Source organism: Arachis ipaensis, chromosome B8 (assembly GCF_059453495.1).
Source record: "Arachis ipaensis isolate K30076 ecotype BB chromosome B8, ASM5945349v1, whole genome shotgun sequence".
Classification (NCBI taxonomy): domain Eukaryota; kingdom Viridiplantae; phylum Streptophyta; class Magnoliopsida; order Fabales; family Fabaceae; genus Arachis; species Arachis ipaensis.
In genome coordinates this window covers 12937515-13081693 of record NC_142443.1, presented here as the reverse complement: position 1 = coordinate 13081693, position 144179 = coordinate 12937515, and the positions used below count along the sequence as shown (strand labels likewise).

General features: G+C 33.2%; 12 protein-coding genes, 2 non-coding genes and 2 pseudogenes across 21 annotated transcripts; 9 read left to right on the top strand and 7 right to left on the bottom strand.

Moving 5' to 3' along the window:
* Positions 1-21126: 21126 nt before the first annotated feature.
* Positions 21127-23988, top strand: LOC107613723 (transcription factor TCP4). 2 transcript variants are annotated; one of them, XM_016315845.3, is made up of 4 exons: positions 21127-21480; positions 21902-22597; positions 22722-23444; positions 23706-23988. In XM_016315845.3, exons 2-3 carry the CDS (start codon positions 22207-22209, stop codon positions 23387-23389), a joined length of 1059 nt encoding a protein of 352 aa, XP_016171331.2. In that variant the 5' UTR covers positions 21127-21480; positions 21902-22206; the 3' UTR covers positions 23390-23444; positions 23706-23988. The 2 variants fall into 2 exon arrangements, with proteins under 2 accessions (XP_016171331.2, XP_016171332.2); XM_016315846.3 differs by having other exon boundaries at positions 21136-21480; positions 21855-22597.
* A 38075-nt stretch (positions 23989-62063) lies between these two features.
* LOC107611997 (RING-H2 finger protein ATL40-like) lies at positions 62064-63713 on the top strand. Its single transcript, XM_016313847.3, has one exon. It carries the CDS (start codon positions 62198-62200, stop codon positions 62927-62929), a length of 732 nt encoding a protein of 243 aa, XP_016169333.1. The 5' UTR covers positions 62064-62197; the 3' UTR covers positions 62930-63713.
* Positions 63714-63824: 111 nt separating this feature from the next.
* LOC107610510 (sodium/calcium exchanger NCL-like) lies at positions 63825-66580 on the bottom strand. Its single transcript, XM_021108874.2, has 7 exons — positions 66118-66580; positions 65637-65822; positions 65335-65516; positions 65097-65242; positions 64725-64998; positions 64322-64621; positions 63825-64231 (listed from the first exon to the last, which is right to left on the bottom strand). Exons 1-7 carry the CDS (start codon positions 66563-66565, stop codon positions 63983-63985), a joined length of 1785 nt encoding a protein of 594 aa, XP_020964533.1. The 5' UTR covers positions 66566-66580; the 3' UTR covers positions 63825-63982.
* A 3462-nt stretch (positions 66581-70042) lies between these two features.
* LOC110265232 (uncharacterized) lies at positions 70043-71524 on the top strand. Its single transcript, XM_021108116.1, has one exon. The coding sequence runs from the start codon at positions 70043-70045 to the stop codon at positions 71522-71524; it is 1482 nt and encodes a 493-aa protein (XP_020963775.1).
* Positions 71525-74530: 3006 nt separating this feature from the next.
* LOC107614190 (basic leucine zipper 34) lies at positions 74531-78472 on the bottom strand. Its single transcript, XM_016316423.3, has 4 exons — positions 77557-78472; positions 77135-77225; positions 76901-77027; positions 74531-75266 (listed from the first exon to the last, which is right to left on the bottom strand). The coding sequence occupies exons 1-4, from the start codon at positions 78159-78161 to the stop codon at positions 75094-75096; spliced, it is 996 nt and encodes a 331-aa protein (XP_016171909.1). The 5' UTR covers positions 78162-78472; the 3' UTR covers positions 74531-75093.
* A 4974-nt stretch (positions 78473-83446) lies between these two features.
* Positions 83447-86201, bottom strand: LOC107613983 (Pentatricopeptide repeat (PPR) superfamily protein). 5 transcript variants are annotated; one of them, XM_016316193.3, is made up of 4 exons: positions 86085-86201; positions 85811-85885; positions 84687-84781; positions 83447-84619 (listed from the first exon to the last, which is right to left on the bottom strand). In XM_016316193.3, exon 4 carries the CDS (start codon positions 84563-84565, stop codon positions 83534-83536), a length of 1032 nt encoding a protein of 343 aa, XP_016171679.1. In that variant the 5' UTR covers positions 84566-84619; positions 84687-84781; positions 85811-85885; positions 86085-86201; the 3' UTR covers positions 83447-83533. The 5 variants fall into 5 exon arrangements, with proteins under 5 accessions (XP_016171679.1, XP_020964531.1, XP_016171680.1 ...); XM_021108872.2 differs by having other exon boundaries at positions 83447-84595; XM_016316194.3 differs by having other exon boundaries at positions 83447-84552.
* Positions 86202-86269: 68 nt separating this feature from the next.
* On the top strand, positions 86270-86342 carry TRNAA-UGC (transfer RNA alanine (anticodon UGC)). Its single transcript has one exon. It is a non-coding gene; the product is annotated as a tRNA-Ala (tRNA).
* Positions 86343-87012: 670 nt separating this feature from the next.
* Positions 87013-109533, top strand: LOC107610509 (rac-like GTP-binding protein RAC2; annotated as a pseudogene).
* Positions 109534-113964: 4431 nt separating this feature from the next.
* On the top strand, positions 113965-114037 carry TRNAR-CCU (transfer RNA arginine (anticodon CCU)). The gene has a single exon. It is a non-coding gene; the product is annotated as a tRNA-Arg (tRNA).
* Positions 114038-115620: 1583 nt separating this feature from the next.
* LOC107613038 (ras-related protein RABA1f) lies at positions 115621-117674 on the top strand. The gene is made up of 2 exons (XM_016314870.3): positions 115621-116106; positions 117043-117674. Exons 1-2 carry the CDS (start codon positions 115883-115885, stop codon positions 117473-117475), a joined length of 657 nt encoding a protein of 218 aa, XP_016170356.1. The 5' UTR covers positions 115621-115882; the 3' UTR covers positions 117476-117674.
* A 787-nt stretch (positions 117675-118461) lies between these two features.
* On the bottom strand, positions 118462-121948 carry LOC107613037 (transcription factor VOZ1). 2 transcript variants are annotated; one of them, XM_016314869.3, is made up of 5 exons: positions 121814-121948; positions 121286-121532; positions 120915-121073; positions 119604-120105; positions 118462-119478 (listed from the first exon to the last, which is right to left on the bottom strand). In XM_016314869.3, exons 2-5 carry the CDS (start codon positions 121505-121507, stop codon positions 119006-119008), a joined length of 1356 nt encoding a protein of 451 aa, XP_016170355.1. In that variant the 5' UTR covers positions 121508-121532; positions 121814-121948; the 3' UTR covers positions 118462-119005. The 2 variants fall into 2 exon arrangements, with proteins under 2 accessions (XP_016170355.1, XP_088352513.1); XM_088496387.1 differs by having other exon boundaries at positions 119604-120102.
* A 1114-nt stretch (positions 121949-123062) lies between these two features.
* On the top strand, positions 123063-125323 carry LOC148547245 (uncharacterized). The gene is made up of 6 exons (XM_088495356.1): positions 123063-123651; positions 123754-123781; positions 123898-123953; positions 124074-124546; positions 124805-125147; positions 125247-125323. Exons 1-6 carry the CDS (start codon positions 123063-123065, stop codon positions 125321-125323), a joined length of 1566 nt encoding a protein of 521 aa, XP_088351482.1.
* A 63-nt stretch (positions 125324-125386) lies between these two features.
* LOC148547244 (uncharacterized) lies at positions 125387-125737 on the top strand. Its single transcript, XM_088495355.1, has one exon. It carries the CDS (start codon positions 125387-125389, stop codon positions 125735-125737), a length of 351 nt encoding a protein of 116 aa, XP_088351481.1.
* A 107-nt stretch (positions 125738-125844) lies between these two features.
* LOC110265203 (serine/threonine-protein phosphatase 7 long form homolog) lies at positions 125845-128131 on the bottom strand. The gene is made up of 6 exons (XM_088495354.1): positions 128054-128131; positions 127153-127209; positions 126788-127107; positions 126315-126608; positions 126150-126204; positions 125845-126030 (listed from the first exon to the last, which is right to left on the bottom strand). The coding sequence occupies exons 1-6, from the start codon at positions 128129-128131 to the stop codon at positions 125845-125847; spliced, it is 990 nt and encodes a 329-aa protein (XP_088351480.1).
* Positions 128132-139589: 11458 nt separating this feature from the next.
* LOC107614054 (proteophosphoglycan-like protein) lies at positions 139590-141926 on the bottom strand. Of its 2 annotated transcripts, none has more exons than XM_088496108.1 (2): positions 141096-141926; positions 139590-140190 (listed from the first exon to the last, which is right to left on the bottom strand). In XM_088496108.1, exons 1-2 carry the CDS (start codon positions 141755-141757, stop codon positions 140166-140168), a joined length of 687 nt encoding a protein of 228 aa, XP_088352234.1. In that variant the 5' UTR covers positions 141758-141926; the 3' UTR covers positions 139590-140165. The 2 variants fall into 2 exon arrangements, with proteins under 2 accessions (XP_088352234.1, XP_088352235.1); XM_088496109.1 differs by having other exon boundaries at positions 139590-140194; positions 141096-141919.
* A 1175-nt stretch (positions 141927-143101) lies between these two features.
* Positions 143102-143498, bottom strand: LOC107612392 (large ribosomal subunit protein eL27-like; annotated as a pseudogene).
* Between the last annotated feature and the right edge of the window lie 681 nt (positions 143499-144179).

Here is a 144179-nt window from a genome sequence, read left to right as displayed (position 1 = left end):
GTAGGTTTTAAATTGCCGCGAGATGTGAAACTTGTAATGAAACACTCCTTGTAGTGAGAAATGTCTTATATTTATAAACTCTTTAAAAATTTTATTCTTGAGAGATGTTATAAACTGTAATTATAATTTAAAATATATATGGACCATGTAAAAGAAGGGAAAATAATCTTTTTATATTTTTAATTTTGTTGGGGCCAGTATGTGACATTTGCAAGTGGGAAAGTGTATAGGGGGCACTTTGTGATTGGGGTCTGAACCATGCGCAATGAATTGATAATCCCTTTAGGGTACACCACATTGGTGTGTTGTGTTGGAAGGTTATAACTTATAAGATTGTTAGTGATACATTGGCACAGGCACATGTGCATGCTGTCTGTAATTTCGATCATCATCATCATCTATTACTATTAGTAGTACAATTATATGTCTTAGGGAACAAGGCTTCTTTCATCCAATCACTTGGATTTTCATGTGTCCTCATTCCTTTCATTTTCCAGTGGCGGTGATAAAAAGTGCCAATTCTGCCAGAAATCAAGTTTCAGCCATGCAATTCCTACCAGAAAGTTTCTAACTTTTGAAATGGGGATGCCTCAAAACCCCTGCTTTTAGTGGGGAAAAAAAAAAGAGATTCTTCTCATCTCACTTTTAATATCTTGCTATTGTTTTTGTTCATAATGATATTATGAAAATATAAATCTTATGAAATTATTATGTCAATTTTGTCATATCATTATAGATTATGATAGAAAAAATTTATACAATTAAATTATTTTTATAAAAAAAAACGTAAGAGGTAAAAGTCTTTATTAACTAAAAAAATCATAATTTTTATAAATAAAAAATTAAATAATAATTTTTTTAATTATTATTTTTATGCAAAAAGTTTAAGTTTTACTAATAATTATTTTTAACATTCATTATGTAAAACTGAAAAGAATTTAATGAGTATATTTTTATATTTGATTAGATGTTAACTTTGTTACACAAATAAAAATAATTAATTTTTATATTTGTTATTTAAAAATATTATTTTTTCTCTATATATATATAAAAATATAATTAGATATTAGTATAAAAAATTATATTGATAATTATAAAATTAATTTAAAATTTATTTTTTTAAATAATTGAATCTTGATTAGAATTATTAATTATATCATTGCTATTCTCACTAAATTATATGTAATAAATATTTGAAAAAAGATAAATAAAAATATAGAATAGAAAGTTAAGTGATAAAAATTTAAAATTAAATAAAAAATAAAAAATATATATAATAATAATATAATATTTTTTATGTGAATAATATTATGAGATTATTTTTTAATTATATTTAATTATAAATTTAATATATTTTTATAATCTTATGAATTTAATTATTTAAATTATATTATTTAATTAATTTTTTTTTTGTAGAAAAAAATATAGAGAGATAGAGAATGAGCGAGGAAGATAAAGAAGGAGAGAGAGAGGGAGTATTTGTTAATTTTAAAAAAATATTTTATTTTGGTTGTAATGAAAGAATATTTTATGAGATATTTTGATTTCTAAAATTAGTAATATAAAATATAAATTATAAGTTATATATAGAGTAAAGTCCAGAGAGGATAGAGAAATGCTAATAACAGGTTATAACTTGAATAATATAATCTTTTTATATTCATTTAGAGGTCCTGGATTTGAGTTTCACTCTTAATTTTAAGAAAAAGAAGTAGAAAAATAAAGAAAGACAAAGAGACAGATAAGAAGACGAAAAAAATTATTAATTTTAACAAAAATATTTTATTTTAATTTAAATAAAAAAATATTATGTGATATATTTTGATTGTTAAATTAATAATATAATTATAATTTTAATTTAATTTTAACTAAAAAATATTATATTATATTTTTTTAATTATTAAATTTATAATTAGTTATTAATAATTACGTATAAAAAGAATGAAATCCATAAATAAAATTAATAATATATATCAGAGAAGTACATTAACCACTTAATTAAGAAGACTTCACCATAAATATCTAAGTACTGAAAATTGCACCTGAATTTATCACGTGTTAAGTTTTATTTTATTGATAAAAAGAATAAAATTGCTATGGTACAAAATCTGAAAATGAGCAGGTTTGACGAAAATGTACTTATCTTTTCATTATTTTTATTTATTTCTTTTGAAAAGAGAGATAATCATATGGTATCAATATATAAAAGTCGACGTACGATTAAATTTTTAGTTGAGATTCCTTTCATATATATAATTGAAATACTTTATTAATGTGAGTTTTTTTTATTGGGATATTTGAGATTTGTTAAAATTTTTGGAGACGAAAAAGGTAAAATAAAATTTATAGCAAGAAATATTAGAATAATAATATAATTCTTTAAGGTGTGTATTATACATATTTTTTTAGGTTTAATTTGTTTCTACTAATCTACTATAATATACAAAATAGGTTAAATAGCAAATTTTTTATCGGATACAATAAAAAATATTTGACTAATTTTTGTATTTACAGAATTAAATCTTATATCAGTGATATTTTATAAAATGATGTTTTCTATTTTTTTTTTTTTTTTGCGCACAAAAAAATTATTGAGTTGGAGAAGATAAAGAGAAAAGATTATTATATACGTTGATTATTTGTTAGGTTTTGCCATTCTGACATCTTATTTATAGGTATTGAATTTATGCATCAACATACTCATTAAGAAAACATCTCTTGAGAAGATATAACTCTTTAATGAATTATAATCAATTCAATAAATCACAACCTTTTAATAAGTTATAATTTTTAAATAAATCACAATTTTATTAAAAAAAATATAATTCTTTAAACATGACTTTCATATATTTTAAAAATATATCAACATGACTTTCATATATTTTAAAAATATATCTTACAATTAAGAATTATAATTTTTTTTTGTTTTAATACCTAAAACAAATATATGAGAACGAACACTACAAAAAAAATACAGAGTACTATCGGATTCGTTAAATAAATTCGACGGTAATTAATTTACCATCGAATTTTTCGTAAAAAATAATTGGATGGTATAACTCTCGCCAGTAAATATTTATCGTCGGATATTTTATGTCTGATGGTAATTACTGTCAGATTTTGCGATGGATAACTAGCTCAAAAAACTAATTGGTTACCACCAATAGATTTTTCCAATGGTAAGCCAGAAAATATTGTTCCGCGCCATATTATCGTCCGATGATTCCTACGGTAATTCTGACGGTGATGTCAATTTTTTATTTTAATTTAAAATTAATGGTCAACTCATAAATAATACAATGATAAAATAAATTAAAAGTCAAGTACATCAAATAAATACAATGAAATAATAAATAAAAAAACTAATATCTATAGATCCAGGTAGTCGTCGTTGTCGTCAGTCCCATGGCCCTGAATCGGCGAAGCAGAAGGTGGAGATGTTCGTGGGCCACCAGTAGGGTCGATGCTAGCGGCGCGCATCTGTGCCTGGTACAGCTCCATGTGAGCCTATATACACTACATTCGCTCTAGCGACTCCCTAAACTCCAGCTTGCCTGAGCTCATCGATAGACGTCATGCAGATGAGAATCTCCCGATACCTCTCTTGATAATCGTTAAGCTCCTGAGCCTGCTAGTGAAGGCTGCGCTAGAGCTCCTGCACCTGCAGCCTCAAATCCACACTTCGTTGGGTTGGACGGTTTGACTGGTGGCGGAGCTTGACGACAGCCTCAACGTCGAGGTGTGGAGACTGCTAGCGAAGAACTACCCCATCTCATCTACGAGGCTGAGGCGGTCTCGCGCCAAACTGCGTCGGGATCGACGACTGAGGTCGTAGAGCCATTGGTGGCGTCTTCCCCACTTTGCTGAGACTACTGAGTCATAGTCTCTAGTCTCTGTGTGTAGGACTCCTGTGCAATTAACATAAGTTATTATGATTAGTAAGACAGATATACAGTTAATTTCTAATATTTTTATAGTAGAAGATAATCAAATGTATGTTTACTCACATAATGGTCCTGAAACCGCTGATCAGTAGATGTCGCTTTGTTCTCCTTCAGTGTGTGGGTGTACTTGATAATGTCTCCGCCAATGTGGCCTCATGGTCCAACGACTTCGACTTTACAAGTTGTATGGAAATACAAAATTATTAAAATGCCTAGTAATGATATGCAAAAAAAATAACGAAGTTATTAACAAAATTAAAGGAACTACATACCAGCCTGGATTTAGTATTCATGAAGGTTGCCGAGCCACTAGTATACTTGGATGACTTGACCAATGCCCTGTTAGCTCTGTTGGTGAGATGTCGATGCCTGAACCCTGCATCGGTCTCCCAATGAACTAACAGGGCCTTCTTTACCTTTGGTCAGAGCCAGCCCGTCCGCTGATCCAACCCATGACGAACATCATCCAACATCTACTGGAGCCGTCGATCCATTCGATGGTCGAATATCTTCTGGATGGCCAGGTCGTGCTCAGCATCCCAAATGAAGTGTAGCTGCAACAAAGAAACGTTAAAATTAGTTAAGCAAGATAGAGGATATAAAATAGCTAAAAAAGTTTGAAAGAGAAATAATAAAATTATTTACTACTCATTTCTCAAACCAACGTTGCCTAGTCTCAGTGGGGATCTTCGCATAGCTGGGCTAAGTCTAGTCATACATCAACTTGATGATATTGGTCATCTCCTGAGTACACGTGTTGGGGTTGCAAAAATCTAACAACAACCCTCAAACAAGATTCAACCTGAATCCACCCAAATCAACCTAAATCCACTAAACAGGAATCATTTTTCATGAAGTTTTAGCAATAACAGGAATTATAATCAGTAAAACTAGAAATCATTAACCAGCATTCCAAATCAACCTAAATCCACTAAATAGGAATCAATTTCAGGAACTTTCAGCAATAACAAGAACTATAATTATTAAAACTAGAAAATAATAACCAGCATTCTAACCTAAATCAACTAAATTAGAAACAATTCAAGCATTTTCAGGGATAACCATAAACAAAAAAATACGTGAGCATTGAATGTCGGAGGTGGTGGAGGGGCATCAGCTACTGCCTCACTTCCGTGGATGGACTCTAGGGCCGCCACGGCATCCATTGCTGGAGGCTGAGTCGTCGTGGATGCAGGCTGCTAAGCAGTAGGAGGTGGCGTCCTCGCCATGAACGGAGACACGTAGTTGGGGTTAGGGACAATGATGAATGGCTGGTCTGTTAAACCCACAATCTATGGCGTGATCAGGGTGGTCGGAATAGAGGGAAAAGATCTAGAAGCCCCGGGGGTACTGGACGAAACCCTCCCTCTAACCCCGACCACAGCTACGACCATGACCAGCAGCGTGATCCGCAACACCTCTTCCTGTTGTCATTTTTGCATATATTAAATTATCACAAAATCTCAACAACAATTTCTCAGCAAAACAGTCATCAATGCTACAATTAACACAATTAGATAATTCTAAACACTTCAAGCATTCAAAATCTAATGTGGCAAGTCAAACATAACTTAATCAACCTAAATACACTAAGATTAGAAAACTAAACTGAACTAACTTTGCCTGATTCAAAAGTAAAATTCTAATCCTGCTCAAACCTAAACTAAATTAAATTAAAATTAAAAAAAATATCTAACAATCTCAGCAATAATTTCTCAGTAAAACAATCATCAACGCAGCAATTAATAAAATTAGACAATTCCAAATACTTCAAGCATTCAAAATCTAATGTATTTAATCAAACATTATTTAATCAACCTAAATACACTAATATTAGAAAACTAAATAAACTAACTTTGAAACTAATTTAAAATTAAAATTATAATTCTACTCAAACCTAAACTAAATTAAACTAAAATTAAAAAATTATCTAACAATCTCAGTAACAATTTCTCAACAAAACAGTAATCAAAGCAGCAATTAACACAATTAGACAATTCTAAAGACTTCAACTATTCCAAACCTAATGAATTTGACGGTAACTCCGACTGTAATAATACCCTAAATGAAAGCACAAATATCGTCTCCCTCATTTTGAATTTCACATACTCTCTCTCTTCATCCCCACCCTCTCTTTCTCATCACCATCACCACCTCAGTTCTCTGGCTCCTCCCATCATTGACGAGAGCACTGTCGTCGCCACCCCCTCTCCGTCGTCGTCATCCCTTTACAAATCCCCCTCTTTCTTCTCATTCTTTCCTTGTCTCTCTCTCTCTCTCTCTCTCTCTCTCTCTCTCCTCTCTCTCTCTCTCTCCTTCGTCGTCACCACCATTCACCGCCACAGCTACTTCGTTGACTACCACTGTAACATGCACGTGTTCCCATATTTCTTGTCCTGTTTTTCATTACAGGTTCTTGAACAAATATTTTTCAATTCCTTTAATTGTAGTTTAGGTTTGAGTAAAATTTTAATATTAATTATGAATCAGTTTCGAAGTCTGTTTAGTTTAGTTTTCTACTTTTAGTAGATTTAGGTTGATTAAGTTAGGTTAGATTCAATACATTAGGTTTGGAATAGTTAAAGTGTTTGAAATTATCTAATTATGTTAATTATTATGTGGATGACTATTTTGCTGAGAAATTGTTGCTGAGGTTGTGCCTTGTGAATTTGGGTTGGAGAAATTTTGGTTGAATCTGTGGTAGCATTCCCATACTGTGTGACTGAGTCTTTCGCATAATTGACACTGGATGTGAGCTCCATAGAAATTAGATATGTCTCTATAGAAGTTAGATCTACCACCTCTGAAGCCTCTTCCTCTAAATCTGCCTCTGAAATTCTAACCTCTTGCTTGATAGTCTTATTGTTCCTGATAGCTTTGTTGTTATTCTTGACAAACCATTGCTAGATCTGTCTTAGACTCAGACTTTGTGACAAATTCACCTGGATAGCTCTTAGTTCCACTTTCAGTGATAGTTTTGGCTCTTGATGAGATCATGGTGATGAATGCACTATATTCCTCGGTGAGGTCTTGTGTTACTACATTTACGAATTCTTCGTTGGAGAGTGGCACTCCTAACACTAGCGTTTGATATATTCTTTATTTTTGTCAAGTATTCAAAAATTGAGCTTTATAATTTTACGGTTTTCACCTGCATCTTCAATTACTTGACCTTTGACTTTATTCTTTTAGCAAAATAATCATCTAATTTGTACCAGATCTGACATACAAATTCACAATCCACTATTAAACTAGTAAAACCTGGATCTATTGAAGTAAAAAACTACGACACGAGGAATTGATCATCCTGCTCCCATTGTAAAAACTCTTTCATTTTAATTTCAGCAAGTCTGTGTTCATCAGATTTATATCGCACTGGAATTTTTTTCACATTGAGGTGATCTTTGAGACTGTTTGACTTTACAAATGTTAGAGTTTGGCATTTTCATGGTACAAAGTTGTTCTCATCTAATTTGAACGAAATGGTGTTAATCTCTACTCTAAAATTTATAGACACAATTGAAGAATTTGAGTTTACAGCGGTTGAATTTAGATTTATAGCATCCATGGATCAGAACCATAATTCTGATACCATGAAAGGTACCATAGACTTAGTGAATTGTGGTTAAGAGAGAGAAAAAAGAGAAGGAAAAAATCAGAGAAAAGAGAGTTGAGTTATAGAAGATTAGAAAATTGAAATATGTTTCCCTTATTACACGGAGATAAATTATATTTATACACATGTGAATGAGGTTCATAATTAGTATATGACTCTAACGAGTATAACAGCTCAGGTAACAGATTAACCAACTCACTTGTACTAACTCAGTAATTACTATCTTTATCTAACTGCTTTGTGTCCGTTACTATATTATACCAAATAATTTGTATAGAAATATATAGTAGTTGATTTTAGTAGTTAATTTTAGTGTATAAATAATATTTATATATTATTATAAGATATATAACTACTCATATTATTTTTTTTATCAATTTAAATTAAAAAAAAGTGATATTATAAAAATTATAACATTAAGAAGATTTTCAACAAACCTAACTATTGTATACTATATCTATAAGAAAAACTGAATAAGAAATGACTCTTCATTATTTCTATGTGGATACTTATCCCTAACTCTACCAAAAATTTTCCCTAGCTTGCATAATCCAATAGTCATCATATTTAGATGAAAATGAAATGAAATTTCGCTATTGATTTTTATTATTTATATTTATTTAAAATATTTTAGATTTATTACTACTATATTATGAGCACTTATGCTATTTTTTGACAATTAAAAAATATATCATTTTACTAACAACTAAAAAATATTAAGGTTATTGAAGGTGTAATTAGGGGTGGCAATGGGTAGGATAGGGTAGGGTTTGGATCTAACCCTAATCCTACCCGTGGATTGAGATTTTTATATAAACTCAACCCTATCTTATCCGCGGGTTGAGAATATCCCAACCCTAACTCTACCCGCTCTTAATCCGCGAGTACCCAATCCTACTTGCGGGTTACAAAAAATATACAATATTATTATATAACTTGATGATAATTTAAAATAGAATTGATTTTTATGTAAAAAAAAAATATTAAATTATCAATTAATGATTTTTTTTAGTAGTTAAGGATCTTTTGCATTTAGTGAGAGGTCTTTAATTTAACATCCACTTAAAACATATTTTTATATAAATATATAATATATATAAACATATATATAGAGTGCGGGTTGGTCGGGTAGGGTTGAAGCTCAACCCGCACCCTACCCAACCCGCACGAAAATCCTACCCGCACCCTACCCTACTCGTTGCGGATCGGGTTGGCAGCCCTATCCGAGCGGGTGGGATCGGGTTGGATACCCGCGGGTAGGGTATATATTGCCACCCGTAGGTGTAATCGAGTTCGAAATACATAATTAAAAATAAAAATAAAATAATTAATTTTTAATTAATTAATATTAATATTTTTATTATAAAATTATTTTTTATTTTTTTTGAAAGATTTAATATTTAAAATTAGAAATTAAAATTTAAAATATAATATAAAAATTAACAAATATTGAAAAAAAAAGTAATTAACTCTAATATGATATACATATATACATGTCAAATTGTACAATAAAATTACCTGGATGTGTGATTGAAAGTGAATACAAATTAAAGAAATTTTGGGGTCTCTTTGTGAAGAATGGCCATATCCCATTCGATCATAAATTGCATTGAAACAATGTTTCTTTCTCACTCTATTTGTCTCTATCTCTGTGTGTGTGAGGCACACACGTTCTTTTGCAGAGTAGAATATCAGCTGCAGCAGCACCTCACCATTAAATCTTATCTTGCATTGGATCACGCGCTTCTTCAATTAATAATTTCCTCACTTTCCTTGTTTTTCACACAACCACATTACTGTATTAATTGTTTCTGACAACAAATTCATTTTTGTTTAAACATCATGAAATAAATCATTTTTCCTTTGGACTTGGTTTAATTTTTGTATTAGCACAATAGTCTTACTAAGTACCATATTTTTTCTTTTTTTGTTTTATAATAAAATATTATTTTTCTAGCACCCTTGCCGTTTCTAGTACCAACATTAAACAAAATATATAGTCACCAAAAAAAAAAATAAACAAAATATATTATTTTCCTACCTCCTCTTAAATCAATACAGTAGTATTTCCGGTCCACATTATTAAAGTTAGAGCAATAATATATTACTACCAAAATCCATTCCAACACTTGACTAATTTCACATAGTAAGAATTAAATTTTAAATTTTAAATTCTAATAATATAAAAATAAGAGATTTATTAAAAATATTAACTAATATCAATTAAAAATATTAGTCCTAACATTTTTCTAAAGTTAATATAAATGTTCACCTTTAATAAACACAATAAAATTAAGAAAAAATTTCACTCTCCTCTTTTACGAGATGTTAAAATAATACTTTCTTCTCCTCTATTTTATAAATATACATTTCTCTCCCTTCTAACTTTTAAAAAATCTCCTCTTTAATCCATTTTAAATTTTTGTGTTAACTAATGTTAACTTTATCTATTTTTTAAGAAAAAATAAATTATTTTTTAAAAAAATACCCATTAACAGATATCATTAAATTTTGCTTACTAAAATACCTTTTAATAAATTATTCTTTTATTGATTAAATTATATTTTTTTTAAAAAGTAATTATTATATTTTTTTCCTCTAAAATAATTTTCCATAATTTTTTAATTATTAAATTATAATTTTACCAAAATTTTTGTTAATAATTTTTTTATATTTTACTATTCATTTTTTGGTATCTATATATGTTATTTTAACATTAAATAAAAAGTTTTAGTAAGATTATTTTTCAATATCAATATATTAATTATTATACATATTAACAGTGGTAAGATTTTTTTATTTAATGTTAAAATAATATATATTGATATCAAAAAATTAATAGTAAAATATAAAAATAATTATTAACAAAAATTTTGGTAAAATCACAATTTAATAATTTAAAAATTATTGAAAGGTAGGTATCTTAGAAAAAAATAATTTAATTATTAATTTTTTAAAAGGTATTTTGATAAAAATACAATTTATACAATAAGAAAATAATTTATTAAAGGATATTTTGGTAAGCAAAATTTAATGATAAAAAATAAAATTTTTGCTAATGGGTATTTTTTTCAAAAAATAATTTATTTTTTCTTAAAAAATGGATAAAGTTAATATTAGTTAACACAAAAAATTTAAAATGGATTAAAGAAGAGATTTTTTAAAAGTTAGAAAGAAGGATAATATACATTTATAAAATAGAAGAGAGGAGAGTGTTATTTTAGCATTTCGCATGAGAGGGAAGTGGAAGTTTCTCTAAAATTAAAAGTGCGCTACATGATTTTTGTTGTTAAGTATTTTTTTTTTAGCAGTTTTAAACTCTCAGAAAAATATCGCAGTATATAAACATAAATATAAATGAATATATAATTATTTTACTACACCGTACATATATATAGCAATTATGTTACTTTGCTTTGTTGTTAAGAATAATGCTATATTAATAACCATAAGAGTTGATTATACAAGACAAATTTTATGAAGAAAGAAAGTAGAGAAAAATAATGAAGAAAATATATAGAGTATTATTCTTTTTTATTTCATTTTGTTGGAGTTATCTTATACATACTAAAACAAGTCTAGTGATAAGTGATAATTTGATTATTAGAGAAATAGTAGTAAGATTATATGGTAAGATGAGAGAGATGAAGTTGAGAGTGAGGCTAATATCTATAACTGCCGTTGTCCTTTTCTAGGACTGCACCATAGTTCTGTACTTTTTGTCTCAAACAGTCTAACAGCATGCATGCAGTGTGCCCCTTCAATTCTCACACCCCAACCCAGCTCCTATCCCTATCTCATCTCATCTTCCCTCAAATACCTTTCTCACAACCCTATGAACAAAATAAATAATGCCTCTTATATACCAAACTAATCATATCCCACTGTATTTTAAGTATAAGTCCAGCCCACATTTTTTTTAATGGATAAACTGCATTCAAATTGGACCACACAAAGTAAGCTCAATAGCAACAGGAACCAACCTTTATAGCCTCGTTCACACGGATCTATCTGACTTGGCTTCGGGTCTCTAAAATTTATTTTCGACTCCATTTAGAGAACAAATTAGATGTTCTCCTACTTCAGATGATAACCAACTTAAACATGAGAATAATTTCTTACTATATAAGAAAATAACCATCTATAACTTTTAGGAGTCATAAAAAAAAATTAAAATCTATATTATTACTTTACAAATATCTCAACATTCACGTATTTTTTTAATTTAATTTTTACAAAAACTTGCTTAAATTTTCACTGATTTACACATCACAATTCCTTGTAGATATCGTTATTACCGTCCAGATGCAGACGTCAAAACGTTCCACCGTCTGAGCAGGGGCGAAGCTATATACATAAAAAGAGGGGCAATGGCCCCCTTAATTTTAATTTTTTACATGTAAATTATATGTAAATTTCAGTTTAGTTCTTCCTTAAAATTTTATTTTAATCTTATTTTGTTGTGTAAATATTTTTTGCCCCTCTAATATTTCATCTAGCTCCACCCCTGCGTCTCAGCAAACAAGTCGATACCAAATCCAATCCGATTTTAGATAATACCTCGTAACATAATCTAACCCATATATATATACCCCTAAAGTCATTATTCATTATTTGGTGCTTAATTTCATCAGTAAAATTAGGGTGTCTAATGTAGAATCATAACATTTAATTAAACCATAATTGAAGATAATAATTTTGAAAAGCTAATAAATAGTAGTTTACTCTTTTCTAAAAAAGAAAAATAGAGGAACTATAACTTGTTGAATGTTAGCTACCTCCGTTAAGGGTAAACAATGGTTATCCTAGCTACTATATCACATATAGTAGTAACTAGCTAGGAATAATTAATTAGTTTAGCTAGGTGCATTGTGCATATATATATAGTACGATAATAAAATTCATATGTATCTAGCTAGTCATCGATACAATCAATAATGCTTAGTTGCTAACTATTATCTATTTTATTATGGCTAAAACAACAGTTCTTTGTATGATGAAATTTCTCTCATCATGACAAATAGTAATACTGCGTATCATTATTAGTCTCATCTGCAGCCTGTTGATCGATAATATTAAAGAAAGGGAATAAAATTTGAAATAAATTAGGAGGTTAGAGATCATTTGTTCAAACCCTAACTATATGGAGGGAAAAAATTACCATCCAAGTAATTTCATTCAAGTTCAGTTGCTTCAGTAAGATGACATATGCCAAAGATATTATTATCGATAAAAAAAAATTGAATAAACCAAATTAAATAACTAGGAATTATTTAACACATCAAGAGTTCCGTAACCGGCATGGCAAGTTGCCAGTTAATTTTAGGGTTGCGTGTTGCATGCGTGAATGTGACTTGGTGGTAGAAAGGGATAGATAGATGTATATATAGAGAAGAAGATAATAAGAAAAATTTGAATGTAGGAGATAGATATAATTTATATAAATAGTGGTGAAGGACTTAACTAGGTACCCGGTGCTACCAAGCAAGCAAATTAAAGAAGGGCATTAATTAATCATTTAATTTAATTATATTGCAGCTTTTTAATTAAAATTATCTTCACCTATAGCCGTGCTATTGTCCATATGTTAAAACGTCCTTCTGCCAATATTAATGAGCATTCAAAAGTATGAGCTAGCAGGATTAGATTCAGAATCAAAGGTAAATAAAATGATAAAGACAGATGATAATTTTTGGTAAAATGAAAAAGTTATTACATAAAAGAGGAATGATTATGTTAAGTTTGAGAGTAACAAAATTATTCTCATCTTTTACAAAAGAAAATTATTCTTATTATTTTATGGTATGTCTGGTTAGGAATAAAAATATGATAAAAAAATTTTCGTAAATAAAATTTATGTATGTTTGTATACATAATATTATACATTAATAGAAATTTATTTTTCCATTTAATTTCATCCCTATTCAATACCCCTAGAGTAATCTATACATCGTGTGTATGAAGCTTTAATTTGAAAGGTCAAGTAACTATTATGACGACGGCTAATGTAGTTAAAATTAATGGTATTAATTCTTTAAGAGTAAATTCTTGAATTTGTTCCTAATTAGCAATTACTAAAAATATGTAAAGACAAAAAAAAAAAAATCTGCTTCTTTTAAATTAAGAAAATAATAAATTTGTCGCTCACAACTTTTTGTAAATCCTTGTGGTTAGATTAAATGTTAGGGTTTAAGGGTAGTACATTTGGTTTATGTTTTTATTTTTTATTATTATTTTTATTATTTTTTGTTTTTAGAATTTAAAAAAAATATTAAAAAAAATAAAACTTTGTTTACAATTTTTATTTTTTATTTTTTATTTTCTCTTTTTTAATAAAATTTAAAAAAATTATTTAAAATAAAAATACAAATTAATTAAAGACATCTTAAATAATCAACTAATTTTTTTTACATATTTTTGTCATACATTTAAACCAATATTAACTAACGACCTTTTTACACTAAAATTATTAGTCTTTAGCTTTCTCTTTGTGTCTGTATAATCAAAATTATTTTGTTTGAAGAATATTGAATTTTTGGTTAGGCAAACTAATTATTATAATAATATAATGTTAGCTAGGTGAATGAAGAGTGGTGATGTGGGTGTTATAGAGTTTGTACAAACCCTAGTGCTTGATTTTCCACTTGCCTTACGTTACCGACAAAATTAGCTAGGGCTCTACCAAATATACTGTATAAGTTAAAGTATGAAATCAAGATATTTTTCCGTAACTAGGGTAGTACTCTTAAATTTTGGTTAACATATTTGAGTAACGTGCAAGTGATGCTAGCTACATAGACCTTTGTATTTCACATGACTTGCTTTGTCACCATGAATTTCTTTTGAACTCCATTATTATTTCACTTGGTTCTAAATGTGTAACTGCCAAGTTTAATTATGAGTTAGAAGTTCACATTCATCAAGTAGGAAATAATAAAGAGGAGGAAAGAATAATTAAAGCAAAAAAGAAAAGAAACACATCGTGTGTTGCTTTCATGTTCTGTAGCAAGATGCCCTCTTCATAACCCTTTTGTCTCATTTTTATGATGCTTAGCTTGGTTCACTTTCGGTACAACTTACATACAAGATTCTACTCATATATGTCCTTCATATATATGTACACCATCTGATGATTAATTATTAAGGACTTGTTCTAGTTAGTTGGAATATTATTTTGATACCAACAATTAGCATATTCAAAAGTTAATATTTTAGTATGTAAGTAAAATTGAATTAATTACTATAATTTAAAGTTTGGTACACGAATAAAAATGAAAAGATAAAATATTTTACAAAAATTTTAGTTATATTTTTTTAATATAAAAAAATACGAAGATATAACTTAATTATCAAGGTCTTGGTTCTAATTAATGATAAACAAGTATTTATTTTTTTTCTCATATTTTTGTGAGATATATATATATATATATATTTTTTTTTTAAGAATGGATATTCAAATTGATTCTTAAAATTAAAGTTTAGACTTTAATTTTTGATTAACTTTATTTCTTAGAATTTTTTGAAAATCACATTCTCGTAGAATAGATTAGTCTCTCTCTTTTTTCTTTTTTTTTTTTCTCATTTTCAATCAAATTTTTATATGCGTGTTGAGCAAATAAATTTTTATCAAATTTTATTATAAAATAATTAAATTCTGAAAAATATACTTTAAGATATATTAGTCTTCATTCAAAATAATATAACGAAGAGATCAATCTCTTTGATAAAAATATAATGTTAGAACTTATAAAAAATAAAAATTTATCAAAGACCAAAATTTTCAATTTAAACTTTTTAAGAATCAATTTAAATATTTATTCTTTCCGTTAATGTTGATTCTATAGCAGGGTGGATAATTAAATTGCATAAATAATATATAATAGAAAAATTTCGGCATATCATAATTAAGCCCTGCATGAAAAATTGAAAATCATACATTTGTTCTTGGCATATATATATATATATATATATTGAGAGCTAACCCTATTATACATGAATAAATTATATTTGTTTCTACACTTAAAAAGATCAAATATTGATTAAATTCATTACGATAGAATTTTTATTTAATGTTTGAATTTGCCATAATAAAATTATTTATTCTAAAATTTAAATTGATATCATGTAGGGAACTAGAGGCACTTGCATAATATATATGTAATACACCCGCTCATAATTTTTTTTTTTGGAACTTGTGAGAGTGTATAGATGTTAGTTACATGGAATAGAGTTAGTTATAACAGATAACTAACATTCACTATAAATAGAGACACTCTATTGTACTGCAATATTTAATCAATCATCAACTAATTCAGTTTTTCAGTTTTTCCTCAAACTCATCTCTTTCTTTCTCTATTCTCTCTCTTTTTCTTTGTCTTTGCTTGTACTGTAAGCTTTTTTTCTTTCTTGCTTGAATGTTCATAGAATTTAAAGTTTTTATTTTTTTATTTTTTTTGCATATAACTTTTTTAATATTAAAATGATCAAATTTCAGTTTTTTTTTTATTATACAAAATATGATATCATATTAGAAAATCATTTATTTCAAAAACTTAAATTGTATTAGGTAGAGACACTTACTTAGTATATATACATATATATCAAACAACATCGATAAAATATATATTCTATATATAAGAAATCATAATAAGCAGTGTGTAAGTGCCACTAATTGATTTTAAGTATATGACTTTGTATTTTATCCTCATTTTTATATTTGCTTTTAATTTTACAACTAGCAGTTAATTGTAATCATTTAATTTTTAAATTTTTAAATATATCCGATTATGCACTTGCTTGGATATTGACGTTATGTGACGTGATAAAAATTTTAAAACATATCTGGATAAATGTTGAAGAAAAACACAATTAAAACAACTCAAACATTAAAAATAATTTTAATTTTTTTAATAAATATTTAAGAGAACAAATATACTTTATCGTAATCATCATTATCATCATACCTAATAAGTTGGTCAAAACAAATGTAGATGATGAAGAAGGAAATTATTGGCAAATCCAATTCGTGCACTTTAAAGCGCATGCATGATGCATGAGTGTTAATGTGTATGCTTTCAACGAATATGATCCCATTTCAATTTTCAACTCATACAATCTTATAATTAAATGTGTGGTTATATAGGATTGGAATTTGGATGATAATATACGAAATCACAAATAAGAACAAATACTAGACCCACATCATTTTCAAAGAGTGCGAGTCACTTGCCACACCATTTTATGATTTATATGACCAAAAATTTATGTCATTCTAGAAGATATGAATCTTGAGAGAACGTTTAATCAAAGCAACATTTATTTAAAAATGGAGAGAGCCTTTCAGTGTTAATAAATAGGCTACCTAGTTATAGGTTTGCCAAATCATGAGAAAAATGTTACTAAAAATAATCAACTGGAAAACTTTAAGATAGATAAGAGAAAGAATGACAAAATTATATTAATTGAATATTAGTTGGAAAAAAAATAATTTCCAAATTGTTTTCATTTACTAATGTGTATCTATTATAATATAAATATCAATTTTGCAACCGTTACTATTATTTTTAAGGTAAATTATATTCCACGCTTTCTCAAATAAAGGATTAGTTATCCTATTAACTATTAGATGAAATGAATGTGCCATTATGATTAACTCTACTCTTAATGCACATAACCTTAGTTTTGATAACTTAGCTAATTAAGCATAGTAAAACTTTTTTTGCAAACTACAAGAGTTATTAAAGAAATTTTATTTTATAATTTTTTATTTTTTCTAAACCATCCATTTATTAATTAGTTAAAAAAAAAACTAAAAAAGAATAAATAAAAGAGAAACCAAATTGTGGTTCTTCCATTGAAGCCAAACTATACTTTTTCTTTCCTTTGAAGAAATTCAGTGAATCTATGCTCAAATTTTTAAAACTGGCTATATTGGATTGGCTCATATCCTATCTTTAACTACATCATTGTTCAATGAAAAATATAAGTTTTCTTCAATTAGAGAAAACTCTGCTGTTTAGTTTTGGAATAACTACTTTTTTTTTTATTTGTTCTTTTAGTTTTTGAGTTTTTCTTTTTTTTTTTTGGCACTAATTAATAAATAATTTAATTATTCTATTAATTTTTATAATTTTATCAAATTTTTAATTAGGTCTTTATATATTTTCTAATTGAATTTCTGTACTACTTTTAATTTTGTAATTAGATACTTCTCACTGTAAAAAATATTAGAGCTAATTGAATATTTTTCTGCAAATTGAAAATATCTACAATTAAGAATCTAATTAGATCTTTCATCACTTATTTTTTGGAAAAAAATATTCTATTAATTTTAATATTTTTAACATGAAACGGACTTAATTACAAAATTAAAAATAATGTAGGAATCTAATTATAAATTTAGTGAAACTATAAGGACCAATAGAATAATTAAAATTTAATAAATAGATGATTTGAAAAAACAGAAAATTATAAAAGGGGACTTTTCTAGTAATTTTTGTAATTAGTAAAGAAAAGTTTTACCATAATTAATTAGTTAAGTTATCAAAATTCATATTAAATTAAGAGTTAGAGTAAATAATAATAAAATAATTTATTTCATTCAATAGTTATTAAACATATGTCATAGAAAATAACTAACTCTTTATTCAAGAGAAAGTTAGATAGAATTATCTATTTTTAATATTGTACAAGCTAAAATTTTAGAAAATTCTAAAATAACTAAATAAAAAATCGAACTCAGTATTTTTAACTATGAAAGTTATTTATATACAATCTTTAATTAATATATTATGGTTAAGTTTATACTTTTGCATCATATAAAATATATATACATTTATCTTGTTGGTAGAATATGATGATCAAGTGATTGAGCCCATAATCTAACTAACAATGACTAATAAGTTATAACTCAAATCACATAATCTCTTCAATTCATATTCATCTAAAAAGTTGTGGGTTCGAATTTTCTTATCTTTAATAAAAAAAATATCTAAATTTTTTTATTAGTCAACTACCATATTCTTCGATCCTCCTTCAATATTATCTTTGGTGAAAAAAAAAAAGAATAAGATATTTCTCTTCCACACAAAACGAATGTTCTATTAAGATCTCTCTATAAAAGTATAAATAATTATAATTTTTCATAGACGAGGGAATTTTTAAACCATGATAAATTGTTAAATAAAATCTATTTAATGAAGGGTGGCATAGAATTGAATTCACCTTCTAAAGAATGTTTGCATAGCACATGCTGATTCCCTTGGACCCTTTAAATGTACCTTCCCCACCAAAAATTTATTTCTAATGAATGTTCACCTCCACACCCCCACACCCCCCACCATGATCTAAACAATTTTTTTCTTCTTAACAAAACGGCTTTTCATGTTTATCATAATTCTAACTTATGGATTCCGTATTGGTTTTTGGGATTCACACCTTAATCACTACCTAGAATAGTACTAATTAGTAAAGTTTAAGAAAATCACATGTATACTTTAGCAAATATAATGGTTATTATTAAAATTAAAATGTTAGTTTAATAATGTAAGCACATTGATGATAATCTAAATTATGCTCAAAGTTCTCGTTTACCCCATACACACCACACAAGGTAAAAAAGAAAAATCAAAATTGCTTGATTCATAATTTCATACTATATCATCTCTCACATTTTCCCACAAATGCTACATTGAGATAAACTACTAGTAACTAGGAAGTACTAGCTAGTTTTCATTTCTTAAGACAACGTAACGCAAGTACCTTCTCCCAAAAGAATATATAAGTATAAGAAAATAATTTTAAATTAATTAATATTAATTAATTTTTTACTGTAGAATTATTATTTTAATCTTTATTTTTGAAATATTTTGAATTTAAGATTAAGGTTTAAGGTTAAAAAATTAGAATTTAACATTTAAAATAAATATAAATTAAAAAAAATTAACTAACATTAACTAAAAAAAAAAAAGTAATTTTTTTAGTTGAACCCACCTCAAAATTATATAAAGCTTTGGTTAATGTAAAGATAATCTCCTAGCATGTACTTGGAAAACTTATGTTAAGAATGTTTAGAATGGTGTGCAAACAAAAAATACTATTACTTAAATGAATAATGATCAAGGTGTAATGATATCTCAATGGTATTAAAAAAGAGGTTTAGCAAATTATTCAAATACATACTTTTTAATAAGAATACTACAACTCTACAAGAATGTTTGTTACTAAAAGTGTAAAACTCTTAAAAACTTGCCTTATCCAATTTTAGAAACTTTAATTGAAAATAAGCAATATCACTTACAACTTGATAACAAATATTTAAGAGAGGAGGAAATATTCGGATAATTAATTTAGCCTGCGGGACACAGTCTCAAAGCTTATTGTGATTTGGCATTAAATTTGCATTTGGTGGATTAAATTCATGGAACAATTAATAAGTATCCACACAAGTTGCTAAAAATCACAGAATCAACAGGCCTCTGGTAAATGCATGCTGCACCTTTTTCTAGTTAAGCTTTCTCTTTTCACCAGTGTTTACAGTAAAAATTAAAGCCCATGACTTCAAAAGCTATAATATATATAGAACATGGCAACATAACGACGAGTGTGCAATCTTTATGAGAAGTATGTTATCTTCACACACACATCACATTTTTTTTAATTTTATATTCGTTAAAAGTTCAAAAAGTAAAAATTTTTTTATGACAAATACTAATACACTTAAAAAAAATTATTTTAAATATTAAATTTTAAATCTTAAATTCTGAATATAAATTATTGATATAAAATATAATAAATAAAAATTAATATTTACTTAATTAACAAAGAATATAATACTCTTTACTAACAATTCAAATTTTATATATTAAAAAAATCATTTTTTTTAATTTTGACAATAAATACACAAATCGATCATATTTCACAAAAAAAAATTTACAAGCTTATATCAAAACAATTTCCTTCTTATTGAACAAAAAAAAGGAGTATTTATGGATACGGATAATCTGATTATTCAACTAAAATTGATTTGATTTGATTATATTAATTATATATTCAATGGGTAAAAATACACTCTGATCATATCCAATTAAACCCGTCTTTAATTGGTTTGAATATTGATTCTAAAGTTGCAAAATCTAAACCAATTTGATTTTCAATTAGATTAATTTAATTTTAAAAAGTAAAAAATAATATAATATTAAAGTATACTAAATTATAATATTCATTTAAATACAAATTAATGATGGATTGCTATTTATTTATTTAATATTAAATATTATTAAAAAAATTTCTATTTTTTAAAATTTTATTTTCAGTCAGATATTAGATTATCCGAACTAATCCAACCCAAGTTTTATCGATTCAAATTGGTTTGAGTCTATCTATAAATTAAATACAATCCAATTCGAATCAATTAAATTAGGATTATTAATTTTTCTTAATTCCAAACCAAATCGGCTCGTGAACAGCCTTACAAGAGAAGCACAAAAAAGAAAATTAGAAATAGGAAGGAAATAAATGAAAGAAAAGCTGTTAGATGTCATTATCAAAGGGTTCAAAAAGGTGTGGGTACAATACAAGTAGAAGACATGGTGATTGAGAGTTACCTCTCCATCATACACCATCCCCCTTAATCATACTTCATCACTACCAACAACTATACACTACTCTCACTAAAACTCTTTCTCAAAATAATATATTAGAGTGGACAAAATCCCTTATATACTTTTCAGAACATGGCTCAAAAAAGAGCTTGGGGTTTGTGACAACAAACTAACCTCTTTTCTTTCTTTCACTTGCAACAACATTTGCGTTTGTGGGGCTAAAAATAAAACGACCAAAACATCTTTAATCTCTTCACTCATCACACTCTCCCACGCTTTGCAGAACCATCAACCAGCTCTCTCTTACTCTCAACCAAAGGTACCACAAATTATCTTCTTTTCTTTTTTTTTCTACTTTGAATCTCTTGCAAGCCTTCTGAACCCATGTGTTTTTTAACACCCACTTCCCAGTTAGTACAATTCAGTTTCAAGGCTTGGAATTTGGATAAATTAAGAAAAGAAAAGAAAACAAAAAACTGCATATTCTTCTGAAGTCTATCATAAAGTTCAAATTTTATTTTTACTATGTCCTTTTTACTCTATGTTGTTGTAGTTGCAGTTGTAGAAATGATGTATGCATATGAGTCATTTGATGAAATACGTAAGAGAAAGCAAATGAGTTAAATTGGATTTTGTTTTGTTGTGTGTATTTTTATTCACATGCTATGGTTTTTTGGATTTGGAATTTGGTAGTGGTATTGCTCTAGTGGACAGGGAATCTTGAGAGATTGAAATTGCAGGTTTGTTTCTTTCTGGGATCAGCAGCAAGTGGCAGAGCTATCAGAAAATTCAGATGAAGCTCAACAAGAAGAAACACCAATTTAGAGTTAGAAAGGAACCAAATCCAAAGAGTACTATCCACAACAAAAACCTATAACAAACCCAAACCCCAATTTCAAGAAGGGAAAAATAATCTGAATTCCCATCACCAAAATTTTGAGCACAAAACACCCCATATATGATATATGAAATAGGCTCAGAGACAGAACAGAAGAAGAACCTTGTTTGAATCAAACCACAGAGCATATAAAAGTGGTGTGTTATTATGGGAATGAAGAGCACTGGGGGAGAGATTGTTCAAGTCCAAGGTGGTCACATTGTTCGATCCACCGGCCGGAAAGATCGACACAGCAAGGTTTACACGGCGAAAGGGCCGCGTGACCGTCGAGTTAGGCTCTCGGCACACACTGCAATCCAATTCTATGATGTCCAAGACAGGCTTGGTTATGACAGGCCAAGCAAGGCAGTGGACTGGCTTATCAAGAAGGCCAAAGCAGCCATCGACAAACTCGCCGAGCTCCCTCCTTGGGAGCCTACACCTCCTCCTCCCACTACCAATGAGGTGGAGGAGGATCAGAATGGAGGATCAACTGACATGGCAATTGCAGAACAATCAGAGTCTTCTGGTTACAATTTTCAGCTTCAAAGGCAACTTGGTAAGAACCTAACATCATGCTTATTTTGTGCATACATGCATCAAATAAAAACTGCTACCTTATAATTTTGTAGTTTTTTAATTTCAAGCTAATTTACTTGTATTCATATTTGTGTGACATATAGGTGAAGACCCTGAAAACCAACACCACCACTCAGCATTCATTCCTTCACCTATTGACACTGATGGTGGCATAGCATTTTTCCCAACAACGTCTGCTGCTTCCTCCATCAATTTCCAGAGCTACCCTCCTGAGATAATCTCAAGGACCAACAACTCCTCAGAGGATCTTGGACTTTCCCTTCATTCTTTCCAAGATTCTGGCCTAATTCATCATCATGGACAGTCACAACAAGGAGGTGGTGCAGATCATCAAAACCCTTCTTCAAATGACCAAACTCTCTTTGCTAACTACCAGAGAATGGTGGCCTGGAACAGTGATGCCGGAGGCACGCAAGCCGACATGAACCGTTCCGGTTTCATGGTGAATTCACCTGGTTTTTCTTCTGCTTTTTCTCATCATCAACAAAGGGGTACCCTTCAGTCCAGTTTCTCACCATCACTTCGCCCTTGGAGTGAGATTCCTCAAATGGCTTCTTCTAACGAGCATCACCACAACCACAAGTCTCAGCCAATCCAGCAGCAACACCAAGCTTCAATCTTTGGAAGCAGGTTCCTCTCTGATGCATTGCCAGGGTTCTGCATTCCTGCTAGGATTCAAGGTGAAGATGAGAGCCATGGTGTTGGCTCTGACAGGCCTTCATCTTCTGCTTCTCCTAATTCACATCACTGACACCAAAAGCATTGAACTTCACAATGGTGCAGTGTTCCCTATCTATCGGTATCAGGTAATAATACTTCACTGAATCCCCATTATTTTTTTCCTCTCTTGGACCATGATGTTAAACAATTCCATCCAAGGGAAAATGGAAAAGGGAAAGGGACCACTTCAATAGATTTGCACAAAGATGTCATCTTTTTGAGCTTTTCTTTATTTAATAGAACAAATAATGAAAACTCGTCAAAATCAATTGTTTCCTTTTATGCAATACTGAAAATTAAGTACTTTTTCTGAATTCCTCTTATGTCTTATGAATCTTGTCATGCAGGAGCAATGTCTAACTAGATTTGCAATCTTGGGGGAAGATTAAGATGATGGGCACATTTTGATCATCTACAAGACTTTCAAATTTGTCTGGTTGGATTCAACTTCCTTTTTTTTTATGGCTTTCTTTTCTTTCCCTTATTGCAGGCCAATTACACTGGTGTTTTCCCCCCTTCTATATAATTAATAGGGGGTTCCTTCAAAAGTTGTTTGATAAATTTGTGTAATTAAATCTTTATGAAACTTTGCTCAATTAATATAGGGCTTTGAGGTGGATTCCTTGGTCATTTATAGCTCTCATTGCTTGTTAGTGTTGAGAATAGAGTAGTTCAAGAGGAAAAGATTCTGGTTTGGTTTTGATTTATTATTAATTTATTCTCTTCCTCTAGTAGAAAAAGATTTTGGTTTCTTTTATCCTTGCCCCACCCAAGTACAATATTTAAAGGATCACTTTAGAAATCACACTTTCTTGAACAATTTTGCAATGTGTTCTTCTGTCATTCTGTGTCTCCTTCAACTTCAAGTAGCTCTATCAATGAAACTGTCCATTGCATTTTGCATGTAACTTAGTTTCATTGATTTTATTCAAATCATTAGTTATCTGTTGTTTTATTTATATTAGTAAAGTGAGAAAAAAAAAGTATATATCTGTTTTAGATTAATAATTTGTCACATGTAAAATCTGCAAAATAATTTAATAGTAGTTAATCCTTCGTTATCTTCAAGAGCATCATAGTCCAACTGCGTAAATATATTACCAGGAAAAAAAGTGAAAATTATTGAAAAAGTTGAAATAAATTAGAATTTGATTAGGCGTATTTTCAATAGTAACGTGTGGCCCCTCTTCAGTCTTCACACACGAAAGTATCATCAATTGAGTCATAAAACCGTACAAATTAATTTAATGCCGATCCTATTCCTACCTTGCTATAGCTTTGATTATGTTGACTTGAACCATATATCACAAAATTCACAAACTTTAATTAAGAAACTAGCACCTTCTATTCTATGTCAATAATCAAGCTATGGATGCTTATAATTTATACTTATACAGTGACACTTCTTGGTTTATGCAAGAATAGGACTCTAGTTTGGATTACAATTGGAAAATATAAGTGAAGGGTGTGATAGGTTGAATTTATAGTTGTATACTCAAAAAAAAAAAATTATGCTATTTAGTAGAGATATATATATGAAATGGATTTAATCAAGTAAGGAAAGTAAGACTTGTTTCATTTTTTAATATAGGGTGTTAGGGTATCTGGGGCAAAGTTGGGCAAAATAACACTTATCTATTTTTGTAAAAATAAATGATAATGCATCTTTTGCTACTTAAATTATTTGGCATTCAATAATATTGTATTTTATGAAGGATTGAAGTTTATTTTTTTCAACGTACACTAAGGTAGCGTTTGGTGGAGAGACATAGACGGAAAGACTGAGACTGAGAGATAGAGACTAAGAGATAGAAATTGAAATAAATCTCAGTATTCTGTTTGGTGCAAAATGGGAGACAAGAATTGAAATAAGAATGAAACTCTAATTTAATTTGCACAAAGAGTAAAATTAGAATTAATTAATTGAAATGAAAGTATTTTAGGTATAAAATATTATTAAAGTTTCAGTCTTTATCTCTAAAAATTTCAGTTCTTGTGTTCCTATTTTTTGGAGGTACTGAAATACTGCAATTTTAGAGACAGAGACAGAAATTTTAGTACCAGTCTCTAAACTAACAAACACAATACTGAGTCTCAATCTTTCAGTCTCTATCTCAATATCTCAAAACAAATACTACCTAAGGAATTTTCATCTACCATCGGTCTCAGCCAAGTTTCGAATTCGAGCGTACTTGTTGCAAGATAAAGATCATTTATCACTAACTGAATTATTGAAGTATTTAACTAAAGATGTCTTAAAGAAGGTTTGGGTCAGTTTGAGTTTTCTTTTTTGTCCATATTTTATGAGTTCGGGTCTTTCTTTTTGCATGGAAGTTCGGTTCGGTTAGACAGGATGAGAATTCATCGTCAAAAGTATATTTGGGCCTGAGTACTGTTGTCTTCTTTGGGTTTTACACTTTTAGCTTATATATAAACGTAATAATTTGTTAACCAAATAAAAAAAAAGGTAATAATTTGAAAGTTTAGAATAGAGGAAAAACAGGCAAGGTTTTGGTCTAGTGATTATCGTGTATTATAGAGACTTGACCAGGTTAAGTAATAGATAAAACTCTTAAGTATTGTGTGTGTGAATTTGGTATGAGCGAGTCTGTAATGCTTAGAATTAGAAGCTGTACAATTTATTTGACAAAAAATAAAGAAGAACCATAATGTTCAATCTATATAATTATTAAATCAACTATGCTAAGTGTACTTAAAATCAGTAGCTAACGTAAAATATATATTAAAATATATAATACATATTATTATATATATATATATATATATATATATATATATATAATGATTAATTTTAATAATTAAATTTTAATATATAACTAGCATTTTTGTTATTAAATAAATTGAAAATTTTGTATCATATTACATCTATATTTCAAGTCATACGCACACAAAACAAACACAGTTATCAGCTACACGATACGTCACTTAGACTATGTATTCGTGCTCCAAAGGATATTAGAAGTGTTTATGTAAGATGAATAGTTTAAATATTACTGTAATGTCAAAATTTTGAGCCCAAAACATTGTTTTAAAATATGATTTTATTTGCTAGTTTAACATAGCATATTTTGTTCAATAGGTGTACAAAGAATATCTTTAATTATGTCTAGATTGTACCTGAAATATTTCAATAGCACGCAACACTTTTATTTAGTATTTACCCAACCAAACACCGACTTATTGTAGTGTATAGTTATAGTTATATCGTCGTTAGTTGTTTTGAAGCGTCAGCATTTGCAACTACATTGCCGAAATGGGAATGATGATGCTTAGCACATGATCGATGTTAATTTCAACAGAAAAGTCCAAATAACTTTGATCCACCTAAAAAGGAATGCATATATATATTATATAATTTTTTCATGTTTATAAAATCTTTGGGCTCAAAATGATTTATTATATAAAATGTTGAACTTGTGAATGTATTTCTACTAATAAGTAACAATAACACATTAATCTCTTCTCATAAAACAACTGATTTAACTTGATCCATATTTTCAACGAGTAAAAATGTGCTAGAATTACATTATTTCACAATAGAATCTTGCTATATATAAGCCGTTGTGTCATTTCTTTGGTTTGGGGTGGACTAACTAACTTAAGAATTTTGCTACAATTATAACAACAAGTCAATTCTACCTCCTAAACAAAAGTCATTATATAAATAAATTAATCAACTAGTAGTAACGTGGAGATTCATCCTGTGACATTTATTTCAAGTTTGGAAGTCAAGGAATATAATGACGTGTTTCCACTGAATTTCCTGCCATGCATAATGTTATTGATTGCAAAATACTTTTTATTATGAGATTATTTATTAGGTTGTTTGAATAATAAATATCAAATAAAAGAAAATTTTAACCAAGATATATAGCACCCTAAAATCCAAATTTCCAACATCATTTTCAAAGACTTTATCGTGTGACTCAGGTGGGAAACTGGGAATTTGGTATGGTATGGTATCCTGAATTTCTAAGGCCCTTATTATTTATTTGACTTTCAAGAATCAACTTATATTAAGAGTAATATCTCAAATTTGATTTCTTCAACAAATTATTTTTTCATATAAAAATTAATAATTTAGTTCCTAATCTATTAAAATTTTAAACAAATTTTCCTATAATAATTAAAATAAAATAAAAATATCTCTTATTTTTTAAAATATCAGCCAATTTATAATTAATTCTATTTTTTTAAAATCATCTTTTTAAATATTAGAAATTAATTTTTCTAAAATTTTTAGAGATAAGAGACTAATTTATTACTTTTTTAGAAATTACTATGTGAAAAACAAAAATCATTATTGACCAATTTAAAAGATCACATTTAATTTAATTTTTTAAATAAGCTTGATAAGTTGTTGTTGTTGTTGTTTGTGTGAACTTGACGTTGATGTTTGTTAGTGTGAACAGTGTTAGTTGGCGTAGAGAGATGTACTTGGAAGCTATGTTGTGTTCTTTGTTTGTCTGCTTCATTAATAGGAAGTAGGTTGAAATTAACATCTGAATATATATTCTTTGTTACTTCTTATGATGTGCGTTTCTTTTTTCTTCTAAATTTGTGGCAGCATCAGATTGCACATTGCAGTAATGAGAGACCGACGTTCTAACTTCTCATTCACGTTAGAAATAAAACAATATTTTCTATCGTTATTTGTTTGACGTTATTTTTTTCCCTTCTTCCACTTAGAATTAGTAAACAATTAATCTAAACTAGGCATAAATAAATCATGATGTACTTATAATTTTATATACCTGTTCACTATTATTTACTATTTATTTGATCAATTTTGGGGTCCAAGCCTGAGAAAGTAAACTGATGACTTCACGTTTAAATATATACTTTAGCAACTAAAAATCTGAAAAGAAAATAGAAGTGCTGCAAGGAAACTAGCACTACAGTCTACATATTTGCAGCAAGGAATGATTATATGGCTTATTTTATTTTATTTTTTAAAAAATATTATAATAATAAAATTAGGTATTGTATACATGAGTATAAATATATCTGTTGTTTAACTTATTTTTAAGATATATATTTTGTATTCAGATAATATTAGATAATCAAATTTTTAAAAATTATTTTATTTAAAATAAATTCTAAATTAAATACTTAATTCTAAATTTTAAATTTTAAAATTGATTAACTGAAAATTAATTTTTTTTATTATTTTTAATATTTTAATATATATTTTATACTAATATTAATTTTAGAAACAAATTTTAATATACAGTTAATATGATTGGTTATTTTTAAAATAAAATTGAGGATAGAGAGCAGCGGTGACATACAAGCACTAAATAAAAATATAAGAGTATTTACCTATTTTGGTCTCCAAAGAATTTTGGACCAGATACTTTAATCTTTAACTAAAATTAATTATTTGATTGGTCCCTAATAATTAATTTTATCAGTCACTTAGGTCCTTTGTTCCGTCAACTCTAATGGAGGATAAAATAGTCACTGGCAACTCTAACCGGAGACAAAATGGTCCCTGACCACTCTGTTCAGAAACGACACTGTTTTCTCCTCTAACTTAATCATCCGCCAATTCTTTGGTCACTTAATTCTTTGGTCACGTTAAGTCCAGGTAATTAGAGAATTATAAGGAATTACTTTCAAGCTGTTATTCAAGTGAGTTAACTTTTTCAAGATTCAACAAGAATTCATGTAGAAAGAGAGTTATCTTCCAATATACTCTAATTCCTAAGATAAAGAACAAAAGCAATCATTGAATTTAAATCAGTGCATTAATCAAAAGTAGAATGACAATAGAATTAATCCATCAAAATAAATAGAGCTCCTAACATTAACAGAAAAGGTTTTGTTATTCATGACTTAGAGAAAAACTAGGGTTCTCAAATTATGTAAATGTAGAATGAGAAAGAAGGAGATAAGAGAGCTCGAAGGGCTAAATCTTTTTCCCTTTTATATCTAATCTAAATGATTTAAAAATAAAATAAAATAATAAATTCTAAAACCTAAAAGATTGTGTTTTGTTTTAAATAATAAAAAATAAATAAATAAAAAAACGAAAAACTAAAGTACGAAGCTTTCCTTGGAGCTCCAAAACGCTCTAAACGCTAGGCTCGACATTTAGTTATGCTGAGGCAGAAAGCTTTGTTGAAGTTACTGGTTTCCTAGCGCTAAACGTTAGGATTGGTGTTTAGCGCCACTAGCGTGTGGTTTTGGGCACGCTTTACGAGGTACCTGGCGCTAAACTCCGAGTCGTGGCATTTAGCGCCAGCTTAACAGAAAGTTTGCACGAAATACGAGGTGCTTGGTGCCAAACGCCAAGCATGACAGCATTCAATTTCTTCCTTTTTCTTCAGCACGAACTTTGTCAAACTCGTCAAATCTTTTTTGAAATTAATAAAATCACAATGCATCTCAAAGTAACATCCAAACATGCCTAAAACACCAAAACCTAATAAAAACTCAATAAATCTATATCTAAATCATTAAGAAAATATAGAAAAGATACTCACGCATCAACAGACAGTTTCGACCTCGTATCTAAGCTATCAGTGCAATGAGCAATGTCACCGTCCCCGCTCATATGAAAACTAAAGCGATTACTGAACATTGGTTTGGAGAAGAAGATGAAGGAAGCAATCGACGACGACGAGTCTTAACAATCGGATTTGCTGTCTAGATTCATGGAATTATGGGATCCATCAAAGATGATAAGCACTTGAGAGACATAGTCATTGATTTTTAGAGTATGAATTGGTTGAGAACAAGTTGAGGATTTTTTTTCTTGTGAACATTGAAGTTGCAGAGTGTGCACATGCAACTTGAAGTTGTAGTGTTAGACTGTTAGGATTCTGTGAGAGATGATGGAAATTGAAGGAGAACAATGTCGTTTCTGAACAGAAGGAGTCAGTGACCATTTTATCTTATGTTAGAGTTACCAGAGACTATTTTGTCTCCATTAGAATTGATGGATCAAAGGATCAAAGTGACTCACGGAATTAATTGTTAGGGACCAATTGAATAATTAATTTTAGTTGGGAACTAAAATGTCTAATCCAAAATTCTTTGAGGACCAAAATTGGTGAATACTCTAAATAATTTAATGTTTATCTAGGTCAAACCAAATAATAAATATAATTGATTAGTTATAATTAAATTTGTTCGCCCTAATGGTATAATAAAAACATATTAAAACATCAAGGATAAATTATAACTAAATATTAAGGATAAAATTAAAACAAAATAGCATTTGTTATCTTGCAACATTTTTTTAATAAAAATCACATTTATACACCTTTAAAATGCATCACTTTAATACAATGATATATTTTTATTAAAAATAAAATTTATGGTAAATATCATATAAATTTTTTGAAACATATCATCACTTTTATTATATAAAAATAACTTAAATACCTTTAAATTAAATTATGAGAATTAACTAAATATTATATATTTTTTTAATAATTTACCTCTATAATAAATTAATAATACATTTATTAATGTAACAATTAGTTTGTTGTATCCGTAAAATTTTAAATTATAGTAAAAATATAAGATATGATGCAGAAAAAATACTGAAGTACAATGACATAATTTTTTTTATTAAAAAAGTATTTTTTTAAAATTTTTTAAATATGTGTCTATTTTTCAAGTCATAAATTTTAATTGATATAAGCTAATGACACTTAAATATGCCAAAAAAACAATAATAACAATCAATAAAAAAATAAAATTTAAGTAAGACAAATATATTCTGAAAAATTTAAAAATAAAATAAAGGCCTCATGATTATTAATCATAATCATATATATTTACCACAAAATTGATATTTCGAAAGCTCAGAGTATTAATATTTTGTATTTTTTATTTTTTCAATTTTAGACTATCACGAATATTAGTGGTTCTCCAATAATGACAATAATTTTTAAAAATAAACATAATTAAATAATTTTTAAAAATATAATAATTTTTAAAATAACAAAAAAAGTACAATGACAAAAAATATAGTATTTGTGTAGCAATTAAAATTTAATTGCTAATATATAAGTCATATATAATATCATATCACAATCAAATAAGTGTTTAATCAAAGAATTTAATATTTATATAATATGATAAAATAAATTGAAATTTGATTTTAACTATAATAAGTGTTTAAGTTTAAATTTTTATAAATTAAATTTTATTTTTGTATCGAAGTAAATTATGTAATAAAAAAAATTCATAAGGGCATTATTGGCTCAAATAATAGAAATAAGATCATATTAGTTATATTTATACAATAATCCAAGTTATAAAGTTAAATATTCATCTATTCATAAAGTAAAAAAAAAAAAATCTATCACACACACATTAAAGTAAAAAAAAATAATCTATTCATAAATATAAAAATCTTATTAAAAGTTGAATATGCAGATAAAAAAGTAAATTACAACTTACAAAAACTATCTCAAGAATTTGTTATATAAATAGTAAAAGTCATGTATTTATATAAATTAAATTATATTAAATTATAAGATATTTAGATATCTAATTAAATTAATTAATTAAATATAATTGATTTTATTTAATAATTTAAAAAATTAAATTCACATTTAGAAGTATATCAATCTAAATAATCTAGATTGATGATAAAAAAATATAACCAAATTATATAATACAACATAATATTCTTATAAGTTTTTTTAATAGTAGATCTAATGCGAAGATATTTATCATCATTTGCAGGATAATCTAATCTCACAATTATTTAAACTTAAAACTTTGTTTTTATAGAAAAAATTGTATTATTTATTTTAAAAAAATAAAAAATATTTACTCGCTATTATAATTTAAATAGAATATAAATTAGATATTGAATTAATTTTTTAATAATTATTCAGTCACAAATATCCATTAAAGACATGAAATTTAAGAGCGTACAAAATAAATATAACACCCACACTTTTTACACTAACACGATAAAATCATCATCATAAGTCTCTTTAATACAAATTAAACAGAACAACATATAATAATAAAAAATAATTAAATCCAAAAAAGTTATTGAACATCTATTAAGCATTGCGGTTGTTAGCATTGAGAAAGTTTTAACCATTCATTCTTTTATTAGCCATCTTTTAATTCACTCTACACTTCATCTATATGAATATGCCAAGTGTCAAACTCATGCTTAAACCTTTTAAAATCTCATATATTCTTGTAAAATACAATATTATTATGCTTCCTTTCTATACACACCACACCAAAAAATTGAAAAGAATAAAACCATCCATCTTTTTTTTATAGGAACTACTGAATGAAAGAACAGTTGGTAAAAAGATGAGATTATCTTATAGTATATATGACCTTGATGGCTATCAGTGGCTAAGAGAAGAGAGGTTGAATCTTAGCCTCCTTTTTCTTTAGCTTTCAACCTTGAGTTCAGTAGAGATACTTTGAGTAGAAAACATGATGCATTAAGATTTTGTCTCTTAATGCAGTAGTAGATACTTCTGTTTTGTCTCCTATAGTGCAGAACCAGAAACAGAGAAGAAAATAGAGAATGACACATAGAGGTATCCTGGTTCGACTACTTAGTACAATGTAGCCTACATCCAGTCTCCATCACAACAGGACGAAATTTCACTATCTTTCAACAGAATTACATTCATCAATTCTCCCTAGGATCTACCTAATCCTATCTAGGACAAGTCTAAATTCTAACCCAATCTGAACTTGACTAGGATTCAACCTAGCTTTTAAATGCAAAGTGTTAACTCAACTTGCAAGGGAACAAGTTCAGATTCTAACCCACCTGAACTTGACTAGGACTCATCCTAGCTTTCAAATGCAAAGTGCTAACCCAACCCGCAAGAGAACAAGTCCAGATTCTAACCCAACCTAAACTTGACTAGGACTCACCCTAACTTTCAAATGCAAAGTGTTAACCCAACTTGCAAGGAAATCCCCTCAAGATCATGACACAAAATAAAAATACTAACAAAGAATTTCTGAAATAATTTAGACTTTTTCTCCAAGTCTAGCTCACTACCTTTTTCCACTCATTGGCTTTTTTCTTACAAACCTTACTATATTTGTCTTTTTTCAATGAAACTCAGACAGACTAAACTGAGAAAAAAGAATTACAAAATAAAAACCATAAAGGAGAAGAATAAATAACTCAAAGAGCTATGGGAACCTAAACGTGTGCTCTCGCTCCTTATTCCAATCCTTGGCCGTTCACCCCTATTATAAAGGAGTGAAACTTCTAGGACTTGAAACCTTCTTCAGCACATGTTGGTTCTCTTCTCTCAATACACAAATGCAGCAGCGACGTTCACAGAGGAGAGAGAGAGGGAGGGTAGAAGCAGTGACATGCAACCATAGCTTCAATCTTCTCTTAATATTTTTCTTCAAGAATCTTGAATCTGAGCTTTGCATTCTTGCTTTGGCCCTAAGTTTGTTTTTTGACCGTAGATTTCAAGTAGAGCACCATTGACTTCACCTTCTTCATTTTTTCCAGAATGGTGCTTGTGGTCCAGTTGATTTCTTAACATTTATGTGATTTTCTTCCTGATGAGATCTTTCCTTTTGCTATAGCTCCTTTGACCTTCTCTTCTTACTTGAAATTGGAAGCTTGCTTTTTGTTCTTTACTTTGCCCTAACTCTAGAACTTTTTTTTTCTTCTTCTTGCTTCAGAGTGATGTGACGTTAAAGAAAAAGAAGAAAAAAGAATTTTGGTTTGGTGGGTGAAGTAAATAGTTCAAAATGGAATTTGAATCACTTAGTTACCATCTAAGTGAATGAATTGATTTGAATATTAACCACCGTTGGACTTTGGTTTGATTATGGGCTTGCTTTCTATCTTTCATTATTTGGCTAGAGGCTTGTTTGTTTCAGCCAAAAATTATTTGTGATGGTAGTAATTATATATCCTTGGACCATTGTGTGTGCATTTGGACTTGAGCATTTGCTTTTTGGGCCAATTGCTTTCTTTCTTTTTTTTTTTATTTTTGCTTTTGTTTCTGATGGAAAATATTTATGATGGAACAAATAACCCTTGGGTCATGATTGTGTGTAGGTGGGCCATATGTCATTTGTGCTTGTTTTATTTCTTCTTGGGCCAATGTGATTAATTGATTTTCTACACACTTAACAAAATAAATTACACAACTAATTGGATAATAGCCCAATAATATTTAGTCATCATCTTAATCATAATTTAGTTCTCTAAATTCAACAATCTTTTCCTTGATGACAAATATTATTAAATAAATTGAAATGAAATGAGAGGAGTTTTTAAAAACTTTTCTTTAATGTTTCCTTTGGTTTGAAGCTCTCCTTTTCTTTTGATCTCTAAACTTTTTCCGAATGTTTAATTTTCATAACTTGATACCAACAAGCTTTTCACAGAAATAATGCCAAACATCCAATAATTTTCAAACAGTTTTGTATCTTATAGAACCTGTTTGATCATATGTCAAAGTTTGCAAGGCTATTATCAGTTCACAAATATCATCAGCCAACCTTAAAACAAGCATGAATCAGAACTAATCCAAATATTAATTAAAAGTTATTTATTCAAAAGCTCATATGCTAAGCTATAAACAATATTCACAACCAGATCAAGCTGCGAATTTTAAAACACAAATTCAAATCATAAACAGCAACTTCAAACATCATCATCATAAATCAAGATAAAAACAGATAGCAGCCTTTCAATTCTTTTTTCTTTCTCCCTTTTTTTTACTAAGGAGGGACACCTGCATAGAAAAATAGTTCAACACATACACAAAAAGTGTAAAGCAAGTAAAATTGTAAAAGTTAAATTAAAGTCATCCAATAGAGTTCAACAACTAAAATTTATAAATAAAATTCAACAAAAATAAATGATAAACTAATGTTTTAGAAACAATTTTTCAGTAGCAATATCGTGGAGCAGCCTTAATTAAAATATCAGAAACCAAAACAAAAGCTATAATAAGTATAAGCAATATTCACAATCAGAGTAATATGCATAATTAGAGCTACGTGAAATAATGGTTTAAAACAAAAAAAATTTGCAGCCAGTTTCAAGCATCATAAGTTTAATAGTTTCAATATAGCTATTTTAATTTATTTTCACACAACACTTACTCCCCCTTTTGTTATCAAGGAGGGTAAACCTACAAAAATCAATTCAATATGCAAACCACAAGTACAAAACAGGTAATAGTGTTAGTGTCATCAGAAATTGTAAGAAATTGTATCATCAAAAAACAGATTGTAAAAAAACAGCAGCATCAAATAGGGCTAGACCTCAGATCCCTAATCCTCAGTTGCAAGAGGATCTTCTTTTTCTTCCAAAATTGTATCTTTGGCTACATTTGTGTCATTTTTCTTAGATTACTTCACAGCACCACTACTCTTAAGATATAAAATTCTGTCTTGAGTTTCATTGCTCAAATCAATATCAAAATACTCAATGATGTAAGTTAAAAAAATATTCTATATGTAAGAAAAAATGGGAGCAGTGAAGAAGATGAGAAGTTATCATACTAACTATTTTAAATGCTAAAAAATCCTTTGAAAACACAAACTAATTAAATAAAATGAGACTTAAAGAATTTTAAATTTTAAAAATAATGCAGGCAGTTTTGAAATGATAAGTCAAATAAAAAATTAAAAAGAATTTGAAACTGATTTGACTTAAAAAAGGATGAATGCAAATACTCCTTTTTTGGTGTAAGAGATTAAAACAAGCAATGAGACTCACTTCATAGACACAAACAACCAGAAAACTCTTTAAGCATATTCAGTTTAAAAAATCAGCATTAACAATCCTTAGAGCAGTTCTCAATTTGCAAAATCTATCTTCACATAGAGATTTTGTAAAAATATCAGCTAATAGATCCTCAAATTTCACAAATTGTATGTCAATTATTTTCTTTTGCACATGTTGTCTCATGAAATGAAACCTTACTTCAATGTGCTTAGTTCTTGAGTGTAAAACAAGCCTTTTTTTAGAAATATTTATTACATTCAAGTTGTCACAGAACAAAGGGATACTATTGAATTGCAATTTGTAATCTACAAGTTGTGTTTTAAGTCAAATCAATCAACAAGAGGAAGCTGCGATATATTCGGCCTCAGCCGTTGACAGAGCAACAGTAGCTTACTTCTTGCTTGACCACACATTCAAGGATTATCCAAGAAAGCAACAAATCCCTGAAGTGCTTATTCTATTCACAAGATTTTCAGCAAAATCTGCATCATAATACCCAACTACACAGAATACATCAGTTTTAGGATACCAAGGACCATAATCAATAGTGTCATTAATATATCTAATGATCTTTTTCACAGTAGAAAGATGTGATTCTTTGGGTTGTGATTGAAATCTAGAACACACACCCACATTATAAACAATATTTGGTCTAGAGAAAGATAAATACATGAGAGATCCTATCATTCATCTATACCTTATTTCATCAACATCTTTTCATTTTTTATCCTTTTCAAGTTTGGAATTTGGATGCATAGGTGTACTCATTGGTTTAGAATTTTCTAAATCAAATTTTTTTACTAACTCCTTGACATATTTCCCTTGGTGTACAAAAATTTCACTAGGAGTTTGTTTGATTTGGAGTCCTAGAAAGAATATAAGTTCTCTCATCATACTCATATCAAACTCACTAGTAATTAATTTTTCAAATTCATCACACAAGACTTCATGTGCCAATCCAAACACAATGTCATCCACTTAAACTTGAACAAGTATGAAATGATCATTAAATTCTTTAAAGAAAAGAGTAGTATCTGTCGTACCCCTTAAAAAGCCATTTTTCAACAAGAAAGAGCTAGGTCTTTCATGCCAAGCTCTTGGAGCTTGTCTCAAACCATAAAGAGTTTTAAAAAAAGTTTAAAAACATGGTTTAGGAAATCTTTATTTTCAAAATCGGGGGGTTGAGCTACGTATACTTCTCTATCAATAAAGCCATTCAAAAAAGGCACACATAACATCCATTTGGAAGCTTTTAAATTCTTTATTGGCAACATAGGCAAGCAATAATATTATTGCTTCCATTCTAGCCACCGGAGCAAATGACTCATCAAAGTCAATTTTTTCCTCTTGATCAAACCCTTGAGCTACTAATTTAGATTTATTTCTAACAATACTACCATCCTCATCCAATTTATTTTTAAAGATTCATTTGGTACTTGTTACCTTCTTACCATTCGGATAAGGCACTAGAGTCCAAAGCTCATTTTTTTCTCAAATTGGACCAGCTCTTCCTCTATTGTCTTTATCCAAGAGGGATCTTTTCAAGTATTTTCTTCACATTTTTGGGGTTCCACTTGTGATATAAGAGCAAGTTATTGAGTTCGTCTCTCTTTCTACTTGAGAATCTTGTAGTAATTCCATGAGAGGGATCTCCAATGATGAATTCATGTGGATAGTTCTTCAAGAACTTCCATTCTCTTGGCTTTGGCGAGGTGATCTCAGGTTGAGTATGAACAGGATCAGTTCCATTGAGATTTTTAAAAGTTTATGTATCAGGAGGAGACAAAACAGAATTGTCTCCTAGATTCAAGTCTGCAGAATCTTGAACAACATCTTCCATTATAGGTTCAGGTTTGTCTTTTTCTTGAATTCTATTTGAATTTTGTGCAATCTTAGTTCCTGCATCAATTGTCTCAACAACACTTGAAATGGAGTTAGAATCACAAAAAGTGACATATATGGACTCCTCATTTATTCTATGTTCCTTGATATGAACTCTATAAGCTTTATTAGTGGTTGAATATTCAACAAAGACACTTTTATAAGATTTTGGATCAAATTTTTCATTATCTTTAGTGTTTAACACAAAATATTTGCATCCAAAAATATAAAAGTACTTAAGATTGGGTGGTACTCCTTTCCAAAGCTCATATGGTGTTTTCTTTAAAAAAAAATTAATGATAGTTTGATTCAAAATATAGCTTCAACCCAAAAGAATTTTGGAATTTTATTTTTACAAAGTATAGCCCTAGTTATTTCTTGAAGGCTTCTATTTCTCCTTTCAACAATCCCATTTTGTTGAGGTATTCTAGGATATAAAAAATGATGTGAAATACAAAATTCATCACAAAATGCTTCAAAATCTTGGTTTTTAAATTCCTTTCTATGATCACTTCTAATGGAGACAATTTTTAAATCCTTTTCATTTTGAATTTTTTTACATAAAATTGAAAAAGCAAGAAAGGCATCATTCTTATGAGCTAAGAAAAGAATCTATCCAGACTTAGTATAGTCATCAAACACCACCAATCCATAATGCTTACCACCTAGACTTTGAGTCCTTGTAGGATCAAAAAGATCAATATGTAGCATTTTCAATGTTCTTTTGGTTGAGATGTCATCATTGAGTTTGAAAGAATTTTTAGTTTGTTTACCCAATTGACATGCATCACAAGTGATGTCTTTATCAAATTTTATTTTAATAAGACCTCTAACTAAATTCTTTTTCACAAGCTTAAAAATTTGAAACATGCTTGCATGTCTCAATTTCTTGTGCTATAACCATTTTTCAAATTTCATGGAAGTAAAACAAGCTATATTTTGTTCTTTTAGTTTCTCTAAGGTTAGTCCATACACATTATTGCATCTTTTAGTTTCAAACAATATTTCACCAATTTTTTTTCACATACCACCAAGCATTCCAATTTCCAACCTTATCTAAGGCCACAATTTTTTCTTTACCATTGTCTCCGAAAGTCACAAAGCCTCCATCGTATTTATCAAGCTTGATGAAAAAAGTAGACTTTTAGGTCAAGTGCCTAGATCATCCACTATTCAAGTATCACATGTCTTTTTTCTTTTTGGATGCTAGGCAAAACTGTACAAAGCTTTTAAGTGATCTTAGGTATCCAAATTAATTTGGATCCTTTGAAGTTAATCCTTATTGGTAGTCTAAGTGTATTAAAATCACAAACAACCTTGTATGTTTTGTTTCCTAGCTACTCTTCTTTTGTCAATAGAGCATTGGGAAGAAGAGTGACCAGGTTTATTGCAATTAAAATGGTGATTCGTGTGAGCATGTCGCTGAAAATACTTGAAGTTATGATGCTGATGGTGATTAAAAGGTTTGAATTTTATGTTATTTGAAAATGGTGTATTTTTTTTTGAAAGATCCATTTCTAACATTAGTACCTCCTCTTGCAAAAAAAAAAACCTTAAACCAAATTTTTTTGACACATATGATTTTTTAGAATGTGAGGTTCTTTTGTGAAAAAAGAGTTTTCTAAAAATGGCCTCATTGACTCATTGTTAGAGATATAACCCAGATCAGAGTTATTTGAAGTAAGTTCAGATTTTGAATAAGATATATTTTTATAAAAAAATATGGCTTTTCAAAGTCAGCATCAATGTTAGATGAATATCCAAGACCAAATTTATCAAAAGATAATTTTATCTTTGAAGATGATGCTGTGAATTTTACAAGTAGTTTTTTTTTTAAAAAAATTACATCATTTCTTGTTACATACTCTAAACCTAATTTTTCAAACAAAAGTCTTTGATTGGCAAGTAATTTGTCCAAGTTGTTTGAATTATGTGCAAATTTTGCAAAAACATTGTTCAAATTTTTTATCATTTCATTTAAACTTTTATTTTCAGCATCAAGTTATTGAGAGTGATCAATAATGTGCTTTCCTTTGAACTTTTCAATTTCAGATGTTAAAAAATCTATTTGCTTCAACGAGATCAAAAGCACATTCGATCTCCTTCACCTTTTCTTTCAAAAACTCATTTTCAACTTTTAGAACTTCATTTTTAGATTTGAATTTGTTGTATTTATTCAGCAATTTTTCAGAATAGTGAGTGAGATCATCAATAGTAACATACAAATCATCAAGAGATAAGTCATAGTAATTTATCTCTTCTTATTGATTTTCACCAGCCATGAAATAGATTTGTGTTTTATCTTTGAAGTCTTCTTCCTCATCTGAGTCAATCTTGAGATCCTCCCAAGAAGTCATAAGTCCCTTCTTCTTGTCCTTTTGAGACTTGTCTTCTTTTTTCAGTTTTAGACAGTCGTATTTGTAGTGTCCAGCTTCTCTGCAGTTGTGACAAATGACCTTGCTTGAGTCCTTTTTTGTAAACCCCGTTAAATTAAGAAATAATTAGTCAATAAATTAATTTGTAATAAAAAAACTTAGAAATGTGAATATTATATTAAATTAGGATAGAGCTCATCAAAACGAAAATTTTGACACTAATTTCAAAGAATTCAGCCCAAGATTGGACCGAACAGGCCGAACCGGTTGAACTGGGCCCAAACCAGGCCCGTGGGCCTAATCGGCCCAACATTTAAATGATTCAAAGCTCATTTTCTTCTCCAAATGCAATAGAAGCAGTGACGATGAGCATTTGTCGTATGGTTCGGAATTAATCAAAACAAGAATCAATTCGTTAGTAGCATAGTCCAAACCAACAATAAATTCTCTCAATCAAATGTTTTAGATTCAAATTATAATAACCGAGATCAAGAGTACTTCAACCTCGGGTCATTCTCCTTAGGATGCAATTGGAAGTGTTGTTCTTTCGGTTGTTAAGGCAAAATGGGGTTTTCAAGTAAGAAATGAAAGATTAAAAGAGCTTAAAAAATAAAAGAACAAAGAGATGATCAAAATTGGAATTAGTGCAAGCAACAAGGAATAAAATCAAAACTAGTGAAAATGCTATAAATGCAATAAAGATGGCCTTGACTTGGGAATGAGAGTCTAAGGAATCCTATCATTGCCATAACCACAACTATGGTAATTATCATGAGTCAATCTTGCCTAGTCAACCCCAACCATCGAGGAGTAAGTCAAGCAAGCATAATTGACCTTAATCCATAAGTCCTAGCTAACTTACCAAACTAGTTGATAAAAAGCTAGCGTCAATGGAAACAAGAGTCAACTAACTATTCAAGAATTACTACTAAATGTCAGACATTATGACTCTAGTATCCTAGGAACTCAAACCAAAAGCCAAGGTGGAAAAATCTACTCAAAATCTAAAGTTAGCATTTTCACAAACACCTTGTGTGCATAAAAGTAAAACATGAAAAATTACAAGGAAAATTAACAAACTATAACCAACTATCAACAATACCAACAATAAACATCCAAACAAACACAAAGAAAGCATGAAACATTAAATTCATCAATCAAAACTTCAAGAACTCAAAATTGCAATTATAAACAAAGTGCTTGAACCAAAGGAAATGAAAATAAAGCCAATATAATTAAAGAGGAATTAAGGAGTACTTACAATTGAAGATGATTCAAATCCAAGATTAAGCTTGCTATAAAATGCTACATAGAAACTACATAAACCCTAGGAGAGCTCTCTACTCTACACTACTCATACTCCTAATTACTATGCAAAAAAATGTAAAAAGTGGCCTTCTACTCTCATGCCTTCATATGGCTTCAATCCCCCAAAATCGCGCAATACACTTTTGTTTAATGAAATCACGTGCAGGAACCTGTGCGGACGCACGGGTGTGTGCGTCTGCACACTCGGCTGAAAATTGACCTGTGCGTACGCACAGGTGCTTGTGCGCACGCACACATGGAAATTCTCGCTTGTGCGCACGCACACTTCGCTGTGTGTGCTTTTCCTTGTTTTCTTCATGTTTTCTCCCTTGTACATGCTTTCTTTCACTTTTAGCCATCTATTCTTGCCTCTAATGCCTGAAAACACTCAGCAAATATATCACGGCATCGAATGGCATGAAAGTGGAATTAAATTACTCAATTCAAGCACAAAATTGCATGTTTTTACATTTAAGTTCAAATTAGGGATCAAACACAAAAATATGCTATTTTGGTGATTAAGTGTGAGTTCATGTGCTAGATTCTATCTAAATTGAGTTAAAATGTACCGTCAAATATGGAGTCATCAAGCAGCGCTGAACGCAGCAAGGAGAAGAGAAGGGTACAAAACCCTTATTCCATTTTCCAAACGCCGTATCTCCTCCGTCCGAGCTCCGATTGCCACACCGTTTGCGGTCACGCGACCACCGCATCGAGCTCTACGATTTTACCAGAACAATTTTATAGGTAAGCCATTTAATTACTCTTAGCCACTCCTTCTCTCAATTTTTGAAAATTATGTAGAGGTATTGAATTTCTTTGCTTTTGATGTATTATGATCCAATTAGCTTGAAGAAAATGTTCACTTTTGCTTATACGAAGCTTGGGTAAGGTGAGAATACCATAAATTATATTTAATTTTCTGAATTTGTGCTTTGGGTATTAAATTGGGTGTATATGTGTTATGAATGTGTATTAGGTTGTGAATAAATAATTGGAGCTTGAAATTGTGGATATTGGAACTTGGAGGAAGCTGAACACTAGTGTTTATTGAACTTTTGGGGGCTGTGTTTGTTTTAGTAAGTTTCCTTGGACAATACGCGGAAAATCGGCCAAGGTATGGTTTAGGTTTCTTGCATTTAATATATAATGTTCTGTGAAAACTTAGGTTAGATGACCATAGGATAGACTGGAATGTATGTGTATATTATTGTTTAGTATCTTGTTGATAAGTATGTTTTGGTTGGTGTTGTTGGTTAGTTGATGGTTTGGTGAATTGTTGATTAATCATTTGAGGACATAAGCATATAAGTTTAGGATTTGTACGCTATGGTTTTGGTTGTTGGATTTGAGAAGTGTATATGTAATTATTGTTGGTATGAGGTATGATTTTTATGGTGGTTGTTGTGTTGATGAAGAGGGACATATTATGTTAGCAAGTGCATGTTTGGTGATCAATGGCATGGGATTTGTTTTGAATGAGAATGAGGTTTTGAAAGTTTGCAAAATTTTGATTGTGGGCCAAACTTCGGCGAGCTATAACTTGGCCTCCGGACCCCCAAATGGTTTCAAACTTATTTTGATAAAAAATTAGGTTCGTAAAGTTTATGCCGTATGAAAAACGGATGAAAAACGATTTAAAATGATTAAGTTATGTATGTCGAAAGTTTGGGTTTGGAATTATGTAAATTTTGCAGCTTTTTACTTAATCAGATTTTTGGAAAAACGTACGTCCACGCGTACGCGTAGCATGGAATTTTTTGCTGACCTCCTTGTATGCGTACGTGTAATGAGCCAGCATGCATGTCCATGCGTACGCATGATAAGAGGATGCGCGCACGAGCTGCCTTTTTACACTCCCACGTTTTAAACCCTATTTCAAACTTCTAAACCTCTATCTTCATTCCTTTAGTCATAAATAATAGTATTAAACTTGATAATCAGATGAAGTTAGGAAATAGGGATAACTTGGAGGTGAAATAAAGCTGAAAAAGTGATGAATTGAATGTGAAATGCTATGAATGATTATGTGTGATATTTGGCTTAAATAATCAAATGATCTGAGATACGAGATTCCCTGGGTAAAGTACCATGGCTTGCCACCACGTGTACCAGATCGAAACTCGATACTCTGTTGACCCTACGTCATAAGGGTGACCGGGCATGTATAAATTCCTGGGAATGGTACCCCCATTGAGCAATTGATATTTATATAAAAGAAAAAACTATGTATAGACTCTTGGGGATGCACGACGAGGGACAGTCCAAGCGTTTAGCAAACCAGACTTGTCAGGTTAGCTTGATAACCCACAAATGAGACTCATCATCAGCCATAGGACAGGCATGCATCATGTGCATATTACTTGAAGTATTTGTTTGTGCATTAACTGGGTGTGCCTAAGTGTACTTGCTATGTTAAATGTATATTTGTTACCTGCAGTACTTGTAACCTTCTTGTACTTGCCTTTATCTGCTTATTTGTCTGTGATATGTTGTCGGAGATGGAGGTATGGAGGAAAGGCGGTAAGACTGAGATTCAAGGTTAAGTTAAGTTAGGTTTAGATACTCTTAGAAAACCACCTTTTATGGTTTCTATTGAACACTTTAAGCTTTATAATCTGAGTATTCGGCGTTCTAGGATTGCCTCTGGTATTTCCACGACCTTATATCTTATATGTGTGGCACCTTTACCATGCTGAGAATCTGGTTCTCACCCCATACTGTGTTGTTGTTTTTTAGATGCAGGTCGAGAGGCACCTCGTTAGGCGTCTGGACTTCTGAAGCGAAGTGGTTATCGGGTTACTTTTTGATTGTATAGTCTTGTATATATATGTACTTAGTTTTCTCTCTGCATGACTTGTTCCTTTTGGTCCTCTTAGAGGCTTATGGAGAGATAGAATTTTGTTTATATAAATTTGGATTTTGGATATGTATATTGATGAGCGGATATTTTATACGCTTTTTGGGGTTAATTTCATATAGTTTTTAGTATATTTTAGTTAGTTTTTAGGAAAAATTCATATTTCTGGACTTTACTATGAGTTGTGTGTTTTTCTGTAATTTCAGATATTTTTCTAGCTGAAATTGAGGGAGCTGAGCAAAAATCTGATTCAGGCTGAAAAAGAACTGCTGATGCTGTTGGATTCTGACCTCCCTGCACTCAAAGTGGATTTTCTGGAGCTACAGAACTCGAAATAGCGTGCTTCTAATTGCGTTGGAAAGTAGACATCCAGAGCTTTCCAGCAATATATAATAGTCCATACTTTGCTCAAGGATAGACGACGTAAACTGGCGTTCAACGCCAGTTCTCTGCCAAATTCTGGCGTCCAGCGCCAGAAAAGGATTAAAAGTTGGAGTTCAACGCCAGAAATGGATCCAAACCTGGTGTTGAACACCCAAAACAGCCTTATGCACGTGAATTGTTTAAGTCTTAGCCCCAGCACACACCAAGTGGGCCCCATAAGTGGATCTCTGCACCATCTGTCATGGTCTACTCACTTTTTGTAAACCTAGGTTACTAGTTTAGTATTTAAACAACTTTTAGAAACTTATTTTGCATCTCATGACATTTTAGATCTGAACTTTGTACTCTTTGACGGCATGAGTCTCTAAACTCCATTGTTGGGGGTGAGGAGCTCTGCTGTGTCTCGATGAATTAATGCAAGTATCTCTGTTTTCCATTCAAACACGCTTGTCCTATCTAGGATATCCATTCGCGCTTAACTATGGAGAAGGTGATGATCAGTGACACTCATCACCTTCCTCAATCCATGAACGTGTGTCTGACAATCGCCTCCGTTCTACATCAGATTGAATGAATATCTCTTAGATTCCTTAATGAGAATCTCCGTGGTATAAGCTAGATTGATGGCGGCATTCATGAGAATCCGGAAAGTCTAAACCTTGTCTGTGGTATTCCGAGTAGGATTCTAGGATTGGATGACTGTGACGAACTTCAAACTCGTGAGTGCTGGGCGTAGTGACAGACGCAAAAGGATAGTAAATCCTATTCCGGTACGACTGAGAACCTGCAGATGATTAGCCGTGTGACAGCGCACTTGGACCCTTTTCACTGGAAGGATGGATGGTAGCCATTGACAACGGTGATCCACCAACACACAGCTTGCCATAGGAGGACGTGCGTGCGTGAATCAGAGGACAGAGGAAAGCAGAGATTCAGAAGATAAAGCATCTCCAAAACTCCAACATATTCTCCATTACTGCATAACAAGTAACATTTAACCCATGCTCTCTTATTCATTTGCAATTCAACTGATAAATATAATTGACCTCCTGACTAAGAATTGCAAGATAACCATAGATTGCTTCAAACCAACAATCTCCGTGGGATTCGACCCTTACTCACGTAAGGTATTACTTGAACGACCCTTACTCTATTTTACATCATCTCCCTTTCTCCATCATGGACCTAAGCGGAAATGAACAGTCCAGGAGGACTCTGGGGTCATATTCTAACCCCTCTACTGCTTTATATGGGAGTAGCATCTGCATACCCTCCATTGGAGTCAGTAGCTTTGAGTTGAATCCTCAGCTCATAATCATGGTGCAGCAAAGTTGCCAGTATTCCGGTCTTCCACAGGAAGAACCTACAGAGTTTCTGGCACAGTTTCTACAGATTACTGACACATACATGATAAAGAAATATATCAGGATGTCTACAGACTATTACTGTTTCCATTTGCTGTAAAAGATCAAGCTAAGAGGTGGTTGAATAACCAACCTAAGGCCAGCATAAGGACATGGAAACAGCTGACAGAAAAATTCCTGAATCAATACTTTTCCCCAAAACGGATGACACAGCTAAGGCTGGACATCCAAAGCTTTAAACAAGGAGATAGTGAATCTCTTTATGATGCCTGGGAGAGATACAGAGAGATGCTACGAAAATGACCTTCTGAAATGTTTTCAGAGTGGGTTCAGTTAGACATCTTCTATTATGGGCTTGCTGAAGGAGCTCAGATGTCTCTAGATTACTCAGCTGGTGGATCTATCCACATGAGAAAGACAATTGAAGAGGCTCAAGAGCTCATTGATACAGTTGCCAGGAATCAGCATTTGTACCTAAGCAGTGACCCTTCCATGAAAGAAGAGGTTAAAACAGCAACTGCTGAACTCAGTCCTGTAAAACAAGCTGCTGAATTCAATCAGCAATTGGACTTTCTAACAAAGCAGTTAGCCGAATTCAAAGATAGACTACAAGAGACAAGGATGGCTAATATACATATGGAAGAACAGTTTAAGCAAACAAAGCAGCAGCTGTCAAGGCAAATAACAGAAGAATGTCAAGCAGTTCAATTAAGAAGTGGGAAAACATTAAATACCCCACCTCAAGGCAGCAAAAAGCTAAGAAATGAGCAAATCACCCAAAATTCACCTGAGGACAGTAAGAGCCCAGGGAGAAGCAATTCTGGAACTAAAATGCCAGAAATTTGGTGGAAGGCTGGCGCTGAACGCCCAGACCATGCTCAGGACTGGCGTTCAACGCCAGAAACAAGGCAGGACTGGCGTTCAACGCCAGAAATAGGCAAGGATCTGGCGTTGAACGCCCAAAATGGGCAAGATCTGGCGCTGAATGCCCAAAATGGGCACAGTTCTGGCGTTCAGACGCCAGGAACAAACAAGGAGTTGGCATCTAACGTCACTCCAGTTTCTAACTCTGGCACTTAATTGCCAGTGAGGGATCAGACACACACAAATGCTGAAAGCAACCCCTCTAAAAAGGCTTCTCCAACCACTTTTGTAGGCAATAAACCTATAGCAACTAAGGTTGAAGAATATAAAGCCAAGATACCTTATCCTCAAAAACTCCGGAAAGAGGAGCAGGATAAGCAATTTGCTCGCTTTGCAGATTATCTCAGGACTCTTGAAATAAAGATTCCATTTGCAGAAGCACTTGAGCAAATACCTTCTTATGCCAAGTTCATGAAAAAGATCTTGAGTCATAAAAAGGATTGGAGAGAAACAGAAAGAGTTCTCCTCACTGAAGAATGTAGTGCAGTCATTCTGAAAAGCTTTCCTGAAAAGCTTAAAGACCCTGGGAGTTTTCTGATACCATGCATATTAGAAGGTCAATGCACCAAGACAGCTTTATGCGATCTTGGGGCAAGCATCAACCTAATACATGCATCCACTATCAGAAAGCTTGGCTTAACTGAAGAAGTTAAACCAACCCGGATATGTCTCCAACTTGCTGATGGCTCCACTAAATACCCATCAGGCGTGATTGAAGACATGATTGTCAGAGTTGGGCCATTCACCTTTCCCACTGACTTTGTTGTGCTGGAAATGGAGGAGCACAAGAGTGCTACTCTCATTCTAGGAAGACCCTTCTTAGCAACTGGACGATCCCTCATTGACATCCAACAGGGGGAAATAACCCTGAGAGTCAATGATGATGAGTTTAAGTTGAACCCTGTCAAAGCCATGCAGCATTCTGACACATCAAAAGACTGCATGAAAGTTGATCTTATTGACTCTTTGGTAGAAGAGATCAACATGGCTGAGAGTCTCGAATCAGAATTGGAAAACATTTTTAAAGATGTTCAGTCTGATTTAGAGGATTCAGAGGACATGAAAGAGCCTATGAAATTTCTTCTAGAGAAGAAAAACCTCCTAAACCCGAGCTCAAGCCATTACCACCATCCTTGAAATATGCATTTCTGGGAGAAGTGACACTTTTCCAGTGATCATAAGCTCTGCCTTAAATTCACAGGAAGAGGAAGCACGTATTCAAGTGCTAAGGACACACAAGACAGCTCTTGGGTGGTCCATAGGTGACCTTAAGGGCATAAGCCCAGCTAGATGCATGCACAAAATTTTATTGGAGGATAATGCTAAACCAGTGGTTCAACCACAGAGACGGCTAAATCCAGCCATGAAGGAAGTGGTGCAGAAAGAGGTCACCAAATTACTAGAGGCTGGATTATTTATCCTATTTCTGATAGCCCCTGGGTGAGCCCTGTCCAAGTCGTCCCAAAAAAGGGAGGCATGACAGTGATTCATAACGAAAAAAATGAACTGGTTCCTACAAGAACAGTTACAGGGTGGCGCATGTGTATTGACTAAAGAAAGCTCAATACAGCCACCAGAAAGGATCATTTTCCTTTACCATTCATAGACCAGATACTAGAAAGACTAGCAGGTCATGATTATTACTGCTTTTTGGACGGCTACTCAGGCTATAACCAGATTGCAGTAGATCCTCAGGATCAAGAGAAAACAGCATTCACATGTCCATCTGGAGTGTTTGCTTATAGAAGGATGCCATTTGGGCTGTGTAATGCGCCTGCAACCTTCCAGAGATGCATGCTCTCTATTTTCTCTGATATGGTGAAAAAATTTCTGGAAGTCTTCATGGATGACTTCTCAATATATGGAGACTCATTCAGCTCCTGTCTTGATCACCTGAAACTTGTTCTGAAAAGATGCCAAGAGACAAACCTAGTTTTAAACTGGGAAAAATGTCACTTCATGGTGACTGAAGGGATTGTTCTTGGGCATAAAATCTCAAACAAGGGAATAGAGGTGGATCAAGCAAAAATAGAGGTAATTGAAAAATTACCACCACCTGCCAATGTTAAGGTAATCAGAAGCTTTTTGGGGCATGCAGGATTCTATAGGAGGTTTATAAAGGATTTTTCAAAAATCGCAAAACCTCTAAGCAATCTGCTAGCTACTGACACGCCATTTGTGTTTGACACAGAGTGCCTGCAGGCGTTTGAAACGCTGAAAGCTAAGCTGATCATAGCACCAGTTATTTCTGCACCAGACTTGACATTACCATTTGAGCTAATGTGTGATGCCAGTGATCATGCCATTGGTGCAGTATTGGGATAGAGGCATGACAAGCTTCTGCACGTCATTCATTACGCTAGTCGCGTTCTAAATGATGCCCAGAAAAATTACAAGTTCAGATCATACTTAGTAGGATCAAAAGTGATTGTGTATACTGATCATATTGCTCTTAAATATTTACTCACAAAGCAGGATTCAAAACCCAGGCTCATCAGATGGGTGTTGCTTCTGCAAGAGTTTGATATAGAAATAAGAGACAGAAAAGGGACAGAGAACCAAGTGGCTGATCATCTGTCCCGGATAGAGCCAGTAGAAGGGACGCCCCTCCCCTCTCTTGATATCTCTGAGACTTTTCCGGATGAGCATTTATTTACCATTCAGAAAACACCATGGTTTGCCGATATTGCAAACTATAAAGCTGCAAGGTTCATACCCAAGGAGTACAACAGGATACAAAAGAAGAGATTAATTACTGATGCAAAGTACTACTAGTGGGATGAACCCTATCTCTTTAAGAGATGTGCAGACGGAATAATCCGTAGGTGTGTGCCTAGAGAAGAAGCACAGAGGATCCTATGGCATTGCCATGGATCTCAATATGGAGGCCATTTCAGAGGTGAGCGAACAGCCACCAAGGTCCTCCAATGTGGCTTCTATTGGCCCACACTCTATAAAGATTTCCGAGAGTTTGTACGTAACTGTGACAGTTGCCAAAGAGCTGGTAATCTGCCTCATGGTTACGCCATGCCTCAACAAGGAATCTTGGAAATTGAGTTGTTTGATGTATGGGGAATTGACTTCATGGGACCTTTCCCACCATCATACTCAAACACTTATATTCTGGTGGCAGTTGACTATGTATCAAAATGGGTTGAGGCCATTGCCACACCCACCAATGATACTAAAATAGTGCTGAAGTTCCTCCAGAAACATATTTTTAGCAGGTTTGGTGTCCCTAGAGTACTAATCAGTGATAGGGGCACTCACTTCTGCAATAAACAACTTTACTCTGCCATGGTTCGGTATAGAATTCGCCATAAGGTGGCTACTCCATATCATCCACAAACTAATGGGCAAGCTGAAGTCTCTAACAGAGAATTAAAGAGAATCCTAGAACGGACAGTAAGTACCCGTAGAAAGGATTGGGCACGGAGCTTGGATGATGCTCTGTGGGCTTACAGAACAGCATTCAAGACCCCTATAGGGACCTCTCCATACCAACTTGTGTATGGTAAGGCATGTCACCTGCCCGTGGAACTGGAACATAAAGCCTACTGGGCAACCAGATTCCTAAACTTTGATGCCAAATTAGCAGGAGAAAAAAGATTGCTCCAGCTAAATGAGCTAGAGGAATTCAGATTCACAGCTTTCGAAAATGCCAAGCTTTATAAAGAGAAATAAAAAAAGTGGCATGACAGAAAGCTGTCATCTAGAATCTTTGAGCCAGGACAGAAGGTTCTGCTGTTCAACTCTAGACTCAGGCTATTCCCCGGGAAATTGAAATCCCGGTGGAGGGGACCATACGTGATTACAAGTGTATCACCATATGGTTATGTGGAGCTTCAAGATATTGATTCTGATAAGAGGTTCATTGTCAATGGACAGAGAATCAAGCACTATCTTGAAGGCAACGTTGAGCAAGAGTGCTCAAGGCTGAAGCTAGACTAAAAGCTCAGCAAGGTCCAGCTAAAGACAATAAAAAAGCACTTGCTGGGAGGCAACCCAGCCATGGGGCATCAATCCTCTAAGTATTTTGTCCTATTTTTATTTTTATTTTTATTTGTTTATATAAAGTTCACTGACACTAAGGTAAAGAATCAATTGCATAAATTCACAGGGTTACAGAAGGAATCTGCATTCAAAACAGAGAAAAAGAGCTCACTGGCAAGAAAACGCCAGTGAAAGTCCATTTTGGGCGTTCAGCGCCCAAAAGGGGCATCCAGTGGGCGCTGAACGCCAGTAAAGATAGCTATCTAGCGTTCAACACCAGAAAAGGGCAACAACTGGGCGTTGAACGCCCAGGAGAGCAGCATTTGGGCGTTGAACGCCCAAAACAGGCAGTGTTTGGGCGTTCAAACGCCAGGATGGCGGGGAGGAGGTAAATTCATTTTTTCTTCATATTTTTCATTTTAATCTTAATTTTCATGCTTCAATTCATGATTTCTTGCATAAATATGTTAAGAACCCTGATTTCTAAAATCCCTAATTTCTAAAAACCCTACCTTAAAAATATCAAATGTATCTTAATCCATAAGCACAAACCCTCTTTTGCAAATTCAATCCAACTCTTTTTCAAATTTTCAAAACAAATCTATTTTTTCAACCAATATCTTTTTCAAATATCCACATTATCTTTTTCAAAATCTAGATTTATCTTTTTCAAAAATTTTTCATATCTTTTCAATTTTAAACTATATCCTCTCTTATACTATCTTCTATCTTATCTTTTCCAAATCAATCTTTTTATCATATCTTTTCAAAATTTTCGAACCCACCCCCCCTCCCTTTATATATGGGTTCGGCCTCCACCCTCCTCCATCAACAATTGCACCTAGCTCTCCTTCTATCCCTCTCCTTTCTTTTCTTCTGCTTGAGGACAAGCAAACCTCTAAGTTTGGTGTGTTTATCCGTGATCACTAAGAGCATGGCTCCTAAGGAAAAACAACCCACTTCAAGAGGCAAGAAAGAGAGCGTTCCAAAACCACTTTGAAATCAAGGGAAGTTCTTATCTAAAGAACATGCAGACCATTATTACAAAATAATGGGTCTAAGATCAGTGATCCCGGAAGTTAGATTCGATCTGAAAAAAGATGAATACCCGGAGATCCAGGAGCAAATTCGAATCAGGAACTGGGAAGTCCTAGCTAATTCTGAAACGAAAGTGGGAAGGAACATGGTCCAGGAGTTCTATGCTAATATGTGGCAAACAGACAAGCAGAAACTATCTGGGACTGCTTTCTATGACTATCGGACCGTGGTCAGAGGAAAGATTGTTCATACCCACCCTGACAGGATCAGGGAAATCTTAAAGCTACCTCAGCTGAAAGATGATCCAGACTCCTTCAACAGAAGAATGATGAGAACAGACAAGGGCCTGGACAAGATTCTAGAGGATATATGTATCCCTGGAGCCAGGTGGACCACCAACACAAAGGGTGTCCCGAATCAACTCAAAAGAAAAGATCTCACACCAGTCACCAGAGGATGGCTGGACTTCATTGGGCATTCTCTGTTGCCCACTAGCAACCGTTCTGAAGTCACTGTCAAAAGAGCAGTGATGATCCATTGCATCATGATGGCAAAAGAAGTGGAAGTTCATCAGCTGATCTCAGTTGAACTCTACAAAATTGCTAACAAAAATTCTAAAGAGGCCAGGTTGGCTTATCCAAGCGTGATTTCTCTGCTCTGCAAGGACGCTGGAGTAAGGATGGGAATAACTGATTATATCTCAGTTGAGAAACCAATCATCAAAGCATCAATAGAAAAACAACAAGCACAGGATGATCCTATCAAGAAGAAAACACAAGAATTTCTCCCAGAAATCCCTCAATCTGAATACTGGGAGTATCTTGAGACGTCTGTTACCAAGATACGGGAGGCTATGGAACAAATAATAAAAGAACAGAAGGAACACAGTCAAATTCTTACCTATTTGTTTAAAGAACAAGAGGAGCAAGGGCGTGACTTAAGGGAATTGAAGCGCCAGAAGTTATCTCTTGAAGGACCAAGCATCCCACAGATCAGAGGAACATCCACTTCCCAGAATAAAGGTTGTTAAATTCTAATTTCTGCTTTAACTCTGTGATAGTGTCATTATAGAAGTTCACTTTAGGAGTCATATAGTAGTAATTAGTATCTATTTTGATTTTATCTCCAATTAAGCCATAGTTTATTTTTCTCATCATCAGCAAACATGAATAAATAGTAGATCTTTTGAATAAGAGGCAATAAAATTTCGAGTTTTTAATAAGAGAAATTCTAATTAGTTACATGTGGTGGCAATACTTTCGGTCTTCTGAATGAATGCTTGAACAGTGCATATGTCTTTTGAATTTGTTGTTTAAGACTGTTAAATATGTTGGCTCTTGAAAGAATGATGAACATGAGACATATTATTAATAATCTGAAAAATCATAAAAATGATTCTTGAAGCAAGAAAAAGTAGCAAAAAAAAAAGACATATGCACTGAAAACCAAAAGGCAAGGGTAATAAAAAGGATCCCAAGGCTTTGAGCATCAGTGGATAGGAGGGCCTAAGGGAATAAAATCCTGGCCTAAGTGGCTAAACCGAGCTGTCCCTAACCATGTGCTTGTGGCGTGAAGGTGTCAAGTGAAAACTTGAGACTGAGCGGTTAAAGTCAAGGTCCAAAGCAGAAAGAAGAGTGTGCTTAAGAACTCTGGACACCTCTAATTGGGGACTTTAGCGAAGCTGAGTCACAATCTAAAAGGTTCACCCAATTATGCGTCTGTGGCATTTATGTATCCGGTGGTAATATTGGAAAACAAAGTGCTTAGGGCCACGGCCAAGACTCATGAAATAGCTGTGTTCAAGAATTATCATACTGAAATAGGAGAATCAATAACACTATCTGAATTCTAAGTTCCTATAGATGCCAATCACTCTGAGCTTCAATGGATAAAGTGAGATGCCAAAACTGTTCGGAAGCAAAAAGCTACTAGTCCCGCTCATCTAATTAGAATCTGAGCTTCACTCAAAAACTCTAAGATATTATTGCTTCTCAACCTATTAGTCTTCTATTTTATTTGTCTAGTTGCTTGAGGACAAGCAACAGTTTAAGTTTGGTGTTGTGATGAGCGGATATTTTATACGCTTTTTGGGGTTAATTTCATATAGTTTTTAGTATATTTTAATTAGTTTTTAGTTTATTTCCATTAGTTTTTAGGAAAAATTCATATTTCTGGACTTTACTATGAGTTGTGTATTTTTCTGTAATTTCAGATATTTTTCTGGCTGAAATTGAGGGAGCTGAGCAAAAATCTGATTCAGGCTGAAAAAGGACTGCTGATGCTGTTGGATTCTGACCTCCCTGCACTCAAAGTGGATTTTCTGGAGCTACAGAACTCGAAATGGCGCGCTTCCAATTGAGTTGGAAAGTAGACATCTAGGGCTTTCCAGCAATATATAATAGTCCATACTTTTCTCAAGGATAGACGACGTAAACTGGCGTTCAACGCCAGTTCTCTGCCCAATTCTGGCGTCCAGCGCCAGAAAAGGATTAAAAGTTGGAGTTCAACGCCAGAAATGGATCCAAACCTGGCGTTGAACACCCAAAACAGCCTTATGCACGTGAATTGTTTAAGTCTCAGCCCCAGCACACACCAAGTGGGTCCCAGAAGTGGATCTCTGTACCATCTGTCATAGTCTACTCACTTTTTGTAAACCTAGGCTACTAGTTTAGTATTTAAACAACTTTTAGAAACTTATTTTGCATCTCATGACATTTTAGATCTGAACTTTGTACTCTTTGACGGCATGAGTCTCTAAACTCCATTGTTGGGGGTGAGGAGCTCTGCTGTGTCTCGATGAATTAATGCAAGTATCTCTGTTTTCCATTCAAACACGCTTGTCCTATCTAAGATATCCATTCGCGCTTAACTATGGAGAAGGTGATGATTAGTGGCACTCATCACCTTCCTCAATCCATGAACGTGTGTCTGACAATCACCTCCGTTCTACATCAGATTGAATGAATATCTCTTAGATTCCTTAATGAGAATCTCCGTGGTATAAGCTAGATTGATGGCGGCATTCATGAGAATCCGGAAAGTCTAAACCTTGTCTGTGGTATTCCGAGTAGGATTCTGGGATTGGATGACTGTGACGAACTTCAAACTCGCGAGTGCTGGGCGTAGTGACAGACGCAAAAGGATAGTAAATCCTATTCCGGTACGACTGAGAACCTGCAGATGATTAGCCGTGTGACAGCGCACTTGGACCCTTTTCACTGGAAGGATGGATGGTAGCCATTGACAACGGTGATCCACCAACACACAGCTTGCCATAGGAGGACGTGCGTGCGTGAATCAGAGGACAGAGGAAAGCAGAGATTCAGAAGATAAAGCATCTCCAAAACTCCAACATATTCTCCATTACTGCATAACAAGTAACCTTTAACCCATGCTCTCTTATTCATTCGCAATTCAACTGATAAATATAATTGACCTCCTGACTAAGAATTGCAAGATAACCATAGATTGCTTCAAACCAACAATCTCCGTGGGATTCGACCCTTACTCATGTAAGGTATTACCTGAACGACCCAGTGCACTTGCTGGTTAGTGGTACGAGTTGTGAAAAGTGTGATTCACAATTCGTGCACCTAGGGCTGGAAGTGAGCCGAGCTGAGCCGAGCTAGACCAAGCTCAAGCTCGGCTCACAAAAATTGAGCTTGGCTCACGGCTCGGCTCATTAACAATCGAGCTTATTTCTTAAGCTCAAGCTCGGCTCACCAAAAACTCACGAGCTGACTCGAGCTCACGAGCTGGCTCAAATAAGAGAAACATAAATACATAATCTATAATTCTATATCAATAAATTATAACTTATATATTTTAAAAAATATTTGAAAAGATCAATTTTATATATTGTTTATCTATCAATAAATTATAAATTTTTTATTTATGTCCTATATTAAAATATATATATATATATATATATATATATATATATATATATATATATATATATATATATATATATATATATATATATAATCGAGCCAGCTCACGAGCTAATGAGCTGAGCTTATCCAAGCTCAAGCTCGACTCATTTAATTTATGAGCTCAATTCCAGGCTCAAGCTTGGCTCACTAGCTCACGAGCTTAGCTTATCGAGCTGTTAACGAGTCGAGTTCGAGCTGGCTCATGAGCTGGCTTGACTCACTTCCAGCCCTACGTGCACCATATATATATGTGTAAATATTCTCCGGCCAGCCTTGACTTCGCGGACTGATTTAGAAGCTTGTTATTTTGTATCTTTGGCCTTCTATTCTTATTTTTGTTATTTTATGCTTGATAGTTAAAGTTTTTCTTAGTACGCAAGTTAACTCGTTTCCTGAGCATTGCGCTTTTATTTCGCGATTTTTATTTCATATGTTCTTCAAGGCTCTTGGTTATTATATTCTTTCTGATATTATATGTATACATTAAATTTTAGAGGTCATAATACCACACCATCTCTGTTTTACGGCTTAAGTGTAAGGCTCCGTGTGGTTGGGTGTTACATTTTTTGGTTCCTTTGAGCTGCTACCTCTGCTTCTTCTTTTGATTTTCATCATCCTTCTAAATTTCCTAACAAAAAGTACAAACTTGTCATCTGATAAATAGTCATTGGATTCATCATCCAATGATTTAGTGCAAGATTTAAGAGCCACTCCTTTTCTTTTTGTATTATTTTTTATGTGAGTGATTTCATATGCTAGTAATTTTTCTCTCAGCTCATCATAGGTCATTTGACTTAGGTTACTGCTTTCAGAGATAACAGTAGCCTTAGTTTTTCACTCTATTGTCAAGCTTCTCAAGACTTTTCTCACTAGCATTTGTTTGGAATGAGTAACTCTCATAGCATCCAAGCTATTAATAATGATAGAGAATCTTTCGAACATATCATCAATTGATTCTCCTTTCTTCATAGAGAACATCTCATACTCTTTGCTCAACATGTCAATTCTGGTTTCTTTTACTTGTGTGGTGCCCTCATGTGTGATTTGGAGCTTATCCCAGATTTTTTTTGCTGTTTTGCATCTTGAAACCTTCCGGTATTCCTCGAAATTGATTGCACAGTTTAGCATGTTGACACCCTTGGCATTTAGTTCCACCTTTTTCTTGTCATTTTTATTCCATTCTGCTTTAGCTTTGTGAGTGACAACACCATCAGCGCCAATTTTTGTAGGATTTGAGGACCATTTATGATTACCTTCCATAGGTTGCAATCTACTAACTGAACAAATATCTTCATTTTTTCTTTTCAATAGTTATAGTTTTTTCTATTGAAGAATGAAGGTCTGTTGTTGGACTGTCCTTTTATCAGAGTATAAGCCACTATATTGGAACCCATGTTGTTCGCTATCAGGATCTTTCCTCCAAGCTGTGAAGCTTGATCTCTTTGAGATCAAGCTCTGATACCAATTGATGGTTATTAGTGGTTAAGAGAAGGGGGGTTGAATCTTGTTCTCATTTTTCTTTAGCTTTCAACCTTGAGTTCAGTAGAGATACTTTGAGTAAAAAACAAGATGCATTAAGGTTTTGTCTCTTAACGCAGTAGAAGATGCTTCTGTTTTGTCTCCTATAGTGTCGAATCAGAAATAGAGAAGAAAATAGAGAATGACACACAGATATATTCTAGTTCGGTTACCCAGTGCAATGTAGCCTACATCTAGTCTCCATCACAACATTCACCAATTCTCTCCAGGATCTACCCAATCCTATCTAAGACAAGTCCAAATTCTAACCCAATCTGAACTTGACTAAGACTGAACCTAGCTTTCAAATGTAAAGTACTAACCCAACTTGTAAGGGAACAAGTCCAGATTCTAACCCAACCTGAACTTGACTAAGACTCACCCTAGCTTTCAAATGCAAAGTGCTAACCCAACTTGCAAGAAAACAAGTCCAGATTCTAACCCAACCTGAACTTGACTAGAACTCATCCTAGCTTTCAAATGCAAAGTGCTAACCCAACTTGTAAGAAAATCCCCTCAAGATCATGACACAAAACAGAAATACTAACAAAGAATTTCTGAAATAATTTAAGTTTTTTCTCCAAGTCTAGCTCACTGTCTTTTTTCATTCATTGGCTTTTTCTTACAAACATCACCATGTTTGCCTTTTTCCAATGAAACTCAAACAAACTAAATTGAGAAAAAGAATTACAAAATGAAAATCATGAAGGAGAAGAATAAACAGCTCAAAGAGCTATGGGAACCCAAATGTGTGCTCTTACTCCTTACTCCAATCCTTGACTTTTCACCCCTATTATAGAGGAGTGAAGCTTTCAGGGCTTGAAACCTTCTTCAGCACATGTTGGTTCTCTTCTCCCAATACATAGATGCAACAGCGGCGTTCACAGAGGAGAGAGAGGGTAGAAGCAGTGACATGCAACCATACCTTCAATCTTCTCTTTCAACATTTTTCTTCAAGAATCTTGAATCTGAGCCGTGCATTCTTATTTTGGCCCCAAGTTTATTTCTTGACCGTAGATTTTAAGCAGGGCACCATTGACTTCACCTTCATTTTTTTTCAGAATGGTGCTTGTGACCCATTTGATTTCTTTAATAATCATTGATGAAGCATAAATGGAAAAATATCCTTTTTGTGATTTTCTTCCTGATGAGATATTCCCTTTTGTTATAACTCCTTTGACCTTCTCTTCTTACTTGAAAATGAAAGTTTACTTTTTGTTCTTTACTTTGCCCTAACTCTAGAATTTTTCTTTTCTTTCTTCTTACTTTAGAGTGATGTGATATTAAAGAAAGAGAAGAAGAAAGAATTTTGGTTCGGTGGATGAAGTGAATGGTTCAAATGAAATAGAATTTGAATCACTTAGTTACTGTCTAAGTGAATGAATAAATTTAAATGTTGAGCACCGTTGAGCTTTGGTTTGATTATGGGCTTCCTTTCCATCTTTCATTATTTAACTAGAGGTTTATTTGTTTCAGCCAAGAATTATTTGTAATGGTAGTAATTATATATCCTTGGACCATTGTGTGTGCATTTGGGCTTGAGCATTTGTTTCTTGGGCCAATTGCTTTCTTTCTTTTTTTTTTTTTTGCTTTTTTTTTATGAGAAACATTTGTGATGGAACAAATAGCCCTTGAGTAGTCATGATTGTGTGTAAGTGGATCAGATGTCATTTGTGCTTATTTTATTTCTTCTTGTGCCAATGTGATTAATTTATTTTCTGCACACTAAACAAAACAAATTACACAACCAATTGGATAATAGCCCAATAATATTTAGTCATTATCTTAATCATAGTTTGGTTCTCTAAACACATCAGACCTTTTATGATGATAAAATAAAAATAGAAGATATGGAATAATATTGTACATATTTAAGTTAATTTTATTTTTTTAACAACCAAATTTGTCATAACATAACCGATAAACAATGACAATAGATACAGATTGAATATACTTCGAGTATAATATACATTTTATATTTTGTACAGAACAATATTAGTTTTAATTTATATATTTAGTATTATTGGGTATTAAAAATAAATAGTATTTGTATTATTTGCATTTTGTATGACCTTCTTCAACTTCAACCATAATTAGATCCAAAAGTTTGTCCACCTCATTAAAAACAAATGTAATCTAATTAGTTTCGATCTGATAGTGCTATACATTGGTATAATTATATAAACATTAACTTTAGCGAGTTAACGATATAGTATTTGATCACCATAGAAATATTTTTACAAAGAATTATCAATCAATCATGTATGACTTCTGATGAAAATAATATATTCAACATAGATACTGTTTGTTAGGTAAAAAATAATAGATTGACAAAGACAATTTATTATAATATATATTTATTTTAACAAATATTCTTCTATCTAATACTGTAAAAATACATTGACCACCTTAAATTACTATAGATTCAACTTTCATTGATAGCGGTAGAATGTCTAAACGAGACATTTTTGGATTATAATATTCATCAAACAAATAATCAATAAAACATTCATCCATGTCTTCTCATTTTGAGTACATTTATACATAAAAAAAAAATTACACATAAAAAAAACAGAAATAGAAAAAAATCATAATTAACTAATAAAATTAATTTATATTTATTGTATTTAATTTAAATAAATAAAAAATTATCTTATTTTAGTTTATTCTTTAATTCATATGATTTGAATTTAACTTAATACGTATAATTTGATTTAATTTAATTATTAGTTAAAATATTTCAGTTATCTATTTTATTTATAAATTTATTATTTTAATAATTAATCAATTAATTATATTAATTAATACACATAATTACTATAATTTATTTATTTTAATAAATTAAACGAATTAAATTAAAAATACTATTAAAATATTAAAAAAATAATTAAAAAAATATTATCAAAATAAATTAAAAAATACCCTTAAAAAAAGTATGCTAGGTGAATCCTATCCTGAAGTGAGAAAATTTTTTTATATAATATAATATAATATAATATAATTGATACGTGTAGTACTCTATGTATGTAGCTTTTCATGCGCTGAGCATGCACCCTCGCTCACGATGTATTTATTAAAAATATTAAAATTTATAGTTTTGTTAGGTAGATAATAATTTTTGTAAATAATATAAATAATAAATTTTAGACATTTTAAAAAAATTTAGAAAATTAGCAATTTTATTAAAGGTAATTTTTTTCATACTCAATTAATTTAAAGGTATTACATATTCTTTTTACATATTTCAATTAATTGATGACATATGTATTCATTAATTTCAATCAGCAATATTACAACGGTCCAATTTTAATTCTTTTTTTTTTTAAATAATTTATTTAAGGTTTGTCACATATAGTGGTTTGATTTAACCAGACTTAAATGTATGTATAGTGTATTAAGATATGTATATATAAAGTATTTTATATATTCATGTATTAAATTTATTAATTTTTATTTTTAAAAATTAAAAATTCATTTGTTGATTGAAATTAATGAATACACAATTACACATGTTACTAATTAATTGGAACATGGAAGAAGGGTATGTAATACCCTCAAATTAATTGGGTATGAAAGAAATCACGCTCTATTAAATTCTGGCCAGCATGTAATCAGCAAAAGAAAAGTGAGTAATCTCACACCATTAAAAATATTATTAATGACTACTTGATGACTACAAATTACAAAAATTGCTGGTTTTCTAGCACTCCTCTTGACTTAATAAAGTAAAAAATATTTCATTCCTAAATTACTTTCTAAATATTGATATTAGGATAAACATTTGCACACCTAGTAAATTGAACATCCAACCGTTATTAACTATGCAAGAGTAAATTAAATCAAAAGAAATAACAATTCAATTAAAAATAATGAACATACTCATCCCCTATTGAATTAAATATCTAACATATCCATTATTTATATTATTTAATATTCTCATTATCTATCTATATTTTTCTTAAAATAAATAATACCCTAGCTAATTTAAAGGTGAAAATGAAGAGTTAAATAAGAATTATATCAAAATAAAAAATAACAATGATCTTTTATTTTTCATTTTTGTCTCGACTAAATTATTTAAATTTGAATCTTATTATCAGAAATATAATTAATAACCAAATTTGGAAGTCAGGTATAAAAATCAAGATTTGTTAATAACATTTTTTTCCTCCAAAAATGATCGGGTTAAAACCATCTAAATATTTACCACCACACCAACATAGCACAAGTAATGTGTATAAGTAAGAACTCCTCAACCTTCTCCATTATTCCACAATCAAGGTCAATGTTCAACAGTCAAATCAGTTGAAATATATATATATATATATATATATACTGGCGTATGTGTTTCTTGGTTTCTTGTTAGTTTATGCCATAGACTTTTCATATCCACCACCCCACACTATATACTATACACTTTAATTTCTCATATACACACATAAACCAAACATAACAAAAACCGCACCCTCCTCCGATCCTCTTCATTCTTCTTCTTCTTCTTCTTCTTCTCAAACATGAGTGGTTACGATGTTGATGGCCATAGAAACCATGACAACTACCCATCATCATCGGATCGAAGCTACTCGAACAAAAAAATCTTGGTGATGGCCGTAGCTTCCTTAACAATGGTCATCATCGTGGTCTTGGCCCTTCACATCTACGCAAGGGTGGTTCTGAGACGCCAAGCTCGAAGAAGATTCGCCATTCACCAACTCAGCCTCACCGTACAAGCCCAAGCCCAAGCCCAAGCCCACGAATACAACACAGGCCTGGACCCTAACGTCATAGCCTCTCTCCCCACCTTCATCTACAAACGAAAAAAGAGAGAAGAAGATGATGAAGATGGCGAGTGTGCTGTGTGTTTGAGTGGTGTAGAAGATGAACAAGAGGTGAGGTTGCTGCCGAATTGCAAGCACAGTTTCCATGTTGCTTGCATAGATACATGGCTGGCTTCTCATTCCACGTGTCCAATTTGTAGAACCAAGGCTGAACCAATCATAGGCCTTCAACTTCAACCTCACCCTCGTGAGCCTCCTATTCTTGTTCATGATGATGCTTCAACTTTTGAAGCTACTTCTGATAATAACAACAATGCTGCTATTGTGGGTAAGAACATTACTGGTTCTTCTGTTTCAAGATTCAGCAGCTCCTTTAGAAGGATACTAAGTAGGGATAGATCTTCTAGCACAAGAATTCAACCTTCCATAATTACTCATCTTGATGATCATGATTTAGAGAGCCAGTAATAATATATAGTACCAGCACCACTCATTAATTCCTTCTTAATACCATTCCCTCTTGGTTTTCTTATTCTTATTTTTTTACCAATGTCTGATTTAATGATTAATTTTTTATGTATATATAATATAATTGAATTTTATAGTCGTAAAGTAAAATAAAAAAGTTAAAATTATGCTCTACCTAACCATAATAAAATACAGAAGATCCTGAGATAAAATAAATACAAAATAAAAGAATAAATTTTTGTGGAAATAATTTCTCTCAATTTTTTTATAATTGATCTTGTTAAAGTATAATCTTTTGTACAATAAGAGATCACACTTGACAAATTCAACTGAGAAAGTTCAATCCCAGTTTTCACTGATATTTTTCTTTTACCATTGTTTGGATTTTCCATTATACTGAATAATGCACATGAAAAGGAGCTTAGTAAGAAAATAAAAAAAGAAAAAAAATGGGTACCGGTTAAAGGTGACGGTGTAAGTTTGAGTTTGAAATCTTATTTCGTACGCGTTAGTCAAATCTAAGAGATTTTGTGTTGAATTTGACTCTGCATCGTATTTTAATTATCATTATTTCTAAAGAAAGGATTTGGTGTTTGGTAACCTAAACATATAATTATAAGCGCTGGTGATAATGGTATGGCAGATTAGGTGGTAATCCCATGTGAGCTTAATTAGCAAATTAAACTGACAAGATTCTATTTAATCTTCCTTGTCTTTCTTTAACACAAGGTTTAGTGAAGTGTGAAGAATCAAGATCCCTAATATCAGGGTGTTTATGTTGACTTTCATGATATTATATATAAAATTCATGAGAGTAGTATTTTACCTTGTCAGAAAAGGGACTTCCAAATTTTACAATGCACCAAAGTGTTAATTCTAACAAGAATCATGATGCAATCTTCAAACTAAACCCAACAACTCCTTAGAATATTATGTTAAAAAAGTTGCAATGGTCGGACTAATAATGCTTGCTAAAAGATAGTTTTCTAAATAATTTGATATTAATATTTAACAATGGCTTAAAACTAAATTTAATGAAAATAAGGATTGATTTTAAGGTATTCCAACAACATAATTAAGAATATAGACGAAAAGCAGAGAGAATGGATAAAGTGCAAAGGCAGGGAAGCATAGCCATAGAGGCAAGGTAGTGTGAAAGCTTGCAACAAGTCCCATTGTTATGCACACAATGAGAATGATCAAAACCTCAGCTGAGAAACTCCATGTCAGGTTTTGAATGTAAACCAAACCCAAGAAAACTGATAATGAAAGGAGATTGCTCATTGTCACTGATCCATATATCTACACAAGAGAGAAAAAAACAAACTGATCAGGTCTATGTTCTTCAGTTTAATTTTGCTTATCTGAAGATAATTGATTAGTCCATTGTACCTCAGAATATGTGAGTGAGGCGGTTCTGATCTTCTTCCGGCTGGCGAAAATAAGAGCCGACACAATTTCGCTGGAGCTGGCGAAAGGAAGGATGATGAAGGAAACAAAGAAAGAAGGGATACTAGTGGCTGCTGAGAAGTTGTCCACTGAATCAACAAGAGGATCAGCAAATACACCAGCCACAGCAGTTCCTAGAAGCAACATCAACACTGCTTTGAAAGTATTCCATCTTGGATTCTTTACACTCTCCACAGCCTCATCACTGTGATCACTCCATACATCTTGTTCTGCTTTCATCCTCTGCTTAGTACTCAAAGATTTCATTACATCATTTACATGTTTAGTCTTGTTCTAAGTGTTTCTGTATTTTCTTTCCTCAGATATTGTTGTGTCAAAAACATACCTGATGGAAATCATTTAGAATCTTAGGTGTTGTGGGACTGTGATCATTGTCGTGTGTGGCGGATCGCGTAGCTTTGCTAAGCCATCTTGTTATTCCTCTCACAAACTCTTCCATGTCAATTCTAGAGTCATGTGACTTGTCAAAATCCAACATGATGCTTGCAACAGCTTCATCAATGTCCATATCTTCCTCCTCAAAGTGCATTCCTATGATTAAAGCTCTTAAATCTTTGGCTGTTATGTACCCTTCAGAATTCTTGAGTGAGTCAAACAACCTGTCAATTTACCAGTGTTCTCAAATGAATGTAAAAAATTTCAAGATATTTGCATCTTTTTCTTTATGCTTCTTGTAATAATATTGAGACTCACTCACTTTTGTATAACCTCAATGTGAGGTTCACCATTGTCTTTGAGGAAACGGCCTCTTGTTTGTGTTTTCAATTGTTCTAGAAATCCTGACATTATGTTCTTGTACTTGGCATATGCAAGTCTTCTCCTCTGAATCCTTGGCTGACAAACCTTTATTATTGAATTTCGACAACATCAGTTGCTTGCTGTCCAAGAAACTTCATGTTATGAATATAGCAACAAATATATAAAGTTTTTGGTACCTGATAAATGGTATAGACAACCAATAAACAAATGGAGACAATGAGCGAAAATAGAATGGCTGCGCGACTTGGAGTAGCTCCATGAAAAATTTGGGGTAATTGCACAATAACAAGTGGAATGCAAGATATTATCATCAACATTGCAGCATAGCTTGTCCAAATATCAGTGCTTGCACCAGATCCTGTGATAAAACATCTTCAGTTTGGTGCTAGTTATCAAATAAGTGTAATATCATACAATGGTGTATGTGAACACTCAAAAGAAGTTGAGAAAATCAACATAGTTATAGGGACATATGTACCAGCTAAGTCAAAGCCTTTTGTATCCTTTTGATCAATTGCTACTGAATTTTCAAGGTCACACCTTCCAACTATAAGACAGGAACCCCATAGAATAGTTAGAAGCATTACAGTTGATCCAGCAAGTAGTCCCATTCCCACAGAGACCTGACTTTGAGCTGTTTCTTTGTTCCCAGATAATGTAGATGCTGATTCAATTAAACAACATAATCTATTAGTGTATCATCTTTTGACCACCCTTGAAGTTAAGGGATATTACACGTGGTACCCTTCTATTTGTAAAACCATAAACAACATCTTCTGAAAGTTAACCAAGCTACGTGTATGCCAAAAATCAGCCACCAAATCAGCTATCCGTATAAAATACATGTTCAAATACAAAATACATATTGCAAATGAGTTAAACAACAGGCTAGTGTACACGTAGCATTTCATTTGAAAGTGCTCAATGGTCATCAAAGATTGAGGAAAAGAGAAACATACCAAGAATGATGGTTGCATCAGGAAGAGAACTCAAGAGAGGGAGGAATAGTCCACCAATGATGCCAGGTCCAAGAATTTGAAGCAAAATCTCACTGCCAGCTGATAATGACTTTGCTGCCAAGAACATAAAGTAGCCATACACCAACATGAGGAACACATTACCTAGAGCATTATTTGTACAGGGCAAAAATCCATAAGCTTCTGTGCATGTATCTGAAGAACCTAGCTTGTTCACATAAATAAGAGAAGGCTCACTACTATGATCATGGATTCCATCAGAAACCATCAATAGAGGTGCCTCTTTTGTGATAGGTCTACCATAATTAGAATGTGGTAATATGAGCAAGAATATGACAAGGTAAATGAATGAAAACTTGTGTCTCATGGTCTTTAGAATACTTGTAACTTGAAAGGAACTTTGTATTTCTTCTCCTTTATATATATTCATTGATTTCTACGTATGTGGAGGAAGATAAAGTCTTGAAGGCATAGAAAAGTCTGAACCAGATAAGAAAAACATGTTGGAATTGTTTGTTATACATATTATAAAGTGTTACATAAAGAAAATTATGCAGTTGCTTCTGTAATTCTGTTATAGCTAGCTGAGGTTTTGCTTAACGTGTACAATATGATTCAAAAAGTAATATCTTAAGTTTGTTATTTACAATGTGGAGATATATATGCATTGCTGTGATGGCATGCCTATCAAAATTGGTTTCAAGTTTCAATTTGATAGGATTGCTTATTTTCAATTCATTTTTTGATCCAATCAAAAGGCCTTTTTCTTTAATACTAATATATAAGAGGGATCTGAATGAATGCAAATATTTTCTAAATTGTTTACCTTGTAAGAAGAAACCACGACCCTTTCTTTTTTTCCATTGCTTTATCTTGCTGGAGAACCTATTACACAAGAAACATCATTGAGAATATTCTGTAAGGATTCTTATTTAACAAGTCAAATAAATATTTAAATTCTTCATTTGGCATAATCCTCTCTACACTCAGCAGCGTATTATCACAACCTTAACAATCTAACCTCCCATTTCATATATTATATTATAGAGTTAAATAAATACTATTCATAATAAGTTCATTCTTGTCACCAAAAAATAATAAGTTCATTCAATTAATGTATTGGGAAGTGGTATCTTGCGGTCAATAATATAGTTTCTTGTGTGACAAGAAAGAGCAGAGTTGACGCCACTTGAGCATGGATGTCTTCTCAATTCCCTTGCTATGTGATTAGCATAAACTTGTACGGAATGACTTCACCTCAAGCATCATCTTTCGATATCCCAATATTATTAAACTATTAATCTACAATTTGTCACATTGTGTTACCTACCTCTTGTATATTAACACTCTTTTCTATCTTTGTGGTGACCACTTCAACCTAACAAAATTTCTACTTTCGTTAACGCTTTAAAAAAAATAATAAAAAGTTTTTTTATCTATTTTTAGCGGTGAAAATTTCATTAAAATATTAATTTTTATGCCTCAATTGATGTTTTTTATTTTGATTCGATATGGTATAATTTAATTTATTTATTTTACATTAGAGAGAATAAACTTTAAAAATTTACAATTATTTAGATGTATATTAAAATTAGTTATTAGTATAAAATATTTATTAAAAATAAGTTAAATAAAATATATATTTATACACAAATATATGGTGATGAACTATAATAGTTAATTTTAGTATACAAACAATATTTTTAAAATATTTAACTAGATATATATTATTAAAAAATCAAAATTCTCTAAAATAAAAAAATGACTCAATTAATAAAGTGATAAAATAAAAATTAATTATTCTCCCTTTCACTCTCCTCCTTCGTGATTAAATTCATACCAAACATAGGAGTCAAGAGAATTTATAGTCAAAAGTTAATTTTCACAAAATCAAAATTCGAAGGGATGCAACATAAAATACAGGTTCAAGAAATGTAAATATTGGTAATTGTAATATTTTTTTTACTGAGGTTAATGTTCATTTTTAAGGGAATTTAGTTGTTCTAAATTTTAGATTTCACTTGAAAATGTAAAGTGTGCTTTTTCGTTATTTATTTTATAGGTAGAATTAAGTATGAGAGAAAAAATATTTAAAGGTAAGAGATTACACTTTACTCTTTCAAGTAAAAATCTAAAATTTAGAGGATCCAAGTTCTTTAAAAGAGAATAAAAGAGAAAGTTGGGTGTTCGGACGAGGTGTGCGGAGAGGAGGCAGTGGTCGGCGGAGAGAGAGGAAGTGGCAGCGATGGCAAGTGGGGCGGCAGAACTGTAATCGAGGAGGTATTGTCAAGAGAGGAAAATGGGTGAGAAAAGAAGATAGTGGAGAAGGAAAAGAGGAGGAAGAATAAAAAGAGGGTAGTGTGATGGATGAAGAACATAATTGAGAAGGTAAAGAAAAAAGTCAAACACTATTTTGTAATCTTGCACACATAAACCTCGCACACGTGGACACCTAAAAGTCGTGTATGAGATAGTTGTCAGAACTGAATCGATGATTGAACCGGTTAAGTTATTGGGTTATTAGATTATTGGTTTAATCGGTGGGTCATTAGTTGAACCGATTGATCCGGTCATATGTGAATAAAAAATTTAAAATTAAAATTTAATATCCATATTTTTCACTAATATTTTAAAAATATTTAACTATTCTAAAACAATATGAAATATGAACAATAAGTATTTTGTTAATTTTACTCTATCATAAATATTTTTATTTTGTTTTTATATTAAAATAATTATTATTTTTAAATTTTAATAATTTATTAATTAGTTTATATCTATTATACTATTATATACTACAAGTATTTATTATAAAATAATATTAATAGATATTATATAATTATAAAAAGAAAAAATAAGTGAGTTTATAATTATTGTTAAATAAAAATATAATTAATTTAAGAATAAATGAGTTTATAACTAACATTAAAATCTATTAAATAAAATAAACTATTTGATAAAAGATATCTATTGAGGACAGTGGTTCGAACTCTATCTCAAGCATTTTTTAAAAAAAAAATAAATTTCAAGCAGTTCGGTCGGACTAGTTTTTATCAGTTCACTCCGAGTTTGACCGGTTTGTTCCAATTCTTTGTTTTGCACAATCCAAACATCGGACTTGACTGGTATAGGATCTGGTTCACTGGTTTTTCGGTTAAACCGGCCGATCATATCCGATTTTAATAACTATAATTACGAGTTAACGTTTCAACTTAGTAGGTTCGATCAGACCGATTTTTATCAGTTCACTCCAAGTTTGACGGTTTGGTCCAGTTCTTTGTTTTCTACGGTCCAAACATCAGACCAAACCGATATAAAGTCTAGTTCACTTATTTTTTGATCGAACCGATCGGTCCGATCTAATTTTAATAATTATGGCTACGAGTTAACCTTTCAACTCAGTATTCTCTATTAATGAGTCACACCGAAAACTAATTTGGAAAATGTTTAATCCCGCTAGGGAGCCAATGGAGTATCTGTATAATGTGTACAATAGATTGTTTATTTGACCCAATATGAGTTAAAAATAAAAATTACCCACGTTTACTCTAATTTCAAAAGTGTTTATTTTTGTGTTAACCACCATTGTACATATTGTACACCAATTACATTGGCTCCCATATTTTTTCTTTAATAATTACTCATAAATTAATTTATTTGTAGTTTGGCGGGAACGAATAACGAACAAAGAAGCGTCCGTTGGGGTCAGAGAATCTCTATCGTCATCACCGCCATTAATAATTAACCCCTGTCTAAATCCACTCTAATCCCCTCGTATTCCGTCTTAAACCCTTCACTAAATTACACACCTTTAGTCAATTCTTAAAGCTTAATAATACTCATTCCTCGAAAACCCTAAATCCCAATTCCCGTTCTCAATCCTCAACAGCACTCTCCACATCTTCCAATGGAAGAAGAAAACGACACTCCTCTTCTCAACGCAAACGGCAACCAACCCTTCGCGAACCTAACCCATCAGGAACCGAAGACCCGGTTCATGACCCGAACACTCAAACCTGTTCCTTTCAAACCTTCTAAAAACCTCAACTTTGCGCGCCACGAGAAGCTCTTAAGGCGAATCGGTCTCTGGGACTTCGCGCATCTCGAATTCGATCGCCACATTCGGGTTGATCTCATAGAACAGCTTGTAGATAGTTACGAACCTTCCCTACGATGCGGTTACGTCAACGGTGTTAGGGTTTCGGCGAATCGAACTCAATTGGGGATAGCGCTGAAGCTGCTGCCCCTGAAGGAGGAGAAAGGTGAGATTTTTGGACAAGTGTTGGAAGGTTTGGACTTTGCTGAATCGGTTCAATTCCTTGAGGAGTTTATGTGGAATTGGATGGTTCTGGATGATGATGATGATGATGATGAGGGTGTGATGGTGATGCCTGATGAAGTTTTGGAGTGTGAAAGTTTGATCAGGGAAGGCCATTTTGGGAAGGTTGATTGGGTTGGGTTGATATGGAGCATGGTAGAGAGGGAGATGAGGGAGGTTGGGTTGGTTAAGTGTTACTATGCCTCTCATTTGCAGCTCTTGATCCAGGTGCAATGTGAGGAGTTGTTGAAGGAAGTTCCTTTGGTAATAGAGGTTGATGATGAGTTTCAGGAGCATAATACTGAACTCAGTTCAGGGAATGTTAAATTACAAAAGAAGAGTATTGAAGGGGACGAGGAAATTTTGGATTTTGGTTTGGATGATCATCTGGGTAAGCCGATTTTGCTGCAATGTGATGTTAATGTGAATAGTTTCGACTACGGGAAAGAGAAAGATGATGAAGAGTATGAGAATGATTCTTTGGAGTTGAATTCTGAAAGAGACTTTATCTCTTCTCAGGATGATCTTGAAATGACTTCCGGAAGTTTATTTGTTGGTAAGGGTCACAAGAGAGCAATTGAATTGGATTATGATAACACAAATCTTTCTTTGAGTGGCAATAACAAGAAGCTGAGAATAGATAATAATCCATGTAATAATGCTGAGCCTGTTGACTTTGATGCCTGTATGGCACGGATGCAAGATTGGATGGGGAAGGCTGCATTGATGTATGCAACAAAGAACAGGTCTTGTGAAGACTCTGCAATGAGTCTACAGAACCTACTAAACGAGATTCAGAACCGCGACAACAAGATAGAGGATTTGCGCAGGACAATGGTGGATGAAAGAAAGAAGGGACAGATGAATTTGTATAGACTACAGAAGGAACTTGACATGATGGCAAGTCTTCTGGAGGAATACAGAAAGGCCTTGAGGGAAACTCACAAGGCTTTTGCCGAATACAGAGCAATCATCAAGCACAAGCCGATCACCAAGAAGGGACAGTTGAAGAAGAAGCATTTGGCCATTGAACAGAGCTTGAAGGAGGACCACGTAAAAACAATTGCATGAAATTAATGTTAAAAGTCAAGTTCTTGAAACTCCCCTGAAGATGCTTCTCTAACTGCTTAGTAGAGTTTTAATGTTTGATTAATTCTATGTTTATTGTTGAAACTGAGAACATGAAGGAACAAACTATGGTAATTCATTCTTACATAGAATTATGTGGTAGCGCATAACAAATAATGAATATTTGTTTTATCTGCTTGTAATTTGGATCTTTGTGGACAAACACATATATCAATGTCTATATTCTGTTGCTTGGTATAGCAAAGAGTTGAATTGAGTGTATTTTTCTGTCAGCCTCTATTCCTTTTCATAATCAACAGTGGTATCTTTTGAAATCAATCCTTTTTGCACCTACAATGATTGGTATGCCTTCAACAATTTTGTTATAGAGTGAAAGTAAAATCCTTTGCCATTTGGCGTTCTTTTATCGTACTATGTCTATATCCAGTCACATGTTACATGTATGCAAGGTAGCAGTAGTAGTAGTACGAGGCTACAAGCATATAAGAAAAACAAGGTTAAAACTATTCATGTGCCAAAACTTGTGTAAGTGTTAGTGGTGTTGGCACTTTCCACTATAGGGACAACACAACACTGGTAGTTTGGATTGGGATTTCTGAATGAAATTGATCACTTAATCTTATATTCACTGATGCGTTACATAGAATGCTTATATCATATGAATGATTGAGAAATTATGCTTGCACTTATAATACATAAAACATTCTTTTTAATTATTATGTTACCATCCTATTGTAAAAGACAAATTGTTTATCCAATTTTATTTTTATTTATTAATATTAATATTAAAGATAAAAGATATACAAGAGAAATATACACAAAATAAAGGTTTAATTTTTATACACCAACAGTGTAAAACGTTTTACACAATTGTGTAATCACAACCGTTTTCTTAAATAACCATTTCACGCAGTTAATATAAAAGATAATTATTTTTGTTAATGTGATATTATGTGATTTAATGTATGTGTAAAACGATTTTACACTAACAGTCATTAAAATTAAACATATTACATTCTTTTTAATTATTGTATTACCATCGTATTGTAGACTAGCACCAAAAGAGAAAAGGACCATATTATAGAAAGCTCCAAACAAATCTGACACACACACACTAGCTAGGTGCATATTCGTGAGTCACATCTATTTTATATTTTATAAATATTAAAAATTATTTTTACACTAAAATTAATTATTAATATATTTATATATAAATATATATTATTTAATTTATTTTTAATATATATCTCTATTTTAATATGTATTTTATGCTGGGATCTAATTTTAATGTACATCTATCATAATTATATAAATATATAATATATTGAGTAAATATTTAAATTCGTTTATGAAATATCACTCATTATTCAAATTAGTATCCAAAAAGTTTTTTTAATCAAATTCGTCCTTGAATTATTTAAGTTAGTCATGTCAGTCTTTTTGTAACTTTTGTTATTAACGAACGTCAGAATTTACTAATATAGCATGTTAAGTGATACTCAAGTACATACTTAACGATCCTAATTGGCTGTTAACATAATAAGTCTATAAAATTAGATCAAATCAATTCTAATTTGAGTGATTCTAATTCTTTTAGGTCTTCTTCAATTAAAATTTGATTTCATCTAATTTTATAAACTTATCATGTTTGACTGTTATGTATGCTATGGTATACTTAATATGTCACATCAAAAAATTTTAATGCAGTCAATAAAAAAATAATAAAAAGACTAAAATAACTAATTTAAAATCTTTAAAAGACGAATTTAATTAAAAAATTCGAAGACCAATTTAAAAAATAAATAATCTTTTAAAAATAAATTTGACTATCTACTATGTTTGATACTTAGGTTGATGTAATAAAAATATTATATATTTTGAGATAATTAGATTGCTTATGATTGAGTCCTAGAAAGTTACTGATAATTATTGTAAGTTATTTCTCAATAATTTACCAAACAAAGTACATTTCAAAAAAATGAAAAGAAAAAACACGAAGGAGTATCTTTTGCCATTCCAAAGAAGGGTTATATATATGTCGACAAAAGTTTCTTGTACCAAAAACTTGGTATATTGAGAAGGACACAGTATAATTCTACTTATTCTCTGTGCTTGCGGCACCACAGTACTAATGAAATAAGTATATGCTGCTAGCCATATATAACTCTACCTAAAATAATACACTTGATCATGTAGAATAAAACTTGTATTCACAGTTTCACACTGAAACTGCATAAATCTTATAAGTCTATACCTACATGATCTGGCTGTGTATTAAATATACATAAAAAAAAATCTAGACAAACAAAATATAAAAAGAAAAAGAAAAAGAAAAAAAAAGTAGTGGTATCTTGCATTAACATCTCTTATGATTCAGGCACATGCAGTTGAGTTACTTAACTGGACCATCCACAATGTCATGACTCGTGACAGCCAAAACGTCACATTCATGGCATTGTAAATGTCATAACACTATTTATATGCTAGCTCTAACATGTATCTATATATCTATATAAGAACAAATTGTCACTCTCAATTTTCCAAAATTTAAATCTAACTTTTGAAAATGATTGAGAATCTTAAATATATAATAATTCTCTTAATTCTTAAATGACAGAAAATTTAAACATTTTTTTTTCATTTTTACATATTATATATCTACATGCACTGCAGATACTATAGTAGTATAGAGAGCAGAAATATTATTGTCTCCACTCTCCCACATTTAATTTCTTAAATGTCCTTCCTCCATTTAGGATCCGTATTTCATTCATCAAATAAATGCATGGCCAGATACAGTTTTAATAATATTTACAATACCCATGTTCTGATGTTATGCATACTTATATGATATCAGATATAAAAGACCTTACTATAACGAGACAAAAAAATATTTTATAGTTATGGCTGTGTCCCTTTCAAATAATATTATTAATGCATGACCAATTTGGTTTAATTATCTCCTTAAACAACAATCAACTTGCTATATCATAGTAACTTGGAAATCATAGATAATAATAACTTGGTTTATTTACAATTTGGACCCTTTTTGAATCGATAATCAAATAAGAATGGTTACACAATAGTACAAACCACAAATCAAATAATTTCCAAGGCCATATGTTTTCCAACATGAATCGAAATTAACAGAGCTTTTTGAGAGAGAGTAGAAGTGGTCCCCTTTCCTTAAGAAATGAAATTAAAGTTAAAACACATCACGTGGTTGCAACAGTTTCATGGCATCCACCACCATCGATCAGAACCATCAAAATGTGGCCTCAGAACGTGACTCTTCTCAGTCAACAGAAAAAGTTTCCCCCTTTTTCATCATCAATTTCCTAATAAAACTTCTCACCAAATATCTCACAACCCCATCATACAGTATTATTTATACATTTACATCCAAAAACGAAATTATTCTGCAACTTCTTTGTAAAAAAATATAAAGAATCACAGCTTTAATTTGTCTTCATCTTCATCATCATGTACTTAAATCCTAGCTAGATAGATAATTTGGTTGATGTTGTTGGGGTTACAACCTTTAATTCTTGTCAAACATTGAGAATCTGTTCATTCTGCCTTGGCGACGGCGATGGCGACGGCGGCGACGCTCGTAACGGTGATGAGCATGGTGCATTGTTATTGTTTTCCATCTTCTGAAGGTTCTGTTGGTGATACACTTGCCTCAGTCTCTCTATCTCCCTCTTCAGTGCTTCTTGATGAGCTACATGCATATACAACCCATCAAAAATATTTCATATACTCATTTTATTATCTATCATACGTAAAATCCACATAATTATCAAACTTTATCTAATAATACAAAAATAATTTTCATCCTATTAGCATATTATAAGAGAGTATAAAAAATACTATTCATACATTAAAATTAATTATTAATGTATTTATATATAAATATACATATAATTTATTTATTTTTAATATATATTTATATTCTAACGTATATTTTATACTAATAATTAATTTTAATAACTAATTTTAGTATATCCATAATATAACCGAATATCATATACCATACATATATATCTCTCCGATCAAAGCTACCTATACTAGGACTACATGCATCGCCGGTTTCATATATAATTAGTAGCTCTCCTTTCTAAAGTAGATATTATTATTATTATTATTATTATTATTATTATTATTATTATTATTATTATTATTATTATTATTATTATTATTATTATATTGAATTAATTTTTTATTTATTTACTTTTAGATAAAATTTTTAGAATAATATTATATATCTAAATTTTTTTATTAATCTAAATTTAATTAAGTTGGTCTAACATAATAAAAATTAGTTATAATTAAAATTATTTTAAATTTTATTGTTTAATTTGATTAGATTTAATTTATAAAAAAATTTGAATGTGTAGTATTACTTATATGCTGATAAATCCAAAGAAAAATCTCTCAACAAAACTAATTATCAATTGTCTAACAAAAGAAAAAATTTAGGTAAACAAAATTAAAAATACTATTTATATATTAAAATTAGTTATTAAATTTAGTTATTATATTAAATATATATTATTTAACTCATTTAATTTTTATTATATATTTTATGTTTTAATTTATATTTTATATTAATAATTAATTTTAGTGTATTGAACATGATGGTTAGTTGATCATATAATTTAGTTTAAAAATTAAGTAGAAAGATAAATAATGTGGATCCTACTAATCTACTATTATTATACTATAGGCAATAAAAGTACTGGAGCTGATAACATCCACCCACCACATATATCTTAAAACATTATGACTAATTGTATTGGATTTAAATTCTCCAAAATTTGGATTTTACTTTAAAGAATAAAGTGTGATTTTTTATTTTTAAATAGTTTTTTTTTATATTTATTATTGATCCCATTTATAAAATTAATGGTGAGAAATCATACTTTATTTTCTAAAGTAAAATTCAAACTTTGGAAGATCCAAATCTAATTGTATTATATATACAAGAACAAGTAGCTTTTAATTATTACTTAATGCTTATTATTGATCTGATCTATTATTGCTCCCTACATACATTAACCATATATATTAAATAAAAGATAACTATAATTAGCTAGCTAGCTAGCTAGTAGCTTCCACCCTAAGAGGAGTTAAATAAATGAATGCAAATCTATTTATAGCATGTATAATAATTATTAGAAAATGTTTGGTAACCAAAGAAAATCAGTTAAAAACAGTCATAATTTGTCTTATTTAACATTCATTAATTATTATAACAATTAATTAATATTAAATAAAACAAGTTCTAGCTATTTTTTTTTTGTCTACCTAATATTACCCTTATAAATAGTAATGAACAGTTGATGAAGAAATTACCATCTTTGAAAATCTTGTCTTGGGCAAGGGCGGCGATTCTTTGCTTAATAGCACTATTGTCAACATTTAGAAGCAAACGCTGATGATCTAAGAATGCAACCCGTGGTGACAGCACTGAAACTTCCGCCTTCAATTTTGGTCAACGCAAACAAAAAACAAAGTCAACCTTCTAATAATATAAGTCAATATTATGTATTATTGGTGCTAAATTATGTGCTGCAATAAATAACTCACCTGTAATGAAGTTACACTCCTCTCTAATTCTGATATGTATTGCAGCTTTCTCACTCTCGATCTTTGTGCAGATTGTCTATTTGCCAAAATTCTAATACAAAACAAACAAAAATTTTAAGTTAAAATCATAAAAATGTAAAGTAAAGCAATTTTCATATAATAATTCTCAATAAAATTTATTGGCAACCATTTATAATAAACTCAAACTCAAATTATAATAATATTTTTGCAATTCTGCTACATAAAATCTTAGGAGAAAAATTTTTAATATAAAAAATATAAAAATTTAATCAATAAATTTTATTATTATATTTAAGTAAAAATATTTTGTAGATGAATAATAAGTTAAAAATTAAAATTATGACTAGCAGCATGAAAGTAAATGGATGAATATAATGTGTAAAATGAGAATATTGATGTACCTTTTGACTCTCTTGGGATCAGTAATTCGGTCATTGGAAGAAGCAAGATTGTTGGTGTTGTTTGAAGGCAGCGCATTATTACTTTCTTCTTCCACTTTACATTGGCTTTCAACCTCATCTGCTTCATTCTTCAAATTCAATTTCATTTCCTGTTCTTGCTCATCCTTCGAATTCTTCTTCACATTAACCTCATTCTGGTAACTCGTTTCTTTCTCGTCGCTTGTAGTGTTTGAAGACGACATCGTTGGCGGCATCGGAATACCCCCACCATTAGCAATCTCGTCCGTGAACATCGACATGAATTGTTCATCGTCGAACTTTTCGAATTCACTCTCCTCATTATCCCTTGGGGGGACGGCACCGTCCCCGCGACAATTTTCCCCTGCCAGCAACGGCACCTCCAGGAAGGTGATCGAGTCGCTCACCGACCTGCGATGCGCGCCTCGTCTGGCAGAGGAGAAGTCTAGGAACTCGTCCACCCAGGACGGGTTCTGAGGAAGCTGATATTGGCTTGCATTGAGAGACGGCGGTGGCATTTTCTGAGGGGAAGGGAAGTCCGGCCAGGTTGGCGACATATTTGGAATCTTGGGAGGCAATTGCGCCATTGATGAGTGTGGATGAAAGAATGTGCGAGATATATTTTCAAAATATATAAAAATCTAAGAATTATTTCAAAGAAGAAGAGGAGGAGATAGTTGTTTTTGTTGTTGGTTGGTTGTGGCTGTTATTATTGTTATTGTTGATGATGTGGTTGACGTCGTTGCAGTCTCCCTAACAACATTTGCATATAAATGTGTCAATGGGAGATCAAGGATGAGAGATAGAAAGAAAAAAGGAAACCCAAAATTGAATATTTATACTAGAATAATAATATCCCCCATTGCAGGGAATGTCACACAGAAAGATATAAAGCCACAAGAACTACAAGCACACCATATATAATCAATTTCTTATAATATTATTTATATACTCAAAATTAACCACTAAATTTATATATATATTAAAAAAATTTTGGAATTAACAGTTTTTAGCAATTTTAACAGACCAAATTTTTTTAATAAATAAATATTATTAATTCATAAGAATAAATTCTAATAAATATAAATACAAATTGGTGAAAACTTAGGTAAAGTTGACTTCATGTGAAGTTGATGCCGTTAGATGAAAATTTAGTCAAATAAGTCAAATCATCTAACGACTCTCAGTTATCAACTTCAGGTGAAATCAACTGCACCTGAGTTTCCACCATACAAATTATATTAATTTATGTGTATAAATTTTAATAAATACAAGTATAAATTATATATTTTTTGTGTAAATTTTTTTAAATGTGAATAAAAACAATATAAGAATGAATGTTTTTTTATGTACATAATATAATTGTAATAAATATATGCATGTTATTAATTTATGATTTAAATAAGGTAAAAATTCACGTGTAGTTGTCTTTATACAAGATTGTAAATGATAATTTAATTAAATTTGTCAAATTATTTAATTATTTTTAAATATTAATTTCATATGAAAATAACTGCATGTAAATTTCCACTCTTAAATAAAGATAGCATAGGATATGGTGTAATGTTGTGGGAGTGGGAGTGGGAGTGGAATGTCACATGGGATTGGACAGCTATAAACAGCTGTGGAAGGGAGGGGAGGGGGGTCTCTGAAGCCTCAACGGTATTGCTTGAAAGTCGCCAGTAGATTTAATAGCTATTAGCTAGTGGGAGGAATCATCCACCACGTGCCCCTTGTGACCTTCTCTTTACTACTCCACATTGCTCCCTTTTTCATATCCCTTATCTTAACAACATTGCTTTCATTTTGTGCATCATTTTGGTCTGCATATATATGCTTGTGTAACATTAACATAACACAGTCAAACAAGGTATGTATGTATGTCAAAAGCCTATATTATTACGCATATCAATTTACTAAGTACTAACAAATTTTTGAATATTCTTCGAGTGCTAATTAAAGGTTGGAGAAAATATCTTAAATTGGAAATGGTTGGCTTGCAATGCCGCCTATAATTAATTAATTACAAGTTACTGGAGAAAAGAAAAAGATGTGTCTTATTATGTTGCTAAAAATAAGGTGGCCATACATCACGTTAGGTTACTGTTGATGAAATTTTAAAGACCGTGTCTTAAGACAAAAGGTAAGACAAGACAGCCCCACTTGATGGGATTAGTGATTGCTGAAATCATATGCCTCTATGAATGTGATAATGATCTTTATCTATATGTGAGGAGAACAAACCCCATGTGCATAAGATTTTATACTCTATTAGTGGTGCCTATATATATATATATATATATATGGGTGCAAGGGTATTAGTTTAATGAAGTAATTAGGATAAGCAGTGGAATAATTGAGACGATACATGAGCTGTGAAGTGGTTTCTTTCTTTGCTTTCTTCTCAAAGCATTCCCACATGTAGGGTATATGCTTTCTTTCTTTCTTCCTTTCTTTCTCTCTGCGTGTGCCTGTGTTTCGAGGTACCTTCTTCCATTCATCTTATCTTAACCGCAATCAATGTATTATTTTACCACCATGCTATATGTACTCCAAATTCAGCCATTAATATAAAAATATAGAAAAAGTCTAGAAAACCAGTAATTTTATTGAATTTTGACCAGCATACATGTAATCAGTAGAGAAATGTGACTCATTAGATAAAATTTCACACCAATCTCACATTATTAAATTATCATTGATGGTTATTTAATGACTACTAATCACAAAAATTACTGGTCTCCTAACATTGTTCTAAAATATATATTAAAATATAAATATATATTACAAATAAATTAATATATAAATATATTGATAGTTATTTTTAGTGGCTGATTTTGATATATGAATAATATTTTTAATTATTTAAAGACCAATAGTGTTTGACAAAGCTTCCTATGTCATCATTAACTGGATGAGATGTGCATATAAACTATATATTTTTTTGTATATCATTTATATTCCGAATCTTATTATATAAATAATCAATATAATGAAGTGCCTGCCAATAGAGCATCTTCAAGGACGAATTTCTTATCATATATAATTAATATGTAGCATCTAGCTATTTGATTAGTATAGTAGCTCTTGCATTTCCCTGTATTTTTTAAGCCCTCCGTCAGTTCTCAATCATAATTTTTGGGTGAAAAAAGATAAGTATATCTAAAAAAATTACATAATTAAAGGCCATTTTGTCATTTAGTTTTTGTTAAAAATTGTGTTTTTTTTAAATACAAGACTCGAATTAGATATTTATTTATTTTTAGAATGAACAAGAACAAGGATACTATAATCCCATCCATAAGAGAAGGAATAACTAGAGCCAGTTGGCGTTGGCCAATTATGAATTATGATCATTCACTATGAGTCGATGATATTATACACCAAATTTCAACCCCCCCTTCTCTCCTTCCTTCTTATTTTTATTTTCTGATTTTCTAATTTATTTTAAAACATAATCACAAATTTTCAATAAACGGAAGAAAAATGAACTGACAATAATTCATCATCCACAATCATGATGCCAATCATGATTGCAACATCTGTTCGTTTCGCCATATTATATTGTCTACTTTTGGAGATAAAAAGAAAAAAAGGTAACTTAGTTCTCGCTCATGAATTCCAACCAATCTTTAAGAAAAGAATCTCAACTAATAATAACTCAGAAGAGAATCCCAACTAATTGATTGAGAAGAGAAGAATCCCAAATATAGTTTGCAATTTTGCATTTTCCTTCCCAAAAAGAAAGCCACGTTTAATTATGACTCTCAATATTTTCTTTTTTTGGTGACTAATTATGTCTCTCAATATGTTGATTTTAAGAACCCAAATGCCATTGATTTAATTTTCTAATGAAGGAATTTCCCTTTGCTTTAAAAATGAACATAATCCAAGAATTGATATCTATTAATAAGTTTCCAAGTCTAGCTTTCAGCTGCTTCACTATTAACAAAGACTGTCAAGTGATTATACAGAATATTCTGATAATCATATCCTTAAGTATACTATGGAATATATTATTGCAGAGTTCAAACAATCCAAGTTGTTAATCAATGTTGTATTGAGTTTACAAAAAATACCCATGTGCTATTGGCTTTGGCATGAAGTTAGCGGGGATAGACAGCTATCACTGATTCATTATCCCTGCATCTTTATATATACATTTCTGAAATTATGTTAACATTATTGCATACCATCTCCCACTTAAATAATGCTACTTGAATCTGTTTTTCATTAGTCATAGAAACCTTTTGCACTGTACTTTACTCACATCCTTATCATTACCCTTATTGGATAGGATGTGACTCCCACTTTGAATAAAGTTGCAATAAATCCAATAATAGAAGGTGTGTGAAACAGCTTTTAATACAGAGTGAGTAAATCTATTACTCACTGCTCATGTAAAACTTGGCTAGAACGGTCAATTCACACCCATGAAAACACTGAAAGGTGACATAATTCAGTTAGAGGAAGAAAAAGAATACCCGTTAGAGGAAAGAAAAAGAATACCCTTGTGCAAGTTCAAGACCTTATGCTTCTTGGTCATGCAAAATAAATGTACACAGAATCCTTGCTTTGTTAAAACTCAGAAGCATAAGAATTGAAAGGCATGGGTACAAGAACATAAATATGCAGCCGCAATGCCTCTAAAAAGAATGAGCATGCATTGAAATGGGTAAACAATAAAAGCATTAAGCAAGACAAGAGTCTTACCCTCTATATTCTTTAAGAATAAAAGCAGATTGTTCATAGTAAAAATCAAATCAAATCAGATTCTTGTTCTCCAATTTGCACTAAGACAAACCATGAAGATTAGTAAAATCCTTTGTGTCCATGTAGCGTGCAATCTATGGATAACTGCGAATGCATGTTCTGAAAGCCACAAGAATAATTCATCTGAAGTAAACAAAATCTTGAGCAGCAGATATGAAAGTTGGCTGAAATGACATGGCCAGACATGCACAACATAGAGAAGAACGGGAAGCCTGTTTTGCCATTTCAACTTTATTCAAGCGGTGTCTTTTCATGAAATTGTGGAAGGGACCTAAGTCATGCTGTGACTATAGTTGGATATGGAGAAGAAGGTATCAAGTATTGACTAGTGGAAAACTCATGGGCAAGTAACTGGGGTGAAGCTGGCTATATTAGGATGAAGCGTGAAACCATGGACGAAGATGGGACTTGTGGCATTACTACGGATGCTAGCTATCCTGTCATCACAGATGAAGCAGTATTGTAGCCTAGTGACAGGCCGTGATTATAGAATGAAACATGTTAGCTCAAGAAGATTATTACAAAGCTTTAGAAGTGTTCAACTATGGCCTCGAAACTATCATATGAAATTGAGTAACATGCAAGAAGATTCGGAAATATTTTGGGAACCAAAAGTTAGGAACAAAATGGGGGAAGGAGAAGTTATAATATTATCAAAAAAGAAAACAAAACTTCAACAAATGGAAAAGAAGATAGCTTAACCAATTCTAGTGAAAAGATAAACTAAATCTAAGTCCATTGATTCTATATGAATTACATGTATTGAATGTGAAAACTAGTAAAACAAAAAACAATGTAACACTAGAGCAAAAAGGACATGACATAGAGCAGTTAATAATATGGTGCATTTATTTCTGCGACAAGCTTCTACGTCAGTCATTTTCTTAGACAATCCTACGAGAGCAGTTAATAATATGGTGCATTTATTTCTGCGACAAGCTTCTACGTCAGTCATTTTCTTAGACAATCCTACGAGACTAATATCGCTAAAAAGTCATGTTATAATGGAATGTATTCAAAAGCTCAAAGAAAATCCATCTGTGTTATATATACTTACATTTTTTTCATGCTTTAACTTCAAAGATTATAGCTCGATAGATTTTGAAAATCCATAATTTTATTGCATTACGTAGTCACTCCTTCAACATCAAGAATTGTTATTTGACAATTCTAAATCGTTTCAAAGCTAAGATTTTAGTGATGTGAATCTTTGTCTCACAGCACAAGCTATCTTCCACTCTCCTATGCTAGCTAGGCCTTCAATTATTTTCTGCCTGGCCTTGATATATGGTATAAAACCTCTTTCTGTCATTCCCATTGCAACCTTTCCAGCTAAAACATACTCATGTTTCTCCAAGCACCCTTCAATGACTGCCTCATAACTCTCGAACCCAACAGAGTGACCCTCTTTCTCCAGTAACTCAATAATCTCAACAGCTTTCCATATCTCCCTGTTTGCCCGCAATGCTGCAAACAATTTCACTAGTGTTCCCTGTCCTGGAGTCAACCCATATTTCACAACCATTTGCTTCATCAAGTCCACTGCCTCAGCAGTCTTTCTGGCTCTGCTTATTGCACCAATTACAATGCCATAACTATTAAAATCGGGAATACATCCTGCTCCACCCATGCCATTCAAGACTTTAACTGCCTCTGCCAATTGACCAACTGCACAAAGAGACGATAGTAGATAATTACAAGTCCCACAGTCAGGATGATATCCAATTGATTGCATCTCAAGCAAAACATTAGCTACAGAATGAGAGAGACAACGGTGATCCAACCAAGCAGAAGTGAGGAGAACATGTGTCTGAGGAACTGGAAAGCAGCCAGAACGCAGAGTCCGTTGTAAGACAGCAAGTGCAATTGGGAGCGGATGAGAACTTTGGAGGGTGTAAGTTAGCAAGAAGGAAAGGGCTATCTTAGGCTTAGAGCGAGGTCTGAGAGGTATAAAAGATTGCAACATTTCATCAATAACTTGCACTTGCATGTTCTGGGAAAATGAAGAAAAGAAAGAAAAAGGATTATTCTTTGAACTATGACAGGACTCTAAGGGAATGAGAAGGTCAGGGATTTTAACATAGTTTTTGGCTTCCACTTCAGCTCTAATATCCTTCTCAAGCTTTTGCAGTGATGACACCGAACGTACCAAATGGCACTGGTTCAAAAGAGGGTGGAAAGGTAAAAGAAACCTATGCATTGTAGCTGCAAACACCATTCTTGGTGAATTAATATACTCCCAAGGCACCTTGTGACTCAAGAAACATGAATCCTGTTTGAAGTTAGTCAAAAAAAGGAGATAATTTGAGTCAAATAGATGGAAGTTAATAATAAAGCACCTTTGTTTTCCTCTGTTCGTGGAGGACTTTTGGCAAACACTTGGTGGGCAGCCAAATAGATCTTGAGTCATGGTCATGTGTTAATCATAATTCAGCTGAAAGTAAAGAAATCAGAACACTTAGGCAAAGAAAAATCACTTTTTGTGTATAAAGTCATATAACATCATCATCGATACAAAATCAAATAATCATTAGTGGTCATCCTCCAAAATCCCATTTTGCATAATTTGCAAGTAGCTCACCTGAAAATAATTTATCAAAGACATAAGGGGAAACAAATAAACATTATAGTATTTTCATAATCACAACTAACAATAAAAAATTACCAAACCAACAACAACAACAACCAATTTCCCACGCCATTGCATACTACCCTAAACTAATTTTAGCTCCTTTCAATAACAAAAGAATTACAGATAAAAAAATCCATTTTGCTTGCACAAGGGAGGCAAGTAAATTAAAGGAAGAACCTTTCGACTTGTCTTAAAAAAAGTGCTTAAAAAAAGTGCATCGCTACTCACTAGGGGGGTGTTCATGGGCCGGATGAAACCAGATTTGTCTGAGCCAGACACAACCCTAAATATTGACTGGTTCTAAGACCCTTACCACCTCATTACTTTCGGACTACAATAAAACCGGGTCTCTATAAATCCTAAACTAAAAAGAATGAAAAACAACTTGCTGCCAATGGAACTTAAAATGCAGAGTTGAACATTGATACAAATTTATCTTATACAAGTTCCAACTCATCAATTTGCAAGAACAGATCCATATACCAAGAGTCAGATATTTTGCTAGAATTTGGACTCAACAAATCAAGTATAACTGTATAAGTGAAAAACTAAAGTATGTTGGTAATAGTCCCCAACTTCAGAAAATTGTTCTCCATTTTTTTCCATTCACCTTACCAATAATATTTTCATGACTAGTAAATCCATCAATTAGAAATCTATAACGAACAATCCACATATTTTTCCACCTTGAATTATCAGAAATTTAACAATGTCACTATATATCGAGTAGCATAAAAAAGCCGCCTTACAGAATAACAGGCTTTCTTGTCTTGTTATTACTAAGTATTAGAAAACTCATATGCACTAAACTAAATAGGGAGATAAAATTACCTCGACAAGCGCAACTATGCCTACACCACAGGCAACACAACAAAAGAGGGTTGATCCCAGAAGCTCCTCCAAGTACTGCATAAAAGATATTCAAAATCAAAGAAACTATTGAGCATTCATGTCCTTTCTTAATCCTAAATGCATAACGATACAATTTATAATCAGACCTTAATTTAACTTTTTTCAAAATAATTTTTTTCAATTAACTTGATTATTGCAGAATTTCAATTTTTTAAAAAAATGAAATTAACAGTGGCTATTGGCTAATGCGTACGTGCAGTGAGCTTGGGGAACGGGGAGGGGGCGGCTGCGATGGTAGAGCTTCGCAGAGGCTGGTGGCTGAGGCGAGCAACAAGAAGCAGTGATGTATTATGTTCTCTTTCACTTGCTTTCTTTTGCTTAGGGGTGTGGTCATTCTTATTTGGTTAAGAAAGCTTGTGAACTCTTTCATGTCAACATGGGGATGTAGCTCAAATGGTAGAGCGCTCGCTTTGCATGCGAGAGGCACGGGGTTCGATCCCCCGCATCTCCACAACAGATTATCTCTTTTGAATGTTATTCAAAAGAATTATAAGGTAACTTGCAAAACACTATTGTAGTAGCATGCTACTTATTGCCTTTATTTATTTAAAAATACTTCTTCTCTCACTCAGTATTGCCTTTATTTATTTAAAAATACTTCTTCTCTCACTCAGTATTGTATTTGTTAGTTCAGAGACTGATACTAAAATTTCTGTCTCTGTTTCTAAAATTTCAGTATATCAGTACCTCCAAAAAGTAGGGACACAGGGGACTGAAACTTTTAGAGATGGAGACTGAAACTTTAATAATATTTTATACTTAAAATACTTTCATTTCAATTAATTAATTCCAATTTTACTCTTTGTGTAAATTAAATTAGAGTTTCATTCTTGTTTCAATTCCTGTCTCCTATTTTGCACCAAATTTTTAGAGATGGAGACTGAAACTTTAATAATATTTTATACTTAAAATACTTTCATTTCAATTAATTAATTCCAATTTTACTCTTTGTGCAAATTAAATTAGAGTTTCATTCTTGTTTCAATTCCTGTCTCCTATTTTGCACCAAACAGAATACTGAGATTTATTTCAATCCCTGTCTCTTAGTCTCTGTCTCTCAGTCTCAGTCTTTTCGTCTCTGTCTCTCTACCAAACGCTACCTAAGTATGCAACTATAGGAGATGGAGCTGTGGGAAAGACATGTATGTGTGCCTACAATTTTTGACAACTTAAGTGCAAATGTTGTGGTTGATGGCTTTACAGTTAACCTTGGATTATGGGACACTGCTGGTAACTACTTTTGTAATTTTCACATATAAGAGAATGAGAAGTGCTAGGAGCCAGTAGATTTTGTGATTTGTAGCCATTAATTAGTCAATATTTATATTTTTAATGGTATGAGATTACATCTAATAGTATGAACTCATTTTTCTTTTGCTGATTAAATACTGGCTAAATTTTAATAAAAGTGATGACCTTTAGACTTTCTCTAAGAAAAATATTTGTTATGCCATTATTCTTTGCTTTAATCATGTTATATATACACCAAAATCAGTTATTAAAATCAGTCACTAGTATTAAATATATATTGAAATATAAATACATATTAAAAATAAATTAAACCACACATATATTTATACACAAATATATAGCTAATTTTAGTGTACAAATAGTATTTTTATATTTTCTTAGGACTATGACCTAATATAGTAGTAACTACTATGGTCTAAACTCACATGTAGAGTTGTCTTTGTTGAGTTAAGAAATTAACTAAAATATTTAGTGATTACAAACATTATTTTTGGGCAAAATAAATAATTAGTGTGTTTAATTATAATTACTTATTACTAATTATTTATTATGTGTTGCAGATCTTAATTCAATATTAAGCAGCCCAAATGAAATGCAAAACAAATAGCAAGGAAAATGGGCTGAAAGCAAATAAAGAAGCCAAAGGAATTGGTTGGGCCAAACAGATTACATGAACCAAACCGATCCAAGCTCAAAGTGAATTTCAATTCCCTCCATCTTGCCTTACCAAAAGCAACGTTACTCTCCTCTCTGAGCAAGTCAAATCAAAGCTTCAGAAAAGTAAGAAAGAGAAAGAGAGAAAGAGCATCTTCCCTAAGCTAGTAATCAAAGAAGCAAGAGAGGAGGATTAAGCTTGAAAGGCAGATGTCAAATCACCAAGTTCAAACCAAATCAAGCTTAGGTTAAAGGTAACCCATTTCCTCTTGCATGCATCAGATCTTCTTCTCTTCTTCCCAACTCTCTGCTCTATCCGAAAATGGCATTCAAGGGAAAGTTGTTCTCTGTCCTATTCTGCTTTACATCTACGGTCACAAGTGATACTTGGGGACCAAGTAGTTTCTCAATGGCTCAGATCAAGTTGACCATTGGAAGATTTCTATGGTTGCTGTTTTATGGCTTTCGGTCAAGGTAAGGAAGTCAGAAGGAGAGTTTCTACTCTAAGGTTTATTGAGAAAAAGTGAATCTGTGGGTTGGTGAAGCTCAAGGCTCAAGGTGTTGACCTTGGAAGAAGAACCCAACAACATGCAAGGAGATAAAAGAGGTTTGCTGTTCATTCAGAAACCAAGGAGAGAAAACCAGTGAATAGAGGTTTTGTTCTGAGAAAGCTCTTTGAAGAAGTTTAACTAACTGGACAGTGTAACCTAATCAAAGGTGCATTCCGCCAGTATGAAAAACTGAATCAGAGGCTTGCCAATCTGGTTTTTCGCATAGCACAGAGGCTGTTGATGAAATCAATCTCCTTCATATTTTACAGATTGTAATGTACTTTTCTATATTTATCTTTCTGTAATTTCTTGTGAGAAAAGGCATTGTGAGAAAGCTCAAGTAAAAGCCATGAGTAGAAAAAGGCTGAGTGATACACTTGAGAGAAAAGCCTAGAGTTATTTTCAGATTTCTTTAGGTAAGTTTATGTCTTGTATCTTGTACTTGTAAGGTATCCCTTTCTTAGTTGGGTTAGCACTAAGAGTGAATAGTTAGGTATTAGCATAGCCAATGTCAAGTTAGGTTAGAACTTGAGTGTGAAAGGATTGGGTCAATCCTGTGAAATTGGTGTATGTAATAATGTTAACTATAGTGAAATTCTTCCATAGTTGTGGAGGAGACTGGACGTAGGTTGCATAGCACAAGGCAACCGAACTAGGATACATGCTGGTGTTAGCTTTTCTCTTCTCTGCTGTGTTTTGTTTTCTGATATTCATGAGACAAAAACAAATTGTCTCATAAATTTCCGCTGCTGATTACAAACAGAATCAGAATTGAAAGTTTGTTTTAAAAGGATAATAACAGCAACTTAAAAGGTAGGCATAGATTCAACCCCCTTCTCTAAGCCTACCACAACCTTCAATTGGTATCAGGAGCTAAGGTCTCAAGAATCAAGCTTAACCGCTTGGAGCAAAGATCCAATGGCGAACAACTTGGGCACAACCACAGTTGCCTATACCCTCACTGAAGGCCAGTCAAACAACCGGCCACCTTTCTTCAACGGGAAGAACTACTCCTACTGGAAAGAAAAGATAAGGATTTTTATCCAATCCATTGACTACAACATATGGAAGATTATCGTGAGCGGTCCAAAGATCCCAACAAAAATAAGTGCTGATGGAGTAGTGACTCCAAAAGAAGAAGCTGAATGGAATGAGGATGATAAGAAGAAGATAGAGCTGAATGCTAAAGCAATCAACCTTCTTCACTGTGCTATCAGCTTTGAAGAGTACCGAAAGGTGTCTAGATGCAAGACAGCCAAAGAAATCTGGGAAAAACTCCAAGTTACACACGAAGGCACCAAACAAGTAAAAGAAACGAGGATTGATATGCTGCGAAAAGAGTACGAGATGTTTAGCATGAAGGATGGAGAAAGCATTGATGAAGCATTTGAGAGATTCTCAATCATAATCAACAACCTTGATGCTATGGGTACAAACTATGCATAACAAACCTTGGTGAGAAAACTCTTTAGAAGCCTCACAAAAAAATGGGAAAACACTACCACTGTCCTAACCGAGAGTAACAACATAAATCCCATTACCTATGATGAGCTGAGAGGAAAACTCCTTGCCTATGAAGCCACACATACAAACACAGACTCAAAGAAAAAGGGAATAGCCCTCAAGTCACAAATAGAACCGAAAGAGAGTGAGTCTAGTGATGGTATTTCAGATGACGAGCTTTTGTTTTTTGCTAGGAGATTAAGAAGAATGATGAAGAACAAGGGCAAATACAAAGGTTCAAGTTCAAAGGAGCACAAGATCGACTTGAGCAAAGTGACGTGCCATCACTGCAAGGAGGCTGGACACTTCAAGTTAAACTGCCCAAAGCTCAAAAAGGATGACAAAGGAAAGAAGGAAAGAAAGAGAGTACTCATGGCAGCTTGGGAGGATCTTGAGAATGACTCAAATAAAGAAGAAGAATCTGAAGGAGATGAAAAAGACTGCTTCATGGATGGAAACAACAATCTTGATGAGGTAAACTATTATGATTTGACCATTGAGGACTTGCATGCTATTATTGATGATCTCACTTTAAACACATCAAAACTGCTTGACAAATACAATGAATGCAGATCTGAAAGAGATGTGTTAAGAGTTGAAAATAATTTTTTAAAAGAAAAAGTGAAGGAAACTGAATGTGCTTTGGACATCATTGAAGAAAACAGATTTCTAAAATCTGAACTTGAAAAATTAAAAGGAAAGCACATTGTGGATCCTACTCATGAGTTAATTGCTGAAAATGAAAGATTAAATGATATGATTAAAAGGCTGAATGGCGACTTAGCAAAATTTGCTCAAGGTTCTAGCAACTTGGACAAATTACTTGCAAGTCAAAGACCATTATTTGAAAAATCTGGTTTAGGCTACATAGCCAAGGAAGATGCAGTTTCAAATACTTCCTCTATAAAATTTGTGGCTTCTTCATCAAATACTAAATCCATACCAAACAAATCGGGTATTGGATATGTTTCAACTTTTGAAGAAAAATTTGATGAAGTATACACAAGTGAAACTGAGCCGTCACCAAGAACTTATCTGAGTTCAAACCGGCCAGGTTTGGGTTACATTTCGAAAAATGAGGCTGTTTTCGAGAAATCACTATTTTACAACAAAACCTCATTTTCGAAAGGTAAAAATGTTCAAAGAAATTCTGGTGAAAATACTTTTGCAAAGAGGAATAACTTTAATAAAAACCAGTTTGTCAAAAGGAATGCATCTACTCCAAAAACCAGAAAATCTCAACACTTTAATCATTTCAAGCAATTTAATTCACCTAAATTTCAGCGACACACATCAGAAAATCATTGTATCAATTGCAAGAAATTTGGTCACTCATATACACAATGCTTCATTGAAAAGAGAGTTGTAGGAAACAAAATTTACAATGTTATTTGTGATTTCAATGCACTTGGGCAACCAAGATGGATTAACTTCAAAGGATTCAAATTAATTTGGATACCTAAGGCTGCTTGAAACTCTTCATGCAGATTTGCCTAGCATCCAAGAACAAAAAGGACATGTGGTACATGGATAGTGGATGTTCAAGGCACATGACTGGAAGGTCAACTTACTTCATCAAACTAAATAAGTATGATGGAGGTTTTGTGACCATTGGAGATGATGGTAAAGGTAAAATCATTGCTGTTGGAAAAGTAGAAAATCAGGTTCAAAAGGAAGATGAAATCACTCAAATTCATGAAAAGGAAAATTCTGGTCAAACTGAACCAGAAACTGCACTTGCTGAAAATTCGAGAGACAATTCTATTTTGTCTCATGAATTTGAAGGAAAACTGGAAACAGCAGCACCCAGAATCCCTTGGTGACTGAATCTGCCACCAAATCCACCAGACCTCGTGAATGGAGGTTCTTGAAGAACTATCCCGAGGAATTTGTCATTGGGGACGTTTCTCATGGAGTGAAAACACGGTCCTCAACTAGAAAGGCAAATGAAGGATCAAACATTGCCATTCTCTCACAAATAGAGCCTCAAAACGTCAAGGAAGCACTTAGTGACCCCTCTTGGGTTAAAGCTATGGAGGATGAGCTTCTTGAGTTTGAAAAGAACCAAGTATGGACTTTGGTTCCAAGGCCAAGTGGAAAGAAAGTGACCGACACCAAGTGGATATTCCGGAACAGGTTGGGAGAAGATGGTAGCATTGCAAGAAACAAGGCAAGGCTGGTGGGACAAGGATATGACCAAGAAGAAGGAATAGACTTTGATGAATCCTTTGCCCCTGTTGCCCGAATGGAAGCCATAAGACTTCTTTTAGCTTATGCTGCATTTTGTGGTTTTAAATTATATCAAATGGATGTGAAATGTGCATTTTTGAATAGAGTGATAAATAGAGAAGTATATGTGGAGCAGCCTCCTGGTTTTGAAAATAAAGAGCATTCTAATAATGTTTTCAAATTATCTAAAGCTCTCTATGGTTTAAGACAAGCTCCTAGAGCTTGGTATGAGAGACTTAGCTCTTTTCTTTTGAAAAATGGTTTTCAAAGAGGCACCACTGACACAACTCTATTTATCAAGAACTCTAATGATTCTTTTATTCTAGTCCAAATATATGTTGATGACATTATTTTTGGATCAGCCAATGAATCCCTTTGTTCTGAATTTAGAAAACTCATGACAAGTGAATTTGACATGAGTATGATGGGTGAACTTAATTTTTCTTTGGGCTGCAAATTAAACAAACTAAAAAAGGTATTTTCATTCATCAAGAAAAGTATGCCAAGGAATTAGTTAAGAAATTTGGTATGGAAAATGCCAAACCCATGGGAACTCCCATGCATCCTAATTCTAAATTAGATAAGGGAGAAACTGAGAAAGATGTTGATGAGACTAGGTATAGAGGAATGATTGGTTCTCTTATGTACTTAACTTCCTCTAGACCCGACATTGTGCAAAGTGTTGGATTGTGTTCTAGGTTCCAATCCAAACCAAAAGAGTCACATCTTTCTGCAGTTAAAAGGATCATTAGATATGTTCATGGCACATCCAATTTTGGTCTTTGGTATCCTAAGATTGATGATTTTTCTGTAGTTGGTTATTGTGATGCAGATTTTGCTGGTGATAGAGTTGATAGAAGAAGCACTTCAGGCTTATGTTGCTTCCTTGGGAAGTCCTTGAATGTTTGATCCAATAAGAAACAGCCAATTGTGGCTCTATCCACTGCTGAGGCTGAGTATATAGCTGCTTCTTCATGTTGTTCTCAGCTTTTATGGTTAAAAACACAGCTTGCCGATTACAAACTAAATGCTGAAAATATTCCTTTAATGTGTGATAATACGAGTGCCATTAATATTTCTAAAAATCCAATTTTGCACTCTAGAACTAAACATATTGAAGTGAAATTTCACTCAATAAGAGAGCATGTCCAAAAGGGAGATATTAGCATTCAATTTGTTAAATTAGAGGAGCAATTAGCAGATATTTTCACAAAACCATTAGCTGAGGATAGATTCTGCATGCTTAGGACTTGTCTAGGAATTTTGAGTTATGATTCTTTATTTGAAAAATGCTGATGTGTTTGCTGGAGCTTTTTGTCTCATAAACAAGTATGAGACAATTCTGGGCAGAAGAAGAGCGTTTTCCCTTTAATCAGCGTGAACTGGGCTTATTTCAAGTGCAAAATGATTTGGGCCAACCTCAAAAATCAGATCTAGAATGGTCCAATGTGTTTCCATTAAATCCAACTATCCCTGGGCCCAAATATAAATGTTACATTTTTTTGTTAAAATTTTTTTTTGTTGGGTTGTGTGTTTAAATTTTTTTTGAAAAAGTTTTATTTTAATTTTTTGTCCAAAAAGATTTTCAGTTTAATTTAATTTTTTTTAGGATTTTGATTATTTAAAATTAAATTTCCTTGTTTTGAAAATCAAATCAAATCTTTCTTTTATGAGGTCATGTCTTTTCAAGTCTTTTCAAATGGTGATGCAGTTGCATGGTTTTGAAAATTTTCTTTTTGGGTACGGTTACCAACACTCCATCTCTTCCCTCCATAACTCCTTCGCTATCCCTTCGGTTTTCACCACTACCCTCATTACTCTTTTTCTTCTTAAATCAAAAACCACCAAATGAGGAAGAAAACCATAGCACACAAACCTCCTCGTGAAAAGGTGTATAAACTTCCATCCAAGCGTTCCACTCACTCCCAAGACAAAACCTTCACACCTTCACCATCTCCTCCAACCTCTCCTCCTCGCACTGCTCCCATGGCGTGAACCAAGACCACGCCAAGGTACCCTGTCCCTGCCAAGCCGACACCACCACCGAAAGTCACACCATCCAAGCCAAGGTCATCGAAACCGAGTTCATCCAAGGGGAAGCGACCAGCCGTACCAGAACCTCCACCTGAGTCCACACAACCAAAGTCTAGGTCTGTTCCATCACGTTCTCAAAGAGGTAAAACTCGAGTTCCTCTTAAGTCAGTTAAAGAACCAGACATTGGCCCTTTTGATCACAAAGCTCACTTTTTGACTTCTCATTCGAACTATAACCCTTATAGATTTAAATCTGCCATGAACAATGATTTTTATGAAGGGGTTATCCAGTATCGTACCCTATGTCCCTCTTTTCTCGCTGATTTGCCATCTTTGAAAAGAAAATATTTTCCATTTGTTGATAACTTGATTTTTCTAGACTGGAATCACCTTTTGACATCAAAAAGCCTGTTTATCCCTTATTGGTCAAAGAATTGTATGCAAACATGACTTATCATGAAGGCACTGCTCACTCATATGTAAAGGGTCGAGACATAGTTTTAAATAATGAAACTATCAGTGATGCTTTGTGATGAGTTTGGAAAACTCTAATTTAATTTTGATGATGAACAAATATTATTAAAATATTTAAATAACAAAATTATTAATTTGACTTTCACATAACATATGTTAATTAATAATTTTGTGATGCAGATTTTTAATTGGGCCGGAAAATAAAAATATTACTAGTCCAAATTAAAACCAACAATCAGCCTTGCTACATGTTTCCTATTATGTGGCTGAAATTGTTGTATTAATGGGTCAAGCTCAATGTTATTGCAACCAAGCCCATATTTAATTTTGATGGAAGTTTCCTATGCTTGATCCGTTCCAAATTTTATCAGGAAAGCAAATATTATTATTGGGCCAGAAATTTAATTATTATTGCAACTAAGCCCAACTCCATTTGAGATAAGAATTCCTCATGCTTTGTTCAAATCCATGAAGCAAAGAAATAGCCTCAATGCTTCCAACGGATTCTATTTCACTCTTTAGAAGGATTTGAAATTTTATTCACTAACATTGGGAACATGAGAGAGAACTTGACTTTGATTTGATAGGGAATCATTATGATTCACGCTACTCCACCTAAAGGGAAGTAAAAGCAACCTTTTATCAAATTAATTTTGTTTATCTCATAAAATTGCTTTTCTTTTAAGATTGGTTCTTCTCTCTCATCTCTTTCTCTCTTCGGTTATTACACAGAAAATATAGGCAGCCATGGAAGCAAAAATGAGCTACCGAAAGGAAGAGAAAGCAAGCCTAAAGACCATCACAATGATGGCAAGAAAACATACTAAAATAAAAAAGAGCTGTGGCTGAGATTATCACTAATTTTGGATAGATTTGGTGAGGTAATCTTGGCTTCTCCATGCTCAAAAAGGAAGAAGAAGATCTTGGCCAGCAGGGTGAGATTCTTGGAGGATGGCTTGTCTTTGATTCTGCTCAACCACCACAAGAAGTAGCTAGAGTGGCGAAGTGATGGTAGAGGCAGAGATTGAAGCAGATGAAGTCATCATCATCATGAAGCATCAAGGGCTAGAAATCCATCTTGGAGAGCAAGCCAAGGATGGAGAGCTCAGATTGATGAAGTGTGATGACCAAGGAAGGACTAGAGGTAATTGCATGTTGGTTATTGCATGGTTATCTCTTCTCTCTCTGTGTGGCCGAACCGGTTTCTTGAAGGAAGAAGAAGTTGGCTTGGATTTTTGGCTTCATGTGTGGAGGCTTCTCTCTTCTATAAAAAGGGGGAACAGCCACTGTTTGGAGCAAGGAGTTAGAAGTAAGCAGTGAGAGTGCAAGGCACAGGATTCTCAGAGCTACCTAAGCTTACAAATTTTCTTCTCCTTCAATGTATTATGTTTAGAATTTTTCTGTTTAATTTTGTCAGGTCTTGAGTCTCATGGAAAAAGGCAAACAGTGAGGTTTGTATGAAAAAGCCATAGAGCGGAAAAAGGCAGAGAGAGCAAAATTAAAAGAAAAAGCCATAGATGTCTTAGAGTTCCTTTGTTCATCTATGTTGTGTTTCATGATTCTGTGGGAATCCCCTTGTAAGTTGGGTTAGCACTTTACAGTTTGTAATCTGGAAGATTATAGTGAAATTCCATCATGTTTGTGATGGAGACTGGATGTAGGCTGCACTACACTTAGCAGCTGAACCAGGATATATCTAGGTGTAATCTCTCTTCTCTCCTACTCCATTTCTGTTTTCTACTGCACAGGAGCAAAAACCAAAAATGTCTCGTGCCAAGTGACGAGACAAAACGAAAAAGTCTCGTGGCTAGGGACGAGCTAAAAACAGAAAAGTCTCCTCTAAATCCAGCAAGTGTTAGCAAAAAAAAAGGGGCTAAGATTCAACCCCCCTTCTCTTAGCCACTGAAACCATCAATTGGTATCAGAGCTTGGTCTCAAAGAGATCAAGCTTTGCAGCTTGGAGTAAAGATCCTCATGGCAAAAAACAGTGGCGTAAATGTGGTGTCCTATAATCTGACTGAAGGTCAATCAAGCAACAGACCTCCTCTTTTCAATGGAAAAAATTATACCTATTGGAAGGAGAGGATGAAGATATTTGTACAAGCAGTGGATTACAGACTTTGGAAGATTATTCTGGAAGGGCCTCAATTTCCAACTACCACAAGTGCAGAAGGAGTAGTCTCTCTCAAACCAGAAGCAAGATGGACCGAAGAAGATATGAAGAAAATAGAGTTAAATGCCAAGGCAGTAAACCTGCTCAACTGTGCTATCAGCTTTGAGGAGTACCGACGGGTATCACGATGCACAACGGCAAAGGAAATCTGAGACAAGCTACAAATCACTCATGAAGGAACCACCATTGTCAAGAAAACTCGGACAGACATGTTGAACAGAGAATATGAAATGTTTGCAATGAAGGAAGGAGAGTCCATTGATGAACTGTTCGAACGGTTCAACACCATCATTGTTGGCTTAGATGCTCTGGGAATTACACATTCAGAATTTGTGCTAGTGAGAAGAGTGTTGAGATGTCTTACAAAAGAGTGGGAAACAAAAGCTTTAATTATTTTTGAGAGCAGTAGCTTAGATTCCATGACAGTTGATGATTTGAGAGGAAATCTTCTTGCTTTTAAAAACACCTATTTGAAAAAAGATTCAAAAAAGAAAGGAATAGCTTTTTCTTCTGTAACTAACCCTCTGGATGATGAATCCAGTGATAACTCTTCTGAAAATGAGTTTGTGTTGTTTGCAAAAAAATTTAGGAAAATGGTGAAGCTCAAAGGTAAAGGCAGCAGCTCAAGGAAGATGAAGAAAGACCTTAGCAAAGTAACCTGTTACAATTGCAAGGAAATGGGGCACTTCAAATCTAATTGTCCCAAGTTAAAGAAGGAGGAAAAGCCGAAAAGAAGAAAGAAGAAGGGACTGATGGCCTCATGGGAAGACTTGGAGAATGACTCAGATGATGATGATGAAGAAACCGAGACCAAGTCACAACCATGTCTTATGACAGATCACATAGATCAGCTTGTTTTGTAGGTGTGCCTAGCATCCAAACGGAAAGAAAATATGTGGTATATGGACAGCGGATGCTCTAGGCATATGACCGGAAAGACAACCTTCTTCATAAAGCTTGATGAATATGATGGAGGACTTGTCACTTTTGGTGATGATGCAAAAGAAAAAATAGTGGCTGTTGGGAAAGTTGGTAAAAAATTTTCTTCTTGTATAAATGATGTTCTCCTTGTACATGGTTTGAAACATAATTTGCTTAGTGTTAGTCAATTGTGTGATTTGGGTTTTGAAGTTGTTTTTAAGAAGTTTGTTTGTTTGGTTGTTTGTGAGAAAATTGGTGATATTTTATTTGAAGCCAAAAGGTATAACAATGTGTATGGATTAACTCTTGAGGAATTAAAGGAACAAAATGTAACATGCTTTACATCTCTTGAATCTGAAAAATGGCTTTGGCATAGAAAGTTGGGTCATGCTAGCATGTACCAAATTTCTAAGCTAGTCAAAAAGAATTTGGTTAGAGGAATTCCATATATTAAGTTTGAAAAAGATCTTACTTGTGATGCTTTCTAATTAGGCAAACAAGTAAAATCATCTTTTAAATCAAAAGATGGAATCTCAACCAAAAGGCCATGAGAAATGTTACATATTGATCTTTTTGGTCCTACTAGAACTCAAAGTTTAGGAGGTAAATTCTATGGTCTTGTGGTAGTAGATGATTACTCTAGATTTGGTTGGGTACTTTTCCTTGCTCATAAGAATGATGCTTTTCAAGCCTTTTTCACTCTTTGCAAGAAAATTCAAAATGAAAAGCATTTGAAAATTGCCCATTTGAGAAGTGATCATGGAAGGGAATTTGAAAATCAAGATTTTGAAAAATTCTGTGATGACTTAGGAATTTCTCATAATTTTTCATGTCCTAGAACCCCCCAACAAAATGGGGTGGTTGAAAGAAGAAATAGAAGTCTTCAAGAGATGACTAGGGCTATGCTATGTGAGAATGAGATTCCTAAATTTTTGTGGGCTGAAGCTGTGAACACATCATGTTATATTTTGAATAGAACAATCATTAGAAAAGGGTTAAAGAAAACCCCTTATGAGCTATGGAAAGGAACCCCTCCAAATCTTAAGTACTTTCATGTTTTTGGATGCAAATGTTTTGTGCTTAATAATAAAGAAAATCTTGGAAAGTTTGATCCAAAATCCTATGAAGGAATGTTTGTTGGATATTCCACCACAAGCAAGGCCTATAGAGTCTATCTCAAAGAGCATAGAACCATAGAGGAATCCATACATGTTACTTTTTGTGATTCTAACTTAATTCCCAGTATTGTGAAGGATATTGATTCATATTGTGAAGAGGCTGGAACAAATAAAGAAAATCCCAAATCTGTGCAAAGTGAAGAATCTGTCAGCCCGGTTTTGTCTCGTCAGATTGGAGGAGACATTTCCATTTTGGCTCCTGAGCAGGCACGAGCAACTGAAACAGTGAGACCACCAGAAGATCATCAAAGCTCTACACCTGTCCGAAAGCCGAGAGAATGGAAGTCGATGAGGGGTTATCCTCATGACTTCATCATTGGTGATCCCTCTCATGGTGTAACAACAAGATCATCCACCAAAAGGCAAGCCGAACCTAGCAATCTTGCTCTCTTGTCACAAATAGAGCCCAACAATGTCAAACAAGCTCTTGAGGATCCATCATGGGTTAAAGCAATGCAAGAGGAGCTTGCTCAATTTGACAAGAATGAGGTTTGGACACTAGTACCTCATCCGGATGGTAAGAAAGTTACCGGTACTAAGTGGATATTTAAAAATAAACTTGGTGAGGATGGACAAGTTGTTCGTAACAAGGCTGGATTAGTGGCCCAAGGTTATAATCAAGAAGAGGGTATAGATTTTGATGAATCTTTTGCTCCGGTAGCTAGAATGGAAGCAATTAGATTGCTTCTTGCCTATGCTGCCCATAAAGGTTTCAAAATGTTTCAAATGGATGTTAAGTGTGCTTTCCTTAATGGCTTTATTGATAGAGAAGTGTATGTGGCACAACTCCCCAGTTTTGAACAAAAAGAGTTTCCAAATCATGTTTTCAAGTTAACTAAGGCTCTTTATGGTCTTATACAAGCTCCAAGAGCTTGGTATGAAAGGCTTAGTGCCTTCTTGTTGGAAAATCAATTTCAAAGGGGTACCACCGACACTACTTTATTTATTAAAGCATCTAATGATGACATACTCCTTGTTCAAGTTTATGTTGATGATATTGTATTTGGATCGGCCAACATTTTCTTGTGTGAAGAGTTTGGAAAACTCATGACTAGTGAGTTTGAAATGAGTTTAATGGGAGAGCTTACTTTCTTTCTTGGCCTCCAAATTAAACAAACTCCTAGTGGTACTTTTATTTACCAAGAAAAATATGCAAAAGAACTTATTAAAAAGTTTGGCCTAGAAAATTCCAAAGCAATGGGTACACCAATGCATCCCAACACAAAACTTGAAAAAGATGATGATGGTCAAGATGTGGATGAAACAAGGTATAGGGAAATGATAGGTTCACTCATGTACCTTACCTCCTCTAGACCGGACATTGTCCAAAGTGTGGGTGTATGTTCAAGGTTCCAATCTCACCCAAAAGAATCCCATCTCACGGCTGTTAAGCGCATCATTAGATATATTAAGGGAACTTGTGATTATGGATTATGGTATCCTAAATCTGATGACTTTTGTGCAGTAGGGTTTTGTGATGCAGATTTTGCGGGAGATAGAGTGGATAGACGAAGCACATCCGGCATGTGTTGCTTTCTTGGAAGCTCACTCAATATGTGGTCAAGCAAAAAGCAAGCCACAGTGGCTTTATCCACAGCTGAAGCAGAATACATTTCCGCATCTGCATGTTGCACTCAATTAATTTGGTTAAAAACACAATTAGAAGATTACAAATTAAAAATCAATAGTATACCCTTATTTTGTGATAATATGAGTGCTATAAACATCTCAAAAAATCCTGTTCTGTACTCAAGAACAAAGCACATTGAAATTAAATATCATTTTATTAGAGAACATGTGCAAAAGGGAACTATTGATATTCAATTTGTAAAATCTGAAGACCAAGTTGCTGATATTTTTACAAAACCCCTCTGTGAAGACAGATTCTGTACCTTGAGAAAGAGTTTGGGAATGTTTGATTTAAGCTTCATTGAAAATTTGTGAATTTTTAACTCTGTTCAGTTTTGTCTCGTAGGTTTGGACGAGATAAAAACGCAAGCTTGATGGAGGAGCTATGATCAAGGGGGAGGCAATGCAGATTTAAATTTTCATAGGCCCCACCTAATAATTCCTGACCCCACCATGGCAGTTTAGTTAGTTATTCTCTCTTTGAAAAATAAAATCACAAAATCCCTTGGATTGTCTTTTCAAATCTTGTTGGAAGAAGTATGTTGTCAAATCATATCTTTTCCTTCTAACTAATCCCTTGATTCAAGGAAAACTCCCTCTTTATCACTTTTTGAAACTCCCATTTGGTTAATAACCGCGCCATTATGGTCAATAACTTCCCCATAATCTCTCTCCAATCCTCATTTATTGCACCACTAACCTTCTTCTACCCTCACTCTCTCTCGGCACTCACCTCTTCATATTCAACCTCTCCATTTCTCCTACCATGAAAAAGAAAACTGCACTTAGGAGAAGTAACCGAACCCCCATTTCAAAAAACCTACCTTTTTTATCACCTCCAACCCATACACATATCCATCTCCATTCTACCTCCTCTTCTACTCATTTCCCTCCTTCCAAAAGGACCGAAACCATGCGCCGTAAGGTTGTTGCTAAGAAAACGTCAGGGAGAGGCAAATCTGAAAAGTCCAAGGAACCAAGTGTTGAAGAGGAAGAAGACGAGTCACATACCTCGCCTCCTCAATCATCACCAAAAAGATCCACCCCTCATGCAAGGAGCTCTCAAAAGAGGCAGAAAAACTTTGTGTTGCATGATACAAAGGTTCTACTCATGTGCGTTCTATGAATTTCACAAAGAGGTCTTGCTGAAACGACATCTCTGCCCCTCTTACTTGGTGAATCTTGAAAATCTGGCCACCAAAGGAATCAACTTTTCCTCTCTGTTTGATGCTCTGAAATGGACCCCTCTGGTTCATATTCAGAAACTGGTTTACCCGAGACTGGTCCGGGAATTTTATGAAAACATGCGTTTGATTGATGGCTCAATCCATTCTTACGTCAAGCGTGTTTACATCACTCTCAATCCTCAAACTATAGGTGCTGCTCTTGGGTATGAAAATGAAGGACCAAAAGTTTACATGATTGATAAATGGGATGATCAAGTAGGAGTCACACAACAAGCTGTCTTGCAACACATCTGTGCAAACCTCTCTGGACTAGATGGATTAATCCCAACTCATAAAGCACTCGGCTCAAAAAACTCTCTTTTGCACCGTATCATCACTCATATCCTCACTCCTCAAAGTGGTTCTCACCATAGAGTAACAGTTTCTGATTCTATTATCCTATTTGCTCTCATTACTTCTACCCCAATTTCATTTGCTTATATTATGATACGTCATATGTGGGAAGCAGTAAAGAGTACTAAAAAGGCTAATCTTCCATATGGCATGTTCCTCACATGTATATTTGAGTACTTTAAGGTTGATTTGTCTAATGAATCTGTTGAGAACAAGATTTCCATGATTAAAGGAGGAGGAGTTTCGAGCAAGAAAGGCAAGCGGTCTGTTCCCTCTGAACCATCTCTCGGCGATCTGGAGAGCCGTCCTGAATCCTCAGATGTCACTCAATCAATCCGGAAAGTTCTCAAAGAGTTTCGCAACATGGCCAAGTTAATGCGTAAAATCTCACAAGGCTGCCCGGAAATTGGAATATGATCAGGAAAGGGCTTGGAAGAAATGTCACAAAAGAGTTGATTTCATGATTAAAAGCTTTGATGATGGCATGGGAACAGGGAATTATGATGATGATTCCGGTTCAGAGATCAATCTTTCTGATGATTAATGACTGTTTCTTTACTTTATTTGATATTGGCTCCATTAGACTCAATCTGTTTTTTGTAGGAGCATGACTTGATACTCACTGCTCTATGATACTTTGCTACACTCTTGTTACTTTATTATGGATATTTTGTTATGTTGTTCATATTTTGTGCAGGTGCCCCTTGATGCCAAAAGGGGGAGGAAAATTAGTTTCCAAAATTGAAATTGAAACTAATGAAACAGGGGAGGATTTGCTGAAACAGGGGATGAAATTTTTAAATTGAAAATTCACGATCTCCCTTGTTTAAAGAATGCATGTTATTGCATTTGTTTCACTATGGTTACTGCTGTTGGAAATGCACTTGGCATTTGGTTTATGATGATGTTTGACAATATGTTTGTATTGATCATATGAATGCCTGATTGTTGATTTATCTTGATGAACATGCTTGTATTGAAATAGGAATATTCTTATTCATCTTGGTAAACATGTTGGTTTGAAAACTTATTTTTGGCAGTTCCTTTAAATTGTGATATCTAACAGCTGCCATGTTTTGATGTGATCATATGTGATTCAAAAATATTTTCCTTACTTGAATAATATGGCTCTGATATCTTGACTGGAAAATATTTAAAACTTTTGAACTACATTGTTTTGGAATCAGTTGATGAAAAGTTTGAGCAGTAAATCAGTTTATGATATCAAATGAGTTTTGATTATCAATTAAAACTGCTCATAAATCAAGCATTTAGCATCATATAACATGCTAAATAACATTGTTCTTGAAGCTTGATTAAAATGTTACAGGTTAGTGCTTCCCTTGGTAAAAATGGTATATATTAAGGGGGAGCCATGTGACATTTAGAAAGGGGGAGAAATTCAATCTTCAAAGGGAGTACTCATACTCAATTTTTTCAAATTTCTTTCCATTTCAATTTTAATAATGTTTGTCATCAAGGGGGAGATTGATGAGTTTGGAAAACTCTAATTTAATTTTGATGATGAACAAACATTATTAAAATATTTAAATTACAAAATTATTAATTTGACTTTCACATAACATATGTTAATTAATAATTTTGTGATGCAGGTTTTTAATTGGGCCGAAAAATAAAAATGTTGCTAGCCCAAATTAAAACCAACAATCAGCCTTGCTACATGTTTCCTATTATGTGGCTGAAATTGTTGTATTAATGGGCCAAGCTCAATGTTATTGCAACCAAGCCCATATTTAATTTTGATGGAAGTTTCCTATGCTTGATCCGTTCCAAATTTTATCAGGAAAGTAAATGTTATTATTGGGCCAGAAATTTAATTATTATTGCAACTAAGCCCAACTCCATTTGAGATAAGAATTCCTCATGCTTTGTCCGAATCCATGAAGCAAAGAAATAGCCTCAATGCTTCCAACGGATTCCATTTCACTCTTTGGAAGGATTTGAAATTTTATTCACTAACATTGGGAACAAGAGAGAGAACTTGACTTTGATTTGATAGGGAATCATTATGATTCACGCTACTCCACCTAAAGGGAAGTAAAAGCAACCTTTTATCAAATTAATTTTGTTTATCTCATAAAATTGCTTTTCTTTCAAGATTGGTTCTTCTCTCTCATCTCTTTCTCTCTTCGGTTATTACACAGAAAATATAGGCAGCCATGGAAGCAAAAATGAGCTACCGAAAGGAAGAGAAAGCAAGCCTAAAGACCATCACAATGATGGCAAGAAAACATACTAAAATAAAAAAGAGCTGTGGCTGAGATTATCACTAATTTTGGATAGATTTGGTGAGGTAATCTTGGCTTCTCCATGCTCAAAAAGGAATAAGAAGATCTCGGCCAGCAGGGTGAGATTCTTGGAGGATGGCTTGTCTTTGATTCTGCTCAACCACCACAGGAAGTAGCTAGAGTGGCGAAGTGATGGTAGAGGCAGAGATTGAAGCAGATGAAGTCATCATCATCATGAAGTATCAAGGGCCAGAAATCCATCTTGGAGAGCAAGCCAAGGATGGAGAGCTCGGATTGATGAAGTGTGATGACCAAGGAAGGACTAGAGGTAATTGCATGTTGGTTATTGCATGGTTATCTCTTCTCTCTCTGTGTGGCCGAACCGGTTTCTTGAAGGAAGAAGAAGTTGGCTTGGATTTTTGGCTTCATGTGTGGAGGCTTCTCTCTTCTATAAAAAGGGGGAACAGCCACTATTTGGAGCAAGGAGTTAGAAGTAAGCAGTGAGAGTGCAAGGCACAGGATTCTCAGAGCTACCTAAGCTTACAGATTTTCTTCTCCTTCAATGTATTATGTTTAGAATTTTTTTGTTTAATTTTGTCATGTCTTGAGTCTCATGGAAAAAGACAAATAGTGAGGTTTGTATGAAAAAGCCATAGAGTGGAAAAAGGCAGAGAGAGCAAAATTAAAAGAAAAAGCCATACATGTCTTAGAGTTCCTTTGTTCATCTATGTTGTGTTTCATGATTCTGTGGGAATCCCCTTGTAAGTTGGGTTAGCACTTTACAGTTTGTAATCTGGAAGATTATAGTGAAATTCCATCATGTTTGTGATGGAGACTGGATGTAGGCTGCACTGCACTTAGCAGCTGAACCAGGATATATCTGGGTGTAATCTCTCTTCTCTCCTACTCCATTTCTGTTTTCTACTGCACAGGAGCAAAAACCAAAAATGTCTCGTGCCAAGTGACGAGACAAAACGAAAAAGTCTCGTGGCTAGGGACGAGCTAAAAACAGAAAAGTCTCCTCTAAATCCAGCAAGTGTTAGCAAAAAAAAAGGGGCTAAGATTCAACCCCCCCTTCTCTTAGCCACTGAAACCATCACTTTGAAGTATACTGATGTTGGGTCTTGTGCTTACACTTCTGTTAAGTAGGATGAAGGTGTTGGAATTTCTTATCATGATGCATTGGCACACATCTGTGAACATGTATCTTTAATTGATGGCATTACACCCACTCACAAAGCCCTAGGATATGAGCGTGCTCAATTGCACCGAATGGTCAACCATATTATTCTGCCTCAAAGCGGCTCATATCAAAGGGTTTCCTATACTGATACTCTTGTTTTATATGCCCTTCTCACCAAAACTGAACTTTCATTTGCATACTTGATGGTTAGATATATGTTTGACTCTGTTAGAAGTGAAAAAGACAAAGCACTTCCTTATGGCATGTTTCTAACTTGCATATTTGAGTATTTTGGTATTGACTTGACCAATGAGAACTATGAAAATAGACATTCATACCTAAAGGGGGGTGGTTCAGTGAAACAAAACAAAGGACCCACTAGATCTGAAAGGGTTGTCCTAGATGATGAAGATGATGATTTTGTCCCTGAGGATTCTCCTGGTCCTTCCACTGAGGGTACTTCCATCTCCACTGGGAAGAAATCTACTCTGCTGAATGTGGTCAAGGATGTCGCTCAAGAGTTTGTTTCCCAATCAAATCACTTGATTGAAATGAGCAAAGAGCAAAGGAAGCTGGCTAGCAAGCATGAGAACTTTCTGAAGAAATCAAGGGATAGGGTGGCTATGCTCATGACCTTCATTGATAACCTTCAAAATGATGAAGACATTGCCACTGATGTTGAGGAAGAAGCTGCTTCGGAGGGGAATGGTTCTGATGCCTAGGATTTGTCTCATGAAAACTACTGCTACTGCTCTCTTTTTGTCTCATGAATTCTGTTTCTTTTGCAACTTTTGAACTGTTTCATTTTGGATGACTGTAATAACTCTAGATACTGCTGCACCTTTGGTAGTTTAGTTAGTACTTTGCACTGTGTACTAACTCTTTTCTGCAGGATTCAAGAACCTTGTTTTTGTTGTTCATGCTTATTGTCCGCCCTTGATGACAAAAAGGGGAGTAATAGCAATAGGATAATAGGTCCTAGGAATCTTTTGGCATGCTAAATCCTTTTGCTGATGATATTAGCTTGATGTTGGGCTGATTATGTGATGTTGCTTATTTGATATCCTTTAGCCAAGATAAATGTGTATAGCTCTTTATTGTGCTTTCTTTAAGTGTAATATAAAACAGGAACAAAGAGGAAAGCATAAATCCAAGGGGAGCTAATATTGAAAAGGAAAGGGGGAGTAACATAAAAGAAAATGACAATCAAAGGGAGTTTCTAAACCTTACTCAAATTCATTTCCTTTTGATTATTGCTTAAATCATGTTTGTCATCAAGGGGGAGATTGTTGAGTTAAGAAATTAACTAAAATATTTAGTGATGACAAACATTATTTTTGGGCAAAATAAATAATTAGTGGTGTTTAATTATAATTACTTATTACTAATTATTTATTATGTGTTGCAGATCTTAATTCAATATTAAGCAGCTCAAATGAAATGCAAAACAAATAGCAAGGAAAATGGGCTGAAAGCAAATAAAGAAGCCAAAGGAATTGGTTGGGCCAAATAGATTACATGAACCAAATCGATCCAAGCCCAAAGTGAATTTCAATTCCCTCCATCTTGCCTTACCAAAAGCAACGTTACTCTCTTCTCTGAGCAAGTCAAATCAAAGCTTTAGAAAAGTAAGAAAGAGAAAGAGAGAAAGAGCCTCTTCCCTAAGCTAGTAACCAAAGAAGCAAGAGAGAAGGATTAAGCTTGAAAGGCAGATGTCAAATCACCAAGTTCAAACCAAATCAAGCTTAGGTTAAAGGTAACCCATTTCCTCTTGCATGCATCAGATCTTCTTCTCTTCTTCCCAACTCTCTGCTCTATTCGAAAATGGCATTTAAGGGAAAGTTGTTCTCTGCCCTATTCTGCTTTACATCTACGGTCACAAGTGATACTTGGGGACTAAGTAGTTTCTCAATGGCTCAGATCAAGTTGACCATTGGAAGATTTCTATGGTTGTTGTTTTATGGCTTTTGGTCAAGGTAAGGAAGTCAGAAGGAGAGTTTCTACTCTAAGGTTTATTGAGAAAAAGTGAATCTGTGGGTTGGTGAAGCTCAAAGCTCAAGGTGTTGACCTTGGAAGAAGAACCCAGCAACATGCAAGGAGATAAAAGAGGTTTGCTATTCATTCAGAAACCAAGGAGAGAAAACCAGTGAATAGAGGTTTTGTTCTGAGAAAGCTCTTTGAAGAAGTTTAACTAACTGGACAGTGTAACCTAATCAAAGGTGCATTCCGCCAGTATGAAGAACTGAATCAGAGGCTTGCCAATCTGGTTTTTCGCATAGCACAGAGGCTGTTGATGAAATCAATCTCCTTCATATTTTACAGATTGTAATGTACTTTTCTATGTTTATCTTTCTGTAATTTCTTGTGAGAAAAGACATTGTGAGAAAGCTCAAATAAAAACCATGAGTGGAAAAAGGCTGAGTGATACACTTGAGAGAAAAGCCTAGAGTTATTTTCATATTTCTTTAGGTAAGTTTATGTTTTGTATCTTATACCTGTAAGGTATCCCTTTCTTAGTTGGGTTAGCACTAAGAGTGAATAGTTAGGTATTAGCATAGCCAATGTCAAGTTAGGTTAGAACTTGAGTGTGAAAGGATTGGGTCAATCCTGTGAAATTGGTGTATGTAATACTGTTAACTATAGTGAAATTCTTCCATAGTTGTGGAGGAGACTGGACATAGGTTGCATAGCACAAGGCAACCGAACCAGGATACATGCTAGTGTTAGCTTTTCTCTTCTCTGCTGTGTTCTGTTTTCTGATATTCATGAGACAAAAACAAATTGTCTCATAAATTTCCGCTGCTGAGTACAAACAGAATCAGAATTGAAAGTTTGTTTTAAAAGGATAATAACAGCAACTTAAAAGGAAGGCATAGATTCAACCCCCTTCTCTAAGCCTACTACAACCTTCAGTCTTCATGTAAAGTTGTTACTTGAAAATCATTAGATAATTTGACAAATGTAATAATTATCACCTATTAACTTCATGTGAAAACAATTGTACGTGAGTCTTTAGCAACTACTATACATGTTTAGTTATTATTTTTTCATATTGAATTCATAGCATCATGAATTCAGGACAGGAGGATTATAACATACTTAGGCCTTTGAGTTACAGAGCAGCAGATGTGTTCTTGCTTGCATTTTCCCTTCTCTAAGAAGGTTATTTATTCCCAAAATACCCAATATGTCTACCTTAATTACTATATGACTGTATCATTATATGATATTATATTATATTGTATATATGGCATGTTAGAATTCCAACTAACAGAATCTGATATTAGGCTAATTTTTTTGCATGGATTCCTGAACTAATACATTATGCGCCAACTGTGCCAATTGTTCTTGTAGGAACAAAACTTGGTATCATAAGATCATTTGAAATACTTGATAATTTTTTATCTATATTATGTTGCATGTAATTCAATAATTATAATTGGTTACAGATTTAAGAGAAGACAGGAACTATTTGATTGATCATCCTGAAATTACACCTATAACTACTTCCCAAGTAAGTCAATTTTCTAAATAAATTTCATTATTTGTTAATTTTGTTTCTCCTTTAATAACTATTAAATTTTTTAAAATATTTTGGACAGGGAGAAGAGCTGAAGAAGGCAATTGGTGTTGCTGTATACATAGAATGCAGCTCAAAGACTCAACAGGTTTATATATATTTAATACCTATTTTTTCTTTTTTGCTTTAAATGTTAATTTTGAAATTCTTTGTAATTTTAACATGTATATGACTGAATGCCAATCCTATTCTATTTTTTCTTTCAAGTCACTGAATGCATGTATGAAAATAATTCATCACAGATATATTCATCATACGAAGGGATATTGATTTTGTATTACAAACTTGAGAATATATGTATAAACTAATAAGTTTTTAACATTAGCATAATTTTATGTCATTGTTGCAATATTTCAGAATGTGAAGGTCGTATTTGATGCTGCAATCAAGGTTGTTTTGCAGCCGCCAAAGCCAAAGAAAAAAAGGAAGACAAGATCATCCATTTTTCTTTAATTGGTGTTCGTGTTTGATTCTCTATCATGTAAAATAATTTGAAACTCTCTTTTCAAATTTCTTTACTTGATTGTATTACTCTTCTTCAACGCCTATTACGAACTCTTTAGTCTTTATCATTTTTTGAAGACAAATTTTGTCGTATAAAAAATATATACAATACTTTCATTATCATCAGTTCATCACTTCTATGTTGCTCAACACTTTTGTTTTTCTTAGAAATTTTTTAAGTGATTGTGTTAATTATTGTCGCAATTATTAGCATCAATCAAATTTTAGATGATGTATATGCAACCTACAAAATGATTACGTTTTGTCAATTTCTGTTTCACAAGACTCACGTAATGGCCATGAAGAATTACGATAGTGTCTGTGTCACAAAGCTGGAATTTTGTGAAAGAGAAATATTGGACCATCAGAATTTATTGTTTTTAGTTATTATTTAGTCATTAATTCAATTCTTTTATTCTAATTCTTTTAGTTTACAATAATATTCTATATCCATATAAAAAACATATCCAAGTCATCTAAGCACTTTTTTTGAGGCGCCTCCCCCTCCCCCTCCCCCTCCCTCTCCCCCAAGTTACGTGAAATATACGCGCGCCCCCTCTCCCTCCTATCAACGTAATAGATTTACGTAAACCTCTTTTTCAACGTAAATATTCTTCTTCTTCTATTCTTCAATGTTAACGATTTGCATTGCAATTTTCGGATCTGCAATCTCTACTGTTCGTCGTTCTTCTTCTTTTTTCTTCTCTTCTGCTTGTTGTTCTTCTATGTTGCTCGTCTTTCTTCTTTCTATTCTTCTTCGTTTTCTTCTTTAATTTTGTGGATTTATCTTCTGCGTTTTCAGATTTCAATATTCTATCAAAACAATGAATTATTCAACTTCAAATTAGTTGAATGAGATCGTTTTGGATTATTCTTCTAAAACGAATCAAGTGAACGAGGTTTGGATTTTTTTTAATCGGATTGAATGGAATGCAATTGTTAAATTGAATTGAATTGAATGTACGCATGTGTTCTGAATTGAATTGAATTGAATTGAGAATCAATTGTAGACACAGGTGATTTGAATTTATATAATGGATAATGTTTCGTTCATTTAGTACTATACAATTGTTTCACCATAATAACGTGTTCGGTTCATTCTGCAGAAAGCTATTTGAATTTGATTTTATATAATGGATAATGTTCCGTTCATTTAGTACTATACAATTATTTCATCTTAATAACGTGTTCGGTTCATTATGCAGAAAGCTGTTTGAATTTGATTTTATATAATGGATAATGTTCCATTCATTTAGTACTATACAATTGTTTCACCATAATGACGTGTTCGGTTCATTATGCGAAAAACTGTTTGAATTTGAATTTATATAATGGATAATATTCCATTCATTTTGTACTAGACAATTGTTTCACCATAATAATATGTTCGGTTCATTCTGCAGACCAGGTGTGTTGTGGATGAAAAATTTATCCCAAAGGTTAGGATGATTTTCAAGAGACTAGAAGAAGTCGGAAAGTTCTACAAAAATTATTCCAAAGAGTTCAGGACTTTTTGAAACTGAATACTGATAGTAACATTTTTTTTTAAATTATCTCTCTGTTATATTGATATATGCACTTTTTCGATTCACCCTGCGTATTAATTTCGATTCATTTATTTTTTCGGGGCTCTTAATGTTTGATAAATACCCTGATTCCATTCACTGTCAACCTGGAACAAAATAGCAGGCAGACATTCTAACAAATATATATTAACATTTCAAACCAACAGAACAAGGACTAATTCATCTTGAATTAGATATATACATTAACATTAAATTTCCAATAACATTTACATTAATATTCACATATATACATTGTTTGGTTTTTTAAACAAGTTAAATAAAATAGTGCTAATTACAACCAGTCAAACAAAATATATCCTATTTACTATCTATATCCCCAAATGTGAATTTACAATAAGGGCTAGAGAGGGCAGCAAATATCTTTGGGAGTCTTATTTCTTCAGATGCCCGAATCACTTGATCTCTGATTTTGTTCAGTTTGTGCAACAGAATATTTGAAACATATTCGAGCCTGAAGCCAAAAAAATTTAATCAATACTTCACTCAATACACCGACAAGGACAATCATGCATATTTTAATCAAGTGAGTCAAAATGGCCAACCCAACTGAACCGAAGACCATTCATATGCTGAATAAAATGTGATAAACATTCAATCATCAAGAAAAACTTTTCTGCATGCAAAAGAACTCAACTGAACACATAACAATCAAGTGAATCAAATGACAAACACCATTAAACTGAACACCAATCATATGCTGAATAAAACGTGATAAACATTCAATTATCAAGTAAATAATTTCTGCATGCAAAAGGACTCAACTAAACACACTAATAATCAAATGAATTAAAATAACCAACTCCACTGAACTGAATTTCATTGATGTTCTGAATAAAACTTAATAAACATTCAATCAGTAAGAAAAATATTTCTGCATGCAAAAGAACTTAACTGAACGCACTAACAATCAAGTGAATCAAATGACAAACACCTGTGAACCGAACACCAATCATGTGCTGAATATAACGTGATAAACATTCAATCATCAAGTAAATTATTTCTACATGCAAGAAAACTCAACTGAACGCGCTAACAATCAGGTGAATCAAATGATAAACACCAGTGAACCGAACACCAATCATGTGCTGAATAAAACGTGATAAACATTCAATCATCAAGTAAATCATTTCTGCATGTAAAATGACTCAACTAAACACACTAACAATCAAATGAATGAAAATGCGGAACTCCACTGAACAGAAAGAAAATAAGAACACATTTCCATTCCTATGCCCTAGTTACGCCAAAAAAATGGAATTAGATTAAGTCAATCTACTAAACGAAGTAACTCAATTCAGTAAACCTAAAATACAACTAAGAGAAATGCGAAAATACAAAATTTTAAATTAACAGTAGTTTTTATCATATCTTTCGCAGTCTCTGTTCTTGTTTTCGTTCGTTTTTTCTTCTTCCTTTCGAAATTTTCTCGCGATTCTTTTCCAGTACCGGTTTTCACAGAGAACACGAATGAAGTTTGAGAGATTTTGAAAGAGATTCAAAGTTCTCGAGTAGCAGTTTCAATGTTAAAGAAGGAACGTTATTTCATATCAAGGCGCGAATGAATATGTTAACGTTTCGGTGCTCTGGGCGCATGTATACACGCTCATTTAATGGTATTGGTTTTTTTTTTATTGGGCCAGTTTAGATGGATTTGGATAAAAAATTATATGAATATGTAGCATGACTGTTTAGTTTAATAGTCTAACAACATACTTTATCATATACTTTTAAACATTGATGGCAAAAAATAATAAATTCTGATGATCCTCTAGTATTTCTTTTTTTACGAAAATAAATCTTTTTATTTTTTTAGTTGAAGATGTAAAGTATAATATTTAACCGTTTAATATTTTATCTTTCATTTTTTTTTTGTCTCACATATAAAATATACTATAAGAATACCTTCTCAAGTGAAAAAAAAATAAAAGGATCCAATCCCGGAGTTTCACATCATATATAGATAGGATAATTGGTATACAAGAGCGTAGAGTTTGTGAAAATAACTAGCCCTTAATGCATTTCAACTCTAATTTGATCCATTGATGTCCAATAAAGAATTAAAGATTCTAATTAATAAAGTTATCTATTTTGGATGTTCCCTATGAGTTCGAATCCATCAACTAATCCGATCAATCTATAAGAGTTGTCTAACTCACAGCCCAAACCGCATAGGTTGAGGGACCTAAGTAACAATTTAGGTGGAAACTCAGGTGCAATCGATTTCACGTGAAGTTGATATCTAAGAGCCATTAGATGATTTAACTAATTTGACTAAATTTTCATCTAAGATATCAACTTCATGTGAAGTCAACTTCACTTGAATTTTCACCTACAATCTAACCACTTATTAAATAGAATTTCATCATATTTGAACTTTGTTTCCACCATATACAACCTCCTTACAAATCGAAAATACAGATAAGATTGAACGAATGAACCTACCTCCATCACTTTGAAACAACACAGTATAAATTTGTTAGATATGATTTTGGTCACTTCACACACATTCACATAAACCTAACGTTTACTTCTAAAATTCTTCTAACTTAAGCGTCAAAATCTTTAATTTTTTTTCTATAGTACACTCAATATCTTAAAAGGATATCAATATTCAATACCTAAGGATAAATGAATATTAAGACACACCGAAATAATAATCAGAGAGATATTGGTACTTTTAAAGCCGATATGGCAGGCACCGAAACTTGCTCCAAATACGTACAATACATAAACATCATCCTCCTCTTTATTGAATTGTCATCAAGAAAACAATATGCAAGGTGCTATTATAGAAGCGCCTGTAGCTCAGTGGATAGAGCGTCTGTTTCCTAAGCAGAAAGTCGTAGGTTCGACCCCTACCTGGCGCGTTTTTATAAACCACTAGAGAATGAAATGTTTTTTTATTTGTGTTCACACCTTACACAAATTGAACATTCTTTGGCTTAATCGCAGCCTTAATATAGCGATGACCAGACATTTTCTTTTCCGTCTAGCAAATTGTCACACGATATATATATATATATATATATAGGGGACTCGAACTCGGAGACTATGTCATTTGAGCTATTAAGAGTATGGGGAGACTATGTCATTTGAGCTATTACTTATTTGCTGTCACACGATATATTAGTATTGAATAATATAGCATTTGCATTATACATGATGTCATGAAATGAAGTATGATAATGAGAATGAATGATATGACATAGTATTTCCCTACTTAAAATGTGTCTTGCCAACCAACTAGATTTGACAGAGTTAGCAAATGGTATATTTTTTAGAACACTTTGTTATAAGCTTAATTCTTGGCAAAATGTAAAAAGGAAAAAAAAAAACAAAAACTGTTATAGAGGTATATATCCATTTCAGTAATTCAGAGTCTCAATATGCAACTAGTCATATTGTTGAAGAATGAAGATGGATAACTTCTTAATCAACAAAAAATCGTAATATTATTGGATACAAGTATGTTAAAATAATTCAACTAAAAGCTAATTTATTTATTGGATATAAGTATGTTAAAGCTTCAAAAAGTACATTTTCTTTTACTTGGTTAATTCAAGACATCTCTTTTTATAAGGGTTTCAAGTAAAGTACTCTCAAATAAATTTTATTTGTTCTAAAATAAAGAGAATTATAAAGTGATGAAATAATAGATAATCACACTTGAATTATGTTGTGAGATTCATTTGTATTAAAACAAATCTCTAATGATAATTAATAACTATGTTAAGTGTATACAAAAAGCAAAAAATAATTACAGGATAAAATATATATTAAAAATGAGTTAAACAAAATAATATATTTATATATAAATATATAAAAATTAATTTTAATAATTATTTTTATGTATAAATAATATTTTTAGATAATTAATTGTCCCCTCACTTTTATTATTTTTCAAATGGAAAAATATATGGAACCAAAATGTGACCAGCCAAAAAGTAAACAAAATCGTTTAATTAAAATCACTTTTTGAATAATATGTTTGAAAACGCTCCTGAGATAACGGAGCACAAATCAAAACTCGATTTTTCATGGAACCCAAACATATTTTGACTGATTTTTGGTTGATATGTTTTTTGGTTCCTAGTTATTCTCTTTGTATATCCTTCTCTCTTCCCTTTTGTCATTCTTTTCAAAATTTATTGCATACCCAAAATAATCACACAAATCCATTTTCAAGTTTCTTATTTTGGGGGCAATTTTTACTTTTTATTTTGCCCAATATATTTTTTCTACTTTTATCATTTAGATAAGTAACATTGATTTCCTTGAATCTTGATGTTGAAGGAATAGTACAACAAGAGAAGCAAAGAAAGCAACAAATCCCCCACTTGACATCATCATTATTTTATTAATATTATGATTGTTAATTATTAATTTATTAATGATCATTTTACCAAAGAAAATAAAATAGTATTAAATAAGAAGAGATCATTCATCATTTGAGCTTTGAAGGCTTCTCCCTCCCTTCTTCAATACGCGCCTTTCTTCCTTCTCTCTCTCGTTCTCCGTGTACTGTCTTCTACAATTCAACTACAAATTCAAAAAAGTTTCAAGCTTTAAACCCTGAACAGCACCAAACTCAACGGCCCTTAACAACAATCAAGAGAGAAAGAAACCCCACGCTGAATTTTCGATCAGCACAAACAAAGGCAAGAACACTCACAATTCAAACTCCAATCGAAATCCTTTAGTTCTTCAAAAAAATGGGTAGCGCTTACAAAGCAGAGGAAGAGTACGACTACTTGTACAAGGTGGTGCTGATCGGAGACTCAGGTGTTGGGAAGTCGAACCTGTTGTCGAGGTTCACCAAGAACGAGTTCACCTTGGACTCAAAGTCCACCATTGGCGTCGAGTTCGCCACCCGAACCGTCCATGTTCACGACAAGATCGTCAAGGCTCAGATTTGGGACACTGCTGGCCAAGAAAGGTCTTTTCTTTTTTCCTCAATTCATGATCTTTCTTCTTCTCTTTTTGATTTTTGTTTTGCTCAATGCTATGTGTAAGATTTGTTTCCCGATGATGAATTGAATTGAGTAAATTTCGCAAATGAGTGATCTTGTTATGTTTAGAGGTATTGTTGGGTTTGATCTTGATGATCTGGGCACTGGATCACTGGTCACTGATCAATGAAACAGGGGATTCTGAAATCTGGAGTAGGATTGATTAGTGTGCCAATGATGGTGCTAGTTCTTTCTCTTTATGCTTTAATGATATGGTTTTGATGGATCATCGATGTGCTAATGTTGGATAATTGATTTCCTTAGTGTGTGTTGGTTGTTTTTTGTTTTTTTGGTGTTGGGGGGGGGGGGGGGGGGAGTGTGTCTGAATGCTTGATGTTCAATCCATTGGATCTGGGTGCGGTAGGATGCAAAATTGTTGTGTTATTTTGGTTGTTTTGCAATTTGTTCATTTTTGTCAAGATGAATTAATCCTAAACAATGGTTGTTCTGATCAATACTTAATGCATTGGAGTATTGGACTCTTAGCTCTGTGTGAATGGCTCTGGTAAAATAAACCATTTTGAAGTGAGATAATGTGACGATTAAGGTCAATCTTAATCTGCCAGTGAGAATGGTCTTACAAATACAAGAACATGGTGTTACATAAATTGTGAAATAGAGAGAAAGTGTGTAACATATTTAATGTAAGGTGAAAAGTTCTATGTTACATATGGATTATGGAATAACCTATTATGTAATAATACAATCTTTGTGGCCTTGTCTAGTTTAGTCTAGTCTAATATTCTAATCAGCATTCTTTTTTTTTCCTTTTTCCAAAATATGTGTACTCATTCTACATTCTTTACTCATTCCTGAATGGTGAATGCCATATTTATCTGTTTCTTTCTTCTCAATTATCACAGATACCGGGCAATCACAAGTGCTTATTACCGAGGAGCTGTAGGTGCATTGGTTGTGTATGACATCAGCAGGCATGTGACCTTTGAGAACGTGGAGAGATGGCTGAAGGAGCTTCGCGACCACACGGACGCCAACCTCGTCGTCATGCTGGTGGGGAACAAGGCGGATCTACGGCACCTGCGTGCCGTGCCAACGGAGGAAGCCAAGGAGTTTGCTGAGAGAGAGAAGATATACTTCATGGAAACATCAGCACTTGAGTCTTTGAATGTGGACAGTGCCTTCACAGAAGTGCTAACTCAGATATACAATGTTGTGAGTAGGAAGAGCCTTGAGGCTGTGAATGACACTGCAGCATTGCCAAAGGGACAGACCATAAATCTTGGAAGCAAAGATGATGTCTCAGCTGTTAAGAAATCTGGTTGCTGCTCGGCATAGTTTGTGAGAGATCAAAGAGAGCAATTCATCATCATAGACAGTGCGAAATAGTAGTATACTGAAATTTTTTTTTAGAATGCATATGAATGTTTGATACCTTACCATTTTGTTCTTCACATTTTTTTCCCACTTATTTTGGGAAATTTGGTGTATTGGCATATTCTATTGATTGATATGAATGAGTGATCTTTTTGGTTTTTGTGTTTTTTTTTTGGGATTTTGAAGATAATATTTAAGGTAGTGGATTTTAACTCATTTGAATTGGGTTAGGATGACTCATTAAAGAAATTTAATTTACAAATAGGACTTTTATGAATCTATTTATTTTACATTGGGTATAGACGTATAGTAGTGGAGAATTAGGAAGAAAAACAAGTGTGTTGGATCTTTGGTTCTTAAAATCAAGTAAATATTTAAAATATCTTAAAAGATGGAAATAAAATAAAATAAAATAATGAGATTTTAACAAGAACTATATATATATATATATTTCCTGTTTGGCTCTTTTTGTCAGTTTCCAAACTTGGACAAATTGTTGGTGCATGAACCAGTAGTACGTAGCATGGACCAAGTGGTTGGTTTCATGGCGAAGCAACGTGCGGACGAAGCATCTCCAGCTTTCCTCAAACCCCTTCATGTTATAATATTATACTTATGAAATTCCTTGCTCCACACGATGTAATGATATCGCTCTTTCATTTTCCTTATCATAACATAATTTACAAAACGTGATACACTCTGCATTGTTTAAGGATAATACATATTTGGGAAATCTAGTAATATTTGATTCAAGTAATATTTAGCATTACCAAATTTTTTTCACAAGAAACTCATCATTTCAAAAGCACTCTAAAAATGAATGTCTTCTTTGTCAAAACTCAAAACAATGAATTGAAGTTACCATCCAATTTTTAAAGTTCATTAATGGCTATAAGAAAGCAATAAAACTGTCCTGTGTAAATAAGTATCTGACAAAGACAAGCCACTGAGCAGAACCACAAAGCAAAAATAATGAAGTGCAGATTCATGAATTACAGATTTATAATGTAACTTAATTACACGATTATGTTGCTCCACTAATGCTAAAATGGGTACTGTTTGTATGAGAATGCATCATTTACCAGATGGCAGCAAACTTCATGCGCATTTTAAGAACATACATGATCTGCATAGAAAATCAATTTTGCCACCACCACCATGAAACACCAATGCTAAAACTTGCTACAAAATAGAAAACTAAGGCATGCAACCTAATGGTTCTATTTGTATTGATGCTGTGTCAGAAATTGGGAGGTGCTTGACCACAAAAGGGAGCTCCCACTGATGCCCCCCCAAAAGGATCAGAATCTTCCCAAATGATAACAAAGGCAGCACAATGTCAAATTCAATGCAAACTTGTAACGTTGGACTCAGAGACACTATCTACCACAAGGAACTGTGTTCCTCTAACCAGAGAATGTTAGAAGTTTCCTCATGCTGCTACCTATCCTATGTATGTACATGTTAGTGAGAAATTTGGCAAGAACAAAATCACTCTGGATTTTTTGTTTCATGCTCAGGAGATCCACCATTCTCAGACTTGGCCTTTATTTTTCCGTCAGCGGTGCCTCCATCATCTCCCAAAACATCAGCACTTAGCTTTCCCATCTTATTTTGTAAATCAGCAAGAGATTCCTTTGTCAATTTTGCTTTAGGACTTTTCTTTTTATTATCGACAAACTTTAGTTCCAGTCGATACAATGCTAAGCTATCTTGGTTGTTGATCTCATACTCATACAAATGCCACTCGAGATAGCTTAGGGGCTGGGGATCCATATAATAGGACCTCTTATGTCCCCCATGTTCCTTCATCACCTGCTTCCTTGATTCATGCCAGCCACGCCCATTGTAATCTGGAAGCGATCTTTGCTTTCTATTTCCGCTCACAAATGCCCTTCTAGGCTGGTCGAAGAAGAGCCACTCCCTCAAAGTTTCACCCTCAAGAAAAGAGAGATCAAATAACTCTGCAACAACAGAAGAAAGTACTGATTTAAACTTGAACAATAAAACTGCAGATGATAGCATGATTGTTGTTAAACAACAAATTAAATTGTAAGAATGTTATCAGTAATTGACTTCACGAACACACCAGGAGCTTTCCACGGGGATTTAGTTGAAGCAGCGCCCTCACATTTAGGGATGCCAACTTCCTTTCCCTGTGTCTTTGCAAGAAGTGCAGCAAATAAAGGGCCATCTTTTACTCCAATGCCTCCAGGGCGCAAAATTGGGGTCATTCCAGGAAGACCCTCGTTATTTGCCAAAAGCTCATGACCGCTGCTGCAGTAGTCCTGGCAAATTTGCAACCCTTGAGCAGGTCTGAAACAATCCCATAGAGAACATTTAGGGCCTAAAAAAGCAGAAGGAGGAGGGCAGATATTTGGAAGAACGTTGGGCATAGTATCCTCTTCACACTGTTTGGCCTCATTTTCAAAAAATTGGCCATAATCAAAGCCTTCTTCGATAACTAGTGTATGGGAATCCAACTGAGTAATCATATCTGAGGTATCACTTTGTAGAGTTGAAGCAGGGCCATCAAACTGACCAAATCCTTCAAAAGTATCATGTAACATGTGGCTATCATCAAAAGACTTCTGCAAGATACCAAGTGCACATCAGCTTATTTATTGCATCGAATCAGTGAAAGCACGAAATAAAACTAAATACACTACAAATATTCTGTTCATGCATATTCTATTTCAAATTATATCACAGAATTTCTTTTCTGCTTATAACCTAAATCTACGAATTTAACAAGTTAAAATTAATCTAAACAGGAAATCGAGAGCAATGCTGCATGCACTTCCCAAAATTCTCAACAACACTTTCAAATATATTGAACTATGGTTTTGCAAAAGTAAGCTGAGAGTACACAATACATAACCGGGACTAAACGGAACAGATGATGAGAAAAGAAAACACACAACATGAATTAGACTCAGTGTATCAGGACACTAAACTTACATAACTGTTACTACTAAGCTATATAACTATCACACCGATGAAAACAGTACCCAAACTATTAAGTCAATGCATTGTACAGAGCTAATTAATCATGCATTTTTTGTTGCTTTTTCTCTTTTCCCCTAATGGATCCCTAAAACTATAGTTAATTTTGAATCATGCCCTCTTTCACTTGACATAATTATGTCATAAACAGTTAAACAATTTGATCCTTTGATCTCTTTCTCCCATGGTCCATGGAAATCCATACTTGGCAATGGAAAAGCACCACTTTATCTTGCAAAAGTTTCCATATCTTAACTCTTTAAAAGATCACCAAAACATTATTTACAGGATGCAATCCATATTTAGCGAATTCTAAAAGAGAACTAAGAAGCATACTAAATGAAAGTAACAGCCATGCAACATAGACTTTCCAGAACTAGTGGCAGAAACTCACTTCATGAAAAGATGGATAGTTCACATCATGAACAGTGTGAGGATGCAGCTGAGTCTTCAATGTTTCAGGCTTTTCTAATGGACTGATTGCATCATCGTTCTCCTCAAGTTCTTGCAAAAGTTGAGCCAGCTCCCCTGGAAATGAACCAAGGCTTCCTTCCTATAGAAAACCAGCATATTTGATTACCAATAACAACCCAAGCCTTGCCCCACCAAGTGGGAAGATCAAGCAATTTGGTTTTATAAACGACACCATAATCCTATGTAAACTATAATTACAATCAAACCATTTAAATCTAAAACTACTATGCATATCACAAATAACTTCTGATATATATACTTAATTAGCTATGTCTATGATTATAAACATACAGCTAAGGAGGTTGCTGGAGACTCTAGTTCTGCTTTCCACTCTCTAAGCAGTTGATGCATCTGCTCCTCAAACATAACAATGTCTTTATACCTATTCTCCTTCCTTGAAGACTGAAGATTGATGAAAATTCCCTGAATTTTATCAAGATGGTGTTTTTCCTTCTCCTTCATGGATTGATGAGAAGAAGATCCACATTTGTTCTTCAAGTTGTCTTTCATCATTGCAATATTTATGAAAACAGACTATCTGCAATTAGAATCACCATCAGCATTCAGTATTTACACATGGATGCTAAATTTATGGAATAATAAACTAATTAAGAAAAAATATATATCATAATCAGTTGGAGGAAGGAAGCAGTGGGTTGTTGACTTGACTACACAAAACCCTAACCGGGGAGGGAAAAAGTTTCGATTTTGGGAATGAAACTGAAATCACCAAATTGTCCATCTTCCTAATTGAATTGTAAAATTTCAACAGCGCAATTATGATTGAAAGTTGTCCAAGAACGTGGAAACGAGAATTACCTTGAAGAAGGACAGAAGATACAAGTTCTTCTACAATTGGAAGGAGATCTCTTTTCCTTTGTGTCTGCTACATTACCATCAAAGCTTCGCACCGCATTGCATTAGCGTATGTATATTAGGGATCTTTTTGGTCATTCCTCATTATTAATATTATTTTTTCTTATGGGAAAAATGTTATTAAAAAAAGGAATATTTTCATAAGTATTTATTTAATGATAAACACACATAATGTAAGCTTCCTGCACTAAAATGTTGAAAAGAGGAAGCGATTATTTGATATTTAATAATAAAGTATTAGAATTTAATTAAGGTGTTAATTTTTTTCAATCAAACTAATTTTATTTAAAATTATCCTTTTTATCTTAAATTCTAATGTTACACTTTTATTTTAAATCCTAAATTCTAAATACTCCAAATGAGATTTGAATATTAAAAATAGTTTTCTATACTTTTTTTATTTTTGTTATATTATATACAAAATTGGCTAATAACTTAAAAAGTACTACTTAGATTTAATACGAAGTCCTCGCTCCTCATATTGCTCCTTAAATCACTTTTCATAAACAAAAGTTAAATTTAATAAAGTCTATATTGTATTTATGTTTGGTTTATTTACAAACACAAAAAGGTTGTCATATTGAAATATAAACCAGCCAGAAATAAATCGGCTCAATTTTATGGTTATGGAGGGCATGTGTGTGCTATGCTTGGATATGGAGTTAGGGGGGACTACACTAATATATAGAACAGATTTTTGTCAGTTTGAGCTGAAGGAATTCGGACCGTGCGTGTTCTTTGGGTTGGTATTTTTTATTAACAAATCGCAGGTCCGAATTGATGGGTAATAAGATAGAAATTCGAGTAGAAGAATTCGGACCCAACGAATTCAAAACTAAGGAATGGGAATGCAAATCGCACGGTCCGAGTTCTTAGCTGAGAGATTCAATTGGAGATCATTGAACTCGGACCCTCCGTTTTGTGAAACGGTTTGGTAGAAATCTGATGGTCCGCATTCAATCTTTTAATTTTTTTTTTTGTTCAAGTTAACCTAGTCGTAGGGTTCGAGTTCCTTAAAGTTGGTGATATAAAAGGGTGAAGTGAAGTGGTGGGACATTAACTGCGTCTTCCTTCTTCTTCTTGAACGGCTGCGTCTTCCTTCTTAAAAAAACTCTCTCTTTTTTTCAGTTTTGATTTTGATAATGTAGTATCTAAGACTAAGGTTATGCTTCTTTTGTGGTGAGTGAAAAAAATGAGTGACAGAGTATTGCTAAAAATATTTTATTTTGGTCAAATTTTGTTAGAAACGGTTGAAGGAGTAAAATTTATTTGTGAAAACCCAGTAGATGTTGTTATTCCTTTTATTATCTCATTTGAGGAGCTCAAAGGAGTAATCTGTGAAAAAATTGGTTCTGAGAGGGCAAGAAAGATATCATGTATTCTATACAGATATCCCATACCGGTGTTTGGTGGATTCGTACAGTATCAAACCAAATATGTGACGGACGAAGCGAGCATGCAGGAGATGTTTTCAATGTATATTGAAAACTGGTCTCAGATCTCGTTCATCGAGTTGTATGTTGAGTTTGAACAATCTGAGGCTGACCGGAATATTCTACAGGAAGATTATTATAGTGACAGTGAAGAAGAGTTCGAAAGCAACTATAAATTTGTTGTTCCAGATGGTGATGAAGATCAAGGTGACAGAACCATGGAGCCAGATGTGACACAAGTGGCAAATGCACTCGCAAACAAAGTGCCGTTTGAGGAGTCATCATTCATGCGAGTTTTAGACTTGGAAGCCATGCATGTTCCGGAATTTTCAGAATATATGACTGCAGGTACGTAATCGTGATAGAAGTGTTTTTTTAGTTAGACATTGATTGATTTATTACTAATTTACCCTTTTTTAGCATTATTTAATCATGCATTATGTGTCGTAGTTGTAAGGATCCAACCGGTCCTCGACCCGTTAAGGAGTTTTTTTTTCCTTTATATGCTTAAAGTGTTTATTAGGAAATAATATTTAAGTTGGCTATGATATGGTTGTAGCAAATTGCATGACTTTTTAATTATTATGTGCACAGGTTCGATCTATTGTACGGTTCAAATGCCATGAACTGGACAGGACCGGTGCGGTTCGGTTGGTTTTCCGGTCGATCCGGCCGGTCCGGTTTTTTATATTTGCTGTTGATGTGCTTATTTTGTTTAGCGTGACATCATAACATGTTGAAGGTTTTGATTTATAGCATACTGGATGCAGTAAAATTTGATTTACCTTTAGAATCGGTTTTGAAATATCTGCGTATTAATGAGATTTATCTTATGGCATTTGTCCCAGCAGAAATTCCTATCGTCGCAGATGGTGAATTTGCCGTTGGGATGGAGTTCAGTTCCAGAGAAGCTGTTATTAAGGCGGTAAAAGAGTATACCATACGACGAAGCATAGACTACCGGGTATATGAGTCTGAGCCGTTGACATTTTATGCCAAGTGTACACAGTATGGGTCAGGGTGTGATTGGCTTATCAGGGTTAGCTTGATCAGCACGAAGTACTGTTGGGTTATAAGGAGGTATAATGGTAGCCACACATGTACTACAGCCACCATTTCACAGGATCATTCGAAGCTGGACTCTATCACAATTGCAGAAGCAATAAAGCCACTGGTTGAAGCTGACCCCTCCTTAAAGGTAAAATCGGTTATAGCAGAAGTGCAATCGAAATTCAACAACACCGTTAGTTACCGGAAAGCATGGTTGGCTAAGCAGAGGGCAGTAGAAAAAATATTTGGAGGTTGGGAAGCATCGTATGAAGCGTTGCCTATATGGTTTGAGGCCATGTGTCACAAGGAGTCATCAGCTGTTGTCCATTTTGAGACTATGCCTGCATATCAAGGCGATGACTTGGTGGGTGACATTCGGGTACTGCATCGTATATTTTGGAGTTATTACCCTTGTATTAGGGCATTCAGACATTGTAAGCCAATTGTCCAGGTGGATGGGACTCACTTGTACGGAAAGTATAAGGGTTGTCTGCTTGTGACAGTTTCACAGGATGGCAACAACAATATCGTCCCGATTGCGTTTGCTATTGTTGAGGGAGAGACTTCTGAGGCATGGCATTTTTTCCTTAGTAACCTCCGTCAACATGTTGTTACTCGGGATGGAGTGGGTCTAATATCTGACAGGCACGAGTCCATCAATAAAGCTGTGGAACGTAGTAACGGAGCTTGGTCACCTCCTAGAGCTTTTCATATGTTTTGCATCAGGCATATAGAGTCCAATTTTATGAGAAAGTTCAAGGCACCGCACCTACAAAAATTGGCCGTTAACATCGGTAAACGTTTACTAAATTTAATCAAATTATTAATAGAATTGCCTTAAATAAATCTATTGAACTCAATTACTTTGCTTTCTATATGCTTTGATCTGCTAGGATATTCCAGGACAGTGCGGGAGTACGAAGTGCGTTACCAGGGGTTAAGGGACCGCGGAGAGGCGTACACAAACTAGTTAAACCGAATTCCTCGCGAACAGTACGCATTGGCCTTTGATGGCGGGTACCGATGGGGTCACATGACGACGAATCTAGTGGAGTGCATCAACTCAGTTTTGAAGGGTGCACGCAATCTTCCTATTACTGCTCTTGTGAAGGCAACATTCTACAGGCTAAATGAGTTGTTCACCCGTAAAAGAGCAGAGGCGGAAGCTCGGATCAATGTTGGCCATGTGTTTTCTGAGATAGTGACATCGAAGTTGCATGCAAACCAACTTGCATCAGGAAACATCCAAGTTAGTTGTTTTGACCGCCAGAATGAGGTATTTGAGGTTCGTGAGATGCCAAGTGGACTGGAGTTTGCAGTTGATCTACGTAGCCTTCGATGTGACTGTGGTGAGTTCCAGGTGGACCGAATTCCCTGCACGTAGTGATACCTGTTTGTCCAATGCATCACCCAAATTGAATGAGTCGGTGTCATGGCCCAGTTAAGGTTTTTAGGTCCAGTCAGAACCTCTCCATGCGCCTTATCCAAACTCTATTCCTGAGTAGGTACTCCCTGAACGAAACCAAACTGTCGCCTGACCCTATCGGTGGCATGCCACTCGATACATTCAAATGACATCAATGGTACTGTGGCGCTCCAGACAACCGATTGCATGTAGATTTCAGCAGGAATTATGTTCGGATCCACACGATCCACAGCATAGGCAACCCAGGCAAACTGGACAAATAAAGGAAACTCATGATTACAACCCACAATTCAAATAACAATAACAATGACTGATAGTTTTGTCGAAGCCCAATATTCCCAAAACTAATACTTCTTTAATTAAAACACACCTGGCCTTCCTGAAGTTCATCAAAGGCCTTCCTAAAGTGAGCTAGCTTCAGAAATCTATATCGTTGGTCACCACGCTCCCAGTTAAGCTACCTAATACGATGTCCTCAATTAGCTCAACTGAATCTTAAATATCAAGAAACGGATAGATTGTAACATAATATTACCTGTTTGCTAGTGGAAAACTGCGGGGTTCTCTAGGAAACGGCGATATATAGGGCAATCGGATCCAAGCCCAATCGAGCAGAAGTGTTAGTGGACCATCTATTTCCTTACAGTTATAACGAGATGCCCTGCATAGCGCCCTGTAAAGGTGTGCTAGGCATGCCGAACCCCAACTAAACTGTCCAATATTGACAAAATCACGAAGCAAGGGTAGAAATTTCCAGTGCACACCTGCCCCAGACTTATCCCCAAACAGTATCGTCCCAATCAGCAACATAATGTGACACCTCACATACCTAGTAATTAATGACAATCTAGTATTATAACATATCTGTAGCATTATATAATACAATGGTTAATACATTAATAGAAAAATATCTAATCTAGCATATTAGGCAATTATGAGACAATATTACATAATCCAGATGGCTAGTACATCAATAAGTTCAGCAACATAATATGACACCTCACATACCTCTGTATACTGATTTCGTCAGTCAATTCTAAATTCTCTTTTAGATTCCGCAACCATGTCAGTTTTATGCAGCTTGATCTACAGTCCTCCTTACGAGGTGCAACCCCAAATTGAAGCAAACACTCCGCCTCCATGGCTTCAAAACTACTCATTGTCATCCCTGTGACTGGAAGACCATCTGTGGGAAGACCAAGTATTAGAGCCACATCTTCAAGAATCACGGAACATTCACCAATGGGAAGGTGAAACGTGTGTGTGTCTGGGTGCCAACGTTCGATTAGAGCATTTACCAATGCTTTCTGACACTGAACTATCCCAATCTGAGACACATGATAGAACCCGGTAATTCATAAATGCTCCTCCACCTTATCGTTGTACCGATCCAGAGGAACTGGGTGGTTACATGTCAACATTCTTAATTTCTACAAAAAAACATAACAAATTACTAGTCATATTATAATTATCAATTACTAACTTCCCATCATCAATCATTTCACTAATTCCTTATATAACTAATTCTTTTAACTTCTAAAATTATTTAATTAATCCTTAAAATTATTCATAATTACAAATAAAATTCATTACCAATACATTTATTCTTAATGAAAATTCTCAACAATATTACAACATCTTAAATAGTATCTAATACTAATTACACATTTGTTAAACATTTTCTCCTCAATAATAAAAAATATTAACAATCAGTATATGCCATCATTCGTATTCTACAAAATTTTAACATTCATATTCTAAAAACTATAAACATTGTCATAATAAAAAATCTAGCATGGCTTAATTAAAATAATCCTATTAATTATTCAACATTAACATTTTCTCACTCACAATAACAATAACAATAACATTAACATTTAAATTCTTCGATAACAGTTATAGTTACTTTTTTAAATAAACATTTAAATATCATTAACTAACAAATAATTATACTCAAAATTTATAAAAAATTAAAAAAAAATAACATTCTCTACTGAATAAGAGATCTATTTACTTCTTCTTTTATTACTACCGAAAGCTTTCCATCAATAATAATGATAATGTTTTCTTATTAATAATAATATTTCTTATTAAAAATCTGTAAAAAAAAATTTAGAAAAATCTAACAAATATTGAAAAATTAGTCATAATCCATCTATTTTTATATTTTTCAACTGCATTTCTAACAACAATTATAAAAATTAAATTCTTAATATTAATAATTATAAATATAAAAAAATTTGTAAAATTTAAAAATAATTGAAAAAAACTTACATAATCAGGATCACTGAGATAATGAATAATATGAAGCTCAGATCGATCAACATCTTTAACTTTATATTTTTTGGGCATTATTTCTTCTCCTCCACCATGCAAAGCTCAGCTTCAGAAAGGAAGAAGAAGGTGTGAGAGTGAAGTGTGAGTGATGGCTTTGGTTTTCGGATGGTGAGGGAGGGTTAAAGTTGTTTGTTTCTTCAAAAAGGGGCACCGTTCGGGGATAAAGCAGAGAGCGACGCGTGTTCAGTGCTTGACTGAACTCGGACCGTGCGATTGGTTTGAGTAGAAATCGGACGGTCCGTAACGCTATGCAACTTGGAGGGTCCGAGTTGGGCAGTGGCCTCAACAGACTACACGCTACTCGGACCGTGCGTCTTGTGACTCGCACTCGGAGGGTCCGAATTATTCCCCCTGACACCACCATTCTGTATAGCACTCCCCTCCCCCATATCAGCGCACTACACCTTCGATGGTTCTATATGTAAATTAAAAAGCGAAATAAATCTCTGTCCACTACATATAATTTAATGGGCCTTTAATAAGAGAATTTATCTTTAACATGTTACCAGGAAACAGCATTTTGGAAGCTACTAATTTTTATCTTTTGATTCTAATTAATTCAGACGTGTTACAAATACAATTTTTTTCGTTTACAAGTCATACAAGTTAAGCCAAACTCAATAAAAATGAGAATTACCGGTACGAACGTGTAAACACGTGCGCTACTCAACAGTTTTCATAGCACGCTCACTCACAAAGTCACCATTATAAAAGATGCTTCTTCTTCTTCCTCGATCAAAACCACAACCGTCAAGATTCAAACCACGTCCGAAAACTCTGAAAAATTGTCAAAATCGTCGCCAACGCTCAAGGAAATCAACAAGAAACTTCAAAATCTCCATAAAAAAAACCGAAAGATTATTTAAGGTATTGTTTCACTAATCTTCGAGGTTTTTCACTTTTTGTTTCTCATTTCGAATGCGAAACACTATATCGTCGTATTCCTGTTTGTTAAGTAGATTCATTATGTGTTCTTGGTTGAAAATAGATATTACCATTCTCGTCAAACTGTTTAATAGGTGATAACTGTTTTACGTTTTGTTTAATGTATATTTTAATGTGTTTTTGTGCATGTTTACATGTTTGGAACTGAGTTTGTATAAATAGAAACTTTCACTGTATTTCAAGTAAATTCAACTGTAACTGGTGTTGTTGTTCTTGAATTTGTACTTGTGGTTCTGGTGTCATTTTATGCATATTTGGTTGACTTGAATATCATTTTGAAATCATATAATGTCATGTAACCCAAAAAATAATAGAGGTGTATGTGATTGGTATTTGGGTGTATATGACTGATATTTGGGTGTATATCAATCGAATTGGAGTGTAATTGGTGCTATTGTTCTATACCTAGTGTAACTAGAAACAGAGTATTGTCTTGTGCTTTTGGTGTCATTTTATGCAGGTTTGGTTGACTTGAATATAATTTTGAATATAATTTTGAACTAATATAATGTCATGTAATTCAAAAAATAATAGAGGTATATGTGACTGGTATTTGGGTGTATATGGCTGGTATTTGGGTGTATATCAATCAAACTCGAATGTAACTGTTGATGTTTTTTTATCGATTAACAATATTTTAATTTATTCCTTACAGTAAAAATGGCAAGCAAGAACCCTGGTGGAAAAAAAAATACAATGTAAGCACACATATATCTTAGACTAACTCAATTTTTCTTTGTATAAATATAGCTTATTTAAATGATTTTCGTTTCGTTTCTTTACAGCAAACCAAAGATTTGAGATGCTCAACAAGACTATTGAATAAAAAGTTCCAACACATGAGAGAAGAAAAGAAAGTCATCGTCTGGGAATTCGGATTTGATGGTTTGATGCACATCCCACCGATAAATCTGCCACATAAACTCTTGAAGCAGTTGGCATATAGCTTCAATGTGGTAATAAACAAATTGGACACCCGGTACGATGAATTGACCATCAACCCCAAAAAAATAGGAGTTGCACTTCGCTTGAATGCATCTGGTAAATGATTGCACAAAACCTTTATACTTGCATTCTTTGTAATCTATTATTCTGAACTCATATTATCTCATGTAATAAAAAAATAAATTGAGGTGTATATGGTTGGTATTTGGATGTATTTTAAGTGAATTAGAGTGTAATTGGTGATCTTGTTTTGCTGCTTCTGTAGGGGACCTATTTCCAGAAAAAGTTAATTTAAAGTTATCTAAGGAGGAAAAAGAAGTTTTTAGAAGGTTCCAGGGCAAAACATTGAAGAATCTGACGGATGAGATGATGGATATTGGTGTTGACACTGATGAAGATTGCCTTATGTTTAAAAGGGTTTTCATCCTTTATATTCAAATGGCGTTCTTGTTGTCGACAATGATAAACAAAATTTCTCCGGTCCACATGCCTCTAATTTTTTGCCTGGACAACATAAGGGAGTGGAACTAGGGTGGCTATGTCCTCGAATTCATCATCAAGGGCACAAGCGAGCACCACTTGAAAAAGAAAAAATCTATTGATGGCTGCCTCTATGCCTTGATGATTGTATACTTTCATGAAACAAAACACAAAAACAAGAATGCAGATGCAATCCCTAGACCGTCCTGGATGAGGCATTGGAATAGGAAGTTACTGCTTCAAAGAATCAAATCTGAAATTGAGGGTCATATGGTAACTGAACAGAATCCTTTCTCTAATTTGGGTGTATTTGTTTTATGTACATGGTGTACATTAATATTTTAACTGTTTTAGGGCATCGTCAAGAGGGAGGAACTGAAAAAGAAATTGAAGACAATGAAAAAGGAAGAAAAGAGGGAAAAAAAAGAAAAAGACAAAAAAGGGACATTTCATCGGAGAGTGATGTTTCTATTTCCTCTGAGTCTGAACAAGACTTAGAGGAACCAACAAAAACAAGAAAACAACCAACCAGAATAGCAAAAAAGTAAGTAATATTGTTGGGTGTATTTTGTCTTTTTACGGTATTTTTTGCTAATGATTGTTTGCTGTCCAGAATGATATCAAAAAAGAAGAAGCAGACTGTAGAGGATTGCTCTTCGGAAAACGAAAGTGGATCTGATTATGAGTAAGATTCTGAAATTGTCATTGCATTCCTATGTTTCTGTTTATATCAAAATTTTATGTAGTAACAGAGTGTTTCTCATTTATTGTCAGAAGTGAAGAATCGGAGCCAATAATAAAATAAAAATCGAAGAAAAAAGTACAGACTCCACCAAAAAGTATGCATTGCTTTCGGGGGTATTTTATCATTAATTTTGTTGTGTTTGTGTGATTGATACTTCTTTGATTTCCAGGACGCAATCCAGAAAAAGAAAGTACTTTGTTGAGGATTCATCATCTGAAACTGAATTCGATGATCTGTAAGATACATTGTAAAGCTATCTTACTCTTTTTCATCAAAATTTTATTTGTTAACTTATTCTTTTGTATGTACTGTCAGAACTGAAGAAATACAACAATTTTTAGTGAATCAAAAAAAGAAAAAAACAAATGAAAAGGCTGCACAAGAGTATGTTGAATTTGGGTGTAGATTGCCAATTTTAAGGTGTTTTTGTTGCTGATGATTGTTTTTGCTTTTCCAGGATGCAGGAAAAAAGGGCAAACATACCGGAAGCTAGGCTCCCCTCGACAGAAGCTCACTATGATTTCTCTGAAACGTAAGATCCTTTATTTGATAAAATTTCGTAGATCCTGATGTAATTAAATAGTCTACTTTTACTGAATGATGTTTATTTTGTCCTTAGAATGTCAGAGGTGAACCTGGAAAGTGAAAATGATCCTATGTTTCAAACACAGACGGATCAAAGCAGTGTAAACAAACCAAGTGATAGCATGTAATTTTTGTTTCTATTTCCATTTGCTTAATTCTTGTGTTACCATCTTCTGCTTCTGATTCTGTATATATTTTTTTAGAAAAAAAATCCTTTAATGTTTTATTCAAGAAAAAAAAACAGGAAAAAAAAGAAAAATCTGCAACTATGTAAGTTCTCATAAAACAGAGGCTGTGTTTTTATTCAATGCTTGAGGTGTATTCTGACATGATTTTTGTGAATTTCAGGTTGGGTGTAGAAGAAGAATCATTCAATGACCTGGCTTAACAAAAAAATATCGTTGTTCGGAAAGAGACACATTCGCAATCTGAACCGCTCGAGATGTGAGTTTTTTAACTAAATTTCAACCTTCTAATCTTCTATTTTAAGAGAGTTTATTAACTTTTTATTGTTGTCTTGGTTAGAGTTCTGCTTTAAATATGTCTACCTCCGTTAGAGACGAGAGCATCAAGCTCTCTGTAGAATGAACCAACCCCTCCAAAGTCTCCGAGCGAAAAAATTAGAGAAGAAACAATTAAGGGGTAAGGAATAATATTTGGTTACATGTCTTTTATATAGAGGTGTATTTGGTTTTTATTTGGGTGTATCTCTTGTGAATTGAGGTGGAATTAATTTTTTTTCTAATTTAAAACATTTTCTTTAGTCGTGCAGCACTCCACAACCCCATCAAGCTGCTAATGGCACACCCACAGAACCAGCAGCTCCTTCTAAAATGTAAGTTTAACACAATATAACTCTCTTTTGATATCATCGTCTATTCTTATTCTTATAGTATTTTGTACGTCAACATGCAGTCAACCAGCCCCTCAAGCCACTGCTGCATTGATGATGATGGCCAGGGCAGTATCCTTTGTACCGAAAAAATTTCCTACGCCATCATTCAGCCTTGGCTTTACTGATTCGAGTCAAGAAGAGACACTGAATTAGGAGGGGCGATCGGCGTCTGAAAAGAGAAAGAGTCAAGAGAGCCCGATTCTGGTTGAAGACTTAGAGGAACTGGTGGAACAAGTTGCAAACGTTTGCGGCAGCCTTGAATTTTGCAGAGGATAGAAGTCCCTCGCTCCAAAAGTTTGAAACTCTTGCGAGGAGGAGTGAGGTGTCAGGCGACCTCAAAGAAAAGTGCTTCCTCTGGACCACTAATATAAAGACCTATAAAGATGGAAGCATTAATGAGTGGGAGACAATGTGCATCCTCAATGCTCAACAATCGATGGAGATCTCAAAAATCCATTTTGCATCTTTAAAAGCTGATACACATATTGAAGCTGAGGTAATTTTAGAATAAGATTAATGATTTAATTATGAGTTGTGATTGCAATATTGATATAATTAATTTGGGTATTTTATTTTTCTAGATTGTGATTGCAATGTGTCTAATTCTTAACGAAACAAGAATCAAAAGATTTGAATAATAAGTTTATTGCCTGCCCCTTGATATTGTGGTAAGGTGTATTAAGCTCAAATTTCGGTGTATTTATGTAATGTATTGTGTGTAGTAACTATTTCTTTCGGTGTTATACAAATTCTGCAGAATATGGCTTTGGAATCATGGCGGTGGCGAGTTCTTACATTTAAAAAATAAAAAGCCCTTCGATATTCAAGACTACAAAATGTACATCTCTTATTTGGATATGAAAAAATTGTCATCCCATCCATATGTACGTTTTTGTTTCTAAAACTTCTTATCACAATTCTTTCGTTAGGTGCCAATTAAACTAAAAAATTATTCTGTCTGGCCAAACTTCAGATATTTGCCCCGGTTTGCTATGGAAAATATTGGTGGATATGGATGATAGATGTTAAAAAGAGAAAATTTCATGTCATCGACCCGTATCACAAAACTTGTCCCTCGAAAGAAAGAATGAAACTTAATAGATTTGTTGTAAGTTGATTTTGTTTTCTCTATAAATTTCTTGGTTTCTATCTGTTGTTAGCAATATAGGAATTGGGTGTAGTGCTGTTTAATATAAAGTGTATTATTGGATCATTTGGGTGTAATCACGTTTTAAATGTAGTCTTTCTTATATTTTGTTTGTTTTTTTTGTTTTTGTTTTTAGGGCTATGTGATTTCTAGAATGAGGGTATTTGCCCGTTAAAAGGGATGATTAAATTGAATCGCCATATGTCAACATTGCGGGCCAGAAAACGAGGTATACATCTTTCTCTCTGAGAAATTTTGTCTTTTCTCTTACTGTCCTATTTTATTTTGGTTTTGTTTTTGTTTTTATCTTCGACTGTGCGGTTTATGTAATGAAATGGCTCGAGATACTTGAACCGGAAAACATTAAAAATGGCAAATATGACTGGGAGAATTGGACGCAGGTAATTATGTTTAAAAATATATAACTATGTATTATTTTGCTAAATTAAAAGAGTTTAATGAAAAGAAATTTCTTTAAACTGTAGGTGGAGGTGGACCATTACAGAGTTGAATACGCTTTGCGGATTCTGTTTCATGAGATGAATCAAGAAAGAGATAGAGCCATTCGAGAAAGCGAAGCAATCAGATTGTCTAAGCCGTCTGCAGCATTGTTGAGTCCATATTGTCAATTAGGTTCAGATGATATTGACAATGATTAGTTTACTGTGTTTGAATATTGTATAGTTCGTGAATATCTAATCCAACCTTATTATAAATTTTGTTTGCATAAATAAACTTCTATGGAGCTGTCTGTGTTGTATTCAAAAGGTGTTAATTACATGTTCAAAAAAATCAAGGGAAACAAAGATTAAATATACTAATACGCCGAATTCCTTTTATAATACACCCAAAAATACCGGGAATACACCTTATTGCGTGCTTACACATTTCTCTTTAAAATCTAACCAGGAGTTATGACAATTCAGAAATTTGAATTGTTACCTTCCTTAGGTATTGAATTGTATATGTATTATAAATTTAAAACAAACAAATCCCTTCAAGACACTAATTTCCAACACAAACAGCAGCATCTCAATATATATATATATATATATATATATATATATATATATATATATATATATATATATATATATATATATAAAAGAAAATGTAAAAAATAAGAGCATGCAGAATACACCAAAAAATGTTCATCGATACACCCCAATAGTGTCACACTACACTCCAAAACTTGTCCTGTGCTACTAAATCTCTGAACTGATAATTCATAACATGTCCACGATATTGGTTGGAATTTGATTGCACCACGAATCCGCCATAAAAAAGGTTCAACTGCGAAAAAATAAACTCATGTATTAGTAAAACTATTAACAAAAATAAATTCAATTACCCCCTGTTTAAAGAATATCACTTTTACCTCGCTTAGAGCTTTCGTTTTCTTTTTCTTTGAAGCATTTGCAATCTGTTTTTCTATCTTTGAACTTAGTCTATTTTTGGGACGTCCTCTTGTTCTCACCCATGGAGGGCTTTGAAGCTCGTTAATAATTTCTAAGTTAGCATCTTCGTGAGACAACGAACATGTCCCCTTGCTTTTGGCTTTGTGTTCTTGCATTTCAACCATGACATTATGTAAGCCCGGTGCAAAATCATAGTGAGCTCCTCAGATTCTGATGTAAATTCACATATATTCTGCAAACGAAACACCAATTCGTCAAAATCTCTTGCTTATTGGCTCCAACAGAGGCTCTCCGTGGCTGCTCTTGATGTGTCTGTGTCTCCTCTTTACGTTCTTGCTCCATCGTTCCAATATTTATCTCGGTGACACTTTGTTTACTCATTCAAAGCTTAATATGTTTAGAGCGTGACGGCATAATATCCCTATCGACTCGAATAATAAGTATTGGCATTTAACTTCAGCTGCTACCGTGTTGTATGTAACTGCAAACTTGTTGAATATTGATTTGAAAACTTGTTCTACAACTTCGTATACCGTATAGCCTAAAGCGGAGTGCTTTGATCTTGTGATGCAATTCACATTTTTTCTGAATTGTGCTTGGACTTCCTTAAACTTCTCGTGAGTATACACGTATTGAAACTGAGCTTCTATTGAGGATTTTATTGCACACGGTATGATAGTATAAAAATCTGCAGCATTCGATTCTCTCTCTCTTTGTTCCCTGCTTCCTAGGCAATTGTCGTAATGTTTGACGAATTAGATATAATGAACTTGTTAAAAAAAGTGTGCATGCTCTCGCTCCTTTGTGTGCTTCTCATCCCGACCTAGAAGTGGTGATCGAAATAAACTGGAATCCATAAATGATGGTCTTCGAAAAGCTCTACAAAAAATACCTAAATCAGAACTAAGATACACCCAAAAACATACAGTGTACACCTTTGCTGCAGATTTAAAAAACAAGATTACATGAAAGCCACTTGTTATCCCCAAGACCGTACTTCATCAAAAAATCATTCCAATTCCTATCGAATGATTCTTTCGTAAGAGAGTTCCAAACAACATGGCTCATCTCTTGTTCGACTACTTAGTGTCTCTTGTAGCCGTTTAATTTGCTTGGAATCATCTTCATGATGTGTCAAATACACCACCAGTGAATTGATGTTGGCATATAAGCCTCGATAGTCCTTTGCATCGATGCACATTGATCGGTGAGAATGCCTTTTGGAGTATTTCCTCCCATGCAACAAAGCCAATATTCGAATAACCATTTGAATGATTGAGTATCCTCGTTTTTCATCAAAGCACATCCGAGAAGTGTTGACTGACCGTGGTGATTCACCTCGACAAAAGAACCAAAAACCAGATTATGCCTGAATATGACGAAACAGAAAAGAATAGTTAAATTTGCCGAAATAATATCTCTCTAAACCCAAAAACAAGCAATGTACACCTCTGTTGCAGATTTAAAAAACAACATTACCTGAACAGCATAAACCGAAACTGAATATTACTTGTTTGTATTGTATGTGGTATCGAATGAAATACATCTCCAAAATACTCACAAGAAGCCCTGCTCCTTGATCCACCCAAAAGGCAATCTTAATCGACTGATCGACATCGAGTTCGAGCTCGAAAAAATTTTTTTGATTCTTCTCTTTCATTCTTAATAAGTATTTTCCAAATTCTTTTGCATCCTCTAGTTTCGAAACATTCCGCACTTCTCTCATGATGTAATTTCTCACGTCTTTTTCGATAAAATTTAACTCGCGGTGACCCCCGGTTGTTGTGAAAAATGATTGGTATGTTTTACTTGGTCTGATTCTGGCTTTCTCGTTATTCTTTATTGTACGATGCACGGACATGCTTAGTTCCCTGTGCTGTTTAAGCATCTCTGCTTGATTTAGACAACAGGGATGTGAATGATGCAACACGACCTTCGAAATGATCCAAACATCAATGTCCTTCAATATGTGTATATAAATTCTTGCAGGACAATTTAAACCAGCTGAGGGATTTGTCTTCTCGGTCGGAAATATTTTCGATTTCCATTTCCCCTCTCTGCTACATGTAATCAATTGGTTCTTAATTTCATTACCCTTCTTATTTGTGCTCCGAACTTTTGTAGAAAAAACTGCAGCTTTCGAATAATCTTTGTAGAATTTTGCAGCATCTTCAAGCGTGTTAAAAGTCATCCCAACCTTTGGAACAAACTCCTCATCAACATCACACAGAAACGGCAAAATACACCCAAAATAGTCCATAATGCACTATATTAAAAGCTAGGATAAACTATAGAATGCAACAACAACTATTGAATAAGCATCAAACAGAAACTAAAATAATTCAACTGTAAAATCTTAAACTATAAACAAACTATATTGTCTAGATTCAAACCACACCTCACTACTTGATTCGATTCAAAACAATAATACAATTCACCCTCATTCAGTTGAAAAGTCAGAACCTGTAAATACACCGAAATCTCCCTTATTACACCCAAATATGTCTGATTTATCCCAAAAAAGTCTGATATAAAATGGACTGCAATGGACAAATTCATCAGACAACTACATTATATTCAATTCAAACAATCAACAATGAACAACAATTTTCACAAGCAAGGTTCACAACATTATTCTCCTAGATAATTATAAACTACTAACGAAAATATTAACTGGAATTCAACCACACCTCAGGCACTTCATTCGATTCAAAACAATAATTCACTTCGCTCTGGTTCAACTGACAATCTGAACTTGAATAATTCATTATCTTCAGAAGGATTTCAGAGCTTGATTTAAAAAACGAACGTAGAGAACAAAGTAAATCGAAAAAAACGAAGAAAGAGAACACAGGTAGAAACGCACGGAAACAACGAAAGAGAACGCAGAGAGAACAGACAAAAACGAAGGAAGAAAAACGTAGGCGAAATTCGAAAAAAGAAACGAAAAATTCTTTTGAAAAATGAAGTTATATATTCGCGTGTTGATTGAAATCTGTTAAATTAAGAGGCACTTGAAATGTGCGTGTGTAAGACGCGCGCGTGAGGGTGATTTAGGGAAAAATGACTTGTATGGACTTGTATGGTAAAATAGCTTATATATGGAGAAAAATTATTAATTAATTAATGAACTGCTGTGTAGGTTCAGTTTATTTTGTGCAAGACCCGTGGTCAATTTTCATTTCCACTAGAAGTTCTAGGGATGTATATGGGTTGGGTGAAGTCGGGTTCATCTTGACCTGGATTCGATCCTAAATAATGATTAGGTCTATTTTTGAGATTCTTATCCGGCTCTAGATTCAGTGAAATCTTACTACTTTCAGGTCACAATAAAACCGGGTCTAAACCGGTGAAATCCGGGTCTTGATAAACTTTATGTCAAAAAATTATGATGTACTTATTTATAAAGAAGAAAAAAACATACTTATTACCGAAAAGTCGATATCCATATTTGAATTTGAATTTGTCCATAAATTCTAATTTCATGCTTCTTTGATCTATTTTCTAATTCAACAAGTGTGATTACAAACAAAACAATAAATTTATAATTAATATAACATAATATTAAAATTAATTTAAAACATATATATCTTTTTAGTCCCTTTAGGGTGTATATGGTCCAAGTGAAGCTGGGTTACTGGGCCATGTACACCCCTCTACTTGCTTCGCGCCGTGTGTTTCGTTGCACTAGCTAACACCTAGTACCTTCGTTGCATACAAAAAACCGAAGGGGGAAAAACCTAGAGCGAACATACCCTTAGTTAATTAGGATTGAGAAAAAATATAGCTTGATTAAAATTATATTGCACATTTGACATGTTAAGAATAAACTCTTAAAAATTTGCTAATATATTTCACCATTATAATTGACTTATATTTAATTTCAAATAAATTGTCATCTATTTATAACTGAATTTTAAAATCTTCGTGAAATTTAAAATATAAGGATTAGGATGATATTTTGTAAAACAAATAACCACTAAAAAACAATTTATAAACTTTGCATTTGAGAATTATTTTAAGCTAATTGTTTTTCAAAAATACTACGAACTTGTGTATAAATATATATTATTTAATTTAATTTTAATATATACTTTTTATTTTAATATATATTATATATAAATGACTGATTTACTACCCGACACATTTTTTTTATTCTATTATGTTAAAATAGTTTCCATGAATTTCAACAATACTACAATATTATGTACGCATGATCTTTGGCCATAATTAGAAGATTTTTAGGAATATAAGTAGGTCACACAACGGGACAACTACCAAATAGCCTTGGCTGAAAACAGTTAAGAAACAAATTGCTACAAGCAAAATCAACGATTGAATCTCCTCTCAAACAACATATGATCAAAGTATAAAAACATGCCCTTTAAACAGTTTAGCTGGAAAGAAAAACAAATACATATGTATGCTGATACTACAATCTATTGGGAGGTGTTAAGAAAGGGCCAAATTCACACCAACAAAATGAATAACTTGGGTGTTAAGGCCTCTTCCTTAGCACAAACAAATCTAGTTATAAACTCCGAAGATATGTGTTGAAAAGCTACCACATGGTCAGGTATTGTTTTTCATTGATTTGAGATTTTCCCAACTACTCACATGAAAATGGTTAAAATAATCTTCATCTGAAGATAACATCCGAAAGCTATTAGATGATTTGATATGGTTAATTAAACTGTTTGACATAATACGTGTCCACATCTTAGCTATTATTTTCAGTAAAGACTATTCTAATCATTTTCACATGAGTAGTCACCTATTTCATGTTGTGAGAAGTGATGTCAGTTCCAGAGGGACAAAGGATACATCATATGATGCATGCAGTGAATTGGCAGAGAGAAGAACCCTTTCAAGTGCATTTATCTTCGTCCTCAGGAAAATAATTCGAAACATAACCTGTCTGTTACAAAGACATAAATCTCCTTTATTTTCAACAATAGGCAGACTTCAATAGGGAAAGAAGAAAACACCAAATAGTATGGCAAACACCTATATTAAAATCAGAACACATTACACATGTTTGTCATTCCATCAAATTATAGAATTAGCATGTACTAACTCGGTGTGCAAAGCAAAATGAGTACCTAAAACATTTCTTGTTACCAATATGGAAGGTTGTATGATTGATAGCAATTAGCAAGTAATGTGATCAAATTTTAGCAAGTACTTGAATGTAGCCCAATCTAATAAAGGCATATAAATAAGATATAGCTCATTACAATATGGCAAGTGGCCAACCCACTTGATAGTACAAAAGTCAACTTATTAGGCAAATATCTAAAATAACCATGCCACGACAAACATTCATAAGTCATAACTAATAACTTAGTAGCTACAAAAAGTTTTCACAACTAAGGCAGCCGTTACAGGTCTCATTTCTCTGTACAAATAGAAAATAGTTGGTTCGGATTACATATCAACACCAGAATTAGCAAAACCAGCAGGTAGTTTCGAACCATATTAACAACCAAAGTTACTATTATTGGAAGATAATTAACTTAACATCTACTAATAAAATTCACATCAACCAAACCAATTACTCTAAACATAATCCACATAAACAACCAAAGGTATTATTGGCTTGATGATTCCTAGTACCTACCAGTCTACCACTATGACGTTCCACCAAAATCCAAGAAACGACAAACCCACAAAACCAAAAAATGAAAAAAATTCTATAAAATGTCAACGCCATTAAAAGGAACAATAATTGGCCAAACAATCCACAAAAAAATCCACATGCACAGTAACTATTGAAGGGAAATTAAAAATTAAAAAGTGGAAAAAAAAAAGAAACGTACCATCCACTTGAACTAGGTCGACTCCCACTGGATGATCTCGGGCGGCCCATCAACCCGGCATCCGACCCGCCAGCCCTCCTAATCCTCTCGTATCCGCCAGACTTGGGCCGCCCATCTTCCCCATACTTGCCCGGCGACCCGACATGTGCACCCCTCCTATAGTTCAAATCCCTGCCCCGGCCCATCTCCGGCCCAGGCGGCACCTCCTCCACCTTCGGCACGTACCCGGGCCGAAGGTGCGGCGGCACAAACTTGTCGGGCTTCGGAGATATCAGCGGAGGCGGCGACTCCACGTGCACCGCCCTGTCCTTGAGATTGGGGCCCGATAGAACCGGGCCGGATCCGGTTCGGCCCTGGGGACGAAGAGATATCGCGTCGGAGGGTGGTTGATCGGGAACGGTTTGGATGGGGGTGGGTTGGGGTTGTTTGGAGGGGAGTTGTGTGGGTGGAGTGATGGGCTTGGGTGTGGGTCGGGTCAGGACGAGGATCCGGCCATGGGGTTTGTTAGGAGCAGAGACAGAAGAATATGAAGCGGAGAAGGAAGGGGAGGAGGAGGGGAGAGAAGAAGGGGCGGCGGTTTTGGGCGTTTGATGGTTGGAAGAGGTTGTTTTGTCGTAAATGTGGTTGAAGTTGATGGAGGTGAACTTGTTGTTTTTTGCCATCCACCGCCTTCACAAATCAAAATTTACAGAGATTATGTTGCGATCCACAGATGGAGGAGGAGGCTGCAACCACAACTATAGCAAGAGCAAGAGCCAGAGCAGAATGATTACCGAATACCGATTAAGTGATTATGTTTCTTTTTTATTTTTTTAGTAATCAATGGGCTCACAGCAATCTCTAGGCCAACCGTCACAAGCCCAACTTCATTGGATCCGGTCCAAAATATCTATCAACTGTTTTTAAAAAAGCTGGATTGATTTGATCCGTTTAAATAGAATTTGGATATGTGATAAATTAGTCATTAATTTGTTAAAAAAATTTTGTAAAATTAAGTTGGGTTGGTTTAGTGGTTAGTTTATTAGTCCGTTTAAATAAATATCGGGATAGTAATAACTTAAAGAGACTATAACTTAGGTGTAGAATTTTGAGAATTAATTTTTTTTTCATATTGAATTTTAGATTTGGACTTGAGGTTCAAATGCTTTCGTGTGAAATTTTTGAATTATTTGTTAAAATAATGATTTTTTTTTTTACATTTTTACTTGGACAGTAATAAAGGTATTTATAAAAGATTTTGATACTTAAATTAGTAAAAATTTTAACAAATTTAAGTAAAATTATATTGACAAAAATACCTGAGTATTCGAAATATTTATAAAATAGTAGATGATATTTATAGAATAAAAAATTACTATCATGTTTGAATTAGTTATCACTTTAATGGTGATAACCTAAGTAGTGACAAAACATTTAATTTGTTTCCCAAGTCATATCGGATATGAGTTTCAGTGACCCGTATCTTCTGTTAGTCCGACTCATGTGAATGAGATCGAGTAAATTCACAAAGTGATATCTGAGATTCACGAAATTACCTAATTTGATATGTGAGATCCCAATTTCACTATAGCGGTATCTCAGTTAATGCTCCGAGCATCATAGTGGTCCCTGAGCTCCTTTTCGGTGCTCTACAAATGTTATGCTAGAATATACAATGACTAGTTAGCATGACTATATTACAATTGGACTCAATTTAGTCTATCCCTCATTATATGAATCTAATTATTCTTCTTCTTCTCTTTAATTTGGAGGCCAAAATTACTCTATTTGTTACTAAGTTATTTTTGTCTGATTAAATTAAACTAAATATTTGAGGCAAATTAGATTCAACAACCACATTTATCTACTAGCATATGATTCAAAATGTAGATTTTGATGAAAGACATCATTTGGAAAATATAATCTCAAAACTGAAACTATTAAAATCCAAACAGATCTTGAATAAACTCAACACAAAAAATTTTCAAAGGTAAATAAAATGGAAACGACACTATTTTTTGAAATGCTTAAAATCTGAGCTGGGTGAAGAGACAATGATTTTTGACAAACTTGAACCTCTTCTCGAGCCTCTTCTTGGTTCCCTTGAGCGCCACAACCTTCTTGTCCTTTGACTGAAGCGACGCATTTTAATGGCTTCTTTCAAATCCATGTCAAGCGTGTAGCGCGTGGGCATCACGTCCTAGTAGTTAACCATCTTAACGAACGCCTTCGTGTGCAACTTCTTTGCCGTCTTCTTGGCAAAGTCCCTTTTCACAACCTTAGAAGGTTACTTCTTGATCCCAACGACGAGGCAGTGGCCGTAGGGGCGGTCGCAGGTTCTATCGTCGAAGGCGCGTATGATGACGGCTTCACGACCCACGTATCGACAGTAGGATAACCACTTTGTTTCAAGAACTTTACCATCTTTGTTTTCCGCTTTTGCGTGCTGCGCTTTCTTTGTTTTTGTTTATGTACGAAGGAATATGGCAAAATTCTAAACATAAACTAGTTGAAAATATGTAGAAAGAAAAATTGAACTTAAGTGGGATGACTAGACTCAATGTAACCATAAATCTGAGACATCAAGTAATTGTAGTTGCAGAGAGTGATAAGAAGAAGAAAAAAAGATGAAGGAGGAGGCAATGTTTTGAAAAGATTGGGAATGAATTAGGTTATATAATAACAGAAGGATCAAATTAAGTCCAACTGCAATCTAACTATGTTAATTAGTCATTGTACATTCTAGCGTGATAAACAAGAGCCATATCAACTAGTCATTATACACTCTGGCGTGGCAAACAAGAGCCATATCAGTACTCCGAGAGCTGAATCGGCACTGAAAAGGAAACTAGGAATCACTATGGTGCTCAGGGCTTCGTTTGGGAGATTATTATAGTAAAATTACGATTTCAATAATTAAATTGAGTAATCGTGTGAATTACAGGAACTATTATAAAAATTTACTCAAATAAAACAACAGGGATTAGATTTGCTATTGTTGATTTGCTATTATTGGGCCGACTTGAAAATGGCCCAATTTGAGGATTACCCGTTGCTTAGTAGGAACGTGGGCTGAATATATAGTTATAGTACAGGTATTAACAG

What these genes read in the sequence shown, in the direction of transcription:
- LOC148547245 (XM_088495356.1), top strand. Translation starts at nt 123,063, where the DNA reads ATGAGTGACAGAGTATTGCTAAAAATATTTTATTTTGGTCAAATTTTG. An exon ending in ATCCAACCGGTCCTCGACCC is followed by an intron (nt 123,782 to 123,897) that starts GTTAAGGAGTTT and finishes TTATGTGCACAG; the next exon opens with GTTCGATCTATTGTACGGTT. An exon ending in AATCGAAATTCAACAACACC is followed by an intron (nt 124,547 to 124,804) that starts GTTAGTTACCGG and finishes CCAATTGTCCAG; the next exon opens with GTGGATGGGACTCACTTGTA.
- LOC110265203 (XM_088495354.1), bottom strand. Translation starts at nt 128,131, where the DNA reads ATGCCCAAAAAATATAAAGTTAAAGATGTTGATCGATCTGAGCTTCAT. An exon ending in ATCTCAGTGATCCTGATTAT is followed by an intron (nt 127,210 to 128,053) that starts GTAAGTTTTTTT and finishes GTTTTTTTGTAG; the next exon opens with AAATTAAGAATGTTGACATG. An exon ending in GACGAAATCAGTATACAGAG is followed by an intron (nt 126,609 to 126,787) that starts GTATGTGAGGTG and finishes ATTAATTACTAG; the next exon opens with GTATGTGAGGTGTCACATTA.
- LOC107610510 (XM_021108874.2), bottom strand. Translation starts at nt 66,565, where the DNA reads ATGAATATATATAAAGGAGAAGAAATACAAAGTTCCTTTCAAGTTACA. An exon ending in TGATGCAACCATCATTCTTG is followed by an intron (nt 65,823 to 66,117) that starts GTATGTTTCTCT and finishes TAATTGAATCAG; the next exon opens with CATCTACATTATCTGGGAAC. An exon ending in CACATTGAGGTTATACAAAA is followed by an intron (nt 64,999 to 65,096) that starts GTGAGTGAGTCT and finishes GTAAATTGACAG; the next exon opens with GTTGTTTGACTCACTCAAGA.
- LOC110265232 (XM_021108116.1), top strand. Translation starts at nt 70,043, where the DNA reads ATGGAAGAAGAAAACGACACTCCTCTTCTCAACGCAAACGGCAACCAA.
- LOC107613038 (XM_016314870.3), top strand. Translation starts at nt 115,883, where the DNA reads ATGGGTAGCGCTTACAAAGCAGAGGAAGAGTACGACTACTTGTACAAG. An exon ending in GACACTGCTGGCCAAGAAAG is followed by an intron (nt 116,107 to 117,042) that starts GTCTTTTCTTTT and finishes CAATTATCACAG; the next exon opens with ATACCGGGCAATCACAAGTG.
- LOC107611997 (XM_016313847.3), top strand. Translation starts at nt 62,198, where the DNA reads ATGAGTGGTTACGATGTTGATGGCCATAGAAACCATGACAACTACCCA.
- LOC107614054 (XM_088496108.1), bottom strand. Translation starts at nt 141,757, where the DNA reads ATGGCAAAAAACAACAAGTTCACCTCCATCAACTTCAACCACATTTAC. An exon ending in CGACCTAGTTCAAGTGGATG is followed by an intron (nt 140,191 to 141,095) that starts GTACGTTTCTTT and finishes TGTAACAGACAG; the next exon opens with GTTATGTTTCGAATTATTTT.
- LOC107614190 (XM_016316423.3), bottom strand. Translation starts at nt 78,161, where the DNA reads ATGGCGCAATTGCCTCCCAAGATTCCAAATATGTCGCCAACCTGGCCG. An exon ending in GATCCCAAGAGAGTCAAAAG is followed by an intron (nt 77,226 to 77,556) that starts GTACATCAATAT and finishes GTTTTGTATTAG; the next exon opens with AATTTTGGCAAATAGACAAT. An exon ending in AGACAAGATTTTCAAAGATG is followed by an intron (nt 75,267 to 76,900) that starts GTAATTTCTTCA and finishes ATATGCATGTAG; the next exon opens with CTCATCAAGAAGCACTGAAG.
- LOC148547244 (XM_088495355.1), top strand. Translation starts at nt 125,387, where the DNA reads ATGACGACGAATCTAGTGGAGTGCATCAACTCAGTTTTGAAGGGTGCA.
- LOC107613723 (XM_016315845.3), top strand. Translation starts at nt 22,207, where the DNA reads ATGGGAATGAAGAGCACTGGGGGAGAGATTGTTCAAGTCCAAGGTGGT. An exon ending in TCAGCTTCAAAGGCAACTTG is followed by an intron (nt 22,598 to 22,721) that starts GTAAGAACCTAA and finishes TGTGACATATAG; the next exon opens with GTGAAGACCCTGAAAACCAA.
- LOC107613983 (XM_016316191.3), bottom strand. Translation starts at nt 84,763, where the DNA reads ATGACCATGACTCAAGATCTATTTGGCTGCCCACCAAGTGTTTGCCAA.
- LOC107613037 (XM_016314869.3), bottom strand. Translation starts at nt 121,507, where the DNA reads ATGATGAAAGACAACTTGAAGAACAAATGTGGATCTTCTTCTCATCAA. An exon ending in ACTATCCATCTTTTCATGAA is followed by an intron (nt 120,106 to 120,914) that starts GTGAGTTTCTGC and finishes GGTATCTTGCAG; the next exon opens with AAGTCTTTTGATGATAGCCA. An exon ending in ATCCCCGTGGAAAGCTCCTG is followed by an intron (nt 119,479 to 119,603) that starts GTGTGTTCGTGA and finishes CTGTTGTTGCAG; the next exon opens with AGTTATTTGATCTCTCTTTT.